The following is a 118,668-nucleotide window of genomic DNA, read 5'->3' as shown; positions in this document are numbered from 1 at the left end:
CTTAAACCTGTCACACACACACACACCCCCCGAGCTCCCCAGCCCTTAAACCCGTCGCCCCCAGCTCCCACTCCTTGCCCGACACAGGTGTCCTGCTGGCACAGCCCCGCTGCCCTTGCCCAAAAGCACTTGAGGAGTTCCTTCAGGGGAGGGAAAGCGTCCTGCTCAGAAACCAAAGTTCAAAAATCAGTAAATAAACACTGGTCTGTATGAAATGCACCTTTTTAGAAAGTGCGGGTGCACAAACCCGCCCCAGCCGAGGTCCGAGCAGCCATCGCTGCGTGCCCACCCGGCATCCCAAAGGCTTCCCGAAATGGCGAGCTGTGCTCTGCCACCTGTGCACTGAGTTTTGCATGTTCTCAGCTCGGTGGTGGACGCTGCCGGAGCTCCTGGGGCACATGGCTGGCTGGGGCTCTGCTGAAGGATGTCCTCAAGTGACCAAGAGTCAGTGTCACAACCTGCCTCGTCTGCTGAGGGCTGGAAGCTGCAGGTTAGGTGACTATTTTCTCTCTTTTCCTGAGAATACAAAGCCAAATCGTTACGGAAGGGCATCCGGGCTGTGACCGGAGACTAAAATAAGGTGCAGAAATAATACTGGCTGACAGGGGCGGACAGACACAAGTGTCCTTGGAGCCGAGTGTTGTGCCCTACGGCCAGTCGTCCTTTACTGCGGAGGGGATGATGGACAGTAATCTAATTCCGCAGATTTTAAACTGCATGGCGGGACAATTAAAAGCGACGCTCCCTCCTGGCGCGCTGCATCCCGCTGCCACTCTTCCCCTGTCATGTGGAGGTGCTGGATGGAGTAGGAATAGCAGTGACGGGTGCTTGATGCCATGTGTATAGCAAAAATAGATGTGGTTGGACTGCGATGATGCAAAGCGAGAAGAATCCTTTCTCCTCCAATTTCTTCGTCTTTGCTTTCAGCCCAGCTCCTGCCGGGCTGTCATGTACCAGTGGGTCTGGGGGCTCTTCCATCCTCAGCCCCTTTTTCAGGTGCTGTTAGGCCAAAATGCGTTGATAATGTCCTTTTTAAAAAAGCTTACCCTCGATCAGGTCATTAATTCATTCACAGCAATGAGCTATCAACAGTAACGGGGCAGGGAGCTGCTGTTTCATCGTTGCCACTGGGAAGCAGCTGGAGAAACCTGAGGCTGCTGGAGTAATTAGTGCCCACAGGCTGCAATATTCATTTATGACTCCTCGCTCAGGTCTTCTGCAGGAACTGGATGTAACACAGGAAGCCTCTTGCAATTACCTGCATGATCTCATCCCTCTTGCCCCTGATTTTTGGCTTTGCAGAAGGAGCTCAACAACCTTCTTCAGAAGTTTTCCCAACCCTGTGGAGCTGGTACTCTCTTTTCCAGAGTTTTAGTGGAGCAGTCGTGGTCCAGATGAGATGGTCAAGGGAAGTATGTGCTTGGGGGAGGAGGATTTAAGAGCACTAGTAAAAAATAGCTGGCAGGGCAGCAACCACCAAAGCTCAGTGTAAATGGTGCTAAAGGTGGTGCAGGACCCAGGAGGAAAGGCAAGCTGCCCTCCCAGGACGGGACATGCAGTGAGATCAGTCCTCTCTTAAAAAGATGCTGATGTGGAACTAGTTTGGGAGATGGTGGCGAGACTGATAAAAAGAGCAAAAAAAACACATGAGAGCAGAGGCAGGTTGAAAGAGAGTTTGTTTAGTCTGGAGAAGATAACAGGCTTGTATGTGTGAAGGGCTGCCTTGAAAAGAGAGGATAAATTAGGAAAAAAACCCGAGTGTTTGGTTGATGGGACATGGGAAGAGAAGGAGGTGGTGCTGTCCCTCGGCTGGAGGTGTTGGGAGGAGACAGGACAAACACAGGACAAACACTGGGACTACCACATCCACCTTGGTGCTGGGGGTGGCCCGAGGGGTCCCCCAGAGCCCTCCAAGCTCAGGATAAACTGGTTTGCCCGCACTTCCATTTTAACCTGAGCCTTTGGTAAGCCTGTCTTGGAGCAGGCAGGTTAAGATCAATGAGATTCCACCACCACCCCTTTTTCCGACGGACTGGTCTGACTGGGACCTGCAGCCAGGGACTGTTCAGGCTCCTGTTAACAGATGCTTGTCAGGTGGGTGCTGTGTCAGGGCATCTGTGCTGGGATCCCTCCTTGGATCCTGCAGCCGGAGCACCCATCCCCACAGGGTGCTGGTAAACAGGACAGAGAAAGGGACAGCGCAGGGAGAAAGGATCCTGCCTGGAGCCAGCGTGAAGGATACTGGGAAGCCATCACATTTCCATCAGTAGATGGGCTCCAGAAGCTGTGTTGTGCTTGGCAGGGCTGGCAGCAAGGCGGACTTGGGGATAATCCCTAGGGAGATGTGCTCCGTGAGCCATCCCCCACTGTCACCAGCAGTCATCACCAACATCTCACACAGCGTTGATGAACTTTCTGGAAAGTGTCTTTTGGCTTTTAGAAACCTCCTAGCAAAAAAAGGGAGCAGCTGCTGCGGAGATGAGGGAAGAGCGTCACAAAATTGGCTGAAGTCAGTCGCTACAGCAGCCTACCTCGGTAGGGCGAGATTATCCATCACCAACAGCGTAGTGGAGAAAGTAATTCAGAATTTGGTTGAAAAATGCTTCTGTACTTTTCAAGCCACGGGGGAATCTGTTTGCTAGCACACGAGTGAAAAATCTGACAGCACTAACAGAATTTCAGGAGCTTTCAGGCTCTCAGCCCTTAAAGCTCAGGGGTGGCACAGTACAAGGCATCTGTCGTGGCTGGGTAATTGAATTAATAACTAGGCCTCTGTTAATTATACTTGTACAGGGGCTGAGCACGAGAGAAACCCTCGTGTTTTTAAATTAAGGAGTTGCTAGGGAAAATAGGATTTTTAGGAATTTATGAAACTCGCTGGAGAGCTGAAAGCTGCTGTGCTGCTTGTGCAAAGGGCGCCAGCAGTCACAGCGAGCGCTCCGTGCCACACGCGACCCAGACACTCTTAAGACCCAGTTTCAAATTAACTTATGTTTGTAAGCAACCTTACAAGTTAATTTTAGTAATGTTTTTCTGAATATGCTAAAACCACGATTACCCCAACAATATCATGCTGAGCGGCTCCCCCAAGTATACACCGGCCCCCGGGGGACCCTCCTCTAGCCCCGGGGAGGGGGGAGACACTGCAGCGGTCACTGTGATGGGACTGGAGCATCTCTCGTGGCGGGAGAGGCACAAACCGACCCAGAGGAAACTCCACCTGCACACGGTGGTGAGAGACCAGCGGCACACCACCACAAACACTGCCCAATTTCCTTCCCCCCCTCCGCCCGCAAAGTGCTTTTAAAACTTTTTTATTTGTCCCACTCTCAACAGGAAAGCAGGTCAGCGAAGGGCGCAGCATTTCGCATCCACCCCAGCAGATGTTGCCTTCGCCGCTGCGGTGGCAGAGGATGCTCCCCGACCGCCGGGAGGATTTCTGCCCAAGTTCAGGGTGCGCTTCCCCCGTCCCCTGCAATGAATTCGTTACATGCTGGCAGAGCATCAGGCCATCCAGCAGTGATTCAGACGCGGTTTCAAAGCACATCACATACCACAGCAATCTGTCATTCCCGCGTAAGAGGGCAACATGACACGCCGGGGGAGCATCTGACCAGGGGCTCTTTCTGGACTGACAGGCAGCGGGAGTGATTCAGCGGCAGGAACCCCCAGACAAAAGGCTCTCCCCACCACGCGAGGCCACCCTGCCAGAGCCAACGCTCCCCCAAATCCTAGAAACAGCTTTAAATTGGGTTTTTAGGGGGCAGCCTGGCACGCTGCCTCCACTGAAAACGCCCCTCTTCCCTTTTGTACCTTTTGCAGAGGAAAAGCTCGCGCTCCTCCGTGGCTCCAAGCCTTACCAGAAGTACCAGGTACCATCGCCGTGCAGGGAAGGGGTGGGAGGATGCTCTTCTGGCAGCAATAAGCCATCAGATGAACTCAGCTGCCAGGAACTGCACCGCGAGTTGCGAAATCCTAATTTTACTAAAACATAAAGCAGCTTACCGAAGGACACATGTTCCTGACTCTACGTTTGTCAACTCCTGCCGAGCAATTCAAAGGAAGCCTAAGCCTGTGACTAAGAAAATGTGGTCAGAAGGACGAGGCTGCCCGCACTACAAAGGAGAAAGTGCAGCTCCAGCAGGCGGGAGCCCACCTTCCCCGGGAGCGCTCCTGCACGTGTCCCCAGTGCAAACCAGTGCAAACCGTGGCCCTGAAACCCTCACACCCAGCAGGGAGCTGGCACAGGGACTGGGGATGCTCAGCGCAGAAGCAGCACTACACGCTCCAGGGGATGCGTGAACGGGGGCGCCAGCTCGGCCCTGGATGGGATCCTCACTGCTGATAGTTAAAAATAATTACTGCTGAAATCCTGCTGTCCATCTGGACAGTAAAGCGCAATAGGGATTTAAAAAACGTTTTTGTAAAAACCTTCCTAGGATGCCTGGCACACTGCTGTTAGCTGCCTTCCGCGCCGGCAGCTGCGGCAGTTAGGGCCTATTTCTTTAGTCTCCTGCTTTGTGCAATTGCATGTAATTTGTCAAACTGCTTCTGAGAGCAAAAGGGGGGAAGCGTTTTCTTCCCTACATAGGTACAGAGCATAATTTTGAGTCTGGAAAGGAGTAGACATTATTTCTACACACACACAAAAAAAATATTCTCCCTGCAAACCGATGTGGAAACTCTGCATCTCCTCCAACACAAAAATAAAAAATTAGATCACAGATTTCCTACATGATATGACAGAGACTACATAGTGTCGGCCCAAGGTATTTTACAACCAATAGAGAATTGCTGAATACCAAAAGGAGCGATTCAGCACCGATTTTAAAAATGAGAAACAGTCTTTAGAAGCATTTAATTAAGAACCTTAAGCACAATGTAGCCTTCACGGGACAGCAAGCCAACTGGTTATTCCTTGAGAAGCGGGCACGCAAGCACTCGCCCTGGGATTACCTCCAGCTTTTTGTGGGGCTGACTGGACTACTGCAGTAGTTCCCACCAAATAAAAAAAAAAGTGGGGGTGAAACAGGTTTACCACTTAAATCCCAACCTGCACTGGCTTGGGTGGCACTTCTCTTTAGAGCCAAGTGCCATCACAGCAGCTCATACAGCCACGTCTGTTCTAACACAAAGACGGCTGCAGGGGCAGGCCCATCGCTCATTGTCTGCTGCAAGCTCTTGGGAGTCACTGTCCGAAAACCTTCTGCTCAAGAGAACCAAATGGGGACAAGCATGAGATGGTGCTCAGAAAGAAATCGGCACCTTACATCTAAACCCACAGTTCCCATGGAATACCGTGGTGCCATCCCGGTCCTTCCTCCGACCCACCTCTGAAAGAACAGAGAAAGTTACTGAAAACTTCTGTACAAAGATCCAACTTGATCTGAAACTACAGTGAGACAAGATGATGGGGACCACCAGTTAGAAATGGCACAGAAATGCAAGGAGAGCAGCTGGCTCTTCCATTCCCATACAGGAACAGGGGAAATCATCAAATAAAGGGCAAGAGCTGCAGCTCCCCAGGGTCCTGTAACTGCTTTTAGTCCATGAAAAAAGGGTGGGAATTGCCATACAGGAAAAAATAGTAGAGTAACTTCAAAAGCTGAGAGCACAGTGGCAGATGCAGCCTAGCACCTCACTGCTCTTACTTCCTAGGTCCTCAAGCACAGTCACTGCTGGAGCTACGGTACGAGGCTGAGGGAAGTGCTTGTTTGACAAAAAAGGCACTTTCTAATCTCGCACAGAACCTTCCTGGATGCGTATGAAGTTCATGAATCCGAGTAGGCAAAATGGCACCACGCTGGCAGGAATGCAACGTAACTCAAATGATGCTTTTTAGCCACATACGCAGCTAAGGCTGTACTCTTTAAAAAGGATGACACCCATCAGTGAAGAAATAAGAAAAATCAAAGTAGTCTCTATGTTATTTCATTGGCACCTCTGAAGCATATGGTTACCCACTTCCACCAAAGCCCTCTGCTTATTTAAAGGTCTACATGTCACAGGTGGCCACCTGCTAACAGCTTACCCCCCTCAAAGCTCAACAGTGTTACCAGGAGTTCAGGACACTGCTTGCTCCACATGTGCAGCGCTGCTGCGTGACACCTCTTCCCCCTGCTGCTGTACAATGTGCACATGGACTTCTCCACACACTGGGTTCACACCCCCAGAGGTGCTGCTTTTAGAGAATAACTACCCAGCAACACAGAATTAGGGTGAAGTTTACTTCTGGGCTTTAAACATTATTTCAGAATACACAGGCAAGTGTTGTAGTCTCTTTTCAACCCACAACTTGGCAAAATTAAGTAGGAAAAGAAAAAACAAACTTCTTTTTATTTTTCACTTTTTGAAAGCATTTTACACAGGTTTTGATCTTCAGAATACCTTGGAATCAGTAGAAAAAACTAACTGAACAGTTTGTCTTTACAATAGAAACCTTTCAGGAGTCAAAACTGAGACTAAAAAAAATACATGCAAAACATACCCCTTTTGAAACACAGCTTGAAACAAAGCACCAAACTACACAAATACGCAGAATGAAACAGCATTTAACACCACAGAAGTAGTCTTCATCAAAGGTGTAAAAGTCACCTATTCACTAGGCACTGTTCACTTTGTTTAAACAGAAGAGACAATAAAAATATTGTCCACAAAGTTGCAATTTCAACTCAAAGGCTGTAGCTAGAAATTCCTCTATGTGTCATGCTTTAATAGCGACCTGAAAGAAAAAACAAAACATACACACAATTAGGCTTCCAAGGATTGACAGATCAAGATTTCTGTCTGAATTCACCGCCACGCGTCGAATCTGCACCAGACCCGAGCGCCTTATGATTTGTCTGTAACAAAGTGCAGATCTGCCAGCAAGTCCCTTTGTGCAGGAAAACCCCCGATTCCTGTTGTATGCCCAGGGCTGCCGCCTCAGCGCACAATGAGAACTCCACCGCGGCAGCCTCCCTACGTACCAGTAAAAGCAGTTACACTTGTTTTCATTTGGACACAAGGGGTAAACATGAGAACACAACCTATTCATTCCCTCTGTCTCCATTACAAAGGAGTATGCTAGGAATGCTATTGTGTTTTATTAAATTTCTGCCATCAAATCACAGCTTCATCTTCCATGCAAATACGCAATTCAGAAAAAAAAAAAAAAAAAAAAGAAGGCAGCACTGTTTGGACCTTGGATGAAGTTAACCTCCTCTTTAACAAGTTATGTTGGGAAATTTAGTTTCAGTGTTAAGACTGTGTGAGGCTTGGGAATTCGGCCTTGCTGTCCTAGAGTAACCAAACTGTTGACGTACTTTTTCGTAGAAAGAAACAGTACCTCAGACTTTTTAACAAGTGGCATTATCTAGTTTATTTTTCTGCAAACTAAATATTTGCTCTGTCCTCAAGGTTGCCAGTTGCTCAATGACACATTAAAGGGAACTGTGGTTCAAAAATTAGAAGTCAAATAGTCTTTACAGACACAAAAGCTCAAAAGAAGCTGTCCGGGCAAAGCAGAAACTCGCTTTTGACATGTGAACTCTTACAACTACTTACGAGGTGAATAGGATCGAGATCTGGATCGAGATCTGTAGCCCCCTCGGCTGTAATATGGGGATGGTGATCTCCTCCTGTGAAAGGGCAACAGAAACAATCCCTTTGTTACAGCCTGCTGAGCGGCAGCCGCTTTATGTGGATACCTCTAACCCCATCCTGGTAGCTTTCCCAAGCACACTCTTGGTAACGAGCACATGAACAGTTCATCAACATTTCTACTGGATAACAAAGCAAATATTTGACTTTTCTTAATACTCCATTACTGAGTCAGAGTATTATTACTTTGGACTAATAGAAGAAATATAAGCTCTCTTGCATTCACAATTTGACTACATGTGATTTTAGTGTTTCAAGCCAGGAGCATCCCGAACAAGCAGAGTAAGCCAAATCACACCTTAACATTAAATCTAAATGATTTGTTCCAAGATTAAGAGTTTAATTGACTAGCAGCCACTGCTACAACCAACCCCACCCCAAACCCCTCCAATCCCGGCACTCCCAAGTTTTGCATTTTCTTGCCCAGTTCTACCAATCTCCTAATAAAAAAACACATTCCCCAACACGCTGGACATTAACTTCTTGGCATAAATCACAAGTTTTTCCTGTGCAAAGCTGCACTAATTTGTCCCTAGGTCCTGCACCTGGGCCAGGATCTGGGCAGAGAACAGGTTGAGAGCAGCCCTGAGGAGAAGAGCTTGGGGGTCTCGGTGGACGAAAAGCTCAACATGGCCTGACAATGTGCACTTGCATCCCAGAAAGCCAACCGTATCTTGGGCTGCATCACCAGCAGCATGGCCAGCAGGTTAAGGGAGGTGATTACCCCTCTACTCTGCTCTCATGAGATCCCACCTGCAGCGCTGCATCCAGCTCTGGGGCCCCCAGCACAAGAGCATGGACCTGCCGGAGCAGGTCCAGAGGAGCACAGTAAGATGACAGAGGGCTGGAGCCCCTCTCCTATGGAGATGGGCTGAGAGTGCTGGGGTTGTCCAGCCCGGAGAAGAGAAGGCTCCAGGCAGACCTTACAGCAGCCTTCTAGTACCTAAAGCAGGCTTGTAAGAAAGATGGGGGACAGACTTTTTACCAGGGCCTGTAGTGACAGTACAAGGGGGAATGTTTTGCAACTGAAAGGGGAGATTTAGATTAGATATTAGGAAGAAATTCTTTCCTGTGAGGGTGGTGAGGTGCCGGCACAGGCTGCCTCATCCCTGGCAGTGCCCAGGGCCAGGCTGGAAGCACCCTGGTGTAGTCAAAGGTGACTCTGCCCATGGCAGAGGGGTGGAACTAGGTGATTTTCAGGTACCTTCCAACCCAAACCATTCTATGAATCTCTGCTAACCTCATCCCTTTACATAGCGATGAGGGAACCTTCAAAATGAATTCCACTGCTCACTGAGAGCTGGAAGTGTTCAGCATCCACCCAGTTTGTGTTAATGTGTTTGAAGATACCCTAGACGTGACTCAAAGTACTCAAAAAGTATCATGTATAAGAATATTTCTGCTGATGACCAGACACTGAAAGCTTTCCTATCATACCTGTAAAACTGATCCCTATCTTGAACAGCTCTCCATCCTCCTCCTCCGCCACCACCACCTCCTCTGCGAATACAAAAACAGAATGACTTTCGAAAAACTCAAAACCAAACCAAAAATTCATTGTACAAGCAAAAATCATCATCAAGCACAAGAAAATGACATCAAGACAAGAGAACATTAGCTCCTACACTGGTTAATGCTGAATTACTTCATTATGTTCATTTTTATGTATTCCTGGAATGAGTTGGCTAAACTTGGTTTCAAGGAACAGCCGAAGAAGATTCAGGTTCCAACTGACCAATACTGTATTTTACAATGTCATACTGTCCAACAAGCAGCAGTTTAAGATCGGCACATAGCCTTCACTTCTAAGACAAATTCTATTCTCAGATGCTTACCCACTCGAGGCAAACTTTTTTTTTTTTTAAAGCATCAAGATCAATTCACCACCCTAAGGAAAAGTTGATTCCAAGGTGGAGGCAGGGAAAAAACCCCACACCCTTACATTTTAACACTTCACAGCCACGTTTAAACAAGGGCATTTAAGAACTATGGTACAGCTTCCCCTTATATAGAAGCTGTCTAGAACTTAAAAATATATATATTTAACAATATAAAGTGGTTGGGCTGGTACCTCCACAGATTTAGATACAGTAAAGCATTACCAGGAAGAGACTAAGTAAAGTTTGGATTATGGAACACTCACTGCCACAGATGTCTCTCAGCAGCTCAAAAAGGCTGTAAATCATATGAAGGATAAGAACCACCAAACACTACACTTTCAATCAGCAGGTCTCCCTTTATTATTTTTTCGTCTTCTCCATTTGGTCCATAGGCAGTATGCAAATTACTTGGTTTTTGTAAGGTTACTCTTTAGCTTACAGATACTTTTCCAGACAAGATTAAGCATTCAATAGCAATGAGGAGAAACTGAAGTTTTAACAGGACAATTCCCATCTGACACTGTACTTTCTTTATGGCTTCACTGCACAGAGGGCAAGGCAGACAAAGCAGTTTTACAGATTGATTTTCTTGGGTGGAGTACTAGTACGCAATGCTCTACTGCATCTTGAACAATTCTAACTTTCCCTTCCTCAAGGAAGTACTTGCCACATACACAACACTATTCTCTCTCCTTCAAATCATCAGTATCTGCAGGATGAGAAAGCAGGTATCTAACCTGGGCAGACCATGATATTTTTAAAGCAGCCACAGACAAACCATTTGTGGCTTACTTTCACTCTTTCACTATCTGCTATGAGAAGATATTAGAAAGGTTCTGCAGTGAGCTTTAGAACATTGGGGTGTCGGCTGTTGTTTTTTTAAAGATAGGAAATGGAAATCACCCTTGCTGGAGCTGTCAATATTCTAAGTATTTCCACCCCAAAGCCCTAGTTCACAACAGACACAGGACAGGAGAGCATGTAGGGTCAGAATGTCGCCTAGCACATGACCACTGCCAACAGCTGGGCTGAAGCATGGCCATGAATTCTGATATGCTACCCTCAGACAAGCGCACTAACTAAAGCAGTCCATCTTCTCACATCACTTCTTAAATAGCCTGCTCTTCCTCATCTAATCATGTACTTTATGTTCTGTCACTACATGATCTGCAACTACTCTCACTAGCATACACCCAGAACTGACACAATTCCAATTTCTAATAGCATTTTACCAACATCTGAGCCACTGTTTGCTATCAGGAATAAAAAAGGTAACACTTAAGCACTAAAGACTTTGGGTCACGCTACAATCTAAACAAGGAATATATTACACTTTAAGAACACACAAGCAACTAACAACAGATTTCAAGGACAAATGATACACCCTCACCCTTTATGAAAGGGTAAGGAAGTCTGTACTACGAAGAACCTCAAGGAGATCGACCGATGGTATAAACTCTCACCAAACACCGCATAGCCCTACATTCTTTTGCTGGTCCTTTGGTGCCTTTGCCATTTTGATTGGTTTACATCAGAACCCCATACAAAAAAGGCAGAAAGCGAGAGAAGCATGCTAGAAGCACCACTTTGTATCAGAGTGCTTAGCAGGCTATGCTGCAAGTCTCTTCTGCTCCCCAAGACTCTGACAAGCTGCTTTAGTTAATTAACCCTCTAGATTTCAGTTAATTACTTTCAGTACGTTAAATGAGACTAGACTACATTAACTATCCCAAATAAGTTTTTGTACCTTGTGCTCTGAAACAAAGTTTGGTCAGAGGCAACTACCACATATGAAAGCCTACAAGTGCTGGCAAAGTAAACCCAACATATCTGCATTCTTGTATAACCAGTATGGACTTCAGATTGTCACTGTATACTTCTCCAAAATGTTCAAACCACTGATGTTTTCAACAAGACAGATTGTTAGAGGCAGAGAAGTACCCTAATGACAGCTTCCCAGAAACGTGAGCAGAACACTTGTCTCCCGTGTTCCCTGTGATGATGTAGAGCTCCATGATCCCCTCCCTGTCCCCAGCAGCACTGAAGCACTTTAGAAGCAAGGCAGGGAGGGAACAAACAGACTGGAAGCAGTGCCAACAACATGGGAAAAAGCATCTGAAAGTAGTAGGAGGGGAAGGGGGAGATAGCTGCCCTCAGCCACTGACAACGTCCACACAGCTATCAATCTACGTATAAAGATGGTATTTTCTTCTATACCCAAAAAGCAACAGAAGACTACTCTTAAAGCTAAGATCACAGAAGTCATTATCTCCTTTGTCTGTGAGTTATAATGTGATAATGCAATTTGAATTAATGTATTTCCATGAGTACATCGTTGCCATCAGGGAACAGTCATAAATCCACCCATTGCTGATGCATTTAAGCTTTGTAAACCCCTTAGGAAGTACTACTATAGAATTCTGCAGCTACAGGAATGTTTGGGTAACCGCAGAAAAAAAAAAAAAAAAAAAAAAAAAAAAAAAAAAAAGAGGAACTCTTGTTCTGTGTCCAACTTAGTGTGTCCCAGAAACTGAAGATTTCACCAGGGGACAAGCCTTGTTGGCAGTCTTGATGGAAAATGCAGAAAACAAACTTGCTTTATCACCAAACTCAACTGCATACCAACCATGTTTTCAACAGATTTTCTATCCACTCTCCTAGCCCTCTGACAATGTATATTGCTGCCTGAATATTCACCTCTTTCAGCTAACTACTACTATGCTACCGAACACAGAAGTTTAGACTGAAGACACACAGAAATAGGTGGTGTGAGTCCTTCAAGTAAAACACACACATCCAACCCAAGAGTAGGTTAAAAAAAGCTGGGTTTATGCTCATGTCCAATGCAGAACAGGTAGTGTTCCAGTCCCCTTATTGCTGGCAACACCTGAGGTGCCATGACTGTTAGTAGAGGACACTGATTACCACTGACATCTCCCACTTTTTGTCTACTACACCACGCTGAAAATGTAGGTTGGCACTATAATACCAACTCAAGTATTAGATTTGCACCTGTATTCCCACCACTTCAATGACAGCAGATGAACTAACAAAAGATTCTTTTAAAATGAAAGTACAGAGAACATACTTTTTCCCCCAAAACTTAACGCAGATTAAAAAAATCATTAGGGACTAACTCATGCCACAGATTAAACATTACAAAGCATTTCTTTGACTGATCTGACTTGTACTGAGCAGTCACTTTGGTAAGTATTTCATAGTAAGATTTTAGAATGACAGTGAACACAAAAATATTTTGGCATATATATGTAGGATTAATTCCTTAACACATATAGGTAGAAATGTAGATGAGAAAGCACAGGTTAAAAAGCAGTCCAGTATTACAAATACTGCCTCACCTGTATGACCTGCTGTAATAGTCACGATCATCATATCCTCTGTCATACCCTCTGTCATAGTAATCTCGTCGTCGTGAGCTGCCACTACAAGGAGTGAAAGAGAATTACATTTAATAAAACGTAAAACATTAGTATCCTTTGCAGTGCTTTCAGTAGGCATACAGCCAGTTCAGTATACAGCATTTTAACTGGGTATATTATTACCTCGCATCCTCGCAGCTGAAATGGTTGTGAACACTCCCACTTTCCCATCTGTGCAGATGGGAACAGAACTACTTAAAAGTTCAAGCATTTCATTATTAAAGGCAGCTACTTTTCCTCCTTCGTCTGAAACCTCTTGACCTTTTGCTATCACAGGCACATGAGGAATTCCCTTCTATGACAACTCTTCATCCACTTTTAACTTGCAGAAAGCTCTTTATGGAATAACTTTCTGCTTAAAAAATAATCTGCAATCTCAACACAGCTACCTAACCACCAATACCATAAGCTGAAGTCTTTGGGAAAACAATTTACATTCTTGGCAACTTCAAGTCAGAAGTATACTCTGTGGAGAGAGTTCAAACTGCGCCACACAGCTGCTCAATTAGTATTTGTTAATCCACTCTTGAAAACTTGAGCTTGCAAAAGACATTGCTATTTGAACATGCACAGGATAATAACTTAAAATAAGTTAGAAATCATAAAAAAATATATCTTATTGTAGATTTTTAGATAGCTCATGCCTGGGCTGCATTAACTAATGAATATGGGTTTCTGTTCACTGTAATTCAGCAAACCCTAGATCAGTCACCAACAGGTGCTATATAAATTAATCCCACCTATCTAAAGAGCTGAAGAGATAGGCATTATTACTGATGGCTGTCCACAGGTAGTTTTGTTGTTCCTTTTTTAAATACTGAAAAGCCTCCTTTATCAGTTTGGTTTTTTTTTTAGTTTTCAGAAGCTTTGCCAGATAATCGCATCAGTGTTAGCACAGCCCTTGTTAAGGAGACTTTTTTTAAAAAAAATATTAGGCATCAACAGTGATTTTTGTGTTTTAGTTTCCTAGTACTGAAACAGCTACATAATGTACAGCACCCAAGCCATAAGCAAGGAAACAGCTTTCAGAACAGCGCATTAATGCAAAAGCCTGATTAACTAGGAAAAGCACATAGAATCAGGTCTCCTAGAGGGGATACAGAACAGTTTTTAACAGAACACAAGACAATCCTATCACAACCTGGTTTGGAAAAAAGCCCACACAGATCACTTACTAAGTGGGTCTTCCCATATAGATTCCAGGGGTAGGTGTGTGAGGTCTTTTTGTTATGGAGAAGTCTACCCGGATCCTTCTTCCATCCAGCTCCATTCCATTGGCACGTTCCTTTGCCTAAACAGAGTGATAAAATACAATTGGTATGAACATTACTACCAACACAAGTTTCTAAACACTGCTTCGAATATGAAGAGAAGTCCTAAAATGGCTCAGTCAGGATGCACATCTAAGTTTCACTTATGCCTTATGTGTAACACTGAACATAAACTGTAGACATTCTAGGCCAGCTGGATATAAGCTTCAGTAACCACTTGAAATGTAACTTAAACTGCATAAAAGGCCTGGAAGGAACATAATTTAACAATTCTTTCAGTGCCTCTGTTTCTAACATGATTAAGGGAAACCTCTGAATATGCTTACATAGGGAGTTGTAACTACTCCAACACACAACATGAAGCAAAATATTTAGAATTTAAAAGAACACTTATGTTGATTGGAGTTTTTTGTTCCCCTCCCATACATCCTCAAAAGCCACCATGATCTTGAATACAGTAATATCTGAGTCACAAGTAAATATGAAAAAAAAAAAAACCAAAAAAACAACCGAAAACCCCCGACCCAAAACCAATGGGTTTTTTTCTATCAAGTAGCAGGACCGTTGTCCAAAGCTCCAACCTAACATGGAAGCCTTCCTGCCAAATTTGGAAAAGATGACACTATAGACTTTGAAGTAGTGGAATTTATGCAGAATATAAGCCTAGTTAGAGTCCATAAGCATAATGCTCTCCAAGGGCTTGCCTGTGTGTAGAATTCCATACCTGGAGTACAGAATTCCCTGTTCATTATATAGCACTTCTAAGCACAAATCCCATAATTTGTTATATGGTATTGACACCGCTTCAGTTTACTGAATCCCTCAGTGTTTCCCAAGAACACTTGCAGGCACCAGGAAGCCACAAACAGCCTGGCCTTTTATTTTCAGAAAAGATTTCCCCCCCCACGCCCCTTTCAGACTGAAGCATTAGTCAGCAGAATGCACATTAGTGCTCCTACAGAGCTCTGAAATGGCTGTCTGGCCCACTCCGAACATGCCTGTACTAAATGTAAGATCACATGTGGACTCAGGAAGGAATTCTCATCTCATATTTAAACAGAGAGCTGGTGCTTCTATCTTCTTGTTGGCATCGCTTGCACTGTGCTAGCCTGAAGTTTGCTTTTGTGAATTATACAACTCAGCCCACACTGGGACCAGCATTCATGCCTCTCCGCTCTGTGGTACACAGGGGGTATCTTTTGAACTAAGACTGGCATTTATTATGAGGTGCCAAATATTTCTTAGGCTCTGAGTTTCCGCAGGCTCTATCCTGTTAAAGAACATACATCCCACCAACTGAAACACAGCAAGCATGCCATACATACATTGCTGAACCCCAACCTACTTCCTTAGCATCCTCAACGTTTTCGAAGTACACAAATGCAAATCCTCTCGAACGCCGAGACTGTTGATCATACACAATGGAAACATCAGCAATTGGACCATACTTGGAGAAAACTTCTCTCAGATCTCTTTCTGTGGTGTACAGACTCAATCCAAACACACCAAGACAACAATTTGGGTCAGGATTTGCCTAAAGGAAGGGACAAACAGATACCAGAATAAAATTGCTTGTATTTGCAGTGCAAAGTATTTCACAAGTTGTGACTGTCAGATCTTCACAACAAAGCAAGATACAACTGAGATTCAGGCTGGGTTAACTTGGTAATAGACACTATTACAATCAAACCTACAGACAGAGAAGCCTCCTTTCACAAGAATACTTTGCATTCCTCAGGGTACTCAGTGCACATAATAGGTACTGAGTATTTTAAGTTTCCCCCCCAAAGGCTCACTGATGACTGTTGAATGTGGAGGGATACATACATACAGAGACCTGGATCATATCTTCCTTTGTGTTAGTTACCACTGTTTCCCCACTTCAGCACAAACCACACCATGCTTACTTAGCCACCTGAGCCTGTAAAGCAGCTAAAAGCACACAGGTTTGCATGCTCCCTTAATAAGGGCACCATCAAAACAGCTTTTAGCTAAACATTTTAGCTTCCCAGGCTTTCTAATCAAGAAAAGCACAAATGTTTTTCCCTCCTAATTCTACCCCCATCCTTTGCTGCATACATTCGACCATTTGTTACAGCAGGTGTAGTGACAACAGCTTGCACTGGTAGCACTTCTAAAAGAGTCTGTTAAAGACAGATGAACAAGACACCCCCACTCCACAATCCTAAGCAAACCTGAGAGATCCATGGTTTACCAAAAGTCAAATGACAACTGACCTCAACACTATCTTTTAAACAAACTTGAGCAGGAAGCAGAATGTGTTTCTGGAAACCCTCAACTAATGGAGTGATTTCAGGATGTATTCAGGACTATGTACAAGCCATCTAGTTCTGTAACAAGACATACCCTGTTTCCAATATGACGTCTGCGAGTAGACATGGGTGAATGGCTGTGACTGTGTCGTCGCCGATAATCCCGACTGTAAGACCTACTTCTGGATCTCCTATGAGAGCGGGAACGAGAGCGTGATCTTGTGTAGTGTCTACGGGAACTCCTCCTTGATCTAGATCTGAGGAAAAAAAGAAAAAAGAAAAAGGTACAGTGTTGGGTTTGTTTGGGCTTTTTAACCCTTCAACAATATCTCAAGATATTCATAAACAAAAAGCCCAAGTAACCGTTTTCCAAAAACCTGCAGTATCACATGATTCAGTTATTTATCACTACTCAAGGACTGTGTACTAAAGATTACTGCAGATGCTTTCAGAGCATTTCTACTGCAGAACAGGAACTCAACTTCCATTTTAGTTAGCTTATAACTTTCTATAACAAGGCTATTCTGTCTTGACACAGCATTTACTTAGATTATTCACAATATTTACAGTATCATTTAAGTAAAAATAGCTGGGGTGGCTTTCTTTTAACGACTTAAGTCATATTTACTCCTGTTAACATAAAGCATGCATGACTGCACAGATGCACGCTTCTGCTTATTCTATCACTGCTTTCAGCGACACTAAAAAGCAAATACACCTTTTATACAGTGCTTAATTACAAACACAGAAACCTGGCAAATACCCTTGAAATAAAGCTTAACAAAACTGAAGAAATTAAGCTCTAGTAGGCTTTATGTAACTTTTGGTATTTTAACAGTTATTTACCATTAGCTGTTCATGAATGTTCACGTGTTCATACTTCAAATTTATTTAGGCAAAGGTGTAACTGCTCGCTATTCGGCCCAGGCCTCATAACAGTTCCAGAAATGTTTTCTGACAGCACTAGGTCTGTGGACATGATGTTCTGAAACACTTCAATTCCTTCTACTAAACCCTCAGCCCTCCAAACACAGACAATCTTAGCTGAAAAGCTGGGCAGCCACTTAAACTGGAATATTATGCCTGCACTTGGCCTGCTGATTGCAGTCACTGAATAATCTACAATTCTACTCAAAAAAAATCACTGCAAGGCTAAGAAATTCAATACACTGTTCAATATTCAAAGGCTCTTAAGTCATAAATTGTTAATCTTTGGGCTCCTGTTTGTGTTTAAAGTGTCCCTCCTCTAGTTTGTGGAAGCCAAGGCAGATAAGCACTGACCAAGACCACAAGCTAGTATCATTGCACAGCTGTGTTTCACAGTACCGCCACCACCACTACGCTGGCATGAATGAAGCTCTTAACCTGAACCCGTTTTTCACTCCTGAGCATTTAACAGCTTCTTCTACAGTCAGGATTTCTCACTAGGTGTATCACCAGACGGTCAAACTGCACCAGTATATACTCCGCACATTACAGGCCTCCTTAAAAAAACGCCTTCAGCATCCTAAGAAGTGAGCCAACTAAGTTCTGTCTTCCTCACCTTGAAACATGTATATATGTCCAGGAGAAATTACTTCAGCATGTCCCATTACAACACTTCTAACTACATATTTAGAAAGAATAAATTATTTTTGGCAACAGAAAGTAAAAAAAGTGAGAAGTTCCCTGAGGCAGGGAAGACAGTAAAGAAAGAAAAATAATAATAATACTACTAATAATAAAGAAGTTCATCACATGCATACAGCTACATTTCAACTGCTGACATAGGGAAAAAAATTAAAAGCAAACACAGGACTAATGTTCCAGGTGAAAGAATGCACCCATTACACTGAAGAAGAGCTGGACACTTCTACAATAGGCAATCCATTATGCAGGAGAATGAGGCTTATTTTAAATAGGCACTGTTGATATGCTGCCTTAAACATCGTACTACCATTATTCTCCTTTGCTGCAAAGCCACCACACCTGAAAATCCTATTTGTTCATTAAGAATTCTTTAGACTTCACAGAGTCAGCCAAAGATAACAAGCTTGCTACGCTGCTGCTGAGAACTTCAATAAAAGCATATTATTAAACCACATGTATCCACACCCCAACTGATAAAATACGCAGGACACAGATTTGTTCCCAAATCAAAGTTTAATTTATAAAGCTGGTAACTCAAAAATACATTTGCAACAGAAACTACTAAGAGTTATGAAAGTTCTCACAAGGTTATTTCTCTGTTGAGAGCCAGAGTTAGATGATCTGCTCGTGATCACATTCAAATGTGTGACAGCACTGAAAAGAGATACAAGTATGTTGGTTCTAAATACGTGCCTTGACACAATTCTGCCCAAATCTGCTAACACACACACTTTTATTCTGCAATATGCTTCCAGTATTTCCAGCCATAGGCATTTTCAAGACAGCTGTTAAATGCTCAGGAAGACGTGGTAGTCTTAGGCTTGTATTTTTGTTCATCAAAAACTCAGTTGCCAGTTTATCATTTAAATTGATTTCTTGTAATGATTTAATTGAATAAGATTTCTTGTAAATGATTTGCCAGGTCTCTTGTAAATTCTAGATCCTGTATTTGCTTCTTCCAGCATTTTATACCATTTGCAGTCGCATTCTTACACAGTATTATAGTTATTCCACAAGTGAGAAACATGGTGCTTTAAAGAAGTATGAAATCCCTAGCAGTTGTGGATTAAAGTGCAGAAGGATATGTGGGGCTGGGTCCTGACTTGCTTGGTTGGGTTTTTTTTGGTCTGGACACTTCCTGAGCCGTGCTATGAATTCCTCACTAACGCAATTCCATACTTTATACAGCAGTCTTACTCTACCAAGTATTTATTCATTTAATTTGACATATTTATTCTTGCACTACAGGGACTGCAAGTGCATGATTTGACACTTGTGACACTGTCTGAAGTACACAAAAGAAAACCAAACCATTCCTCTGCTGTCAAAGTTTCCCAAGTATCTTCCTTCTCACAAAAGCCTTCCAAAACTGATCACTTTGACCTTGCAAGGAGATCTAAACAGCATTGATAGAGGGAAAACACTATCTTCCAGTCTTGTCAGCCTTCCTCCAGCCTGACTCCCACGCTTTGTCAAGTCTAATTCATTGCTTATACACATAAAGTATATTCTGAACAGCTCAACTAGAAATCCCATGCTAACCCCTACATTTTTTAACCGGAATGCTTACGAATGAGTAAAGAAACTACGACCACATTAATTTCTGTAGTCAGCACTCAATTATCTAGACTCTTTAGAAAATAACATAATTCACCCATTTACAGGTTTTGTTGCCTCTATTCATTCTTCATTAAAATGTACCTCTTACACGACACAGCTGGTAAAGCCAATGTAAAGTGGCTAGCAGTGACATTTACAGTCTTATTTCTAGACTATCAGCATATTTTTATGTCTTTTTATAACAGTTTTAAGAGGAATTCTGTCACTGCATACAGCTTTTTTATCAAGAGTATAAGGGTAGGTAATAGTGTGCAAAAGGCATTTTCATAGCATACATTTGCCTTGACATGTAACAAATACAATAAGCTACTTTCTCCACAACTTTTGAGAGCTTGGAAAGCTATCTAATCTTTGAAGCTTCCCAGACTGTTATGTATCCATTCGACTTGAAAGTTATTTAAAAGGTCAGACAGATGTCTGTTGAAATTCACATTTACCTCTACTGCTTCTTTTTCAGGGAATACACCATTAACTACTCCAGAAACATCATCACTTCCAGTGAGAAAGTGTAATACATTAATATGACCTAAAACTGAAAATCTGCTGATGCACCCATTTCTTTTAATGCACAGAAAAAGAAACCCTAACATTTCAAACTCAGGAACTAGCCATTATTCTAAGACTTAAAAGGCTGGCCACCTGTGAACTCAAGAGATCAGCAGAGATCCAAGTCTACACAGCTGACTACCTCTTAGAAAAAGCTGCAAAGAGATCTGAATTGATAGTTTAGCTTTTCCAATCCTGAAACCACACATGCCCCTTTGTATTCAATGCCCACAGATCACCAATTATCTCTGGAAACAGAAATGGGCTAAACTGGACTTCAGTTCACCTCCAACATAACCATCCAACTTGAAGAGGAGGAAGAGGTAAAAGAAGTAAACTCACCTGGATTCAGACCTGGATCTAGATTTTGACCTGGAACGCCTGGAATCCTCCTTAGATCGAGATCTTGCAGGGGTGTGCCTCCCCGACTTGCCAGACCCATGAGCACTTCCGCTTCTGGAAGCAGAACGGGATTCCTGCACGCAGATATTGAAAGCCTAATTTGTACACAATTTCTCGTTTACCTAAGGTCTGTAAACAAGCTCCAGTGAAATAAATGGTAAAAATTCATATCTATGTGTCCGGGCAGTTGGCATTAGAACTGCCTAGATTTTTAAGAAGTTGTGGTTTGGTTTTTTTTTTTTTTTTTTTCCCTGGTAGACACTTCTTTACCCTGCATATACTTTTGCTATTAAACAGATAATGCATGCATGTTTAGCAAAATATACAGGGACACATAAACAGACTAGTAATTACTTAGCGTAGTGCTTTCAGATTCCAGATTACTTCTTATCTTAACTTCATTTTTATTCCTTTTCTTCATTCTTCCGTTTCAAATTCTGACTTCTTTCATCTTCCCCACTTCACACAAATTGCTCAATATTCTACAAGTGGGACTTCTGGTCTGATAAATAGCATGCATTCACTTTCTTTTTTTTCAAATTTCAGCTTCACTTATTCCTGAGCTTCAAATAATTCTCATTTATAAAACTTGTCAAATGGCGACTTCCGCATTTTCCTTCTTCAACATTAACCTTAATAGAAAAAGAACAGGATGAAGAATATTTAAAAACTCCAGGATAAAATCTAGTGCCAAAACTGAAACTAGAAAAAAAATGTTTTGTGGACTTTTAATATATATGCAGTTCAAGAACTGAATCTACCAAATGCCCTACTATTTTATAAACAGTTTCCGTTAATTCAGTTTAACTTATTACTAAGTAACTGAATTCACTATTTATGCCTTTATTTAATAGCAAATGCACAGTGGATCAACTGATTATCTACTAATGAATTCTAGCATTAGAAAACTCAAAATACTTTGCACGGTCTACCACGTACTCAAGACAAAATCAACAAGTAACTTAAGTAAGGTCCCTACTGCAGCTAGAGCAACTCACTGATGTGCTTTCTGAATGCAGTTGTTTCTTCAGTGACTTACAATTATGTTACTTTTTGGGACATTCTGGCAGTTTTGAAGGCTTAATCCAAAGGTTTATGAGCACACACACACCTACTCTGCCTGCACAAGTGTGATTACATATGCAGGCTTCATGCTTCCAAGTAAATCATAACTGTCCACCAACTGAAAATGCAATTCTGTGCAATGCACTCTAACACTGTTCCCGGATAATATCCCAGCTATTCTGTTCTTTACTTGTAATCTTCTCTGGTAACGACACAACCTAATTAGCACTTACTTTTTTTAAACCAGTGTAACGCTTAACTTCATTCATACAGCTTAAACACTTCGAACACACTAGAAGATACTAGAGAAAATTTAAAATTCAGAATTCTATTTTTTCTAAAAACAATTCTAATTTTATATCAATTCTGATCAAGAACACTCACTAACACCACCAGAGCACCAGATTTTTCTCAAAAAATAATTATCTTTGTAACATCTCTTAACCTGAACACTCAACTTAATGGGCATTCCATACTAAGCATTCAGAAATGCATTTGCTAATCCAAAATTTAACTGTACTTAAACTGCATCCATAGAACTTAAAAGTTTAGCTATTTACAGTTGCCTCCCATACAGTACTGGGGAAGGGTGGGGGGTTGCACAGGCAGGGGGAAACCCAACTTGCAGGATAAAGCACATTTTCAATTAATACCAAAAACAACAGAAACAATGCGAAGTTGGTCATATTCTCTTCTGTCAAAATGTTTAAGCAGGTATTTTAAATTGTAGCCACCTCATATACTAACCCTGCAAAGGGCAGTGCAAATGTTGAGAACTAATTTAAATTGCAAATAATGAATTTAACCCCAACCTATTGCTACCTTCAAAAACAAATGATCCATGAACATGAGTTCTGAGTTAATGTATTAATCTAGCCGTAAGAAGTCTTCAGCTCTTTTAAAAACACAAGTGTTGGACAAAGCAAGATTGAAGGGCTAAAACTCAGAACTAAGACTGTACTTCATTTGAGGAAGCATACTTCTGATCACAAAACATAAATCTCTTGACAGATTCATGCTTGACAGAAGGAGCCATGTTCAAACACAGGTGGTGTAGTATTGAAAAGGACACAAACACAGGATGGGAGGGAAGCATCAGGGAGGATCTTGCCCATAAACATAGCCCATACCCCCTTTGTAGAGTTTGTAGAACTCAATGAGCTTTGAAGAAACTGGTGGAGAAATGGTATTAGCATACATAAAGAAATGACTGAAGTCTTAATCAGATACATTTTTTTGGACAATCTTTGCTAAAGATTTGCTTTAAGATTGATGTGGAAACTGGACAGAAGATCTGAAACTTGGGAAAAAAACACCCTAAGACAACTGTATATGTAAATCAGAAAATTAAAACAGCTGGTTTATTTTCATCCAGCTCCTTTGGACTTTACAACATTTTCTAGTTTTTAAACATCCACATTTTGTTTCCAGATCATCCTTCTTCAAAACCTTTATCTTCAATCTACCCCATTGTATAGGATTATACCACTTCTTTATTACTTACAGCCTGAAAGGAATTAATTGCATATTACGGATATTTACTAAGACTAGTAATAACCCCTAAAATTTCAAAGTTGTTACCCTCCGCACCCCATCCCCCAGGAAATCCTCCCTACCCAGTTTCAAGCACTAGCAGTCTGCAGAACTCCAAACTTAGTTTACAACCAGTTACACTGACACTCATTGAGGGTTCACACAAGCCACTCCCACAGCTCACTTAAATTGGAGTTTCCAATATCTGCCTCTGTTCTTAATACATTTTCTTTTTCTACTTTTTGCTCTTTCACTTTGTGACTTGTAAGTTTCTTTAAAAAATGCCAAAGTGGGCTCCTGTCATGACAGGTAGACAAAGACAAGAAACAACAACCTTCTATATCCTACCTGTATTCAAACACTGCTGGTAAGCAGATAAAGACTGGTGTTCCTTATGAAATAACCATGTTTTCCCCCTAACCTTGACTCTGTGAAGTGTGAATTTAAGAACTACCAGATCCCTTGATCTTCACCAACAACCCTTCCCCTTCATCAGGCATTACTGGAATTCATGTGGAATCCCCGAAGCCCATGCCTGTGGTTTCCAAGTTACTCTTTCCATACTTTAAGCATCTTAAAAACAATGTGTAATACTGTAGGGCCGGTTTTCTTAACACCTCTGAGCACATTTATGAAGATGCGTAACAAGTCATCTACTCTATAAACAGGGAAAGTCACAACAGCAGGATTATTTTGGGGGCAGTAGACAGAACAGGTTTCCATGGACAGAAGCAGCTGTAGCGTATTTAAGTGCGGACTGCATGTTCTTTGCACTTCTGAGATCTGTTCTTCCTCATGAGAATACAAGTTACAGATTTCAGTTGCTTCATAATGTAAGACACAGCCAAATAAAATTATTAGTACTTTAAAATCCTAAATAGAATTATGTGTTTCTCCACCAAAAAACCCGTGTGTTTTGAAAAAAAATCAAGCTGACAGATCATGAGCATAGAAGCCCAGCTTCCTCCCACCACCTCTGCCACTTGCGCTGACCCTGTGGGCTCATTCATTGCACCAAGCTGGCAAGAAACTAACCCATCAGCAAAAAGCAACTATTTTCTAACAGCTTAGGACACTGAATCAGCCCACCAAGTTGTTAGATCAAGTGCCATCTGAAGGAAGGACACAGAGAATGACCTATCATTTTCATGGCATCAAGCTCCCAGATTGCTTTTAACCTTCTCAAACGTCTTCCACAAGTTCGTAATAAAATCAGCATTGAAAAAAAGAATGTGTGTTAAGTACCTTGTAAGTAGACCTATAAATTGAGCATTTATACCATTCAAGTTGCTCTGATTAAAAAAAAAAACAACCACACAAACAAGCCTGACTACCATGTTAAACAATTTCTGATCAGAGACACATACCAAGTAATCATTATCAGCACTAATTCACAGGATGAGACTCACTATTTCTTCCTTTCACTAGTCTTCTTTCCAACCCTTCCATGCCTCAATCACAGGCACTTCAGTGAGCACAATTTCAATGAAAGAAAACAAAAGTGACTTGAAAAAATGTGGCAATTACAACATACTGACAGTATTGGAAGTATATTCCGGTATCTGAAGTATTGGTTGCATGTAGACTCTTCAGTTAAAAAAAATATTTCAGAGTTTAATCCCACAATGGAGTATAAACTGTAAAAGAGAATATGACTGGGGATTTTTTTTCTTCTTAAACTGTGACATTAGCCAGATTAAGTTTGTGTTGCTGATGAAATACCAAGTCCCATTACTTGCAAAAAGCACTTGGTACCTCTTCATCCCCAAGGCTGACATTAGGACTCGTGGCTACACAATCGAGTCAAGCCTGCAAACCAATGCAGCTGGAAGCAGAATCAGAAATAAAAAAATAATAATAAATCTGATTTAATTCCCAGATCTGACTATACAAACACTAGTACAAGGTAGAAAGCAGGAACACATTTTCAGGAGCAAAATTCTTGTTGGCAGCACGGACCTGGAACAGCTTAACAGACAGTTGTAAATTCATATCCTACATTATTTATCCAAACACTGTTTCTGCTCTGCAGAGACCTTAGCACTTCCAGCTTGAAAGAGTAGAAAGCCACTGACTCAGTAAAATATAAGCCTTAAGTAAGCAAAAAATATCATAAATAACACTAGCAATAGCATTAGAAAAGGCACTCCCTGATCTAGTCTGAGATAGCAGGCTTGCAGCTCTATCGTTTTTATCTTTTAATTTTACAAACAAGTAAACTGCAAACAACTTATAAACAACTCACAACAAAAGCTGTGAAGACTGCCTGCACATAATTTATATAATTTTTAATATGAGTATAGAAGAGACAGAATGGAAAAGCAGGTGGGACAGCATTCGCTGTCCTATCATACCCTGAATTATGTTTCAAAGACTTGGCTACAAAGGTTTTAACATTTCCACTCATTTTGATTGAGAATACAATGCAGGTTATCCCCTGGCAAACTTTACTCTTGTCAGGCTACCATCTTTAACTGGTTTTCAGTCTGATAGGCACAACAGCAATTAAATCAACTTTTTAAAGACTAACACACGTAAACCCACCTTAGGCAAGTCAGAAGTAATACTCCCTCACTAAAATTATACCAGTTTTAAGAGTGACATGAAGACACCAATGAAGAGATAACACTGGGGGTGGTACAAGTCTATTCTTTAATCCCTATCTTTCAGCATTCATTTCCATCTAGTATTTTTAGCTTCCTGGAGACGAAATTTTTCTAATCTACCTTAATGTAGAAACACTCATACTATTAAAGCCTATTATAGTGCATCTGAGTAGGAAAGGACCATATTCAAAGACAGACACTGCAATTTTGTGCTCAGAATCATTACATTCTCTTTTTTTTTTTTTGCCACTTCCAATAAAGGTTTAAAGTTTAAACTACTGATCACCTCCACAACTCCCTTTGATGCCACAGTAAGTTAAAAAGTTACGAACTAATACTGGAAAAAAAACCCCAAAACACAGTATTGACCCCTGCACTGCACTTTGTTGCAGTAAAAAGTAAAGACCACAAAGGAAAACAAGACTGATACATAGCTGTTTTTTCTTTAGTGAAAGTAATCTGTATTGCAGATGTACACGAAAAATGAAAAGTGTAGCAAGTCATCTACTGCGGTATTGGTAAAATTCCATCCAGACAGTAACATCTCGAAGTTGCTATGCAGCTTAAAAGAACACAGTCTACAGCAGGTTTCAAAAAACTGCCCTAGCACTAAGCCCGTTCAGTCTGAGATTTAACCCTTCGACTACTGCAATCATATTTACATTAAACGAGAGACCAAGCCACCTGGATGCAAGACTGCAACTACAGCAAGAGGCAGAGTTAGTATTTTAAAATCGAGTGAGAGGAGCAGGAAATCAGAGCTCAATTTATGAAGTAATTCACCGAAAGTGAACTGCAATGCAGCTTTGGTGGAGTATAAGAAAGGCTCACACACTACTATCAGCTCGGGATTTTCCTTCCCTACCCAAACGTTACCTAACGGGGCTGGGGGATGGAGGACGAGGCACCACGGCACCAGGCGAGACCGCCGCAGCCCAGCTGCGAGCTCGGAGGGGCCTGAAGGGCCGCGCACCCCCAGCACTGCCGCGGGAGGCCCGGGGGAGACCCCGCCACAGCCCGTGACCCACTACGCTCGGGGCAAGTACACGGCAGCCCCGCCGATTAGAGTCGCGCCGGCGGGGGCGCAGCGGCAGGGCCCGGGACACGCCGCCCCGCCACCCTCGGCCATTTTGTCCCTCTCCGGCGCGCCCGGTCACCAGCCCAAGATGGCGCCGGGCAGACTCACCATGGAGCGCGCCGGCGGGCGGGCAGCTAGAGCGTCCCCGCCGCGCGCCCCTACCGCCCTCCCGGCCAGGCCGGCCGCCATCTTCCCCCGCTAAGCCCCGGTCCCGTCGGGCCTGCTCACGCGCGTCCGCCGGGGCCTCCTCACCCGCCGCGCCGCAGCGGCCCCTCCCGTGGCGGCTCCGCCACCCGCTCCGCCCGGGCCGCGGCCACGGGGGAGGCCGCACCGCCCAGAAAGGGGGCGGGGAGGGGGGGGGCGGCCGGGCAGCGCACTCAGGCTCCGTGTATTACCCGCTCGCCGTAGTTCTGCTCCCCGCTGTCGCTCATCGTCCCGTCGCACCGCTCCCCGCCACCGCCGCGCCGACCCGACCGTCCCCGGCGCCAGCGCTCTCCGCAGAGGAAGTGACGAGCCCGCGCGCTCGTGCCAGGCCCCGCCTACACCCCCCGCGCAACAGGCCCTGAGGCGAGACCCCGCCCACTGCCCTGAGATGAGGCCCCGCCCACCGCCGCCCGCCCTGAGGCGAGGCCCCGCCCACCCCCACCGCCGCTGAGGGGGGGTCTTGGCTTTTGGCCGCGGCCTCCGGTGGTCGCCCCGCCGGGCTCGGGAGCTAGTCCGTCCCGAGAGGGTCACAGCCTGACGAGCCTTTAGAGGAGCCAGCGCCGGTGCCGGGTGGAGATGGTGCTGCCCGCCCGGCTGGCGGAGGCTGCGGCCGAGGCCGGGACCTCCTCTTGCCCCCCCGGCCTCACAGGCTGCCCAGGCCGTGAAAATGATTTAAAAAAATCACTGTGATTGCAAAGGGCTTTCTTGGAGGAGATACCCGAGTGTTTTAAAACATTAGTTTAGTGCAGGTCGGGATTAAAGAGTGGGCTATTTCTGAAATACCCACGTGAGGGCAGCATAGCATCACTGAACAGGCATTTTTGCTCAGTCCTTGAATTGTTTCTTCCTAAAACACGTAGTACTGCGTCTGCGAGGAGTGGCACAGCACCTTGTTCTCATCACGGGCACTCCAGCTGCCACTGACTGCTGTCACGTTTGGTTTATTTCACCCTGGCAATACAAGCAGCAGAGCTAAAGCACCCCCATCCCCAATGGGTCAACGCAGCTCTGACTTGTGCAGGTATTAAACAAGGACACCCAAATGGAGCGGACTGCCATGTCTTACAATACAGTCCTTCAGTTTAAGCAAAAAACTGACTTATTCTGTGCTCTTGAAATCACGGCATTGTGAGAGGGTTGAAGTCTGGAGACAGGAGTCATCACACCGGCTGGCACATCCCAGCGCACCGGTCACCCCGCACGCTGCTGCTGGAGGGTGCGCTCCCAGTCCACAGCTGCTCCCACAACCATCTGACCTGCCAGCAGCAATTATTTTTCTTCACCTAAATGCATTTTCTGTATAGTGAGAGTTGGGGTAATGCTCTGCACCCACCTGTATTTGTGCTGCTAAATGTGCGGCAAGGCAGAGGGCTGTTCAGTACCTCTTTTAACGGCATTTTTTGCTGCTGAGGTTATTGCCAGCGCCATTTGCCACACAGATTTAAGAGGTGGCAGCAACGTGCCGGAGCAGTAAAATTGAACATGCCAGACAGCAGGCTGGCGGCAAACTGCAAAGTGGAGACAGCAATGTGACTGACAGCCTTAAACGCTGGTGAGCCCTGCTGTGCGGCAGCAGCTCCAGCGCTGCAGATTTCCAGATGATGACTACTGAAACGCCCAGGGGGAACTCCAGCTCTGTTTCTATTAGCTTTGACACTTATGAGAAGAGACATGCTAGAGGCAGCTTGGCTGCCTTTCTTTTCCCTGCCAGCCCTAGAACACAAAGATAAATCAACGAAAGAGGAAAGTGAACAGTATTTTCACGGCTTTTGCTGATTTTAAGATAACCACAACTTTTTAAAGGCCACTTTTCAATGGTTTCATCTCAGTGCTTTGCTGGCCTTATAGGACAATTAGTGATACAGTGCACTGTACAAACTCAGAAGCAAGGGTGGAAGGATGTAGTCACGGAAAACACCACCATGTTTATTGAATCACTGAGAACTCAAGCTCAGAAAAATCAGTTTTCCCTATATGCTGCTTGTAACAGATGGGGATGAAGGAATATCCTGTACTAAAGGGGCAGGGAGAGACACCTGACACAACCTGTCAAAGCTGCCTAATATTCAGGAACCTGACATCAAAGTTCTGGGTTGTCTTTAGAAACCATAACGCTCACCCAAAATGTGCAGTAGAGAGTTTAGACTGAAAGCACCTGAACTCTACAGGGAATCTCTTTGGTTCACTTTTGTTGCTGAAAGTTTAATGGCCATTTGTTTTCAAGCCCTTGGTCTAAACTTACAAAGCTAGGCAGTCCTCAACCCTCAAAGAGGGTCTTGTGACTGTAAAAGCCAAATCTTTGCCCAGAACACTTGCTGCAGAACCAAGCATTGATCTGCGGGGTCTGCCCAACCCTCCTTGAGCTCTTGCTCTTCGCCAGCAGAACCAAGGAGATGCCACCGGCGATAAATCAGCTGGAGTTCCTAGGAGCGAGGGCCTCTTGCAGCTCCCCTGTACTGGTGGTGGCAGACACCCCAACGCTCCTGAGAACAGGGCGCAAAGGAAAAAGGGCAGACAATCAGAGACTGCTCTGATCCTTTCTATTCACATTTAAACTTGGTAAACCAAAAGCTACCGAAGCAAACCTACCTTTCAGCAAACGTCTGAGCCCACTGTTCTTGGCCTCTGCAACAGTGACGCAGATGTGTGAAATGATCCCAAGGGGATTATCTCCCTGCTCCCAGAGGCACCCACAGACATAGCCCTTCCTTTCCCTTTGCACAGCGAGTGCGATTGGGTGTAAGAGATGTTTTGTGAGATGTTTTCTTGTCTGTTTGGGCCATTTCCAGATTGCATTTCTACAACGTGAATATGCATTTGTGGGACCCTGACCATGTTCTCCACAACCATATTCCTGTCAGATTTTATAAAAACCACTTGTGAAGTTAAAATAGCAGCCTCACACATGCTACATAATTTTCAGGTGCAACTCATTCCTAAGAAAAGATGTCTCAAAATCTACGAATAGCTGAGGTCATGCACTCTAGTTTCAGAACATGCTTAGATATGACTTCGGTTCAAGCAGTGACTGTCCTCTCTGTGCTCACTTCCATCTGCTCTTTCAGTGGCAAGGTGAGCCGGCGCTCAGGGAAAAAGGTCATTCTTAGCAGGATTGTTTCTCTGATCCCCTTCCAGCAAAAAGCTGCACAAGTGCTTGGTCCGGCACAGCTCTGGGTGGAGCACAGCCAGGGAGAAGGGGTGCAGCAAGATGGTGGTGGGAGCTCACGCCCATGCTGCCACTGAAAAGCTGTCTGAGAAACTGGACTGTCACCCTTGGCAGCAGAACTGTCTAATGCTAGTTCAGTAATTATTTTCGAGCTGGCTTGCTTGCAAATGTTTCTGTGTGCTCTAGTAAACATGTTGGCATGCTCTCCAGGGCGGCGCAGGGGCAAGAAGGGGTGCAGGGAGAGCAAGGAGCTGTCAGGTTGGCTCTGCAGCTGCAGGCATGTTGGAATCAGAATGCACCGCCAAACACCCCCCCCCACCCCCCCATCTTTTCATAACTTCTAGAAGTGCGGGTTATTTCATAGTCTGCAATTCATTAAGCAAATGCCAAAGAATTAGCATGAGTGAGCATCACAATCTGCCTTTTGCATCATAAAGACCTGTTTGTCAAAATAATTTTTCCTCATCTTGCGTTACTCATAGGAGTGGATTTTTCCTTTCCTTTACTCAAATTACATATGGTATCTGTTAGTCATTTGAAGCTGATCAGGGGTGGGTTCATCGTTCTTGCTCAGCAGCCTTAATCAGCACAGGATAAAAAACTTCCCTTTTTGACACACTTTACAGAAGCCATTGCATTTGTACTGTGCCCAGCATGTAAAACTTCCATTAGCACATAATTCATTAATTTGATACAACAGCTGATCAGGAACAGAAAAATATTTTTAAAAACCTATCAAATGTATCAGGTGACTTTCATTCCATCAATCCTGAAAAGAAATCATGCTGGTGGATTTATTAAAAAATATTCAAATGCATGTGAAATCAGGAATTTAAGGAACTCCCACCTTTGTTTTTTCAGTTATTTCCTTCCATGTATTATCTGTTGGAAAAAAGCCCTGAAAATTAACACCAAGTCAATCTCAGCTAGCACAGATGTGGCAAATGCAAAGAGCAGCAGTCCAAACACCACCAAGTCCACCTTACTGCAGCAGCAGCAGGACCTATGGATGGACTTTAGTACTTTGCACAGCTCCAGAATAGCCTAAAGGTTACTACCCAGAGACAATTTTGAAGCAGTAAAAGCAACCCAGTCTGCTCCAGAGACCTGAGCAGTGTAGACACAAGCCACTCTGCTTCTCTTGGGATCAGGTTTGGGGATTATATGTAACTCCTGGTACCGGACAGAGCAAAAGTGCTGTTTGAGAAGCTGTTACAGCAGCGCCTTGCCACAAACAGGTGTTTCTTATTCAGGATTTTTCACTTACTCTTTGTTCTTAATCTTTAATCTTCTCATAAATGTACTTAATCGTCATTTAATCTTTGTTCTTCCATGACACTGACCTCCTCATGGAGTATGTGAGGACACAGCAGGACTGAGAAGTAAAACAACTGGGCTGCAAGGGACATTCTCCCTGCAAAGCAGCATTGTCCTTGACAGATCTGGATGGAGAAGACAGTGCTGGTTAAACTCCCTTTACCTCCTTGTACCCCCTTGTGCTCTTCTCTAGATCCTTCTTAAAATGTAATTTAAAAACCTACCAGATTTGCCACTTGGTTGTGACTTCGAAATCTGGAGTATTACATGTGGCTCTAGGGCTGGTGCTGTAATCCACCCATGTCTGCAATGATCAATAAACCCTTTGGAAGGATATCTCTGCTTTTTTCCCTTTTATCTCTTCCCCAGTACCTGTCATTTTATTCCCCTCTCCCTTGCAGTATGTTGAGTGCAGTTAGTTCACTACAGCTCCTGCTGTGTTTTGGCTTCCTTCGCCCTGCTTCACTAATTTGGTGGGGGTTTTCCATCAGAAAGGAGGAAGGCAAGAAAGAGCTTTCCGAGTCACCTTGAGTCTGATGTTCTGCCCATTTTGCATGTTTTTTGGTCGCTTTATAAGGGAGGGACACTTCATCCTGATCCCTTCAGGCTCCTTCCTGTGAATCTCACAGGATCACACACTCTCCATAAAGAAGTGTAATATTTTACTTTGATTATATGCAAATCAGCAGGATCCCAATTCTCATGTAAATGTATTCATATGATGTCTATTATTGACAGAAGGAATTGATAATAACAGTCCCTACAGAGTACTGTGAACAGTGGAAATTACTTCTTATTTTGGCATTTCAGCTGTAACCAGTGAGTAGCTCTGTCAGCACAGCAAAGCACCAAAATCCAGACTGCAACAGCATGGTCTTGGTATAATGACAGCGTAAAAAACAAAGGAAAGAAATGCCAACAGAGCTCCTGCACCAGAGTGATGAGTTTGAAGGAAGAAGTCTTCCACATAGCTGGTGGCCTTTGTCTCTTCACTCTTAATTTTGTAGTCTGCACAGTAAATTGAATACTTGTTCTACGAGATTGGCTATGAGGACAAGCTGCTCCGATGAGATTAGCTTTTAATAACATAGCAATTTGCTATACAAATAACTTGCAAGTTCTCGATTTAATGCTTTCTATGTTTTAGTTAGCCTGACATGACAAGGATGTAATTTTAAGCTATGGTTTATTGAAGTGGCCTGGTTTGATTTCCTTTTACCGTGGATGGCTGTCTTGAGAATTTGTATTTGTTGGGTTAGATGGGTCTTGGCTGGTGTGAAATCCCTTGTCCTGGTTGGATCACTGGAGCTACGCAGTGTCCCAGGGTGGCCTCAGAAGCACTTGCTGTGGTGTCCATATAGCTCTCCAGTGAAACAGTGCTAGTGCTGGTGGGATCATATGGGAAAATCCCGGTAGGTAGCAGGAGGTTTCCTGGAAGTCCTCTCCAAAGCTCTTTTCCAGAATTTCTGCGGAAGCTGTTCTGTCAACTTGGCGCAAACAGCGACCCAGGTGTGCTTGTCTCCTTCACTGGCTCTGGCAGTGTCTTGTAGCCACTGGTGTTCATCTTGGCTGGCTCTTCAGAGGGGCTGAAGAGGATGCTTCCCACAGAGAAAACTGAGCCTCTTGATGGAGCCTGCATAGGTTTATGGCAGGGGTCCTCAAACTTTTTAACCAGGGGGCTGGCACACAGATAAAGTGGCAGGCAGTCATCCGCAGCTGCTTGGTTTCCCCCCCCAACCCCTGGCGGGGGCAGAGCAGGGGGGTTCTGTAAATACCGGGGGCCGGACTGAGGATCCTGGGGGGCTGTATCTGGCCTGTGGGCTGTAGTTTGAGGACCCCTGGTTTATGGTGACATGCCTGTCTCCATGATGACAAGATTTTTGTATGAGCACTTATGAAACCATAGCATTTCCTGCCAACATCTAAACAGTGATTCTATTCGGTGTTGCTGAGCCCAGAGCAGTGACAGTTGCACAGAAGGAATGTCCTGGGTGGAATAGCTGCTGGAGGGCTGCCATGAGTAAAGCATCCTCTGAACCACGACGTCATGGTCAAGCTTGCTATGATGCTATGTTACGCTGGAGCAGTTACGGGAACAACCTGTTGCCCGGAGACAACTGTTGAGACATTTTAAACAGTGGACCTTTCCCAAGAACACCCCAGTGGCTGCCCTGAAGGCGTTGCTTGCCCTTCCCTGCTACACACTGCATGGGAGAGGAGGAGCACAGCCCATCTCCAGGGGTGCTGACAATCCCTCTCATGATACCAGGAGGGTAACAAAGGTTCTTTGAATGCCTTCTCCAAATCCATCCTGCTCCTTCTGCCCCATTTTAACAGCTCTTCCTAACCAGGATGGTGCTTGGTAGGGATCAGCTTCTGGGCTACATAAAACTGCTGTCAGCAGATAGCACCGTTTCAAGTGGGGCAGCACCAAGAGAGGTGGCTCTGGTTGCCCTCCCAGCTGCAGCAGTGAGGCTGCTTACTACCAAGGCTCAACAAGAGTGTGTCCATACAGGCACTGCCGTCGGCACGGGGATGTTAGCGACTACCGCCGTGGCCAACAGAGGAGGCAACCGCTGATAACTTTATGGCACTCAGCCCGTAGGTGATGGTGGTGACAAGCAGGAAGAGTGGTGTGGAGGTGTGACTGCTACCAGCAGCAGTGGCAGGTGCTGATCCTGGCAGAAACAGTGACACTTGGGATTACTGCCAGCAGCACTTATCATCATCATCAGTGGCAGCTCCCAGCTCCTCCAAATTCCCTTTGCCATGACTCACATGCTGACAGCAATCCCATAGCACATCGAGGGAAGGTTTGGTTTAGTAGCCAGGATGCTCAGGGGTTCAAACACTTCTTTCTGAAGCTGTTGTGGGCATTGCAAGTAAGTCCTGAAACCCTGGAGGAATCACAGGCCACAGCAAAAGCTATTGATCGTAAGTGAGAGCTTTTCTGATATGAGAAAATACACACAATTACATGAAAGCAATGCCTTTCCTGGACCCTCCACAAAGCAATAATTAAATGAATAATAATAGGTGCATTATATAAAACACTGATATAGAGCTGGAAAGAGAACGTGTAACTACCATGTAGTGCAGACCAAACTGAAAATACCCTAGATTTCAGCCCACGTGAATGAAGAGCTTTTTGCTGTCTTGCATACAGACCTGAGAAGCGAGCACAGCCCACCACCAGGAATGAAGGGGCAAGTTGAACCTCATCGTGGCAGAGTATGAGACAAGCCAAGAGGCTGGGGAGCTCATAGGGGCAAGATTCAGTCCCTGCACTGGAGCCTTGTAGGATCTGCTAGGTGACACTGCAAGGCCACAAGTGGGACATGGACACCCCAGATTGTAGGTGATGCTCCGCAGCCTTATGAGGCCATGTGGTCCCAGACATCAGCGGTCCTTTTGTTCTTCTCTCCAGGCCACTACTTTACTGCACTTTACAAGTCTATATGCATTAATTATTTAAGCTCTCTTCTTTTTAAAAGACCCAGGAGGACTGTTGCCTGAGATTATTGTTGATACTACTTGTAGTATTAAACAGAGAGTTAAGATTTTATTGAATTAACTTGAATGAAACAATCTTTTGTGCATGTTTCAGTGGCAGGAGAGATGTCCGAGCAGACAAGAGGAAGATGTGTATGCTTGAACAGACTGAAGTGTACACTTGTCAGTAAGATGAGTACAAAAATCTCTCTGTGGCACCTAGAGAAGATTCCTTAATCTACTTAGCCTGTTTCAGGGACAGGCTTCGCTGCCAACAGTACAGCGAAGCATGGCTGGGGCTGGGCTTGTGCCACCGGGCAGCTGAAAACGTGCTCGGGTTTTTCCATATTCCACTGGAAGTGAAAGCAGCCCGGGATTTGGAGAACAAAAGTACTGCAAAGCAGTGTACATTGCTGTTCCTCCCGTGACACCGAGGATTCAGATCCTGCAGCTGCCTTCACTGACACATGGCCCAGGCAGCCAAATCCTGTCTCAGAAGCCACCTCATGCCAGCTGGCCTGTGAACAGCTGCAACACAGAAAAGTCAAGAACTCCAAAAATTGCTTCAGCTGCCTCCAAGCGCTTTATATGCAGCTCTAAAAGCCTCTGTGCAACACCTGTGCACTGGATTTCCAGCCTGAGGTCCTGGCTAGCTCTCCATGGGTGTGATGGCAGCCCAGTGCTGAGAGACAGAAGAAAATGCAGAGGGATGATCTGCCTGACCTGCTTATCCCACATTTTTCCTCAAAAGTGCATGTCCATTGGTCCCAATAAATGCATCTTTTGGCCCCCTGCTTATCCAGAAGCGTGGCGGTAAGGAAGGTTGGGAGCTCAGTGCCACCCATGTCCCCTCCCCACCATGAGGCCATCCCCACCACCACCACAACAGAGGGTTCAGTTCCAACGTATTTGAAGTGCTGCACCAAAACACCAGTGCAAACAACTAAAAACCACCAGCCCCCATTCCTGCAGTGGTTTCTGTTGCTGAGTAAGGCTGAAACACACAGAAAAACATCGGGAAATTCTGCATTAACCCTTTCTTTTGGACTGTCAGTCCTTGCTAACCACACTGCTTCTTCAGGCCTCTTCATTCCAGCCATCCCAGTTCAACCTGTGTTTTCGCCCCCCAGGTAGAAGATGGCAGCACAACACAGCAATTTTACCCCAAAACATGAGAGCAGGAGAGGCCTTGCAGCTCCTGGTGCTGATGCAGTCAGCAGTGCTACCTGAGTTTCTATACGTTAACATACAAGGTGGTGTAAAAATACGTGGAGGTATGTATTTCATTTATGCGCCCTTGATATATACATATATAGTGGGGTATATATGTATTCTATGTGTGCACAGGTATATATACTTATGTGTAAAGTTAGATATAAATATATATACTGTAAATGTGTAGCTATATGTACGCAATATTCCCTAATTAACATGCAATGAAATTAGTAATACAATTTGCACGTAACTATTAAGTAATTAAGTAAAACTGTGCCTCAGGGGGCTGCAGGGCAGCCAGCTGCTGCGGGCAGCCCCAGCGGCCACAGCCCGAGCACAGCCGGGTACCGGAGGAGAACTGCCCCGGCCCGGCCCTGCCCTGCCCGGCCTCCTCGGCCCTGCCCGGCCCTGCCCAGCCCGGCCTGCTCTGCCCGGCCTGCCCTACCCTGCGCAGCCCAGCCTACCCTACCCTGCCCTGCCCGGCCTGCCCTGCCCTGCCCGGCCCCCAGCCCAGGCTGCTGGTGGGAGGCCGGCCAGTGCCCCGCGGGGCTCCGGTGCCAAGGCCCGTCCCGCCCCGGCCGGGAGGAGCCTACGCGGGGGATGGGTCCCGCCCCCGGCGATGGCGGCGGCGCCGCGGCCCGGCCCGGCCCGGCCATGAGGCTGACGCGGGCGGCCGTGCTGGCGCGGGCCAAGGCGGCCGCGCTCGATGGCGTCCGCCGCCTCAACTGCTGGTGGGCGCCGGCGGGGGGGGTCCGGGGCCGGGCGGGAGGCGGGCCGGGACGCGCAGTCGGGCCCACGGCGGCAGCCGGCCCGGGGAGACGGGCAGGCCTGGGCCACAGGGAGCAGGCAGGGCTGGGGGGGAACGGGGGATGACGGGCCGGGCGGGGGGGCCAGGCAAGGATGGGGGGCCAGGCAGGGATGGGGGGCCAGGCAGGGATGGGGGCCAGGCAGGGATTGGGGGGGCAGGCAGGGATTGGGGGGGCAGGCAGGGATTGGGGGGGCAGGCAGGGATGGGGTAGGGAGGGATGGGGGAGGGAGGCAGGCAGGGATGGGGGGGCAGGCAGGGCTGGGGGGCAGGCAGGGCTGGGGGGGCAGGCGGCCTGCGAAGGGGTGAACAAGGAGGCCCGTGGTGGGGCTGGGCCGGGGCTGTGCAGCCCCGGCCTGGGGGCAGCAGGTGGGGGCTGGGCCCTGCCGTGCCGGTGACCCCTGCTCTCCTCCCGCAGGGGCAGCCACCTGACCGATGTAAGTACGGCGCAGCGCTCCCGGGCCCGGGCGGCCGTGGTGGACCCCAGCCCGCACCCCGCCGGAGGGAAGCCTGAGCCAGCAGCCGGTGTGGGGAGAGGATGGGGTTGACGGGGCGCTGAGGAGGGCGCAGGCCTGGGTTTGGGCTGGCCCGGTGCCAGTGAGCTGCAGTGCTTTTCAGAATTGATTAGCATCTCATAGGAAAAAAAAAAAGAAATAAAAACGATTGGTGGTGTTTTGAGAGAGCACTTGGAAAATTCCACTCTGAGGTCCTGTGCAGACCCCCAGAGAGTGGGACCCTGAGTCCTGCGTCATTTGTTTGGGACTTCGGATGGCGTGCCCTTGTTAGGAGAGGGCTGTCTGGCGTAGGAGGGATCCTCTCCTGTGTCTGGTGGCTGGAAAACCAGCACAGAGACTGCGGAGTTGCTGGAGCAGAAGAGCAACGTGATGCTGGTGTCTGTGCTTCCACTGCTGGGCAGAGAGGGTGGAGGAGCTGCTGACTCTGCACTGACCATGGCAACAAATCTCTCTGGTGGTGTTAAGCTTGGGTTAGACTCAAGCAAACCCAAACTGCTGTTTTGCTTTTATCTTCCCCGTGTGTGATTTTAAATTGCTTTTATTTGTATTTGTTTTCTGGGAGTGTCAAATTGCTGTTTCTGTCTCTTTCTGCACAGATATCGATATGCCGGGATTTGCCCAACATTGAGGTGATCACGTTCAGGTGAATGACAGACTGCCAGCTTTGGAGAGGGCAGGGGAGATGGCCTTTCTCGTGGGGCTGTGGCTTGTCCCTTGGTTTCTTACCACTTTTCTGTGGTTGTGCATCTGAGCTGCCTGGCTCTTCATGCCCGATTTCTCAAGCAGCAGAGATGCAGAAATGATTATTCTTCTGCTGGTTCCTATGCACGTTTCCCTTTGCTGCTCAAGAAAATAATCTCTGTTTTGAGAAGTGTTATAAACCTCTTAGGATTGTTGCTCCCCAAGTCCTATTCCGTAGTTTGGATGGGGATCTTCTGGGCCTCTGCATGGGGCCAGTTTGCAGAATGCTTGTTGAAATGCTTCATGGACCTCACAGAGCTTTTAATTTCTGTAAGCCTCCCCCTAACACACCTGCGCTGGGGATCCCACGGACCCAGTGCTGTCTGTGAATCTGAGCTTTTTCGCTTGGGAATCTTATATGGGTTCTCCTTCAGCGAGTCTGAGGAACTGCTACAGAAACGTGTGCAGGTGCGACAGGTGTTAGGGGGAAGCAGAGGCTGTTCATCATCAGGAGAGAGGAGAGCCTGCTTTTTTAATTCTTTCCCCTGTTTAAAACGATGAAATGCTATAAGCCCACTGAATGTCTGTTGCCATGCTGTGGCACGGTGAGGTGCCACGGTGAGACTCCTCAGTGAAACTGTTGCAGGAAAGGGGGCTGGAAAGCCACTGCGCTACAGGGTCTGTGCTGCCACCTAAACAGTACAGCAAGGGAGGGGTGGGCTTGCTGGTCTCTGACCCTACTGTCTCTCTTCAGCGTGAATGGCATCTCAGACCTCGAGCCGCTGAATCAGTGCCAGAATCTGAGTGAACTCTATCTGAGGAAGAACAACATTACAAGCCTAAATGAGCTCTTCTACCTCAAAAACCTACCCCGGCTGAGGGTCCTGTGGCTGTCTGAAAATCCCTGTTGTGGGTCAGACCCCCACCGCTACCGAATGACGGTGCTGCGTAACCTACCCAGCCTGCAGAAGCTTGATAACCAAGGTGGGTGCTTGCAGGTAAAGGGACAACCCCAAGCTACAGGCAGGGCGACGTGGAAACCGGTAACGTGTTGGTTCCTCTCTTTAAGGCATCCTTTGACTCTTCCTTGAGTCAGGATGTGTTAGAGGTTGAGCATCCCTTCTGCAAGATCCACCGCTTCTGTTTTCTCCTTTCCCTTCCCTGCAGCACCAGAGTTAACACCAGCAGGACTAAAAGCCTCATTGTAGCGGAGATGGTGCCACTAATTAGTGGTTTTTTAGAACTCTTTGCTGTGGCAAAACAAAGATTCTGTAATTGGATCTGCTGTCATTAAAAAAAAAAAAAAAAAAAAAAAAAGAGAAGCTTTTCCATCTGGTAGCAGTAATTTGGTAGCTTTTGGAGCCTTCTCCAGAGACAAGAGATAACAAAGCATGTTTGCGTCCCTCCCTGATACCTTTCTGACTTTGTGAGACGGGTGACAGCTGCCAGTGTCCTCCTTTGCGGGTTTTGCTGCAGGAGGAGGATGAAAGCAAAAGGCCAGTACAAAGGACACTTTTTGGCCCAGACCCCAGTGATGTAGCTCTGTAGCAGCAGTACCTGCCCTGTTACAGCTGCTGTGTTCCTGGGCTGCTGGAGCTTGTTGCAGCAGGCTTTTGTTTTGGTTTTTGCAGCTGTGACAGAGGAAGAACTGTCCCAGGCCCTGGTTGATGGTGAGGAGATCACGGCCCCACCAGCTAGGAGGAATGTGGAAAACGGCTGCCCTGAGTCCACTGTATCTAGTGCTGCTGAATCCACAACAGAGACTGAGAGTGAACTGCTGAACTTCAGTCTGGAGGAGACAAAGTGAGGGCTTGCTCGTGAGCTGTTAGGATTTCTGGGCTGAACTCGCATGTGGCATGAAAGGACCCTGCCAGCCAACCCTGATATTCCGTGGGCCAGGCCTGCGGCTGGCACAGATTCCTGTTGTTCCAGTTACCGTGGTGGAGCTGTGCTGGTTTAATAGCACTTGTGGGTCTGGTTCTGTATCTGCAAAACAGGCTCTTCTTCTGTAGGTGGGTACTTACTCTCGAGTGTCAGCTGCATGTGCGGACAGAGATGGATCCTCTCTGAAGCGTGAGCCCCAGTCCATTCCTGCTTATCTCTGCTTCTGCAACATGCTTTGGCGCATGTCAGCGCTGCGGCATGTGTTGTTCCAGTGCACTGTCACACGGTCTGCAGTCCCAGCTAGTGTCAGGCACAGGAGTCTGTTGCCCCAGGTGGGGGTGCAAGCAGACTCCTTGTGGCGGCATCCTCATTTATATTTTATAGCTGTGACGTTCTTGCTTCACATGGGAATTTTGCTTGGGGTGTTGTGGTGTGTGAATAGATGTGCCTCGAGTCCTTCAGCTGGATATTTCTTGCGTGGTTGCCCATGATTAGAAAGGATTCACCTGGCAGTGTAAGGTTCTCCCAGCTGGTCATAATAACGTTTGCTCTTCTTCCCCTTCTTAGCAAAATTCGAGAGGAGCTTGGTATGAAGCCTGTTCCCAGGGATAAATTTTCCTCCTTTTCACCTCGAGGGACAGACTGCAGCTGCAAGAAGAGAGTGAGTATCTTTTAAAGACCAAATTGCTTTTCATTGTGTGCAGCTCTGGGCCCCCCCATTTCAGAAGGATGTTCAGGTGCTTGAATGCGTCTGGAGGAGGGCAGCGAGCTGGTGACAGGGCTGGAAGGTGTGTCCTGTGAGGAGTGGCCGAGGGACCTGGGCTTGTCTAATTTCAGGGGGAAAGGAGGCTGAGGGGCAACCTCATCGCTGTCTGCAGCTTCCTGAGGAGGGGACATGGAGAGGGAGGTGCTGAGCTCTCCTCCCTGGGATCTGGTGACAGGACACACAGGAATGGCTCAAAGCTGCACCTGGGAGGTTCAGACTGGACATTAGGAAGCATTTCTTCACCAGGAGGGTGGTCACACCCTGTAGACATGTCCCAAGCCTGTCACGTGTTTAAGAAGCATTTGGACAATGCCCTTAATATGCTTTAACTTTTGGTCAGCCCTGAAGCAGACAGGTCATCAGTTGGACTAGGTGATCTTTGTAGGTCCATTCCAACTGAAAATACTCCATTCTCTTCTATCTTTAAGACATCATGCAATATAAAGAAAGCCCAGTGGAGTTTGTCCTCTTGGTCTGTCTGCACACAAGCTCACGTGTGCCCCTTCACTGGGGTTGTGCTAGGAACACGTGCTGGATGGGCAGCAGCTGAAATGCAGCTGGCAGACTGTCGGCCTAGGGGGAGGTTGCTTCATTGAGAGCTTAGGTGGTTCCTCAGCCCCTTCCGTGGTGTAGCCTTGGATGAACTTCATGGATCTTGGTTGTTCGGCTGGGAATTGCTGTCTGTTGGGCTGAGCGCCATCACTTCAATTGATGCAGGGAGGCCAAAGTGAGATCTAGACCACGTTCTGCCTCATTCTGATGTTAGTTGCCTGCGATCTCTGTTCACGTTTTATGCGTGAACACTTGAGTGAATCACTTTGCAGCATCATGAGTAGTACCCACGGGCTTTGGCCTTCAGGAAAAGAAAACATTAAAGGGGAAATGGCCACAGATTGCAGCAGGGGAGGTTCGTGTTGGATGTTAGAAAAAATATTTTCCCTAGAAGCACAGTTATTTAGGAGGCTGCAGAATGTCTCCCTGGAGTTTTGCAAGACATGGTTTGACAGAGCCATGGTCTGGTGCTGGCAGTAGTCCTGTGTCAGTGTGGGGGCTGGGCTGAAGGCCTTCAAGCGTTCCTCCCAGCTTACGCTTTCACAATTCTACAGGCTCTTCTTATTCCTCAGATCAGAAGGTTCCTGTCCTTTCCCATCCTACATGTAGTCACGCTGGAGAGAGAGGGCGGCTGCTCTTGTACTCTTGTATGCGCCTTTCCTCACAGAAGCCCGTGGCGGGGAGCCAGAGGCATGCAGGCAGTCGGTGCAGGACTGGGCGGATGGGTTTGTCCTGCATTCCAGTTCACCTCCTGACACGTCTCTGCCCGTGTTTGCCCCGAGGGCTTGGTTGTTCTGTCCCTGTAGCTGCAGGTGGCTGTTGCAAATGGCCGGCTGTGGTGGTGGTGGTGTTCCTAGAAAGAGCAGCTTTGAAAATCAAGTGTCTTTTTCTGGGCTGGTGTTAACATGCTTGTGTAAAGCATTGTCTTTCTCGTCCCGACAGAACAATGTCCTGAATGCCATCCTGCTTCTCATGAAGGAACTGGACACGGAGGGTCTGGAGATAGTCCAGCAGACGGTGGGGAGGAGGCTGCAGGCGTTTCGGAAGAAGGAGCTGCAGGAGGAGTGACAGTGCCCATTACAAACCTCCCCGGAGCACCAGCCAGCCCCAGCCCCGCAGCGCCGTTCTGCCCACACATGCCTGGCTGCAGCCAAAGCCTCTGTGTTTCCCGCTGTGTTTCCCCTGCGGAGGGGCTGGAACGGGGTGCTGCTGGCTGCCCCTGCCCCGTAGCTCCCGACATCACCCCCAGCTGTGTATGTTACACTGGGGCGGGCAGCACCTGACCTGGCTTGCGGGAGCTTTCCTGCTTGTGTAACAGGCTCAGTTAACGTTTGTGTCTCATGTCACTGGGGCTGTTTGATGGGAGCTGCCGGTAAATCAGCAAAGCAAAAGCGAGCGGGGCCGCAGTGAGAGGTGCTGCTGTGCTGCGCGATCGAAGGGGGCTCGGCAAAGCCTGCTGCCAGCTAGAAAGGTCACTGCTTGTCAGTGGCTCCCTGTCAGACTAACCGGCAGCCAGCCCCTGTGTGTTTGCAGGCTCTGAAGGCAGTTTCTACCACAGAGTTTGTTTTGTGAAGTCTGTCGGGGAGATGCTGCCTGAAATGATCACCCAGAACTGTCTGGTGCAGATTGTGAAGGTCAATGTCAAATTCCTAATTTACATTCAACTCATGACTTCTGGTCCTTGTTAGTGCATGTAGCACCTGACTTGGCGGTCAGGCGGACCAAAGAAAAGCTCGGTGCAGCCTAGGTGAAACAAATTACTCTCTCCTAGATCCTGAATGCTCAGCTGTACTCTCACCCCCACATGCCCCTGTAGGCATCTTAAGGAAACAACGTTAGAATAAAACGCCCCTGTGCGTTTTTAGGAGAAAACAAGCCAAGCGTTACTGTCAGGTTTGCGCAGGCATCGAGGGTGGCATTTCTGTGTAACTGAAAAAGCTGCATTTACTAAGATTTTGTAGAGCCGCTAAATACAAATGAAAATGTTGTGACATACCAAATAAAACCAATTATCCCTCTCGGACGTGTAGGCTGTGTCTGGGGTTCAGCAAACATAGCGAGAACAACTGACTCTGGGCATTGCTCCATTATGTCTGGTTCATGGCTTGCATTGTTAGCCCTGCGGAGCAGGAGCAGCGCTGTGGGACCCTGCGTCTTCCCGCTTCACTGGACCCGTGAAAGGGCTCGCCCGCCCCCGCTGCTGGTTGATTCTGCACCGAGCTGCTGCAGGGGCTGCTCTTCAAAGGGACCGTGCTATTTGGGAACCTTGCAGCCACAAGTCAACGCCGAGTGCAGGAAGAGGCAGCGGGCAAAGCTCACTTGCTCATGGCAGAGGCACAAAGCCCACCCAGGCCAGGCGATGGCCTCCGAGGCACAGGACGCGGCCCCTCTGTGCCGCTTGGCTGCAGACCCCGGCCCTGTGTGAGGTGGGGTGGCGTGTCCGCATCCCTGCTACCCCACTTTGTACGGGGGTCCGAGCACCCGTGCGCCGGGTCACGCTGCTGTGAGGAACGCTCCTCGGGGATGGTGACAGCCTGTGTCCACAGGCCTGTTTACTTGACCTTGGTGGGAAGGGGCACAGTTTGACCCTCGTCACTTGGATGAAGATTGCTGATGCCTTTAACTCCTCAAATGACCTAGTTCTTGCCTTCTGCATTAAACCCAGCTGCGTTTAAATAGCCAGTGTGATTTATAATGTACCAGACTTTCCTTGACAGCCAGGGCCTGAGAGACATACCCGTCATCTTGTTTGCATCTTGCCCTTGTGCTGAGGGCACGTCCTCTCCCAGGCTGCCTCGACAGCCTGCTCGGTGGCAGTAGTTGCGCCCGTCTGTGTCAGGGGACAGGGGAGCCAGACCCCCCAGCTTTGCTGGGAGGAGAGTGATCAAAGCAAGTGTCATGGCTTGTCATCAGGGCAGCTAATGGAGCAACTGCCGTGGCCTGAGGCTGCTCTGGCACCGTTCCTCCCCTCCGCGCTGGAGAACTCTGGCTGTTAATCCCTGACTGCACGACTGTCCCCGAGCAGAGCTCGCTGCCTACGTGCTGCGCTTGTCGCGCTCGGCTGGTGCGGGTGCTCCTGGGGCCGGGTGAGCTGCCCTGGGTGCTCCCCACGGCGCCTCGCAGGGTGACCCTGATCCCGCGCACCCTCGGCACAGCCCAGGGGGGGCTGGCCTCGTCCCTCTGGGGACCTGGCAGCCTGCCTTTCGCTGAAGAGGCCCATGGCTTTTTTGCTCTGCCCTCTCCTCAGGGCCGGGGGGCAGCCGGGGCTGGGCTGGCCGTGCCTGGGTGCACCCATCCCCTACTGCTCGTTCTAGCAGCGCACGGGGTGGTTTCCCCCCTGCAGGACGCTGGGGCTGTCCCTGTCCATCTCAGCCCCCCCGCCCCCCAAGGGATCTGGGATCTGGCACTCCAGGCTTTTTTGAGTGGAAATGAGGTGCGAAGGCTCCAGTGACCCCTGTCCCCAAGTGCCTCCAAATGCGAAGCTGGCCTGAGCGTGGGGACACCCCCTTCCCCATTAACACCCTGCACCCGGCTGCTGGAGGGCGGCTGCCAAGAGCTGTGTGGTGTGACCTGCTTTCGCCCTGACCTGCCCCAGCAGGGGATATGGAGCAGCGAGGGCAGATGTTTCCCGGTCTCAGCCTGTGCCAGCGGCTGTCCGTCCGCGGGTCCGGATCCAGCACAATTTGTGTCCAGCCCAACCGCGGGGGTCCTGGAGGCCAACGGTGGGGCAGGTGTGGGGGACACCGCAGCGCGGGATGGTCCCTGGCTGATGGGAGGTCCTGCACAGGAGCCAGTCGGGGCTCCTCAGATGTGGGACGGTGGAAGAGCCTGTTTCCCATCGCTGGCGCTCGGAGGATCGGCCAGGTCTGCCTGGGGTCCCCACAGCAGATACTCGCCTGGGAAGAGCCGTGATGCAGCCTCCCGTCAGCAAGGTCTGCTCTTGCTGTGTGTCCAGCTCTGGCAGGGAAGGTGAAGTAATTACCATCTTCCTCCGGAGCCTAAAACAAGTAACGTGGCCAACTAGAGGAAAAGCACTGAAATCAGGGACTTGGCACTTGGGGACGACTTGCTGGAGGAAAAAATAACTGTGTGTTTGACCCAAAAGACTGTGATGCATCTTGGTGCTGGCAAGGCCTGAGAGGCTGGAGCTGTCAGCCAAAAGCCCCAGGAGGGAAGTGGCCTGGGAAAGGGGCGATGCACACGCACAGCCGGCCGGCCGAGCGCGGCGCAGCGCAGCCAAGCCCGAGCGCTGCACGTGGGAGCCGGCCCACTTGGCAACTGCCCTGAGAAACTGCCTTAACAAACATCTCGCCGCCATAAATCACTTCTGCGCTTTCTTTGAAGGTGGGAACCAAAACAAGGAAGAAGCAATTTTTCTCTGGGATTGCGAAGTCTGCCTGCAGAGGGATGCTGACCTTGCAACCGCCACGGCCCGGCAAGGCAGAGGCCGCCTGCGGTCCCGCTCTCTCAGGCTTTGAGGACAGAAGCAGGGAAACCTCCTGGCCCAGCATTAATCCAGCTCTGGGAGACCATCTGGCTTTGTTCATGGGGACTGTCCCCCCAACCGTAACCCCCGGTCTGCCCCCGCTTCCCTTCCCACGGGGACTTGGCGCACAATGACCACTCTCCAGCGAGGCAGGTTTGGCTCCAGCGGGTTTTATCTCTAGAGGAGGAGAGCAGCGCTGCGAACAGTACAAGATTTGGGAGTGTCACAGAGCAGTGGTGAGATGACAGGCATGGCACCCGAGGCCACACAGTGACGGTCACAGCCAAGCGTCATGCAAGGTGGCCAGGGAAGAGGGGCTTGCCAGGACTGGTACCCTGTGCTGCGCCCTCCACACATGCCATTGGGCAAATGCCATGGGAGGATGGAGCTTTACCTCACGGGGCAGCCAAAAGCCCCTGGAACCAGCCCCCTACCCACTCCGGGATCGCAGCGTATCCTCCTCAGCTTCCCTCCTGCGCGCAAGGCAGGTGACTAAAAGCAGCAGTTGGCTTAGGCGGTCAAGCCGCTACATAAGGAATCAAGATACCCCATCATTAAATAACAGCAATAAACTACTAAGGGAAGATTAAGGGTCTGGGCTCCGCAGCTGGGCTCTAGCAACACCTCTTTTCTGCATCTGCACAGGGATCAGACCCTGGACCAGCCACCTGGGGCAGGACTGTGCTGTTTTGGGAGCCACAGCCAGGCTCTGCCTGCTTTAAGGGGTTGATGGCGAAGCTACACGGCTACTGAGAACAGGGGAGACCCGGCGCTCCCCGAGCAGCACGTGGGGATGGAGAGGATGTGGGTGGGGGCTACGGCTTGGGCTGGTGGGACTAGAAGCCCTTCTCAATGCTGAGTGTGCGGCGGGTGACGTGCTCCATCTTCCCCGAGATGTACTCGGTCAGGCTGATCTGGTAGTTGGCGAGCATCTTCAGCATCAGCCGCAGGTTCAGCCACCACTGCTCCTGGGGCAGCCTGTGCCTGCGCAGGGGGAGACATGGCTCTAGAACCTGGGAAGGTCCCCCTGGGACCTGGTGAACTGCTGGGACATGGGGATGGGACTTACTCAAAATCAGTGACTTTCTTGAGCTCCGTCACGGGGCTGAAGGCCACCACCTTCTTCCTGAGCCCGATCACGCAGGCAGAGTCTCCCGAGTTGGCAAACACACGCCCTGGGTAGGAGGACACTGTCGACTGTGGCTGCCTTGCCGGGGGCCAAGTGGCCAAGACCAGAGCAGCAGGGGCTGCCCGGTGCCACCAGCCTCCCCACACCCCACCACAGAACCCACAGCCCTCGGCTCACCCTTACGATAGACCTCCTCCAGCTTCTCTGACATCCACAGCACCGCCTTCACTCCCAGCTTGGTCCCGTAGTTGCGGTCAAAGGGGGTCGGGGCTCCCCCCTGGGGACAAAGACATGGTGATGTCAGGCCCATCCAAGTCTTGGGGAAAGCAGTGGCCCATGTTGCCCTGTCCCCTGTACCTGCTGGAGGTGGCCCAGAACGTTAATCCTGCAGTCAAAGATGCCTTTGCCCTCAGAGGAGTAGAGGTTGTAGAGGAACTCGGTGGTATAGTGCTCATGGCACTTCTCATTGCTGGGGAGCAGAGGGAAGGGATTGGGGGGGCTGCTCCACGATCTGGCATCCCCAAGGGGTCCCTCTGTGCTCCCCTAAACACCTATTTTTGCTGGGTTTTGTTCTACCTGAGGCCCAGAGCGCCAGCCCATCGGCCCAGGATGCTGGGGCAGGGTGGGGACAGCAGCAGAGGCATCCAGCACAGGACCATCCCTCTGGCCGAGCGTGGCAACCCCGGGCAGGATGCCACGCGCCCACCGTGCCAAACCTCGCTGCACTCAGGGACTGTCTCTGGCCACGGGAAGGGCTCAGCTCTGGCCTTGCTCCCTGCCACAGGGCTGGGTTTTTCAGTGAGTGACCCCAGGCGTCCCCAACTCACCGCAGTACCAGCCCTCTCTGGATATCCGTCTTCATTTTGTCAGTCAAATGTTCCACGTTGGCCTGCAAGATGAACGCCAGGATGCTGGCAGCCATCCTGGGTCCCTCTGGTCCTCTTGTTTGGACCCAAGTGCCACTAACGTCAACCCAGCAGCTTCACGGGGCTTGGCCATGTTCCTCCAAACTCTGCCCTGCCTCGGAGCCTTCCCTTTCCCAGTTTTCCATCCTATTTTACCCAAACGATGCTGCCAGAAAGCAGCTCCTACTCTGCTCACCTTCAGGTCATGGATGGTGAAGGGATCTTCATAGACGTAGGCGGCATCGGCGCCCACTGCAATGCCAGTGACAGTCGACAGGTACCCGCAGTAGCCCCCCATTGTCTCCACGATGAAGACGCGGCGCTTGGTGCCTGAGGCCGACTGCTTGATGCGGTCACAGCTCTGCACCAGGAGAAGCCGGGGGTCACACCAGGAAAACCTGTCCTTGCTGCCCGGGATGGGACGCTGGTTCGTTCCCGCATGCCATCCCAAAACACGGCAGGACCTGGGACCCAGCGAGCTGCCCCCTGCCCTCCCTCACCTCCATGGCCGCATTGACAGCTGTGTCCGAGCCCAGGCTGAAGTCGGTCCCCGGCACGTTGTTGCTGATGGTGGCAGGGATGACGCACATGATGATGCAGAGCTCCTCGTACTGCCCGCGGGCCTCCACCAGCTGCAGCACCCCCTCGTACGCCTGCAAGGAGCCGAGGACTCGGGAGATGCCCTGGGGCCGGATCCACATCCCAGAAGGGGTGGCCCGGGGTGGCCTGCGCCGCCCGCGATGCCGGCAGCCCCACAAACCAGAGCTGAGGATGCCCCCACACCTCAAACCCCCCGATGACCAGCAGCCCCTGGATGTTGAATTTCCGCACGTTCTCCACAATCTTTTCCATGCAGGTCTTGGGCAGCGTCCTGCGGTAGGGAAGGGGAGGAGAGGCCGTGGGGTGAGGACAGGGGTGTCCCCTCCCCTCCCAGCCCCCTGGGGCTGCACTTACCGCTTGGTGCCCAGCATGGACCCGCCACGTCCCAGCCAGCCTGCCACGTCGTGCCAGCCCACCTCACGGATCTGCAAGCAGCAGCGCTCGGTTTTAGGATGGGAGAAGCACCCTGCCGCTGCCCCCCAAGCCCAAACCCACCCCCTTGGGAAACCCACAGCACCCAGGCTCACCGTCCCCCTTACCTGCCCCTTGGACAAGCCCTCGAAGCCGTCGCTCACCACGTAGATGGTGTGCCCCTGGCAGATGCCGATCCGCACGGCCGACCTGACGGCAGCGTTCATGCCGGCGGCGGGGGCACCCACATTCAGGATGGCCAGGCTGAAGGGGCTCTGCAGGGACAGGGATGGGGATGGCACGTTGGTGTGTGTTCCCAAGGCAGGGATAATGTCCCCTGCTGCTCCTCATCCCTCCTTACCTTCTCCTGCGCCGGTTTCTGGTGTGCCAGCAGCTTGTAGATGTTCCAGTTGTTCTCAAAGCTCCTGCAAGGACAAGGCTGCGTGGCCCCGAGGGGCGCCTGGACCCCGAGGCGTGGGGGGGGATGCCCTCCCAGCTGCAGGAGCCCATGGTTCCCCCCCAAGGGAGAAGCCCCCAGACCAGCATGTCCTTTTGGCCACTCCATAGGGATGTCTCCCCCCATCCCGGTCCCCACTCCTCACCTCCCACGGAGCTGGATGGCCTCCTCAAACCTCTTCTCATCCATGGCCTTCTGCACGTCCTTTGTCTTGGGGGGAGGAGAGATGCAGCACCGTGACACCCACGCTTATGGGGAGGGGAGCAGGACCCCCACCCAGCGGGCTGGCGTGCCTGACATACACCCCCCGCCCCGATACTCACCACCTGGACGCACTCCATGAGTGGCAGCCGCACTGACTGGTTCCCCGAGAGGCTCACCACGCAGGCGGGGGTGTCTGGCGTGGCCTCCAGCAACGCCATCACTGCCTCCATCCCCATCTTGCTGCTCTGCAACAGGCAAGGGGCACCCGCCGCCTCGTGACGCTGGGGCCACCCACGCCAGCCAGGCGGGATGCTCCCCTGTGCTCACACAGGGATGCTCCCACGACCTTGGAAACCAGGCGGCTGCTGGCACACCCAACTCACAGCCAGAGAGCTGCTGGTTTCATTTCAACAACCCGTGAAATTTGCAGCAAATGAGGGGACCTGGGCATGCGGCTCTGCTCGGCACAGCGGGGGCCACCCCTGCGGGGGCCGTCTGAGCCTCAAGTCCTTTGCAACAGGCAGAGGGAACGCAGGAGCGGGGTTCCCCACCAGCCTGCTGCTTTCTGCAGGGTGACCCCCGCTCCGTGTCCTCCCCCAGGACCTACCAGCACACGGTCAAATGCTGACGGGGTCCCTCCGCGCTGGACGTGGCCGAGGACGGTGACCCGCGTGTCAAAGCCCAAGCGTTGCACCACCAGCTGCGGAGAAGAGAGGATGTCACGCTGGGGACCCGCCAGTCACCCTGGGTGCCGGAGTGGGTGCCAGAGCGGGCGCTTACATCCTTCACGTAGTTGGAGGAGATGGGTTTGCCACTGCGGTCGATGGCACCCTCGGCAATGATGATGATGTTGAGCCGCGACCCTCTGCTGCGTGTCTGGTGTGAGGGGAGAAAAAGAGCTGCCACGGCTTAGCCAAAACTCACCGGCGGCCGAGCCTGAGCACCCTCCCCCGCTTGCCACCAGCTGCTGCCTGGGGGGTGGCTCAGGGTGGCTGAGCCCCCGAGCCAGCGGTGCCCCTGGCACGCGAGGGCTGGATTTGCGCTCGGCTGAGTGCCCCGTTTCACAGGGACAATGGTGGGAGCTCCCGAAGCTTCGCAGGGGCTGGGCACAGGCTGTGGGGCTCAGCCCGGGTGCCTGCGGGGATGCTCTGGGGTGAAAATGGGGACAGGACCTTAGGAACCCCCCCCTCACCTCCCCAAGCCTCTCACACATGAGGTCCTCCCAGCCGTCCTCCGGAGGGGACTCAGGGATGAAGAGCCAGTCGGCGCCCGAGGCCAATCCAGACACCAGCGCCAGGTACCTGGGGGGACACGGTGGTGGCAGCACCGGGCCTGGCCCCCGAACGTGGCACCCCGTCACACCGCAGGGGCTTACCCACAGTGGCGGCCCATCACCTCCAGCACGAATGTCCGCTGGTGGCTGCAAGGACATGGGTGGGAGGAGAAGGAAGGTGGGTGCGCTGCTCCCGGGGGGTCCAGCCCCCAGCCCCAAGCCCGCTCACCTCTGCGCCGTGGTGGTGATGGCGTCGATCACCTCCATGATGCGGTGCAGCGCCGAGTCGGTGCCGATGGTCATGTCGGTGCCGCAGAAGTCGTTGTCGATGGAGCCCACCAGCCCCACGATGTTCAGGCGGCAGTTCTCCCGCGCCACCTCCTCGCTGATCTGCCCTGCCGGGGGGGACCGCCATGCCACTGATTATTTTGGGGTGCCCCCATCCCCCACCAGCATCGGGCCGGATCCTGCCGAGCAGCGGAGGAGCCCAGCCCTCCCTGGGGGTCACAGTGACAGGGTGGCACCTCTGGAGCTCAGCACCCTTTGAATGCTTTCACTCTCCCCACCCAGTGCGTTTGGGAGGGGGGGTCACCCACCGTCTTGGACCAGCTCCTCCAGCAGCCCACCCCACTCAGAGCGGAAGATGTCGGCGCCCGTCAGGCTGCCGTCCCCGCCGATGACGCAGAGGTTGGTGATGCCGTGCTCCACCAGGTTACGGGCGGCCCGCAGCCGGCCCGCGCGGGTGGTGAAGGCCTTGCAGCGGGCACTGCCAATCACCGTCCCGCCCTGCAGAGGAAAAGGGGGGGGGGGGCACAGCTTGTCATGTAGCTTTTTTTGGGGGTGGTGGTTGGATTTGGGGGTCCCGTGTCCCCACCGGTGAGCCTCACCAGCTGGATGATGTTGGAGACGCTGAGCCAGTTGGCTTGCTTGATGTTGTCACCCCCCTCCACCAGCCCCTCGTAGCCCTGCGAAGAAGATGGGGGTGAGGGGGACCCTGGCACAGGGGGGGCAGCTGCCCCCCACCCGTGATGGGGAGCATGGGGGTGCCCCAACCTCGTAGATAAGGAAGACCTTGGCTCCCACGTATATCCCCATGCGGGTGACGGCGCGGACGGCGGCGTTCATCCCTGGCAAAGCGAGAGGTGAGCCAGGGTGACCTCGAGGGACCCCACACCCCACGGGGCACCGGATCCCAGGGGTGTCCCGCCCCCTCGAGTGGGGGGGCCCAGAGACCGGGGAGCTCCGCGCACGGGTGGCAGCCGCAGGTGAGCGAGACCCGTCAGCCACCCCGGGGTGCCGCGACCCCCACGGCGGGTGCTCGGGGGTGGGCACGGGGAGGTGGCGCGGGTGGGCCGCGGCGACCCTTCCCGTGCGTGGAGGACACACGGGAGCGGGGTGCCCGTCCGTCCCCTCCCCCGCCGCGGGCTCCCGGGCAGGAGCGTGGGCCGCGTCCCGGCTGCGCGCCCCGAGGCCCCGCGGATGCCGCTCCCGCCCGGCCCCGGCCCCGGCCCCGGCCCCGCTACCGCCCGGCCCCGGCCCCGGCCCCGCTCCCCCGCCGCACCTTGCGCGTCGCCGCCGCTGGTGAGCACGGCAATGGCCATGCCGGCCCCCGCCATCCGCAGCCGCTCCAGCTCCGCCGCCGCCATCGCTGCGCTCCCGGCACCGGCGCCGCCGACCCCGCCCCGCCGGGACACGCCCCGCGGCGGCCCCGCCCCCGCCCTCGGCCCCGCCCCGCCATGTTGTGCCAAACTCTGCCATACCGCGCCATGCGGGGCGGTGCTGCGCCGTACCACACCATATTGTGCCAGTCTGCGCCATGTGGTGCCATACTGCGCCATACCACACCATAGTGCGCCGTAGCGCACCATACCATGCTGTGCGGTGCCATACTGCACCATACCACACCGTATTGTGCCGTACTGCACCATGTGGTGCCATACTGTGCCATACCACACTATACTGCACCATACCACACCATTCTGTGCCATATCACACCATACTGTGCCATGCGGTGCCATACTGCACCATACAATCACACTAAGCCATACCACACCACACTGTGCGGTGCCATACTGCGTCATACCACACCATATTGTGCCATACTGCACCATGCGGTGCCATACTGTGCCATACCACACTATACTGCACCATACCACACCATTCTGCGCCATATCACACCATACTGTGCCATGCGGTGCCATACTGCACCATACCATCACACTAAGCCATACCACACTATACTGTGCCATATCACACCATACCGTGCCATACAGTGCCATACTGCACCATACCATCATACTGCGCCATACCATCATACTGTGCCATGCTATCATACTGTGCCATACCACACCACACTGCGCCTTGCAGTGCCATACCACACCATACTGTGCCATGCGGTGCCATGCTGCACCATACCACACCATACTGTGCCATGTGGTGCCATACTGCACCATGTGGTGCTATACTGTGCCATACCGTCCCATATTGTGCCATACTGTGCCATGCTGTGCCATATGGCACCATATTGCATCGTGCTGTGCCATATAGCAACCATGTTGTGCCAGACTGTGCCATACCATGCCATGTGGTGCTATACCATGCCATACTGCACCATACCATACCGTATTGTGCCATACCACACCATACTGCACCATGTGGTGCTGTACTGTGCCTTGTGTGCCATACCAAACCGTGCAGTTCCATAGTGTGCAATACTATGCCATACTGCACCATATGGCGCCATACTGTGTCATGCTGTGTCATATTGTGCCCTACTTTGCCATACCACACCATATCATGCTGTACTGCGCCATACTGTGCTGTACTGAGCTGTACCACACCATACTGTGCCATACTGCGCCATACCATGCTGTACTGCGCCATACCATGGCACACTCTGCTGTGGCAGGTGATGCCATGCTGGTATGTGCTGCCGCCCAGGCTGATCCAACGGGGAAAACTGGGTATTTTAATAAAAATTCCATTATTTCATGTGTGTATAATTACTTTAGGTGTAATTAAAACCCACACAGCGTGATCCCGGGCAGAGGTTTCTCGGTCCCAAGTCCCCACCCAGCTCATTACAGTGGCTTCAGGGATGCTGCATCCCGAGGGTCACATCCTGCCAGGGGTGGGGGTCCTGCCACAGCTGTGCTTGACTGGAGTGCCAGCACTGGCCATCTGCCCCAGGCCCCCCGAGGGGCACAGCGTGTCCCCCCATCCCTCCCGGAGCAGCCCCCGCACCGCTGGGTCCCTGCCGGCCCCCCGCCCCACCCAGGGGAGCGGGGACGGGCCCTGCCTAGCGGAGGGACGGGGAAACTGAGGCAGGCGCTGGCGAGCTTGGCGCCTCATCCTGCGTCAGCATCACCGGGTCCTGTGGGGCCCAGCACCCCCCGCACGGCCGGCAGGGAAGGGGTGTGGGTGGCCCGGGATAAGGAAATGGGAGAGACCTGGCCCGAGTCCCGCTCTCCTCCTCCCGCAGCCCCACCTCCCCAGCCCTTAACTCCCCGCCAGGCCAGCGGGGCACCCTCCGTACCCAGCCCTGTCCCTGTCCCTGTCCCCACGATGCTCCGGGTGCTGCTGCTCTGCGGGGCCCTGGGCTGCGGTGCGGGCCAGGCAGGTGAGGCAGGGACACGGTGGCGGTGGGGTTGGAGAGGCTTGGGGTTGGCATGGAGGGGGGGACATGGTTTGTGGAGAGGGGACGGAGCGGTGGGTGATGTCCGGAGGGGACAGAGGGGTGGGTGATGTCCAGAGGGGACGGAGCGGTGGGTGATGTCCAGAGGGAACTGAGCGGTGGGTGATGTCTGGAGGGGACAGAGGGGTGGGTGATGTCCGGAGGGGACTGAGCGGTGGGTGATGTCCAGAGGGAACTGAGCGGTGGGTGATGTCTGGAGGGGACAGAGGGGTGGGTGATGTCCGGAGGGGACTGAGCGGTGGGTGATGTCCAGAGGGAACTGAGCGGTGGGTGATGTCTGGAGGGGACAGAGGGGTGGGTGATGTCCGGAGGGGACTGAGCGGTGGGTGATGTCCAGAGGGAACTGAGCGGTGGGTGATGTCTGGAGGGGACAGAGGGGTGGGTGATGTCCGGAGGGGACTGAGCGGTGGGTGATGTCCAGAGGGAACTGAGCGGTGGGTGATGTCTGGAGGGGACAGAGGGGTGGGTGATGTCCGGAGGGGACAGAGGGGTGGGTGATGTCTGGAGGGGACTGAGCGGTGGGTGATGTCCGGCATCTCTCGCAGTCCCACTCACCTTCACCATGCTGCAATGGACCCGCGTCTCCGACGGCAGCTCCGTCTTCTGGGGGAACGCCAGCCTGGACGGGCAGCTCAGCCACCTCCTGGAGGGGTTTAATGTCACCCAGGTGCTGCCGCTGGAGGCCCCTGACGCCTGGGCCAGGCGGCAGCAGGATGTGGACACCTACCTGCAGCTCTTCAGCCAGCTGGTGAAGTTCTTCAGCAAGGAGAGGCCCATCAACTGTGAGTGGTACCCAGAGGGGGGCACAGGCGCGCCGGGTCCCACTGGGGAAAGGGAGCCCCGCTGTGCTGCCTAGACATGGGGACAGCTCTCTGGGGACAGCTGGGCAAAGGGATGGGGACATGGCCACATGCAGAACCTGTCTCTGGGCAAAAGGAGCCCTGCTGCAGAGCTGGGAGTTTCTTACCTGGAGCTCACCCTGGGAAGAGGGGGATGCTCAGCCTCCTGCTGCCCCTCAGGGAAAGGGCTGGGGGCTGCAGCTGGGGGGATGGTGAGGTGTAGGGACCCTGCCTGCATCCCACCTGCACCCTGCCTGCACCCCGCTTGCACCCCCCTACACCCTGCCTGCACCCTGCCGGCACTGCCTGCACCCCCCCTACACCCTGCCTGCACCCCCCTACACCCTGCCTGCACCTCCCTACACCCTGCCTGCATCCTGCTGGCACCCTGCCTGCACCCCCCTACACCCTGCCAGCACCCTGCCGGCACTGCCTGCACCCCCCTACACCCTGCCTGCATCCCCCTACACCCTGCCTGCATCTTGCCTGCATTGTGCCTGTGCCCTGCCTGCACCCTGCAGCCTCTGCAGCAGGGGTGGGATGCTGGCAGCGAAGGTTTCATGGTTTCGTTGCTCCTGCCTGCATCAGTCCACATGCCCGTGTTTCCTCTGATGCTCCTGCCCAGAGTGTTTTACCTTCATTTTCTTTGTCACCCCCCCCCAGCAGTTTTTGCCCCAGCCCTGGGTTTCCCTGCCTGGCACTCGGGGAGCCCTGTCCCACCTCGGGGTCCCTGGCGCGCCCCATGCCTCTCCTTGCCCAGTGTTCCCAGGCTGGCAGTGCCACATCCTTCGGCGCCCTGTGCTGCACAACCACCATCCCTGTAACCCGAGGCTGTGCTGTCCCCAGATAAGAAAAGGAAAAATAAGCATGGCCACCCCACCACGCGAAACCTCGCTGCCACCAAACGGAGCGAAGCCAAAGCGCCGGTGGGCCGGGTGGTGGGGGCTGAGGCCTTGCAAACTCGGGGCACAGCTTGATGCTGGTGACGGCAGTGGGCTGCCGAGGCTGGGACATGCTGACCCTGACCCCCACTCTGTCCCTGCAGACACCCAGAGCTTGTGCTGCCACCTGGGCTGTCAGCTCTTCCCCAACGGCACGGCCCACAGCTTCTACGAGGTGACCCTCAATGGGACAGCTTTCCTCAGCTTCCACGTCCCCAGCGCCACCTGGAAGCGGCACTGGCCCGGCAGGGACGCGGTGGCCACCTTTGCCGAGAAGGAGCTGATGAAGTACAGCAGGACCACCAAGGACCTCCAGCATTTCCTCAACACCACCTGCGTTGGCATCCTGCAGGCTCAGAGCGCCAGGACAGGTCCGTGCCGGGGCTGGGACGGGACACAGTGGCGCGGTGGGGGTGACCCCAGTTGTCACCTCCATCCCTCTTGCCTTTTGCAGGAAAACAGAGCAGCCGGTCGCATGCCCCACTGGTGCTGGGCCTGATCCTGGGGGCCTTCGCCTTGCTGGGCATCGCTGTGGGGATCTTCTTGTGCACAGGAGGGAGCTGCTAGCGGAGCCGTCAGCCATCCCACGTCACCCCACGAAGGCAGGAGATGGACCCATCATCGCCCCATGGAGGGACCGAGCCCGTGCCCCACAAAGGATGCATCTCCCCAGCGCCACGAGCTTTGCTCCCAGAGGACACCGGTGGCTTCCCTGCCTGGCCCCAGCAGGGCTGACCCCCCCAGCAGCAGCACCCTGCCCCAGGGACGGTCCCTGCGCTGGGCTGGCACGGTGCGCTGAGGCTTAACACAGAAATATGCTTGGCATGGATGGAAAAAAACAAGAAGGTGGGGAGGGGGGCAATTGGCAGGAGGAACAGTCAGGAGAGGGTTAAAAGGATGGCACTGAGACCCTCACGTATCCCTGTGCCAGTGGGGATAAAAACATGGGACAGGGGGCAAGGATGTCACACCTTTGTGGCACCGCTTCGAGATGTCGTGCAATAAAACCGCCCGCCAGCGCTCACAGTGCGTTTGGTTGCTCTCCCTTCCCCCCCGCAGCGCCGATGTGGGGCTGCAGGTCCATCACGGGGGGCAGGCATGGGAGTGGGGGCTGCGAGGTGCTCCTCAGCGTGGCCAGCCCCTGTGTGGGACCCCGGCCCGTGCAACGAGTTTGCGAGGCCTCTGGAAAGGGGCTGGGGGGGTTTGCGCCTCCGGAGCTCGGTTCGTGCTGCCCACAGCCTCGGGCTGACTCGCTGAAGGCATTTTGCCAATGGCCAAGTGGCAGCGCTTCGTTTATTTTTCATTTCCTTGTCCTCGAGGGAGACACCAAGGCTGAGCACAGGCAGCTGTAACGGGAGATGCTTTTTCTGAGCAGATGAATGCCTTTAACGCTCTCCCGTAAGGATGCTGCCCGGAGGGATACGGGAGCAGGGGACACCAGGCGAGGGGCAGGGCGGGCACGGTGGAAAGGCCCAAGGAGCAGCTAAAGAAGCGCAGGGATGTGTTGCCACCACAGCACAGCAGAGTCACTGCTTTGCTTTCCTTTTCCGCGATCTAGATCCGAGCTAAAAGCTGCTCTTTGACTGTTTAAACCTTGGTTATAGTAATAACAAATCCTGGCTGTGTTTCCCTTCATAGCAAGATTTTGAGCACGACACCCTCTCGTGTTCATCTCCACTGCCCCGAGGGCAGGAGGGGCTGGGGGTGAGCCAGGAGCTGGCGTGGGCCACCAAAAGAGGGGACAGCACAGGAGCAAGGAGCTTCCCTGGATTAACCCCCAGCTCACCCCTTTCTAAATACCCTTCCCTGCAGCTCAAAGCAAGAACGAAAGGGTGGGCAGGGGGGAAGGCAGAAAAGGAGTTGCAGGACAGAAAGGGGATGGGAAGATGACATAGCGGTTGTCCTTAAGGAGGGATGGAGGAGGAGGTCTCCAAAGACCACATCTCATCACCCTGGCCACGGGCCACCCACCCGGGCAGCCCCCGCCCCCACCAGGCTCCCAGGGCAGGGGCCAGGGTGCTCCCCACCCTTCAGTGGACTTCTTTGGAAAAGGGAAATGGCAGCCAAGAGGCTGAAGGATCCAAAACAACAAGGCTGAGGCACATCAACGTCATTGCTCGGCTTCTACAGCAGCGACCTTGGCAGGAGCTCTGCCGCGGGCTGAGCACGGCGTGTCCCCACCACGCGGGCACCAGGGGGGATGAGGCTGATGCTGGAGGTCAAGCGTGGTAGGTTTGCTCCCCACGAAGGGATAAAAACACTCATCGCCAGCTTCCAGTGAGGAGCCACGGCATTCACAGCTCTGCTTTGGGTTTTGGACCTGGGGCATCTCCGCTGCCTCCACGTGGAGGCAGGTGCTGCCCTGTGGTCACAGGACCTGGAGTGACTCTCATGCCAGGTTCCCCCCCAGCAGCTCCTCGCTCCAGCTGGGAGGGCAGAGCGTGGGTCCCACGGGACCCCCAGGCTGCGACGGTGCCGTCGGGCACGGGCTGGCAGCAGGGATGGCACCTGGGACAGACCCAGGCTGGAGAAACCGAGGTGGTTTGGAACAACAGGGCTTGTTTGGCTTTTTGTTGCTGAAATAAATAATTTTTTGGACAGATGAGGAAGTCCCTGTTTAAAGAGCTCTGGAAAAGCCTTTTTCCTGCCCCTGGGCCCCCCGTGCATGTTGGCTGCAGCAGGAAAGCGCTCCAGAAAGGAGCCGACTCTGCTGCTGGTCTCTTGAGTCTCCGCCAGTGCTCAGAGGGGGACGGGGCCCCAGCAGCGGGGATCCCCCCAAAACTGCAGCACCCGGTGAGGCAGCCACATCCCGAACTGTGCCTGGGGGCACCGCGCCCAAGGCTGCCACCCCCATCCCAGGGCCACCTCCTGCAGGGGGACCAGCACCACTGCCTGACACAGACATGGTGGCCAAGAGCAGAGGGGTTGTGGCAACAGCATCTACCTCCAGCGCACCGCAGCCCTGAAGTTTCTCCTCCTCACCCCAAAACCCCAACTGCCTCATTGCAGGGCCACCAATACCTGGCCCAGCGTAGCGTGCTGGGGCCACGTGGCCTGGCTGCCCCGGCCGGTGAGCTGGGGTCCCTCTCCACCACCACTCCAACATCTACCACCTCTCCAGCAGCTGGTAGCCACATCCATGGCCAATCCTCTCCCAAATTTGGTTATTCTTCCACTCTTGATCACAGCTCGGGACAGGCGCCAACACCTAACCGCGTATCCTGTCAACAGAAGGATGTTTTTAATTTGGTCCTTGGGGTTTTTTTGCTTTCTGCAAGAGGGTGAACAAACCCGCACGCAGACCTTGGGAGGCTTTAACCAACCCTCCTACGCAGCACTGCCCCAAAGCAAACCCACCTGGCCATCCACACCGCTGTCCGTGTGAGGCTTTGCTTTCCATGCGCCGCATGGTTTCCATCACTCAGCCCTGCTGTCCCTGGCTCAGATAAGGGTCGAGATACAACATCCAGCCTTGAACCTCACTCCAGTAAGATGATGCCAATGTGCTAAGAACCAGCTTTGCCCTTCACCCACATCAGCTCCCACCCCAGTGTCGGTGTCCCTGGCTGTGTCCTTCCAGAGCTTCAAGCCCCTGGCACAGCATCCCTGGCTCCCTGCCCCAGCCACCCGCGGTGCCCTGCCTGGCCCCAGGGACAAAGGGACCTGCCTGACAACACAGTGATGGGCTCCTGTGCCTGCCCGGGTGAGAAGGGGAGGCAGCAGCTCGGACCCCCCGTATGTGGCTTATTAGGAAAACACATAGCATCAGACATAAATCTGGAAGGAAGAAAGGATTATCCTTGTAAACACCCCCTACGCACTTGGTGCCGGTGTTTGTGTCATCATTTTTCTGGATTAAACAAGCTCTGTTCTTCTAAATTTCCCCAGAAGTCACATTGTCACATCCCCACACAGTTTCGTTCATCACCAGCTTTGGGACATCCTTTGTAACCTGGGGGCTGCACTGGGCTGAGGGGGGCTGCAATATGCACAGCCCCCAGCCAGCCCTCCCCCGAGCACGGGATGCTCCTTTTTATTTTATTTTTTTTTTGGGGCAACAGTTTGGAGGTGGAGGCTGTCGGGTATCTACTTTCTAGCAGCCTCCTGCTCCCACACGAATGGGCAGGTCCCTGGAAATATTGAACAGCCGAGGGAAGGGCTGCGCTGGCACGTGGTCCTTGCAGGGCGCGCGGGTGCCCGGGGCCCATCGCAGCCTCTTCCCGTTCCGCTCGCCTCAGGTCAGCGTGCCTGACCAAGCCAGAGGGAAGAGGAGGAGAAAGCTGGCTGCTGGCCACAGGCAACAGCAAACAGGGCTACGTGGCACTCGGGGTGAAGGGTGGCTTCTGGGCAGCAGGACACCGCCAGTCCCACCGCACCTCCTGCCCTGCCCCAGCTGGGCTGTCCCCTCCCTGGGGACCGCTGGGACCGAGCCAGCCCTCGCAAGATGCTCCGGCAGCGCCGCTCATCAGCCCGATGGCGGGGGGCAGAGCTGGGGCTGCTGTCCAGGAATCCCATTGAGGACTCCAGCAAGGATTCATCGCTTCACCTTGCCAGGAGAGACCCCCACGGTCTCCAGGTACTTGAGCAGATGTGTCCAGGAACATCACAGATCCCTGTGCCTTCAGAGCCGTTTTTTCCTGAAACCAGTCACTTCCCCCCTCCTATCGCCAGTGCCTCTCTCAGAAGCAGAAAAGTTTAGATACAGATAAGCACTTTACAATAACAAACTCTTCAGGGAAAATCTTGAGCTCACTTGCACTGTACTTGCAGAGAAGTTTCCATGGAAAAAGAAACCGCTGTTTGGGAACACTTTCAGCCCCTGCCCGGGGAGGAGGGATGCTCTGTGCAAGCAGTGCCGCTTGCTGTGCCGGGAAGTGACAGCAGTGGCCCTCGGCACGGCTGAAGCCATCGGGGGGGAAAAGGACCCCCTTGGGCCAGGCTGCGCCCCGGCACCCACGTACCTAATGCTGAAGCCCCTGGTGCAGCCCCAAAATGTCAGCACGCGGGCTGGGACAGGCAGTGTGACTTTAGATGGGGCAAGCCCAGACTGCAGAGGGACAGAAGCAGACAAGGCTGCCAGGGCATGATGCTGCCCAGGAAAGCAGATCCGACCTCTGTTTTCACCCCCATCATCTACCTGCCAGGGGGTCCTCACCCCACCTGCTCCTTCACCTTGCCTGGGACGGGAGGGATCCCACCTAAGGCAGGTAACAGCCTGGGTGAGGCGAGGGTATCCCAAAGCAAGGCTGTGGTGTGGCCCTGGAGGAACTTCTGTGGGTAATCAAACTCGCTCACGTCGGAAATACACCGGGACCCCATCTCAGCCAGGCAAGAACCCCGTGCTTGCTTAAACACCCCCTCCTCAAAACAGCAAGGACTTCTAAACCCTCAACAATCCCAGACTTCTCTAAGGATTTAGGGTTAAAGGGGACCACAACGTTTGCTTTATTTGATCTAATTCAGGAACAACAGAAGGGGTTGGAAATTAAGACTGTGCATTACAGGATTCCCAGCTCAGAGGTTCATGCTTTCAGGACGCTTGCTTGGTCCCAAACCAAGAGGCGGCGATGTGGACATCTAAGCCTCCTAAGAAGATGATGTAGGAGTCCATGTGCACTATGACTCACTGACACCAGCCAAGTATTACCGAACTAGCGGACACAGGATGCCACGGACACTGAATAGCTCCTACAGCCCCCTGGCCAGACACCTCGGAGCCCTTTGAGGACAAACACCTTCCCACAACCCCAGAAGCAGCACAACTTCCCTCAGACAAGAGGAAATGTTTGAACCAGACCCTGGCAAGCACCAGCGTACGCCACTGCCCGCAGTGAGAGCGTGGAACCCCGGCAGCTTTGAAGGTGGGAAAGGCAAAGGACACCACTGCACACACCCCACGGCCAGGGGGAATAGGAAGATGGAAGGAAGCAGGGCTGCTTAGCACAATTTTGGGCTTCCTCTCTGTTTTTCTTCTCACCCTTGTAAAAGCTGGGGCTTTGCAGCTACTGTTGCTGTTCTACATAGCGCTGGCCTCCAAGGAATACAGACCCACAATGGAAAAAACACAAACCACAGGAAGGAAAAGAATTAGCAGGAATAGGAAAAGCAGCAGCAGGAACGAGTACTCATGCCCGAAACAAATGCACTACCTGCACCCCTAGCAGCAGGCAGGAAAAACCACACCACCTTCTCCTGTGCAGAAGCTGGGGCTTTGGTGTGAGGTCCAGGCTTTTTGGCTTTATTGCTACTGGTGAGCACTGGCAGCATGGTCATGTGCCAGTAGAATAGAAAGATAATCATCAAACAGACCCTCGAGGGGCCCAGGTAACAGGATCCAGCCCCATGCACACAGATATCAGTTTCTTTGAAATCTGAGGTTTCTCAGAAATCTAAGCTAAGGTGGGGGGGGGGGGGGAAGGGAGGGGAAAGCAGGGGCAAAGCTGCCTGCAGACACTTGGAAAGAGCTAGTCATCAAAGGGCAGATGCCCAAGGTAGTGGCCTCAGCTGGGATTACAGCTTCGCATTACAGATTTTGAGGAAGACCAGCACTGAGACCACGGGTTTGACACCCCAGGTTTGTCTTGTTCCCCCCTCTCTCGGCTGTTCCAAAAGCCCCTGTTTTGCTCTGCCAAGCCAAACGTACAAAGGATCCAACAGGAAACCTTCCTGCTGCTGCTGCTTCCGCTGCGTCAGCTCCCGCCGCTTTAGGGGTTGTGTGCTGCCCTTGGTCTAGCAACGTCCCACCCAAGGGCTGGGCCAGAGCTGCTCTCCATCTCTCCACGCTCAGAGCTGAGCTACTTAAAAAGCTCACGATGAAGAAAACCAAACAAAAACCACTACCTTGAGTCTCATGCTGCTGCTCCCTGGCAAACATTTCCACATAGAGAAAACTGATCCCATCCACTTCCCAGGCAGGGGATGAGGTACAAGGCAGCAGCGGTAAGAATCCCACTTTATAGCCCCTAAAAGCCCCCAGAGAAACAGAACACCATCCTACGTGAACAACTGACTCATTTCTCTCACTGCCTACATCCCTGTCACAGCGAAGTACAAGTCTGACGCAGGCACCTGAGGAATTGTTCAGCTACCACTCCTGAAGAACAAGGAGATGAGTCTCTGGTGGGGGTGCTTAAAGCAGCAGGGTCTTCACAACAGAGACCAGAGCAGCACAGGCACCTCCCTGCCAGGTTACCAGCGCCCAGTTCAAACAAAGCAGCTAGAGCTTTGGCTGATATTAGCAGCTGTAGTTTCACCCTTTACAGCAGCTCGTGGCTTACGTCACCGAAGGGACCGGTCCTTGTTAGTCCAACGACTCGCAGCTGTCCCAGGGTAAGGGCTGCTGACACACATAACCAGGTAGCTTTTGCCATTCCAACTCAAACATCTTTATTTCTGTGCTGTTAGCTTCACCCGTCCTCACAGAGGACAGAGTGCAGGAGGTAAGTGAACTTTTCCAGACAACTTGTTATGTTTGGGGGCAACGAGGAAGAACCAAGGCCACAAGGAGCCACTCCCATTGTTTTCCAAAACCCCACCGTGGAAGTCTGAGGAGTCTTTGCTAAGCTGTTGTGACTTCAGCTTTAAAAACCAAGCGTTAACTTTTGGGACACGAGGACTACTTGGTAGTTAAGAGCCCACAGGTGCCTTAGGAGACTCTCTTCCTCTGCTTTCCCAGCCGTGTGAGGGGCCCAACATAGCCCGTGAAGGACCTCCTGCCAGTCCACTCCCAACAGCACCCGTACTCCTGCCCCAGAAACACAGACTCTGAAACAATACCACACTCTGGACTCAGAGGGGAAGGGGAGGAAGGGCTGGGATTACAAAAAAACCCCAACAAAACAGAAACTCAGAAGAGACTGACACAAAGGACGTAAAAAGCAGGAGAAGCTATGAAAGTATGTTGAGATGGTCAAGAAAAGTCACATCAAAATATATTTAAAAACCAGGAATTCCAATCTGTGTGGAATTTAAAACTCCTTTCCCCACCTTTTTTTTTTTTTCTGCTCAAGGAGCATGTTGTTCCAGGACGTGGAACATGATAGGCAGCACCAGTTATGTCCTGAAAAGGGTAGTATTTCCCAACTTGTGTGAGCACTTCCACCATTTACAAAGAAAAAATTATATATAGCTCAACAATTGCCCCACCCTCCCTCTTTTCCATTCTACAGTGGGCAGGAGAAAAGACTGCAAAAAAAATCTGACTTTTCATTTTCAGTTAAGTCCAACTTTCCCCACACATCAATAGCCCTGCAATCCATTGTACACCTTCTGCACCGATCCTTGTTTCAACAGCTGTTTGAGACCTGCAAGAGAAAGGAAAACATTACTGCACAGCACAGACAGGAGGACAACTCCGCACTCGCTGTTCCTGTTGCATTTACGCATCTGGCTCTAGGCCCTGGGGTACCAGCCTTTCAAGGCTGAGCCCACATACCTGAATAAAGCCTAAACAGGTACTCTAAGAGCATCATTAAAGAGAAAGGAAAAATCCCCCTCAAACCCTGTGGCGAGACAGCTTTACTCCTGCTCCTTCAGCATTCCTACAAGGAGAAACAGGTTAGCGAGGCTTTAACGGTGCTTTCCCATGCTCTCAGGACCGTACGAGGCCAGTGGTTGCAGGGAGAAAGCCTCTGCTACAAACTCAAAGCCCAGTGCAACACCTCAAGATTCTCAGAGCTCTGTAAGAGATAAAGGCAACTCCCAGAGCTGCTCTGCTGTTGGAAGTTGACAATAATCTTGTCATTTTAAGCACAAATGCAATGACAACTTGCTGGGTATTTCCAGAGTCTAATTCAGACAGCTGATCTCCCCAAGCTGCCTCACAGCCCAAGAGAAACGGGCCAGCAGCCAGCTCAGGAGTGCCATGTGTGCTTTGGGTCCTTCTGGACTTGCAGCTACAGCAGCCACATCACAGTAATTAGAAAGCAGAGCCTTTCACACTGGTACGCGGTGCCTGAGGACACTACTGTCCACTAGAAGTAGTCCCTTAAGGCAAGGCAAGCAAACTTATCTGTGGACTTAAGTATCCCACTGAAGGCCTGAAAATATTTTTTTTTGGAAACCCACTGTTTTACAAAGGGCTCTAGATGACTTTTCAAATACCATCTTCCCCACCCCTGAAAGGCCATTCATGAAACAGTTCAAAGAACCGTCACCTCCAGGTCCTATCAGTATCAAGTGCTTACCAGAACAGGGTAGGAGTGAGTCAGCTCTTAAGGTACAAAGTACGGTTAAAAAAAGCACGTTAAAGTCAGCACCTTCAGGGCAAGGCTGGCAGGTCCTCACTGTTACTTAAAGGGCAAATCCACACAAAACAGAGGAAGCAGGACCGGCAAGAACAAATGTGTCACACTTTTTTTCAGAGATAATCCTAAGGGACTCCCTCTTCAAAGTCAGCCTGGTCACACGCTGCCAGGACACCCACTGCCTCGGACCAGCACCAGAAACCATTGAGCCCAAGAAGGAGCTGTCAAGACCCAAAACAGAGAGGAAAACTCCCCATACCATGGGTAACTTTCAAACAACAATAATACTAAAAAAATAAAGCTAAACTGCTATAATTCTGCTGTTGGGTGTCCCCAAAACAGCATCAGTCTTGCAACAGAGCACACAGGCAGCTCGCTTGCACCTCAGCGTGACAGACGACAGGATTGTCATCCTGCCTCAGTTCAGCTTGCTCTGCTGCTCCACTGAAGCCAGTCATGGTGTCATACTGTACACGTTTGTATAACAGGTCAGGTTAGGCTGGCTAGAAAAATTTAACAGTAATGGTGATATTTAAGTGAGGTACACAGGCATGGAGAGGGAGGATCAGTAATTGAGTCAACTAATCTACTTCTGCAGAACCTCCCCCCCCAACTTTTCAGGCATACAAGCTCTTCTTCAGGAAATCTAGCTAGAAGAGAGCATGCCTTCCTGCAAACCTCGTTCTGCTTGTCTACCTTTAAATTATTTGGCTACAAACAGTACCGTCCTTTCAGACCAGTGATTTGATGCATAAGGGTCACAGCAGCTCTGTTAAAATACTGGAAAACTGTCCTGGAAGTAGTAACTCTAATTAAAACAGCTCTCTGCCAGGCAAGAACTATTCATGCTTCTCGCTTACTGGCCAAAGAACCCTGAACTCTTTTCTGCATTCAGAAAAATCCTTAACAGCAGGGCGGAGTGAGCCCCCGTGCAGGAGCTGGTACTCATTATGGGTAGGTTGTTCTCCAGGGGAGCGCAAGGCAAGTTCACGTCCCCACCGCAGCCAGAGGTGGCTGCAAGCCACTTCCTGGCTGATGGGTAAGAGGATGTGCCTCCTGGAAGTGTAGTTCTTTGAAAGGAAGGCCTTAGCTGGAGAAAGGTGTGCTCCAGTAACCCTGAAAAGAAAATGTGATTAGCACGAGCCCCGTATCTCACTTCCTGCTGGTTAGCTCTAGACAGCTGCCTGCTGGCCTGAAGGATACCCCGTCTGTGTACAGGATACGCCAACACATATCTGATGTTCAATCAGGAATTCCGGCCAGGAATCCTGACATTTGGTGCTACCGCACCTCAGGCATTTTTTTTTTTTTTTTTTTTACTAGAGCCAACTTTGAGATTTTTCTGACATCACCAACAGATGACAGGTTACAATACAGCCTGGGCATTGCGCTGCCTGCTGTTACGCTAAACACTCCAGAGTTAAAGCACGGGATCCAAAGCTCCAAAACAGACAAACCACAAGTCTCACTAGAGAAGAACGAGGGATATGTCAAAGAGAAAGTCACCTCCGATCAACAGGCAATAAATTCCCTGATGTCACACTAGCACAAAAGAAAGCATATTATTTCTCTGACTCTACAGCTTAGATTGGTCAGAGTGGTGCTCTCTGAGTCAGAGTATCTCCTGACTGCCCTCGGAGCTGTACGTATGGTTATGATAAGAAATTAGGACTACGGCCAACAATAAGAAAAAAGGGATGTTTTGAATTCTGAAGCCTAGTGTCCTTTTGCATGTGTACACTGAACTGCTGCCACGCAACATGAATAGACCTATTCCCTCATAAAACTCTTTAAACAACTGGATGTTTGGAGATATTCTAGCACACAGTAATGCATCTGACTGCCTACCCAGTCACCTTCCTCTAGGAAGTGTGGAATTGCTTTAGGAGGGAGTGAAACACCCAAAAGCCCTGTGCCTGAACATGCTCTTGCCTGTACAATCATCTCTTTGTTCCTGGGATATCCATAAAGGCGTGAGTGTAACTTTCACAAACACAGGGGCTTCTGTCACTGCTCCTTGTCCAGTCTGTTTAAACTGTCAAGAGCAACAGCTGGAATAACCTCATGTCTGTCTGCAAGGTGCTGTCCCCTTATGGAGGGAGGTTCAAGAAGGGCAGCAGAGCCTGGAATGAGACCTTACACCGATGTGGTCACTGTGTCCTGCAGCCCTCACCGGGCACAACATGCTTGCAACAAGCGGGAAAGCACAGGGGTCAAAACACAAAACGGGTCCCCTCAAAGCACAGCCCTCACAGCCCAAACAGCAGCAGGAAGAGCCACAGAACATGAATCAGTAGCTGCAGCTACCAGCTGGGCTCCAAGTGGCAGTAGCAGTGTGGCCAATGCAGCAGTACATGCCACAGGGCTGAGAAAAGCCCTCCGAGGGCTTGGCTTCCCTCTACAAACTTCGGAGAGTCCAGGAAAGCTCTGCATCTGCCTCATTCCACCAGGACAGCTGCCAGATTCCACAAAAAAGAGCAGCAGAAGAAAGTATGACAGCCCTGACCAGCAGGAAGAAGTTCTGGGGATGGGGATTTTCTGATGAGCTGCACTGGTCCATCCCAAGAACTTCTTTGCCCCATAGCAGAGGATGGGGCCCTCAATGCCTACTCTGATGCCTTGTGCAGAGCAGCAGAACCTACTGCAGAGGTGGCTGCAGTGAAGAGGAGTTTCCAGCTAGTAGTATCTACCCTCCCGTCAGTTATAGGATTTCTACATAGTTCATGAAGTTTCCATTTGAGCACTGAAGCAGAGAAGCAGATTTCTCCCTATGAAATACCTGCATTGCACGCTTCTTCCCTAGACAGCCATAAAGCGCTCAGGGTAGGAGACACAGAGAGGAACAATCCTTCTGATGCTGCATGACACTCTTTACCCTTGACAGTAGAGGCATTTTCAAAAGTCTTGCCTCCCAAGAAAGTAGCAGGGGTTGGAAAACCGCTTGTGATCCCATTCCAGCCGAGGCAAAGCAGACAGAGGCTAAGCCCTGCAAGTCTTTCAGTTCAGACAGATGGCCAGCTACAAAACAAAGCACCTGCAAATCTGCCAAGTGCTACATCCCAGCAGTGGCACATCCCAGCCTAATCTGGCTCCCTACAACCGCAGCAGCCAAGCTCACTTGCTTCAAAGGGAAATGGAAGTTAATCACAGGGCATCGGCCAACTGTGTTATGTCGTACAAGGGGCATGGGGAAAGGAGAGCCTCTTCCGACTGCTGCAGGCCACTGGTCCCATCGTGCCAACTTCTTACCAGCTTTGGTGAGAGGTCTGTGCAGCCCGCTGCCAGCACAGAGCTTTAAAACACTCACCTTCCCGCTGTTCGTTTGTCAGTTGCTCTTTGGGGAACTCCACATCAAACGTTATTATTAGTGAGCCTTTGATATTATTGTTATCAAAATTTGGAAGACCTTCTCCTTTCTTCCACAGTTTGGCCCCGGGTTTTGTAATTTTATCCCGAGCAACGTGAACCTAGAGACAAAAGAAAGAGCAGAACATTACACGTGTTCCGTGTGTATATCCCAATACTCCAATGCCATTTCCAACCTACTGGAAAGCTTCAACTGAAACTGACTCTTCACCAAAGTCAGTGATATTCAAGGTGTCTAGGCAGTATTACTGCCAGGACACATGCCAGAACCAACAGCACCCAAGACAACACATGCGGTAACTGCTGTGGCAGCCTGGAACTACGACCCAGACTGTGCACCCCTGGTACAGAGTCTCTTTTGGCTCCACGGGAACTGGTCTGGAAGTCTCTAGCAGAGGAGATCCTGTGTGCAATCAGCAGCTGCACAGACCCCAAGTGAGCTAACCCTCAGCACAGAAGACCTGCAGTTAAATTTTGTTTACACACAGCAAGAAAGCAAACCGTTGCCTCACCTTGTGCCCATCCAAGTGGGCAATATCCATTTCAAAGCCTGTAAGTGCCTCGACCAGCGAGATTGTCACGTTTGTATACAAGTCATCGCCCCTTCTTTCAAAGACTGGGTGCCTGTGGAATTAAGAGACTTTTGATGAATGCCAGGTGCCCAGCCAAGCCGCTCTATCACTCCCTTCCTCAAAAGGACAGGGGAGAGAAAACAACAGAAGGCTCATGGGTTGAGATAAGGAGAGGGAGATCCCTCAGCAATTACTGTTATGGGCAAAACAGACTTGACTTGGGAAAAATTAGTTTATTACCATTCCAATCAGAGTGACACCTTCCCCTGACCCATCCCTTCCTCCCAGGCTTAGCTTAATTCCCAGTTTCTCTACCTCTTCCCCCTGAGCGATGCAGAGGAATGGGAAATGGAGGTTATGATCAAATCATCACACATTGTTTCTGCTGCTCCTTCCTCCTCACACTCTTCCCCTGCTCTAGCACGGGGTCCCTCCTACAGGAGACAGCTCTCCATGAACTTTCCTAATGAGTCCTTTCCACAAGCTGCAGTTCTACACACACTGCTCCACTGTGGGTCTCTTCCACAGGGCGCAGCCCTTCAGGAATGCACTGCTCCGGCATGAGGACCCCATGGGGGTCACAAGTCCTGCCAGCAAACCTGCCCCAGTGCAGGCTTCCCTTGGGTCACCACCTCCTTCGGGCATCCCCCTGCTCCAGCGTGGGGTCCTCCATGGGCTGCAGGTGGAGATCTGCTCCATTGTTAACAACCACGGGCTGAGGGGGACAGGCTGCCTCACCAGGGTCTTCCCCACAGGCTGCAGGGGAATCTCTGCTCCGGTGCCTGCAGCACGTCCTGCCTCCTCCTGCACTGACCTTCGTGTCTGCAGTTGTTGCTCTCATAGTCTCACTTCTTTCTCTCACTGCTGCAGATTTTTTTTTCCCCCCCTTCTTAACACGCTACCACAGAGGCGCTACCACCATTGCAGATTTGCTCTCCCTTGGCCAGCGGCGGGTCTGTCACGGAGCTGGCTGGCATTGGCTCCATTGGACATGGGGGAAGAAGCTTCTGGCATCTTCTCATAGAGGCTACCTCTGTAGCCCCCCCCACTACCAAAACCTTGCCATGCAAACCCACTACACTTCCTCATAGGGGAAATAGGTCCTCTAGCTTCCTTCCCTTTATTTGTGAATTTGGAGAATTCACAAATCAGATAGGAAGTAAAGAACAAATGAAGTTAAGCTTCATTTTCCTGCACAAGAGATATACTACTAAATAACCTTTCTATTTCTAGGGCAGTGAGTGGTGAGGTGTGTCAAGAAGTTGTGACTCAATTTTTTTAGTAGTTCATTTCCTTATGATAGGGAGATAGTATATTTATGGAAAAAGGAGATATTTCATGTGATTCACACAAGGAGCTACTAATGCGTGCCAGAATTCAAGCCAAAGTAAATACAAGTGGACTTATTGCAGCATCTTAACAGTGGTGAATACTCCACTCCAGCATCACCAGGGCTGAACATCCTGCACAGCCCTGAGTACCAGAGCCCTGGCTGCACTGGCTGTGCTGAAGGGCAAGTTGCATGCTAGTCAAAGAGGCAACACTGGGCCAGAAATTTGCTTATAATCTTCCTTTAGAGTAAAGAGAGAGAGTGGTCAAACTAGGCCAGTTACTTACTTAAGAACTTTTATTCTGAAGCGCAAATCACCTGGCTCCCCATCCACGTGGGGCTCACCTGTGAAAAAGAAAGGAAAGCTCTGTTTAAAGCAGCTAGTTAGTAACAACTAAGAAACAAGCAGCATATTTAACACGTGAGCTGCACGTTGTGTTTAAGGAAAAAATAATTAATTGATCTTTACATGACTAAACCCCTGCCTACACATATCCATTATTAAAGAGCCTAGAACTTTCTGAGTATTGTCTCAATAAGCTCATACCACTCCACTGTTCTGAAAGACCTGCATGTTAATGATGTCCTTTACTTATTGAAGGACTTCATCTCCTCAGGCAGAAGGGATTCCTTCACATAGTCAAGCCTGGAACAGAATTTTTGAGTAGAAGGGTATGTGAAACCTCAGATTTAGAGTTTGGGTTTGTTGGTGGTTTTTTTTTTTTTTTTTTTTTTTTTTTGTGCACCCCCAGTACCAACAAAGTGAGTAGAACTCAGAGCGCTCTCCAGACTTAGCAATGAGTATGCTCCTGGATTTCAGCAGCACACAGGGGACACAGCACTTACAGCAACACGTGCCGATCAGTTACCCAGTGCAGGGCTCGGGCACTTCCATTGCTGTGCTGGCTTGAGCTGGGATACAGCCAATTTTCTGCATAGTAGCTGGTACAGGGCTACATTTTGGACTTGTGCTGGAAACAGTGTTGATAATTCAGGGATTTTTTTTCTTACTGCTGAGCAGCACTTGCACACAGTCAAGGTCTTTTCTGCCCCTCACCCCATCCCACCCATGAGGGGGCTGAGGGTGCAGAAGGAGTTGGGAGGTGACACAGCTGGGACAGCTGACTGACGGGATATCCCATACGATGTCATGCTCAGCATATAAAGCTGGGGGAAGAAGTAGTGGAGGATGTTTGGAGTGATGTAACCATTAGGTGTGATGGAGCCCTGCTGTCCTGGCGATGGCTGAACACCTGCCCACCCAGGGGAAGTGGTGAATGAATTAAGTTTTATTTTGCTTGTGTGCAAAGCTTTTGCTTTACCTATTAACTCACTGTTGAGATAAAAGCAGTTTTCCTCATTTTTACTCTTCTGATGCTCTTCTCCATCCCACCAGGGAGGGGGAGCAAGGGGCTGCACAGGGCTTATCTGCTGGCTGAGGTCAAACCACAACAGTCCTTTCTGGTGCCCAGTGTGGGGCTTGAAGGGTTCAGATAACGACAGATTTGATTGGAACGTCCTAAGTCAAATTTACAGCCGTTATTGCTGTTTAGCTATTAACTGCCACAAAGACCAGCCTCGTATGACTGAAAAGGAGCAAGTCAAAGCTGAGCAGCAGGGCAGCACCCACATAACATACCTTCGCCAATGAAGGGATACTCCATGCCATCCCGCACGCCTGGCTCTATCTCCACTTCTAGTGTTCGCTCCTCGTTCACGAGCCTGCCAAGGGGAAGAGCAAGCAAGCACTAAGTTTTCAACACCTACTTATGTTACTATCATAATGAGAACGCTCCCACAAGTTACCACACACTCTCTCCTTGTTCACACCTACAGAGGGAAGAGTGCTGCATTTCTTGTACGCTGATACTAATTTAGTAGGGAGGGCAAAGTTAAGCTAAATGCAGTGTCAGCATCTGAGTGCATGACTACATCACAGTATTCCACATCCAACTGCTCCCAGCTGGAAACTGGGCTTCCCTGGCTTTGATTATTCATATTTAGTTGTGGAACTTCCACTGTAGTATGACTGACTGTTCAAGGAATAAAAGGCTGAAAGGGCAAATTGAGGAGCTCTACATCCAAGAGCTGGCCATCCCTACTGCAAGAATAAAGACTGGCTCCTTGGCAATGAGAAACCCCTGTTAAGTGTTTCCACATTCCCCAGATACTACTGGTAGTACAGGCACTTTCCTCCATCTAGTGGCAAGTTTTGATTAAACAGCCATATAGCAGTAAGAGCATAAAACTCACTTGACATTTGGACATTCATCACAAACAACTTCTTGAGTCATCTGGAAACGTCCAGGACCCAACTGGGTGGTCCTCATCTCCTGCCGGCAATTGCATTTCCGTTTGCCAGGTGCCTGTCTTGCCACCGGCTTGTTCCTGACAACCTGCATGAAGAGGAAGAGGTTGATACCAACACACAGGCTGGCACTCTTGGGTTGTCTCAAGGGTCTGGATTGCTCAAGCAGCCTGAACATGATTTGGTTTTGTGTGCTGCCTTCACAGCAGCTCAACAGCCTCAGCAAAACATTCTGACAACAGTCTTCACCTTCCATCTCTTGCTCATCATACATTAAATACCAGAAAAAACTCTGACACCACTGTCACCATTTCCTTTCTTTTTCCTGCACACCTTTCTAAAGAGGAAAGGTAACATTAGGATGAAACCCTTCACACTTTTGTTACGATAGCTTCCTTGTCCCACACAAGGGCAAAATTTGTAGTTCCCATTTACCCAGACACTCACAAACTCAATCAATACAAATTCTAATATGTGGAATAGCAGGGATTGTCAGCACCAGAAATGCAGCTTCCTTAAAAAAAAATAATCAAAAAGGCCACCATACATTTGCCAAGTACGTAATCCAGACATTTGCAGTGACATGTTTGGCCCCTTAAAGAGACTATGAAAAATCCTCAACATGGTTTTGCAAGAATTACAAAATTAATTTGAGGCTTATGAATGGGCCCATCAAATATCACTGAATTCCATAGAGGGGCCACTTACACCTTTTTCCAGTTTGGCTGCTGCAATAAAAGCAAGCTACAGCCAGACACACACAGCCAGTAAATAAGCTATTATCACAAGAAACATCCCTTTACAGAGAAATGGCCAGACGGCAAACATGAATAAATGTATTGTTTCTTCAGTTAACTACTAGCAAATAGCATCACAACATCCTCCGCTGTCACTGCCAGATACTGTGAAGACAAGCATCCGTTTTAGTTCTATTCTTTGGGAGAAGGTATTATCCTGAGCAGTGGCCAGGCCAGGCATGTCAAACCTAAGAACACGCTGGAGAGACCGACAGGCGAGCAAACTTACTTCTACGAAGTTTCCTGAATACACCTCCTCCAGTGTAACCTCCAGATCCACAATGATGTCGCTTCCTCGGGGAATGTTCCGGTCTTGTTGGCGGGGGTTACCTCCAAACATGAATCCAAAGTCCCCGAAGAAGCTGGAGTAAAGCACATCAATTAATCCAGGAAGGAATTCTGATCAAGCAAGGCTCCGATGAAGACAGCCACCCAAGGCAGCAGCATGATGTCAAATGCTTCTAGCCTCCTCCGAGTACAGAACAGCCTCCTCACAGTACAAAACCACCATAGTAAATCCAGATACCTCTGTTTGCTCCCTCAGGGCACAAGCTAATGCCTTCAAACAAAATGGTCACTTTGGAAGAGTTTTCTTTAGTATAGAAAACAAGTTTTGCAGCAGGAGTTGAATGCCAACACCTCAGAATCTGACCACTGCCTGAGGAAGTCCTCTCCGTGCTACACGGCTGCTCAGCTACCATCACCACAAGGTGCAAACTCTGTGTAGCACTTCACCTCTGGCACTGCAAGTCAGTGCTGGCAGGTTGGTTTTCAGTAGTTTGAGGACAAGGGGGATGAGAAAAAACTTCCTAGTGAGTCTGCATATTTTTCCTCAAAACAGACCAGCAGACGGTGCAAGTTCTTATCCAGAAGGATTACACAAGATGAGCAACTTCAGGAATTGGTTTAGTAAATTCGTGCCTAGCAGAACCAAAGGGGCACAAACAGAAAATTGGGTTCTACCTGAGCCACATGCAAATGCCTTCAGATTTTAATGATCCAAATTCTACAGCTGCTCTGAAATGTAGTGTAAGTCACTACAGCATTACCTTGCAAAAGAAAAAGTGACCCCCAAACATTAATCACACACCAGATAACACAAGAAAGTTCCTACAGGTTTAAAGCAGCTGCAGCACCTTACAAATCACACACACTGGCAATGCAGCTTGCTAACTGAGCCAGAGCTGCCTATGTGGGAAGACACCATTGGTTCCTGCTCACTGCTCCTGAAGCAAGGACTGATGCAAGACAGACAACTAAAAGCGCACGTGGGATATCCACTGTAAATGTATTTCTTCAAATTCTCTACTGTCACTTCAGATCCGTACCTCCAGACGGGGTGAGAGAACTTAACATGGAATTTGCCTAAACCAAACACATCCATGAGCATCACAGAATTAGACCACCAACTGCAGAACAGCTTAAAGTGGCAAGATCTCCTTACTGTGAGAAGATGTCTCCATGGGAGCTCTGGTGCCCATCCTTCAAGCCCTCCTCACCATAGGCATCGTACTGCTTCCTCTTCTCCTCATCTGACAGCACCTGGCAAAGGGATGCAAGCAGACAAGACACTCACCCACAGCTGAGCTCAGTTACTTAAACAAGGCTCCAAGAGGAAGCTCACCAGTACTCTTCACTGGGAGACAAGCAGCAATGCTTTATGTTACAGAAACACTGGCCAGAATTTGCTTGCTGCACTGGGCTATGAAGTTAAAAATTTATCATTTAAACCCATAAAAAGTACAATTAGTTTATTAAAACAGCAGAAAATATAAAAAGTACTGAGTTTATCTTAAGGATTAAAAAGGAATCTGAAGGAACAATTCAAATCAGTTCCTACAAAGCAGGACACTGAAAAAAAACCCCCACAAACACATAATACCACTCCTGTTTTTCAGTTTTCTTCAAGCACCCAAAATGGGTATTTTGTAACAACTGGCAATGATGGCAAGCTTGCCTACCAAGCTGAACTTGTCAAATACAGTAACTGCACCAGCTTGAATGCTGGCCCTCATTTCTAAGGGTAACAAAAGTTAGAAGTGACTCCAGTGCTGAGGCAGAATAATACAACCCAACACACATGACTTTCAAGACTGTAAAGCTTCAATTTTAATGCTTAAGTATTGATCTTTGCTCTTTCCTGCCCCAGAGACCCAAAAGTTTCCAATCACATTTAGCCTTCCTCCCCTGTTGATCATATTTGGGAAGGTTAAAATTGCTGGGTTAGCTTTCAAAAGGCTAAGGAGCACAAACAGGTGGAGAAGCAGTAACAGCCAGAGGAGCCGGCTAAATGATAAAAACTAGTCAACAGTGATTTTACTAGTTTCACCTAGTAGATAAAAGTTAAAATCTCCCTTTGTCTCTTCAGATTTTGCATTAAAAATACACATTTCCTAAAACCAGGATAAGCTTTCCATTCTGTGATCTGTTTGTGTAAGAGCAAAATTATTCCGGTAAGGTACTGCACAGTCCTGACAATACTGTGAGCAACAGGAAGAGAATTAAAAACACAAAATATCTGCCTTTCTGTTAACTTCCCTTCTTTCTGCAGGCTGTTGGAGAACACAATTTCAAGTACTGTGAAGAGAGTTCTTGTTATGTTACGCTGCCTTTAAAGCAAAGCAACCACAGTGGACAAGCTCAGAAAAAAACCCACAGAAGCTCCACCCCTGAACCATCCTGAGACTAATGAGGACACACAGATGAGTCTCGGGTCCCTCGCATGGGACCAGTCTCCTTTCTAATTGAAACTACTGTTCAGACCACACAGCTGCAGGGTGGAAATCACTTTGGCTGTTAAAATGAAGGAGACCGCAGTAGTTTAATTAACCTACTTTCCCCACCATTTTTTTTTAAGACTTTGCTATAGATAGTCAGCTAGCCAAACCCTGAGCAGCAGTACTGCTCACAGAGGCTGTTGCTTTATGGCAAAAAGCAACCAGGTTAGGATTAAGCAATACCTACTTCTAGCTCCTTTTTGCTCAAAACAATCAAATCGACACACTGCATCTTGCAGCTAGTTTAGCAGAAGGACTTTCCAGCTGTACTGGCTAAACAAAGAGACAAGGACCTTGCAGGACATCCCAATGTTACGCCTTCCAAACCTTCTTTAAAAGCCATGTCCATCAATACCAGATTTCAGTATTCTGATAGATCTCTCTTCAGCAAGGAGCACAGGAGACTCTGAAGGCAGGGTTTTTAGCTTAATTTTCACCAGCACCCAGCAAGAGCATGTTGCAGCGGTATTGTCTGTGTTAGCACTAGAACGCCACAATTTACGCTGAACAAGGACACTGTTGTGCTTCAATAATACCCTGGGGTTAGGGGGAGGCAGACTCAAGTCACTGCTCATGAAAGTTACTATTCACCTACTCCGGCTACCACATTCCCTGCTGATTTGATTTACAACTATTTTCTCCCCAATGTTTTTAATAGCAAGAGTACTCTCAACTGTTACTATGGCAAAGACTTAAATAAACTGGGACTCTGTAGAAAAATGCTTCCAGGGAATAAAGTACTGTCAAATGTGACAAGATCCCAGCCCACAGAAACTACATCAAGCTCACAGCTTTGAAGTAAACAGCATGCATCCACCTTCAGATACTGCAAATGACAGGTAACAAATACTTTTTTCTGCAAAAGAATTTCTTTATGTTCACTGGTCTCCCTGCGATAGTTCAGCCAATGTATTTAAGAATAGGTAAGTCTGCTAAAAAGAGGTCCCAGCTGATACAAAAATAGAGTTTATGCATTTTCTTTCTGACCAAAGAGGAATGCTTTCAAGCTGTTTCTTTCACTTCCTCATTTATTTTGTATTTGCATATCTGAAGAGCACATGAACATCGAGGATGGAAGCAGGAGCTACACCACAGTTGCAGGCTGAGCACCACCGCTGGACTGCAGCAGGAACACAAACCCTTCCCTTCTGAAGCTTGACTCCTCAAAGAGGACACAAACATCCCACCCAAACAGTCCACCAGGGCAGGCAAGCTCCAGGTGGAACCACTGCTACAAATTCTTGCAGGTGAAACACTATCTTCTTCCAGGGCTCTCTGCTCCGTGGGGAACTACAGGGGCGGACGGAAACCAGCGACAGCAGGGAGACAAAAAGGACAGAGAATGTGGACAAAACAGATCCTATCACCTTGCCTAAACTGCATTAACACATATGTACATGGCAGAGAAAGTAGGCTTTGACTTAAAACACTCTGCTAATGAAATAAACTATACGCGATTTATCTAATACAACGTGCTATTAGTATCAGGTATCATTTGTATGCAACTGTAGTATCATGGAAACGACAGGAATCCTCATGTGTAGTGACCCACAACTATTTTTCCTACCTTAACACCTTTTAAGGGGCAAGCCAACCACCTTTTCGGTCCCAACAGCTCAGACTCGCAGCCAGACTGCATACATAGACACTTGCTCCTGTGCCAATACTCGTAGCTGATGCAACTCTATTTCTTCCTCAAATAACTATTAATAAATAACTCGGTAACTTTAACTGGGTGCCTTCATTTTCTTTTAAGTGAGCTAAGCTCTTTCATTATCCTCCAACAGAAGGAGCTGTTTGCTCAACCCGGCAGCCTCTCTGCCATGGCTTTTTGTTTGGTAGAATGCCTGAAACTCCATGCAACAAGAAGAGGAGGATGCAGCGCACCTGCGCCTTACAGCAAGGCCCTCGCATTTCCAAGCGGCCCTCCCTTCTCCTTCCCCTGAGCGTTACAGGACGAAGCTCCACGGCACTACTCGTGGGCCAAGCTCAGCTTCACGCTGGCAGCACCGTTCCCCACACACCCCCTCCGCAGCCTGGGAAGGGCTGGGCGCCCCCCCCGAGCTCCTTACCACGGGGGGCACGACCTCACCCCTCCCTCCGCGGCGGACCTCGGCACCCCCTGCCCCGCGGCGAGGCTCGGTAGCGCCCACAGCCGGGCGGGGGTGCCCCGCGGCCCCCGGCCTCACCTCGTAGGCCGCCCCCAGGTCCTGGAACTTCTCCTGCGCCCGGGGGTCGTCGGGGTTCCTGTCGGGATGGAGCTGCAGCGCCAGTTTCCGGTAGGCCTTCTTGATGTCCTTGATGGAGGCGCCGCGGGAGACCCCCAGGATCTTGTAGAAGTCCCTCCTGCCGGGGGGCGAGAGAAGGGAGGGAGCGGGGCCTCGTCAGCGCCGCGGCCGCCGAGCCCGGGGCGGGGATGTGGGGGGGCCCGGCCCGGCACTGAGGCACGGGCCCGGGGGCGCGGCCCGGCGCACTCACCCGGCGGCGGCCTCCCCGCAGAGGCAGAGAAGCAGGAGGCAGAGGCGGCCGAGCCAGCGCGGGGCCATGGCGCGGCGGCCCGGTCTGCCCGGCGAGCGGCGGGCAGAGGGAGCGGCGCTCTCCGGGCGGATCCGCAGCGCCGCAGCCACCCGCCCCGGACCGGCCACCATTAGGAGTGAAGCGGGGCCCGCTGACGGCCGCCAGCCAATAGGAACGCGGCGCAGCCCCGCGCGCTGCTGGCCGCCGGCCTATCGGCTGCGCACACTTCACCACCGGCTCCGCAGCAGCAGCCAATCGTCTGACAGGACGTCGGCTCCGAGCCCACCGGTCCAATCACGGCTCGTGGCGTCACATCCTATCGCCCTTCCAGGCTTCGAGGAAGTACGAGTTCGCCCAGCGGCAGCCAGTCAGAGGGCGCGTCGTTTGTTCCCGCCTCCTCGTTGGCTCGAGAGGCCAATCGGAATCGGCTCCGAGGGGAAGGGGCGGACCCCGGGCTTGGCGGAGTCCTCCACTGCGTGAGGGAAGGGTCATCTCGTTGGTCCTACGCGGGTGTCGCTCCGCGCGGCGCCTTGGCGGGCACCGGAAGCGAGCGGCGGCGGCGGTCGCTATGGAGGCGGTGGCGGCCCGTGTGCGGCTGTGGGTGAAGATGGAGCCGTTCCTGGTGGGAGCCCTGCCCGTCCCACCGCCCACCCGCCTCGGGCCCCACTACCTGCGGAAGATGGTGGCCTACGCCCGGGCGCGGGCGGCCGAGGGCTACTTCCCGCGGCTGTCGTGGCCCTGCTGGCGGCACGTCGCCTGCGGGAAGCTGCAGCTGAGCCGCGGCCTGGCCTGGCTCTACTTCGAGCTCTTCCGCAGCCTCCTGCGGCACGACCCGCCGCGCAGCCTCGAGTGGGCCGAGGCCGAGGCGGCCTGCGCCAGCGCCGAGGAGCTCGAGCGGGAGCGGAGCAAGGCAGGAGCCCAATCCCGGGCCGGGCGGGTGTGGGGGACCCCAGCCCGGCCTGACGCCTCTTTCTCTCCCTCTTGGCTAGCTGTCCGTAGACACCCTGCAGTTTCTGCTGTTCCTGTACCTCCAGCAGGTGAACAAGGTCTCTCTGCGAAGGTCTCTGATCGGGGAGGAGTGGCCCTGCCCCAGGACCAAGTCTCCCAGCCTGACTGGAAAATCGGCCAGTGAGAATAAGGTACCTATGGCTACAGGATTCTCCTTGTGTGGCCCGGTGGGAAACTGCGAAGTCCTGCCCTGAGGCAGGTTGAAAAGCAGTGGGTGTGTTCCTGGGAAGGTGTAATACTGCCTGCGGTCAAGTCTAAGCTAGAGTCAAATTGGAGTTACTGCACTCAGTAGTAAACGAAACGAGGTTGGTGTATTCTCTGCAGCTTTACCAGCAAGAGTTGACCATGGGAATTTCCTAGAGTCTGAGACCAACTGTGATAGTTTTCCAAGAGCCTTGGCAATTCTTTTAAGAAGCAGCTTCCTCTTTGCTTTTTCTATTACTCAAATGAAAAGCTTTTGTTATGTTGGAGGCTGCTTTCCAGTGATCCACTGTAGAGTATAAGAATCCCGGGATGGTCTGTGGCGTTATGTTTCAGAGAGGGGAGTTGGTTGGTCAGCTGTAGGTTAACCATGTGGATGGAAATGTTTAATGTTTCCTTTTCAAATAATGTCAAGTAATTTGAAAGAAGAGAAGCCAGCTGGATTTATTGGGTGCAGCTTATTGGGCAACTCTGTATTTGAGAGCGATTGGTAACGTGATAAGGCTGGCTGCAAAACTCTGGATTTCTGTCACAACTGTGATGCCATGAGCTGTCTGAGCTAGGGGAATGTAGCTTGGGACAAGCTGAAATAATTAAAAATAGGAACTGGGTAATTTTATACTGAAAGAGTGAACAAATGAAAAAAGAAACGAGAAGAACTGACACAGGGCTGTGAGTTGGGTGGGCATGGAACATCCATAAAAGCTGATGTTCTCTTTTAAACTATAACTGTTACATAAAACTCTGGACAGGAAGGAGGTGTGTCTTGACTACCGTGTACCCCTCCTGGAGGTTTTGGTCCCGATGGAACTGGGGCTGTCTCCACTTTTCTCTGTGCGATCCGGTGAGATTTCCCCAACTTCAGCAGTGCTTCTGTCCCCTTTGAAGTGGTGTGGAGAGGCTTGCCCAGTGCAAGGGGGTCTCTGTCACAGTGCAGGGATCTCCAGCTGCTGGACAAGACGTTTGCAGCTGCTTCTCATCCCTTTTGGCTACAGCCCTTGTAGATGGTGAGGAAAATGTGTAATTGCAGCCGTGTGTTGCTTGTTTTGCAGTTCACGGGCCGACAAAGGTTGTCTTTATTAAGGTCTGCCATAATTCTAGTCTTGTGCTTTTTTTTTTTGTCTGGAGCCCTTTAGAATTTGAACTAATGATTCTTTCAGAGGTCTTTTGGTTTATTGGTGTGCTCGCTGTGAAGAAATGACCCTCTGCTTTTTTTCCCTGCAGTGCCTCAGGAGACGGCACTGAATCATATCTGAAGGTCTGGAACAGACGCAGCAATTTTCCAATAAAGCAGTTGCGAGACCTTGACTGTCAGTTACTGATTTCTTTCCTGCTGTCAATTGCCAGCAGCAGCTGGCTGAATTTGTGTGGGAAGGGTTGTAGGAGAGTCTGTTCCTGTTTCCTAGAATGAAACATGGTGCTTGGAGTTAGAATAAAATGGTTTTGTTCCTTTTTGCGGGGAGGTTGCTTTCTGTGGGTTGGAAAAGCAGAGCAGCAGAAGCAGTGAGCAGGGGAGAGCACCACATTTGACTTGCTTTCCCCCTTCTAGGACAAGCGTAAGCAAGGATGCATTGTATAATGTCAGTAAAGCTTGCTAGCTCTGTGAGAACTTGCCTCTTCACCTCTCTTTTGTGTGTTTTTCTGCCCACCAAGAACTGGAACGATCAGGACCACCGTGCCTTTGTGCAGAGCCACCTCTTGGATATGCTGGAACTGCTGCTGGAGCCAGAGCAGCTCACTGCCACCTCCCATTCCACCCACAGTAGCTTGGTGTCCTATGAAGCCGTCTGTGCTCTCAGCTTTCTTATTGAAGGGACCGTGAACAAATCCAAGACAGTCCATCCTTTGCATGAGCTTGCCCTCTGGCAGCCCTGTCACGGGCAGAACGGCTACTCGAAGGTTTCCAGAGCCTTCTCTTTCCCCAAGCTAGAGAGCTGGCTGAGGTCTTGCCTGACGACAAACCCTTTTGGAATGAATGCTTGCCTCAAGTCCGGGAAGAAACTCGCGTGGGCACAGCAAGGTAGCTACCGGCCTTGCCTTTATTTTCAGAAAGGACTTTCCAGTCTCAGCTCCTCTTGCTGACCAGGAGTCTGGCAGTGTTGTGGGGGGCTTGGTTTCTTTTCCTCCTACTGTCAGTGGAGATGGGGAAAGTAACAGCTGAGAGGTGAGTCTGGGCAACTAGAGAGTGCTGCGTGACATCTGCGTGCATTTTTCTGGTCCTTGGATCACTTTTGTGAGCAAACAGCAACAACTTCATTGTTAAAGGCCCCGCTGCGTGAGGTCAGTATTACTACATTATTCAAGTACAGCTGGGCACAGAGAGTAGATACTGTGGTGTGTTTGCGGCAAAGCTGAAAACTGGTCTAGGTTTCCTTGTCTTGAATCACAGCCCCTCACCTGCAGAGACATGGTGGTGGAGCCAGAGCATCTTCAACCTTAGGAGAAAAAGAATCGGATTAATATGTTGTTTCTCTGACTGCATAGACGTGAGAGTGACAGTACGTTAGGTATGACAGCGAGATTGCTCAAGGATTATACTGTAGAGGGAGCATTTCACTGTTCTAAAACATGCAGCTCCTGCTTTCAGCATAAAACTTGCCCTAAGGATCTTCTTTCCAGGCTAAATCTTGTGTTTGGGACCAGACTTCTGGAAATGGAGATGCCTAGGGCAGGGCTGTCTGTAGCCTGTGGGAGGCTTTGGCTGCCCCTGAACAATCTTGAAGAGTTTTTGATCTTCCAATATGTCCTGAGTTCTGGAGCTTCTGACTGCTCCGTACTACTGACCTGCCTAGCAGGCAGACATCGGTGGGTGGTGTGACTCGTGCATGAAGTGATGCAGCTTGACGGGACCGTCCTTGAAGTTGTGGCCTGATTATTTCCTCAAGGGATTGCTGAGTGATGTGGGCAGTGAGCCAGCATCCTGTAGGGATCCCATGTAACCTTTTTGTGCTTTAATTTTAAATGCATTGGTGATCTTTATTTTGCAGTTGAAGGAACAACCAGGAGAGCAAAGATTGCCTGCAATACTCGTGTGGTGCCAGAGGTGTTCCCCATGGTGATAATGAGCCAGGTGTACAAGCAGACACTGGCCAAGAGCTCGGACACCCTCGTGGGGGCTCATGTAAGGATTCATCGCTGCAACGAGTCCTTCATTTACCTCCTCTCCCCTCTCCGGTGAGTTTTGTTCTCCTGGAACACAGCTAGATGTCTTTTCAGCAGGTTTGTTCGAGCGCGAAGTTTTTTGTTAGATAGACTAAGCAGTGAAAAATTGAAAATGTTTTGCTCTTTCCTGCTCACCGTGTCCTCGCTGTCTTGTTCTTTGGCAGATCTGTGACCATTGAGAAGTGCCGGAATAGCACTTTTGTCCTTGGCCCTGTGCAGGTGTCTGTTCATGTCCACAGCTGTGACAATGTCAAGGTCATTGTGGTTTGCCATCGTTTGTCCCTTTCTTCCACCACTGGCTGTACTTTTTACATTCTCACACCTACCCAGCCTCTCATCCTCCCAGGGAACCAAGCAGTCAGCTTTGCCCCTTTCCACACCCATTATCCGATGCTTGAAGACCACATGGCTCAAGTGGGCTTGGCCACTCTGCCAAACTACTGGGACAGTCCCATGCTGGTGTGCAAGGAGAGCGGTGACATGAGTGTCTTCCGCCTCCTGCCCCCCTCGGACTTCTACACCTTCGTAATTCCTTTTGAGATGGAAGGAGACACCACGGAGACGCCGGGTGGGCTTCCCCCTGCCTATCAGAAGGCGCTGAGTCAGCGAGAGCAGAAGATACAGATCTGGCAGAAAACCGTGAAGGAGGCAGGCCTGACCAAGTGAGTGCGTCCGAATAGGAACGTGTGAGCTGCATTGCAGCTCAGCTCAGGCATGCAAATAGAAGATGCCTTTGATGTGGTCCAACAAAAATGCTTTAATAATGGGTTGATTTGCATGAATCATGTCTTGCATGCCATTTCTAAAGCATTAGTAATTAGCAATCTTGCGATCGTGGTCTTTGGTATCATTATAGTGAGAAGAATAATGCTCACAACCGTAACTCTGAAGGAGGAGCATTGTTTTGATTGCATTTTCCTAGCTTGTGAGACTTGAGGAAAAGCATGCCTAGGTACTGGTGATGGTTGAGGTGAGGGATCCACCCTGGCAGTAAGAGTTTACAACCTGTCTCACGCTGGGTACTGTCTCTCTGCTGTCTCTGTTCTGCTTCCAGTGTCGCATGCTGCCATGGGTGAGATCTGGGTGCGTACCCTGAGCGACAGCTCGACTAATTATTGGCCTGCAGCTGATTGATGGTCGCTCTTAGCCCAACCTTTACATTGAGACTGAAGCTTTAAATTACTGTCCCATCTGTTGTTGAGGTGAGCTAAGAATGTGCATGTGGACCATTATGGTAGATCACCTTGTGGACAGTAGCTTTTAAAGTCCTCCTTACCAGATCACGCTGAATCCTCTGCCCAGCTTTTACTGTGCTAGCTAGGCCTGTCTATTCCACCCCATATACTGTGAGCATCTGCTGGCTTTCTCAGCACCTGTTGTGGAGTTCTGAAAAAGTTCAGCTTGCTCCCTGTGTCAGCGTGCTTCCTGCTGCAACCAGCCAGATCGGGCGAGGGTACAAATCTCTGCTGACTTCAGTTTAGCTTTTATGTTTTTGTGAACCGTTTTGATACAGCAACCTGAAGGACCTGGCTTCCTTTGCAAAGACAGAATGGGGATAGTACAATTGTGAAGACTTGAAGAGATGACAACAAGTTTTGTTCCCTAAGCTGTACTTAAGCTGTATAGATTTTCTTTCTGTTCTGTGCTCAGTCGATGAGTTGCCACGGGTGTGTAACTGGGTGATGATAAGCAGTGATCTTGGAGGGGTTTATACTGTGGGGAACATGGAATATGAAAACCTCCTCTTGGGTCAAACTGTCAACAGTTCCCATCATACCAGGCTGAGGAGTTCTGGTCCATTTGTTTGTTCATTGTTTTGGAGGAGCTCCCTCAGCTTCCCTTGTTCTTTTCTGAAGTCCAGGTGCCTCTGTGCTGAGCGTGGAGGAGCATGCAGTTTGAAAAACTGGGAGAGAGAAAGGATTCTGAGGCAGGATTTTGCTATAGGAGGAGGGTAGCTGAGCAGCAGTGATCCAGTAGTGGTGACAGAGGTGTAAAAACCTTCGAAATTCTCAGCCCTGAGTCTTCAAGGGCTCAGGGAGAAAACTCAGAACTTTTCAGAGAGGAAAGTTAGAACCTCAGCCCTTGTGCTAGCTGTTGTGTGTATCAGCTGCATTTAAGGTGCTTCCGCCTCCACCCATTGTCCTCCCAGCGCTGCCACTTTGCATCGTAGGGTTTTGTGAAGGTGTTTGGCCTGTCAAAATCTTACTGTTAAAGGAATGTGAAGTAATACTCACTACTGGAGTGGTTAATTTCTTAAAAGGGGGAAAACTCTGCCAAGTGTAGAAGCTTGCTGAAAAGAAACTGGTCAGCTGACAGTGTAAAATGTGTCTGTCTCCTGCAGGCAGGGAGACAACTAGGAAGCTTAGAGCAAACAGGATATCAGACTTGTAGAAAGAAAAAAGCTGCCGTGCTTGAACGGGGAGGTGAAAGGGAATGTTAGAAATAAGAAGACATCTTTCAAGAAGTTGAAGTTGTCTGAATGAGGAAAGTGGGGCAAAAAAAGAATGCAAATCCTGCCAGGCTGAAAGTAAAACCCCCGTAAGACAGGACCAATAAGACAGCTTGAGGAACAACTCGCAAAAGCATAAAATCCTGTTTATTCATTTTCCGAGCATATGAGACAGAAAGTCTTTCAGGGTCAGTAGCAGATCAAGGTATATAAAGAGCACTTGGAGAACATAAAACCATAAGGGAAGAAAGAAGTGACTGCCTTTGTGTTCCTGTTCACTGGGGAGGAATTTAGGTTACCTTCTGTCCTAGAACCCTGCTTTCTGTGGAATGTCTCAAATGTAATCGATAGCACAAAGAAGAACCTTCAGCTTCAAAAAAGGGTCTCGGTACACCGGGCCTCTGAAGCCGTGGCACAAAAATGAACGGGGTTGGTTTGCTCCTCTTCCCAACGTGGGGTGGGATCAGCACATCAAATTAGGATTGGGTTCAAAGCAAAACCACATAAAATCCCACAGGATATTTAAAATGTTATGTTTTACATGGATTGTGAAAGGAATTGTGTAAGCTCATAGAAAAAAAAAAATAAAATCCAGCAGGACTACTCAACACCCATGCCACCTTTGGCTTAAGAAATTCTGGAACTGATCCCAGATGGCTGGGATGCGACTCTGGAGAAGTATTGCTGTTAGACTGTGCTGCTTTTGGGCATCTGACTGGTGCCAGTGACAGAGAGCCTGCATTCCCTGTTATTGCTGGTCTTAATAAAACCACCCCAAAAGTTATTTAGCAGTAATGGGAATTAGTTAAGGAGTGTTGTTTATAGGTGCATTTTTTCCCCTGATCTCCGTCCTCTCTCTTTCAGATGCTGTCAGAACAGAATGTTGTGTCTTTAGTGCTAGAATGCTGGTTACTAATCATCTTTTTCTCCCTTTTCAGACAGTTTTTAATCAGTGCTCTAAGAGTAAAGTGCAGGCAGCCCTGTGGGGCAGGGTTGCTGTGCTGGTGGGATGGGGAAGTTTGCATGACTTTTCTAACTCTGCCAGTTCTGCCTTTGGGGTTCACCATAGTCATGTTCACTTGGTAAAAACCTTCTCTTCCTGGTACAGACAGTTCAGGCATCAAGCCCAACTCTTAGCTCTGATGTATATGGAAGCTTGTTTTGGTAGTGAAAGTATAGTACTATAAATAAGTGTGACCTTTACATACTGATCTTTTGCTGATCTTCTTTTGCTTTCAGGGATCAGAGGAAACAGTTCCAGATACTGGTAGAAAACAAATTCTACGAATGGCTGATTGAGACAGGGAACCGTCAGCAGCTGGATAGCCTTGTCCCTCCTGCCGTAGGCTCCAAGCAGGCAGCAGGGTAGAACATTCCTGCGCAGCGGAAGGAAAGCAGGGGTGAGTAGAGGGCCTGTTTCTCTTGATTCTTTATCAGGAAGAATTGCCCCGTGTTTCTTTGCACAGCCTTGGCAGGGGTAGGAGAAGGAGGCTGTTCAGTGGCCATTCTCCCGAGAGCCTGGCATTTGGTTTTAGTTCTTACTTTGCAGTCAAAACCTCTCAAGCAGTTTGAACCTGTTCCCTGTGTACACAGCACCCCCCTTGCTCTCTGCAGGTGTTCTGTTTGGTTTGTTGGGGACATCCGTGTGTGTCTATAAAGGCAGATAGGCATATTGTATGTAATCTGATGTAAAAACTTACTTGAATAGTTGCTCTGTCAGAGAGGCTGTGTGTATTAATGTTTGTACTTATCTGTCTTACATTTTGCTTAAAAGAGTCGAGTGAGATGTCACATAATTCTTACTTTGTGGTCTCTTTCTCTTCCCAAGTGGAAGTGGTTTAGGAGCCAGAGACAAGCCCTTATTGTGCTTTTCTGCCATTGCATATTTCAAACTGTTGTAAAGTTGTTGTTTTTTCCTTTTCTTTAGTCTTTGGGTTGCCTTTTCTTTGCTAGTGTTGGGAGTAAAATTTGCTCCTCTTATTTTGTTACAGTCTTGGAATATACACTGAAAACAGTTCTCATTAGGACTTTGTGGCCATCCTGCCTGAACACGCTCGATGTGGATCTGACCCCCAGCCTCGGTGTGGACTGGGCTGTCTGCTGCAGGATTTCTGGTCACTGCTACTTTCCCAGGAAGATGCTGTAACTGTGCTGTTGGTAACTGAGGAAGTGCATGTCACTGGAGGATGATGAAGTGTGCCTTGCTGTGGATCCTTCAGCAGGGAGGCTGTCGCCACGGTTAGTGTCCGTGGCGTGCAGGTGTCTGGCACAGGAGCCCTTCCTGTTGCAAAGCTGGATGCAGGGCTCTGGGCATCGTGTGTGTCTGTATGGTACAAGGCAGCTGCACTACTTCTGTAAATGTGAAAAAGAAATGTTTGATTTTTTTTTTTTTTGATGAATGAAATTCAATGGATTTTTTTTTTATATGAAGGTGGCACTTAAGCAATGTGTTTTTATGGAATTAACTTTTACATGTTTGCGTTGTTTTAATGAATGTCAATAAAACAAAATTCTCAGATAAGCTTGGCATGTGTCCTAGGGAGAGGGTTTTACCTGTATGGTGGGTGTTAGAGGGATGCAACATCTTTACAGCTTAATGAAATGTGAACAGGTCAACTGAGAGGAAAGTGCTAATTTATTAACTGCCGTGGAGTTGAATGTTTTGAAGGCTGCCGTAGCACAGTATTTTGTTTCCTACCTTTAATATTGCTTGTAAAGAGTATCAGCTTGAATGAGTACCATTTTCATGCGCTAGTGGAACCTGTCATGGGGATATCTGCTCATAGCTGAGCACTTAAATAAGCCAGGCAAGGCAGACAAAGGCATCATGTGGGTGACCAAAGGCAGCAGCCGTCGGTGCCTTATGAAGGAGTATCCAAGCTTGGAGTGAGAGGAAGGCAGGGGCGTTTAGTGCTCCGGTGTACCCAGCTGTTGTGATGTTAGAAGTTTTCTGAAGGTCGCTCTTAGCTCCAGGTGAGTCGAGTGATGCAGTGCAAGGTGAGTTTATTATATTTAACCAACATTTAAGGGAGGGATGTGCATAGTGACCACAGTGGAGCTTTGAGATGTCCTAGTGGACGTACTGAGTTGCCTTTTGATAGGACCTACATTGTGGTTAAACTCTGATCTTCAGACAGCATTTGAATAAAAAACCCCCAATATCTAAGTGGCCTCACAGCTTTCTAGCCGTAAGAGGTGTAAGCAACAGCACTGGGCAATTCAAGACATCTAAAATGGGCAGATTGGTGCTGAGTGTGTCTGCCTCAGGCTGTTGTATCTGACTGCATCTCGCAGAGCTGCAGCAGTGTACACGGTGTGGCACGCAGAGCCGCTGTTGCGAGACTGCTTGTCCTGACAGATTTGAAATAGGTTCTGTGTGTTTCAGGCGCTGCTGTGCCAAATTTGTTTCCCTTTGTTTCACTAAGCCTTTGGGCTGGTGCAGTGAATAGCTGCAGAGGTGTTTTTTCATAATGCGCTGGCGGGGGGGTGTGGGTGTCCATAAGCCAGCAATCCTCGCCCTCCCTGCTCAGTGGGCCAGACTGTGGCTAAAAGCAAAAACCCTTTTGCTCAAACCTCAGACAGTGGTGTAAGAGTTTTGAGTTGAATTTGTGATGCTAGCAGATACGGTCACAAATCTGGGCATCGTTCTTTACTATCTGATGGGTGAAATCACTCACTTTGGGGGTGTGTGGCCAGGCATACTTCTTTTCTTCTGTCAGGCATCATTTGGAGCAATATAGCTCAAGCTGAGGGTGTGCTATAAAAATACATGGCCTGTTTGCTGCACAGATGTTTCCATTGTGAGCTTTTGATGCAGAGGCTGTTCTTTGCAAGCCTGTGGTGTCTGCCCTGAGCACGTGTTTACTGTTTCCTAGCTGCATCCTTTGCTGCATGGGAATGTTCTCTGATAAATATTGGGTCTCCCCCTTACAAATGGGGGTGGGCCTTTTAGAGCTGATGGGGATGCCTTCTTGTTTAGCATGGTTGAAAGGGAGAGAGCAGCCAGATTGCCCTCCGTCCTCCAGGACTTGGCAGGGGGCTGCGTGTTTTGAGTGTGTTTGGCAGAGTTTTGGTGTTCTGACTCAGCAAATGGTAACAAAGGGAGGATGGCGAAGCCTTCCTTTATTCCATAATCCTGTTTGCTTTTCTGGAAATCGGCTATAGCCTCAGAATCACTGACTCAATTTTTGGATCCTATTCTCATGACAAAGCGGCTGTCTGGTTTAAAACAAGCCCATTATAAAAAGGGTGCCTCAGATCCTGGCTGTTTGTAACAGCTTCTGACGTTCCTCCAGCACTGGGGAGCTTGGCTGGAACGGAAAATGTCCAGAGCTGGAACCAAGGTAGGTTTATTTGCAGCCTGTTCATGATTGTGGCTAAGAGTACAGAATTTATCAGGGATAAGCTGTGGAGAAACTTTGATTTCTTTGTTCTGCTGACAGCTTCACCCTCTGTCCGTGTGTCAGCAAGAGGAGATGCTTGGAATCCCTCTTTAAATGGAGGGAAACTGAAGCTGAGCCCTCCCTAGTCTTTTCCCAGATCTTGGCTGTTTCCTATAGGTGTGGCTCAGTGAAAGGATGGAGTTGAACACAGTGACTGGTGAAGGGATATTTTAAAATGCACCAGGACCTGATGCCTTATAAATTGATGGTGGAGGCTGCTGTGCCAGCAGTGAATGTGACGAGCTGCGTTTGCAGAGCAGAGTCTCATGGAAGGCTTCCTTGGGAGGACCCGGGTCCCAACACCACTAGCAGCAGCCGTTGCATCCCCCTTCCATGGTGGAGCAAAGGGTGTGCTGCGACAGAAAGACACCTGAATGATGACCATGTCACCCCGAGAGATGCAAACCAGCCTTCCGATTTGGTAGAACCAACCAGCAGAGATGAATTTAAACTGGAGAAGGAGGTAGATTAGAAAGCTCAACTACAGCTAGAGTGGCATGTGTCAGCTGAGGATCCAGCTCTAATGCTCTGTTCTTTGGTCACGAAGTTAGCAGAGCTGGGCTGGTTGGTCACGCAGACCTTGTTGCAGGGTTGGGACTGGGCAGGAATGAACAGCTGGGAAAGGAGGGTGAGAATTCGGGGCTGGCGGCCAGTTTCTCCTGTGAAACCTTAAACAACCGTTGAGAGGTTGTGGACAGATGTACGTGTTTCCATTGTATGAGTTTGGCTTCTGGGTTACGTTCCTTTTAACCTGTGGAAACTGTAAAACCCAAGGGGGCAGAGGGCTCGGAAGCAGAGTGGTCTTGTAGGCACTGGCTGATGCTGTGGAAGATCTGGATTCAGTCGCTCTTTTCCGGCTCCTTTCCTCTGTGATCTTGGCTGGAAGTGATTTGGCTATCGATGAGCAGTCTTTAGAAACTGAGGATGGTGTGTGCTGCTGGCTCTGAACCTGGTGGCTGGCAGGTTGCAGTGGGATGGTCTTTACGTACCCGTGCGTAGGGAAGGTGCCGGGGAAACATAACTGATTCATGCTGGAGTCTTCTGTATGTTTGAAGATACTTTTGACACGTACTGCCCTTACCCCTGCTGAAAGCCGTGGCCCCTTTGAGCGTGCTGCAGGGAATTCGTTGATTATGCACTGCTGTGGTGCAGCAAAATGTCCAAGAGAGTTGTCGCTGAAAGAGCTCAAATCTCCTCTTTTCTCTGTGCTGTGCTCATCTAGCACATTCCAGGGAGAAGAAAAGGGCAAAGGAGAGAATTTAACACAATTTCTCACGACATAAGCAAGCGATCTGCCCCAGGAAGGGGTCGCTGCCCCCATGCTACTTACTCAAAAGGCAGTGGGTGCTGCTAGTGATTGTTTATGAGTTTCCTTCTAACAGAGCTGCAGGTGGGAAGAGGTGTGATAGCTGCTGTGAGGTGGCCAAGGGAATAAGAGTTTTACAGTCCTGTGAGGAAGATCTACTATGGCAAATCTGTTATCTGCCAGGTAAGCCCCCAAAAAGCAAAGTTTGGGCAGCGAGCAGCTAATGGGTTAGGACTGAGAGCAGAGCAACTTGGTGGCTTTGGTGAAGGAGTCTGACTAAGATGCAACTGGAATGGACTGACGAATCCGGGACTGAAATCCGTAATTCACCTGTCATTGTCCTGCGGGTGAAAAACGTCCATCTGGTCTGTTTGTGCCTGAATCACTGGAGGAAAGCTGAGAAGCGCTGAGTGAGGAGGTCTGAAATGACCGGAGGGTGTGCACAAAGGGCTGTGGTGGGGAAGGGGTGGGCAGGAGCCCGCTCCTTCAGTCTTCCTCTAAGTATAGAACGACGAACGACAGTTTCAGTTGGTCACTGTTGTGTGGGAATGGCCGTACCCTGGTTCCGCTCTTGGATTTCTTTGGCTATGTGGCTTGATAAGCACAGGGAAAACACCCTCCTGGGAACGCCAGGTAGCTCTGTCAAATTGAAGTTCAGTTGTGTTAAGCTGGGTGGGGAAGGGACATCAAATGAGCTTTTTTTGTTACAAAATTAAAGTCCAACCGAACCAACTTCATGCACAGTTGCTGTGGTAGGGCAGCACTGGAGGAGCTGGTTCTGCTGGATGCCAGCCATGGAATCAAGGCAGCCTGTGCAAAGCCAAGTCCAGAGGCGACGGAGACCTGTTCCTCTCCCACCGCCAGCCGCCCTGCTGTGAGGCTGGAGGAGGTGCTGCTCTGCCCGGGCAGGGTGCTGCCTGCTGAGACCAGACCTGTGGTCTGAGATCCAGATGTGTAAACCAGCAGGGTTGTGGCTGGCAAGGGCTGACCAGCATCGCTAACTACTCAGAAGTAGCGGTGTGGGAAAACAGGAATTGGAGGTTTTAGTGCACAGCTTTTACGATCTTTATTCACTTGCTGGAAGGGTGGTGGCGATCTCCCAGCTCTCTGTTGTGCTGAAGAAGGGAAGAGCTTGCTCAAGAGGGAGAGACGTGAGGACAGGTTGCTTTTGGATGTGCCGACTGCTTTGTGATAGGAAATCAGTCTCTTGAAAGTAAGAGGAAAATGTGAGGGAAATAACATTATCCTAATAAAGGTTTACTAACAAGCCACAAGACCAACAACGTAAATCCTCTGGCACGATACCTGGTCAGGCTGGCGGGACACGCTGACCATCCAGCTCCAGGAAAACTGTGACTAATTTATTTTTTAACACAAAGTGAATGAAAAAAAATAAATAGGGAGGGGGTTGTCCTAGATTTGAGTCTATCTCCTGGGTTGAAACTGTGGCAATGAACGGTATTGTTAACAGCAGTGACGTTAGACCAATACCAGTAGCCGAAGTACAACCAGCCAGGAGCAAAAGGTGGTCCTGTGTCTTAATACTCAAGCTATGGAAAAACTGTGGGGAAAAATGGATTACAGAGTACTACGTGTTAGATGTTTAAATCATTGTGGCCAGAAAAATTCTCTCCAGAGCAATTGGGGGAATTGGCTGAGGTGATCTCAGATGCTACCAAATAACCCGGCAGCATGTATGGGGCTGGGGTGGTACTGGAAGGCTGGAAAAGGTGAAATGTCTTGAGTACGTGGTGCATTGGATCAACCAGCCTGCATATCAGCTGGTTTGATGCAAGGCTCTAGAAGACACTGAAGTAATCAAACTCCTGTTGAGGTGGAAGATGGGCTAGTAACTGGGTGCAGCTGAAAGGGTTTTACTGAGACTGGTTCACATCAAACTAATGTAATTTTGAGCATGGTCTGGCATCACAGTATCATAAACCAACAAGGGGTGTAGTCAAAATAGACACGCTGGTTTGGGAACCCTTATTGCAAAAAGCAGCTCTTGATCAGTGTCATCTGGAAGGATCTAAAAATGGGGCTGAAAAAGGGACTGCTCTGGGTCTAGAGCTTGGCAATATTCCCACAAAGAGTTTTTTGAAGGGAGCATGTGTCGTCTCTCCAGGGCTGCCTGGGTTGGTGATACCTCGGGCAAGAGGAATGGGATTTGCTCACCAGCTCTCAAGACCATTTCAAAACAGGTTGTGATCAAGTAGGGAAGAAGTGTCCCTAAGCAATGTGCTTTGCAGTCAGCTGCCTGGCCGTAGAGCAGGTCTTGGGAAAGAAATGTGACAAATTGGAAGTGTCAGCTGTATCGCAAACTTGCAGCAACCAAAGCAGAAGCGGCCAATTGCAAATGCAGTCCTCGGATTTCCAAAGAATTCTGCTGTCCACCACGTACGTGGAGCACTCCTTTAGCTTGTGGCACTGGTAAAGCTTGTGTGATGTCCAGCTTTTGGCACTGACTTTTGAGAAAGCAAGCTGTGGAGTGTTAGAGTGGGAACAAGGAGGACGCTCGCAGGGCTAGAAGATGTGACCCAGGGGAAAAGTGACCTCACCACCCCCTTATCAGTAAAGGTCTGACTGCAAACACTTGGTAACGAAATGCTGCTTTTAGTGTAGTCCGTTGACTGCTTATAGCTCCCTTGGTCGTTGTTTAGTAACTACTGATCTAGAGAAGGTGGGAGGGAAATGTATTAATAGTGTTTTGCTGCAAAGAGGACAGGGAGGGACTTCACCAGGGGAGCTTTGGGTTGGATTGGGACCGAATCAGGTGCTGGGCAGGGCAAGACATTGGTGGCAGCTGTAGGTGTTGGGGCCAGGCTGGTGAATCGGCTGCCACGGTGAGCTGGGATGCAGTTGATCCTGCTCAGCGGTGGAGCTTGAGGAGTTTTTGACATCCCGAGGGCTCTGTTTTCAGATATTTCATGCCATGGTACAGCTAGAGTATGGATGCAGACACGTGCCGGGGGACGAGGAACCTCCCTGCTTTCCTTTCTCTGCTTGTGTTTCAGGTCACCTTCTATGAAGACAAGAATTTCCTAGGCCGTTGCTATGAGTGCGACAGCGACTGCCCCGATTTTCACACCTACCTGAGTCGCTGCAACTCCATCCGTGTGGATGGAGGCACCTGGGTGGCCTATGAGAGGCCGAACTTTTCTGGGAACATGTATGTTCTGACGCGCGGGGAGTACCCTGACTACCACCACTGGATGGGCCTCAACGACCGCCTTGGCTCCTGCAAAGCCGTCCAGATAGTAAGTGTGACCTCTTCCCGAGGGACATTTTAATTGAAACACCTATCGTTAAAGGGTTTCAGCGTGCTTGTGGGTGGCCTTCATCCTCCTGGAGACCTGCGGGAGCTCCCTTGGAGAGGGTGGCTGTAGGGGGTTTGCTCCCGCAGTCCTGCTCTGGGACTGGCAGGGCGTACGGGGGCGTGGAGAAGGTAAATCTCTTCCACTTCTGGCTGCAGTGGGGAAAAGCAGATCCCTTTAAGCACTTTGTAGGTGAGTTTCCACAAGAACAGCAGTTCAGTTTTATCTGCATGTTCCTCTTGGGACTTCAGTGTTGCACCGAGGTTTGCCCCTTGCTTTCCCTGTGGTGTGCTGCCAGCTGATCCAAATCGGGCGGTGGGCGCAAGGCTTGCAACAGTGGGATGTAGGTTGTGCAGGAGCACTGAGAACAAGGAGCAGTTTGCCTCTCTAGCAAGCCAGGGCTCCCTTCTGATACAGGGAACTGAATCTCAGCATCACCGAGCCCCTCTGGACATGGAGAGAACAGCCCCAGCAGCAGACCTGGAGTGACCAGGAGTAGGAGGGATGCCTGAACCCCTCCCTGGGCAGCCTGCTGTCTCCTGGTATGAGGAGCGCACGGGGCAGTGCATGTCTCCCCACTGCAGCGCAGGAACTGTCCTCATCACCCTGCTAGCTGATGATGATGGTGAGATGCTTCCGCAGCCTCCGGCAGCAGCTCTCCTTCCACCCGCAGGAGGTGGGATAAATGTAGGTTGACAGTGAGCAGCATTTACACCTTGTGGAAGCGCTGAGGGGGAGAAAGGAGCAGAGGGGACAATCTGGGAAGCCTGTGGGGAGAAGCACCCTTTAAAAGTGGCAGGGATGGGAGTATGGATGGAGTGTGGATTGGGGCTGAGACATTGCGTGCTGCCGCTGCTGTGTTCTTGCCAGCAGTGGGGCAGGCACTGGAGATCTGTGCATCGCTGATTTGAGTAGCACAGCCGTCGATTCCTGTTGCGTGGAGCAGGTCTCACAGCTGAGAAGGGGCTTTGCTTTCATGTCTGGAGGTCTGTCGTGGCTTTGAGCCTGCTCTGGGTTTGAGCTAGGTCTAAATCCCTTTGCACAGGGCAGGGAGAGTTTCCAGCCAGTTCAGAGCACTGATCTGGCATAAGAGAAGGAGGCAAAACACGTGGGAGCTGTAGCAGCAACACAGTTTCCTCCGTCAGGATGAAATGCAGAGGCCTTATCCTGCCCGTGCACCTGGTGCCTGACTACCCGTGCTGCGCCCGGGGAGGTTGCATGGGGACCTGCAGCTCGCAGTGCCCTGGAGAAGCGTCGGATCCGAGAGACCCGCCGAGCCTGGCTGGGGCTGGCGACAAGAGCAGGCTGGGGCGGGTGGGGGAGGCGGGGGAAGATGGTGTCCAGGCAGCTGCAGATTAAAACTGCCGCAGTGCCTTCAGGCAAAGCAGCGCTTCAAATCACAGTGGAAAATACCCGTGCTGTGTTTGCCTGTAATACAACCCAGCTGGGGTCACCAGCTCATTAAACTCCTCGTTGCCCGGAGGAGCGGGGAGTGGAGGGGGTCCTTCTCTCCTTCTCATGCTCACGTGGAGTGGCTGACGGGTCCCAGCCAGCAGTGGGACTGGGACGGAGAGCCCAGCGCCTGCTGACGTGGCCTTACCCCTCCCTGCCCCCTTCGTCCCTGTGACAGCGGGCCTGCGGTGGGGGTTTGAGCCGAAACTGCTCTGCTCTGCCTTGATGCTTCTGTGCACACTTTGCACGTGATGCTCAGTCAAGATTTACCCCGGTCGCCTCCCCGACACGCTTTTGGGGGCTGACGTGAGCTGTTCAGCCCTGTCCTGGCGTGCTGTGGGGGTGGTTTGTACCTGACGTGAGTCTAACTGTGCCTCAGCTCTGCTCCCATCCGCTGGGGACACGTCGGTGTCTCCCCCCAGCCCTCTGCCATTTTCTCTTCCTTTTTTCTAGCCGAGTGGAGGCCGGGGCCACATCCAGGTCTTTGAGAAAGGAGATTTTGGTGGGCAGATGTTTGAAGCCACTGAAGACTGCCCTTCTGTCATGGAGGAGTGGCACATGCGTGAGGTCCATGCCTGCAGAGTGCTGGAGGGTGTCTGGGTTTTCTACGAGCATCCCAACTACCGGGGCAGGCAGTACCTGCTGCCCAAGGGGGAGTACCGCAAACCTGTGGAGTGGGGAGCAGCGAGCCCCGCCGTCCAGTCCTTCCGCAGCATCGCTGAGTGATACAGCCCATTGACTGGGCTGCCAGAAGCCATCAATAAAGCAACTGAGTCGCTCAGCTCAGCTTCTCCTACTTATTCCTGGGGTCTGTGTGCGAGTTATCCTGCCCTGGGGGAGCCGGTGCGGAGCTGAGCCTTGTCTAAGCAAAACACCCTCCTTGCCAGCCCCAACTGCCTGTCTCTGCTGTCAACCCCTTCCTCCAGGCTGTCCCCTCCCTTCCCCCCCATCCCACTGCCCCTCTCCAGGGAAAAGCCATCCTGAAGCTGGAGCTTGTGCTCTAGTGGAGCGGTGGGACCACCCATCCCCAGGGCTCCGGTTTTTGGTGCTGGCTGTGGGTGGCTCAGTCTGTCATGACCTTGTAGAGTCCCCGCTTGCTATGTTGCTGCTCCATGGTGGCTTGGGAGAAAGGGCTGCTGGTGGCTGGGGAGAAGGGATGAGGTTTACACCCATACCGTGTGCAGCGAGACCCCCCCGGGGGAGCCTGAGCGGGCAGCAGACGTCCTGTTGCCGAAGGAGCATGTCCATGTCCCTCACGTGATGCACGAGGCAATGGGACTGGGGAGGAGTGGAGGTGAGAGGCAGGGGCCCCTGAGCAGGCAGGAGGGAGATGACTGCAGTCTCAGTGGGGGATGCTGGGGACCCTGACAGCCCAATGTGTCAGGCACAGGGTGGCCCTTGGAGGTGTGAGACAAGGGGTCTGGCTGCTTTAAATGGGACTAAGCAGCACATTAGGCTGGGCAGCTGGTCAGAGGTGGTGAGTGCCTCGGAAAGCTGCTTTGGGTTGGCAGGTTGCCGCTGAATGATCTCAAAGGGCAGGAAGAGGTCCCCGGGCACCTGAGATGTGCACAGAGCAAAGGGAGCTGTCAGGCTTCCAGTCAGCCCAGTCTGCTGCCGCCTGCAGCACCCCATCTTGCCCAGTGCTGCTAGATGTCAGGCTGGGTCTGCACTGTCACCGTGTGCCCACACACAGCCTCCTGCACAGGGATAACTGATGTCCGCTGCGCAGGGCACTCTCCTCCCGGGCACCCCGGGGACCCACAGCCTGTTTGCATATCGAGCCGAGGGGCCTTGGGATAATGATGCTGGACGTAGGAGCAGAACCCTTCTAGCCATGCTCTGCAGTCTCTTCCCAGTTGATGTATGAGGTTATTATGGAGCAGGGAAGCAGGTTAAGTGATGCTTGTCAAGCAGCGGTGCTATGACCCCCTGGGAATGCAACCACCGGTGGAGAGCGGGAAGAGGCTGCTGAGAGGGGCAGCTCCGGCCTTCTGGGCTTCCCCCAGCACAAAGGTGGGCTGAAGAGTTGCCTTCCTCCTCCTTCTGCTGTGACCCTGCAGTTCACGCCCCACCCCCCAACCTGAGCTCCCTGCCCTGTTTCAGCCCTCTGCTGCAAAGGGTGATGCATCTTCTTGACCAAATTCTGTCCCACCTTGCCTTTCTCATCTGTCACCTCTCCATCATGGGTCAGGAGGGTGCAGACAATTTGGCATCATGGTTGGGGCTCAGGGTGTTTTCCCCCTAAAATATTTCTCCAGGACCAACCAGCCCTGCCAGCATCTGGCTCCAGCTTCCATTTCCCCCCTGGCTCCTGGCAAAGCTCTCCAAGCACCTCCAAGGGCTGCTGGCTCCCACCTCTGCCAGGCACCAGCCCGAGCATCACCTGGCTGCTGTTTTTTGTGGGGAGCCGGTTGCTATCCCTGTTTTGGAAAGAAAATCTCCTGCAGCTGGGCATGCTCTGGCCAGTGTGTTTCCAGCCATCTCCCACCCCAGCTTTGAGGAATGCCTGCCGGGGCAGTGTGCTTCCCCATCCTGTGTCCCCTGCGGTGGGATCTGTCCCACGCTGCAGTGGGTGCCAGCGCACGTTTGGGGTGCTACAAGTCCCATGGCTGCTGGTGTACATCCACCCCGGCGCATCAGGGGAAGCAGACCTGGTTCTGGTTTGCCCTTACAGTAACATTCCCTCCCCGTGTCCTTCCCTTACATTGCTTGATCTACCCACTGCAAAAACACAATTATCCAAACTCTTTCCCCCCCGCTCCTCTGGCTGGCGCTTGCCCTCTGGTGTATTTTGCATTGTGCCCTGAACGTTGGCAACCAATGCAAATAACAATAAAATATGCTAGTTGGGTGGGGTTTTTTAATATTTTTTTTTTATTTTATTATTCTTCTAGATTACTTTTTCCATTGGGGGCTCCCTTGTCACGGCTGCACGCAGAGCAGAGTGCATATGGATATGAGCGGTGGCGAGAGCAAGCAGGGAGTGCAGGCAATCCAAACCCAGCCTGCTGATGCTGTTTTTTGCTTGACAGCTAATTTCCATTTTTCAGTATCAGGGGGTCTGCTCTGGTAATTGGCATGCAGATTGTGTCTGATGGGCCTGTTAGACACGAGAAAAGACTCTGCTAGTTAGAATAAGCCAACCCCAGGCTGATGGATGGGGTGTAAGGAGGTCATTGCGAGAGAGAATATACAGATGCCCGCACGCACACACACCTACGAAATTTCACATTTTGTGCCCTCCCCCCACTCCTACTTTCTTTATCCAGCAAACTCTAATCTATCATATTTCATTGAGACAAATCCTGCTCCATTTCTCTCTTTTTCCTTTTTCCCTTTAAGGGAAATGTGATGGAACCTACTCCTGGATTTAATAAGAAGATGGTGCGGCGTAGCAGGAATTAAAACGGTGCCATGCTTCATTAGCAGCTGGGGATCACACGAGCTGGCCCAGATGTTAATTACACTTTGGGAATTAATTGGTATAAGGCATTCCTCTCCTCCATCTTCGGTAATCCGGTGGGTGTGCAAGGACTTTGGAAACAGAGCCTGCTGGGCAAGCGTCTCCCCTCCTCAGCCCATCCGGCACCGGCTGTGACTGAGAAACACAGGCTGGCTTTGAAATCCTGAAGTCACCTTCATTTCCATCCCCTTGGTGCCCAAAGACCCGCTGTTATTTTCTTCCTCCCTGCACCACTCTTCTCCAAACTTTTTCTCCAGCTGCTGGGGAGAAGCAGGTCCAGGTGGGACCGGGGAACGGTGGGAGGTAGCACCCATTTGGAGGTGCCTCTTAAAACTGCCTGTTCCCAGGGGACCCTCTACGAGGGCTGGTGGGATGGTGACCTCCCTTTCCCCTGCTCCCTGCCCCATCCTTGCTGGCCCATCCCTTCCCTCCAGTTCTGGGTGAAGACCCATCCTGCTCCCTCAGCCGCACAGGAGAGCCGCAGTTCTCAAATGAAAATGGTCTCCAGTTTCTTCCCTCCCCTTTTCCACCTTGGATTCAGGCTGGTGAAATGCAAAAGCTGCTAAAAAGCTGGGCAGGGGGGGCTTTCTGCCAGAGGACAGGGATGATATGCTTGGAAATGAAGAATATTCCTCTGAATGCTGCCAATTTGTTCCTTTTCTGAGCTGGCTGGTGGCGGCCCAGCGTGGGGCATGGTTATCTCTGCAACAGAGCATCACATCTTCAGATTTCTGCCTAGGCTAGGAGAGATTGCTGCATGATCCCAGTGGGACAGTTGCGCTGAGCTTTGTCCCCCCCCTCAGATTGCTCCCAGGCCCTAATGACGTGAGCTTGCTGGCACTGCAGCCGCAGCAGGGCTTGGCTGCAGCTCTCGCCGTGGCGGGTGTGATGCCATCAGCCCACGCTCCTGTGTTTGCCCTCCTTTTCCAAGTTTCCCAGCAGTGATGCACCCAGGTTGCAGTAGAAATCCTCCTTGCTGCTTGCTGTGGGCACAGCCTGAGCTTTCGTGCTTCCCACAGTGGTCCTCAGGGTTTTGTGGGTCTTCTGTTGGTGTTGCTGATGCTCTTCAGTCCTGAGGCATCAGCAACTTGACGAGCCTTTCTACTGCCAGCAAAGGTCATTAATGAATGAGACTCAGCAGTGTCCCTTTGGGGCAACACTTTATTGCCATTTGGTTCCCTTGGAGCCCTGCTGCTTTGGATCCTGGCTTTCCCACCATCTCCTTGCTGAAACCAAAGGCTCTGTAGGTTCAGCCACTGCCCTAGACCACACCTGGGCAGTCTCTGAAGGTCCTCACCCGTGCTTACAGCACATACTTTGGTTTTGCCAGTGCAACCCCTTCCAGGTGTCCTCTTTTCCTCTGTTTTATGTGCAACCCACCCTCTGGATCCCCTGTTGACAGCAGCTGAAATGTGAAGGTTGCACAGAGCAAAGCATTACAGGAGGTGATGCTCAAGGCTTTGTCCATCTCGCTTTGAGCTTGTCAGTGGAGTCTGGCCCAGCGGTGGGCGTGCAGAGCTTTCCAGCTGTGCACAACCATTGCAATGACAGACCTGAGCTGCTTCGTATCTCACGCACATCTGTGTACACACATGGATGTCCTTGGAGGCCTTTCTGCCGTCTGCTCACTATCCCTCGTGTCCTCTCTCGTCCAGATGTGCTGGCCATGTGCGGGGTTGGCCGTGCCCACGAGCGGGTGCGCAGGCAGAGCTGCCTCTCCGGGACGTGCGAGGGGTGACGAGGGATCGGCGCCAGCACCCCAGCCTGGGGCTGCGCAGCTCCCCTACAGCTGCAGAGGGACACGAGAGGAGAAGACACTGCCCAGGGCATCGGCCTTCCCTTTGACAGTCCCCAGCAGAGGGCAATAGAAGCAAATGCAAGAGACAAGCCCTTGCAAGCAACGTGCAAGGGGAGCAGTTCTCCAGCCCGCGGACCTGCCGGCAGCGAGGCACCGCAGAGCGGTGCGGGAGCGGTGTGCGAGGCGGGGGTGGGGTGGGGGGGGGGGGCGGGCAATGTGCAAGCGGAGGGATGTGCGGTTGAGGGATGCTTGAGAAGAAGGTCGAAGCAAAACAGAGTGATTCAAGGATAATTTGGTCGGAGTTAAAAGCAAAACAATGCTTTCGTAAGCCCACAAGTAACTGCTTTGCGTTTAGATGGAGAGGGAAGGGGAGAAGTTTAACCCTTTTCTTTAAACTTTCTTCATTTTAGGTCGGTTTTTATGTGGAAAGTGCTGCCTTGACAGGCCTCCAGAGAATGGTGCTGGAAGGACAGGCTCTGAGAGTTCCCAGCACTGATTATATCCCACCCGCTCAACTTGTGTGGCTGAGCTGAGCTCAGTTTCTGGGTCTCTTTCTGGATGTTCTGGTCTCTCGGACATCAGATTCCACGCGTGCCTGGAGGCTCTGGGTGCAGACCTCTGTCCTGGCCGGAGGGATGTGCAGGGCTGGGGCTGGCCCAGCCTGGAGGCTGCCTTCCTTCCTGCAAAGCTAAAAGCACAGCAGGCTGCAGGGGGGAAGCAGCCGGGAAGAGGAGGGCAGAGCATCCCTTCCACCTCTCCACGGCTGGACCAGCTTGGGCGAGAGCCTGTGTCCTGCTTGCTGCACTACTGCTTCCTGCACGCTCCTGCCTGCCTTGGCAGGTATTCACATCTTGCAGGTTTCCCACATGTAGTTTTTCAGCAGATGGTGGTTTTTTGGTTTTGTTTTTTCTCCCCCCCTCCCCGCCCCCAAGCTGCTTGGAAGTACATGAGGATGTTTTAGCAAGGAAAGATTTCCATGGCAGCAGCACGGTCCTACAGATGCCCTCCCAGCCAGGACAAGACATCTGCACAGACACTGCAGGAAAGTCTTTCCTGGCAGTGTTCCCACCTGGGTGCGGAGCTGAGACCTGGTCTTCTTTGGGGAAAAACACGATTATTTGAGAAGAAAGGGGAAAATCTATGTGTCAGGGAGCTGGGAGTGCCAGGGAGCAGCACCCTGCCTGGATGTAGGGTGCCCAGGAGGGCCAGACACCCCAGCAAGGGGCTGGGAAGGGTATTTGGGCAGAGACCCATACTGTGCTGCTGCTGCTGCTGCGGTGTGGGGCTGGGGTCAAAGCCTTGGGGGACAGAAAGTTTTCTGGGGAGTCTGGGGTAGGCCTTTTGTCGAGATGCTGCTGCTTGGAGACGGCATAACCAGAGTCCTTCCATAAAGGAGAAGAACCGAGGGGGTCCCACCACCTTTCCTCTGTGGAGCCCCCCGATCCAACTCATTAAACCCCTCCTTGCTGAGATGAGCAAGGCGCAATCTCCCCATCTCAGCGTTATCTCCCCATCGGCCTCTTCTCCTGCCACGCTTCCAGATGCCGCTTATCTCCTCTCACCTTCCCCAGAAACCCGGCATGCTTCTCCCACTCCCCCGGCTGCAGGCAGAGACGGCTGCCCGCACCGAGACTCTCTACCTGTGATCTCCCCGGCTCTTATCTGCTGCCGGGAGTTTTGATTCAGCCCCCGGCTCAAAGTCAAATGGATTTCTGGCAGGGCGAGCACGGTGAAGGTCGGCAGCAGGGAGGCAGGCAGGGACCACGCTCTCCCCCTCCGCCCCGCTTGAGCCAATTCTCCAGGTAGCGCCTATCCCCATTTATTCTCCAACATTATCAATTACATTTGGATTATTATTACTCATTCAAGCCAAAGTGAGTCGCAGACAGCTATTTCCTAATGGGGAAATGTTACAGGCAACTTATTAACGAACAATGCATCATTAAGGGGGGAGAGCTTCAAAGGCTCATAAATGCATTTCAAAGGATACAATGTGAGCAGAGCCTGCAATCGCATATCTGGGGGACATGGGCAAAATTTGTGACAAGGAATATACTGGGCCCAATGTAATTAACTAATTCTCGATCAAAGGGGTTTTAGAACTGAATGGTCAGGGAATTCAATTATGGGTTTCCTAATGAACCACTGTGTGCCAAGGCAGGGGGATGTTTTCTCCTGGAAAAGCAGGGCTGAGGATCAGGACTAGGATTTCTAGGGTGGTTTGGGATGAGAAGCACCAGAAAAGCTCATCCCAAGTGGATGTGGCATGGGGGGACAGAGCACTGCACTGCGGAGGGAGGCACCAGCTAGGTCCCCCGTGACAACTGTCTCGGAGATGGCCCCTAAGGTGGGACATGTTCACCCTGCACCTGATTTGGGGCAGAGCAACAGCTCTGTTGAAGCCAAGGCTGGTGGAAGGGGCTGGGGGATGCAGGTCCCAGGAGGGCAGGATGGCTGCCCTGGGGCGGGCGCCGCCTCATCACCTCCCGGGAAAACCTGGGCAAGGGAGATTTCCTATTCTGCTTTCTGAATCCAGCCTCTGGTAAAAATAGTGTTGCGCTCTGTTTATGAAAGGAGCATCTTCTAGTCCTCCACTAGTTTCTTTTATTATAGAAAGTTGGTTTGCTCACTTTACAAAGGGAAATGTATTATGAATTTTCCCTTCATTCTTCTCCTTTTTTTTTTCCACGTTTAACAACCGATTTGTGTGTTGCATGAAAGTTACACAGTTCTTTAGATGCGTTTGCTATTTTATTTTCTTTCATTCAAAAATATGTCAGTAATCTTTTTGTTAACATGAAAGATAAAGGATTAGTAATGCAAGATGCAGTTTTCTTGTAACCTTCTTGAAAGCAGACTATAGTTTCTTATCTGGCTCTAACATTCATTTTCCTGAAATGAAAAAAAAAAAAGGACTTCTTAAAATGAAATAAACTATATTCGATTCAGACGAGCAGCGCTAGCAAAGAAAATTATTGCAGCTGGCAGAATGGAGAAGCTGCACAGAAGTCCCTCTGTCACAGCTGTGAGCGCTTTCCAAGAAAACAGCATACACGTGTGTACATGTGTGCACATGTGTGCATAGTCTGCATGGAAACTGCTGCCAGGAGAAAGCACCGTGACCGAGCCTTGTGTTGATTCACAGCATATCCCAAGAGTTGGCTCCAGAAGCCATCACGCTTGCCTTGGGGACACCCAGGCAAGCGTGGAAGCAGGACCCTGATGGCGTGTCCCAAGCTGGAGGTTGGCCACCCATTGCCTCGGCTTGATGCGCATTGCAGACGTGCAGCAGTGGGCTGCCTGCCTGCTACCCGCCGTGCGTGCCACTGCATCCCTTCTGGCTTTGGCCCAGAAGTGCTTGGGAGCTGGGGTGTCTTTTGGGGCCACAACTGTGCTGGGTGTTTTGCAAACCCTGAAGACTACAGAGGCCAAGAAGGAGGGAATCGGTGGATTTTTATATGCTGATGATCCCTTGAGGAAGGTTTCTAATGGAGCTCTACATTTGAGGGAAGGTTTTCTCTGACAGCAGCTCACGAGTCTGGCAGGTCACTGTGGTGGTCACAAGCACAGCCCCAAACCACCTGATGGGCTGGGGAGGGTGGCAGGGTGCGACCCATGTGGGCAGTGCCCACCGCAGCCTCCTCCTGCTGCTGAGCCCAGGCACGGTGCTCTAGCTAGGGCTTGCAGGCAGGGCTGTGGGGTAAAGTCACTCCTGGGCCTCTTCTGGGCTGCCCCTGCCATCCCTGTTAAACTCCAGCCACTGCCATCTTGGCATCTTCTGCTCACAGCTCATGAGCAAACAGGGTTTTGCAGCACTGACAGCCCCTGGTTACTCATTTGAGCGATGCTGGGTCTCCAGGAGGTCCCACCTTGTCATACTCCACCTGTCTTGGCTGAGAGCTTCCTCTCCTCCCTGCCGGCCGGGGATAGGAGCTCCTGCTTTGGGCTGTGCAGGCTGGTGATGGCAGGTAGGGAGGAAAAGATGCAAGAAAACACAGGAAGGAGAAAAGAGAGATGGGGACAGTGCGAGGGGCTACCAGAGACCAACAGGTCTTTGAGCATCACCTGCTGAAACAATCAAGTGAAATCTGATGGAGTTGATGTCTTTGTAGACACGGAGAATGAAAGCAAACCCAGTGTGAGCAGGGGCTGGTTTTCACAGCACCAAAATCCTTTGGTTAAAAAAACGCCTCGGCAATAGCAGGAGAGGGATGTAGTAGCCCCGGGAGAGGTGGTCCACACAAGTACTCCAGGATGCCCCCTGCCCCTGCCCACCCTGCCGCCGTGCTGGCTGCTCTCCCACACCGGCTGCCCTCTGCCACCAGCCTGGCAGCTCTGCGAGGGTTAAATCATTATATAAAATTATGGATTTCTATAGCAATTAGCTAATGGGTCCTCAGCATGTAAAACAAAGTACTTGCCCCCCATCAGGTGGATTTGGTTAATGTTGAGCTAGCATAATAAGAAGCCAGTGTTTATAACTTTGTTTATAACCTCATTTGCAGGGAATACTTTGTTTTGCTCCGGAGAAACTTGATATTTTCTATTGCTGACAGAAATAATGATTTCTGTCGCATACAACATGGATTACATTCTGCTCCCTCTGCAGGGCTTAAAAATAACAAAAAAAAAAAAAAGAAAGAAAGAAAAGCGTCAACTTTTAGGCTGAAATCTTCACCTTTAGTGTTTAATGAGCCTCCTGTCCTGTGCTAACAGATCCATGGTTTCATTTGAGGAAAAGTGCGTTTTCATTTCAAAGGAGCCCCCCCGCACTGACCCAGCCTTCCCTTCCCCCCTCTCTGCCCCAGCACACACGCTATTTTAATATTTCATATATTTCATAAGCTTTTATGCCTCTAAAAGAGAAGTGAATTTGTGGAGAGTTGAGCTCTCCAGAGCTGTACTTCAGAGCTGGGAAGTAATTCAGGGTGAAGCCTGTATTAATCTCAGGTGAGAGAGATATTTAAATTCAGGCTACCAGTGTGAATATAAAATGGGGATCTCTTTACAAAAATTTCAAATTGTAATATGCAAAGCTTAAAGAAAAGAAACCCCAAGGGAACAGCTTTCTTCTAGAACATTTTGTTCCAACCATCATCTCTTTACCTTTATTTTTTTATTTAAAAACCCTCCCTTTGCCATTTTGTATTTTTAAATTAAATCTTTCAGTTTTTAAAATGAAATTCTTTATTGCTGGGAGATGGTGGTTGGGGGTGGGGGTGGGGGGTGGGGAACATAAGTGCCTGTCTGTGAAAAATGGTGCATGGGCCCAAATTTTAGCTGGAGCAGAAGGAATAGTGACCAGCGGGGAAATAAAGCCCTGCCTGGTCGGTGCCTCGTGTCGCCAGGAACGTGGGGCCACTTGCCAGCTCCCCACATGGGGGATGCTGCCTGCACCCCGCTTTTGGGGCAGCTGCCCCTCCTCACTCCCCCCCCAGTCTCTGCCTGTAGGGAGGGGAAGGCAGCATGGTGATGGTGACAGTCCTGCCGTCCTCCTCCAACAGCCCCAGGACAGCGCTGGGCTGAGCTGGTCCTTCACCACCGGCGCCTGGCGCACGTTCAGCCTCCTCCTCCCAAGCAGATAAAATTTTAATATTGATTTGTGATCCTAGGCAGCGGACAATTTATTTGTGTGCATTTTGGTAGGGGTGGGGATCAGCTCGCAGAGGTCTGTGCCCGGTGTGTTGAGCAGCATCACCCAAACCCCGTTAGTACCACTCCTGGGAGAGCCCTGTATTTGGATCCATGGCAAAATCCTCGGGCTGCAACCAGCTCCCAGGTCAGGAGAAATGGTGACAGATGACATGCTATTATCAGCTCTGTCAATTAATTAAATTATACATTATGCTTATGAGGGTGATACACTGAGCCACTCTAGATTAAGTGTCTCAATTAAGTCTTTAATTTAGATTTAATAAGTAAGTTATTATATGTTAATAAAAGATCAATTAGTTGTTAAAAGAGCATTGATCCAGGTACAATAAGTGTGTCAGGGAGACATCAGGCTGACACTGAAGAGACTGAGCAATCGCGTGCACAACATGTGTACAATTAGGTTTTTAATGCAGTCAGACTGGAGTGGCACGGGGGCATCCAGCCGGCGCTCAGCCTTGGGTTTGGGATGTCGAACAGAGTGAAACCCGGCTCGGCCCAGCTGTACGGGCTGGGACAGCCAGGTCAGGCCCCATCCTTTGCTCTCAGCGAGAGCAAGTGGTTCCTCCTCATGGGATGACCCCAAGGAAGGACCTTCCATCAAAACTGGAAAAGGGGTGTCTCCAAAACAGCTGGATTTACTGCTCGCCCCCATATAAACTAGGCGTCGTGGTGCCTTTCCACGCCGGACACCCCTTCCTCTGTGACCCCCAGCTGAGCCCACACGTTCCCATGGGGAATTTGGGGTGAGTGCGGATGGTTGGGAGCCTGTGGCTGGGCTTCCAGGGGGAGGGGAGGGAAGCGCTGGGCTCCAGCGGAGCCAAGATTTCAGCTGAATATGGATGACATCATTATATGGGTGATCCTTTCAGCAACAGCGAGCCGGGTTTTAAAGTAGCGACCTACAGCATACAAATGATGGGTTTAAAGGAAATAAAAGAAGAGATGATTTGAATAGCATACATTTATAGAAGAAAAGCCTTCCCCCCCCTTCCATTTCTAATATCTTTCTACGGGGCAGGCGCTATGCATTCGAAAAGAAATTAAAACACTCCTCCTAAATACACTCCAGGCAGTAACAATGGCAAAGTTAAGAAGGTTACGAGACTTAGTCGTCCCAGCAACATGTCATCAAGTTGAAATGAGCAGGAAACACAGATAACGTAAGAAAGAGGAGGGGGAAGGAGAAGAATAAAACCACAGGAGGAAAAATGCCAAGAGATTGAGAAAGAAAAGGGAAACCCCTTTTTATTTGCTGTTTCGTTAGGATGAATCTGATTTTATAGACTCTAAAAGAGGCTAAAATATAATCTCCTTTTGTGTAATGCGTGTGTTAGGAAAATGTGTCATCAGCAATTCTTCTGTACACCACAGCAATATTCAAAAAATTAGCAGGGATATTCAAGTCGAGCGACAAAGAAAAACAAACAGACAACTCACATTTCAAGCTTGAGCTGTCATTTAAGAACATTTCCAACTTTTTATTAACCTTTTTGATTGTCCCTGATGGTTTCTTTCTGCTGCAGCAGAAAAGCTCTGAGTTTCAAAAGGAAGACAAAGCACACGAGAGAGAGAGAGGTCTGAAATGCAGCTCGATCTGCCGAGCAAGCCCAGGGCTCTCCCAGCTCTTCCACCACGGCAGATGTTTGTGCTCGGTTCTGTACGTGGGCACGGGGAGAAAGCACCCTCGCCCTGTGCGGTGTGGCGCCTGGCAGAGGACAGAGAAGTGGTGAACAAAGAGAGACGAGAGGCTCATCTGAGCCATAAACCCAGATCTGTCCGGTCAAACATAGGCTAGTTATCCTTGTTCCATGCACCAGCCCAACGCTGGCACACCAACACCAGTTTGCTTCCATTTTACAGGGGCAAACCCAAGTGTCACGGGAGTCTACAGCGCTTGGTGGACACCTCTGCAAAGCCTTGGGGCTGTGTGTGGTGCTCACCAGTGCCCACCACTCCTGTGTCCTTCACATGTACGTTGGTCTTGGGGTGCCCCAGAAGAACACGTGTCCGGTCGTTGACTTCATGCTGGCATGTCACCCTGTCGTTGAGGTTTGATCCCTGGCTAGAGTCACTAGGCAAGACTTTAATTAAAAGTAGTAATCAATCAATCAATCAATCAATCAATCAAGTGCTCAGCCTTATCTGTGATTGCTGCAGGAGACTTGGGGCTGCTGAGAAGCTGGCTGCTTACTTTACTCCCCAAACAGCACACTGGAGTGGTTGGTAGCTACTTCAGTTACGAGGGGATATTGATACTGGAATAAATGGGGCCGAACTGGGAAAAACTTCAGCGGATTGCCAGTGACTTTTCGATCGCAGAGCAAGGGAGGCTGTGGAGGAGCCCCTCTAGCAGTGCACCAAGCACAGCATCCCCCAGACCGAACCCTTCTTGGAGAGGAGCTGGTTTTATGCTGAGATTGGTGAGTGATGAAGAGGATTAAACACCAGCATTGTCCGTGCTGTGGGGGAATGGACTTCCTGGTGCTAGAGAGCTTTTCTAGTTATCTGTCCCTAAATGTGGACTGAGGAACCCAGTCTTATGCACTACTTTTAAAAATCTTGATCCAGGCATTTTTTGTGTGTGTGTGTGCCTCCAAACCCATGACACCCCTTAAGTCCCTCAGCTACATTTTAAAACCTCAGCAGTAAGTATCTCAGCTTGCTCCTTGCTGAGATATTTTTGGTGCTTGTACATTACATGCAACCACACGAAATTATTCTGCTCTCTGATAAAAATCTCTCCTCTCTCCTTCCCACCCTTTTCTTCCACAAAAATATTTATTTGTTGTGCTTTTCTTTAATTATCTCTTGCTGTGGCTTCTTGTTGTGGATTATATTTTAAAGCAAGGATTGATTTAGTTAATTGATGGAGAGCTTTGCCTGTGAGGATTTCATAATCCTTGCTATTTTATCTTTGCAATAATTGCTATGTTTGTGATTATTTCAAAGGACTAAGAAAAAGCAGACAACAAGAAAACAAGCTCATCCACTCCTGTTTTGCAGCTTCTCCAGACACCTGGGTGGGCTCCTCCTCCGCAAGATGTTCTCTGTGCAGCAGCTCAGGAAAGACAACCAGGCAATGTATGGGGTGAGATGCTGGGGAAGGGTGAGGACCTGGGGAGCCAGCGCAGGCAAAGCTCTGCTTTGCTCCCAAATCCCTTAGGGCCTTGGTGGCACGGTGACACTGATGACTGAAGGCCATCCTTCTGGGGGACAACGGTGAATAGCCACCAAGGAGACTCCAGGATCTTGCAGCCATGCGTGCAGCCACACTTGGCCAAGGATGCTGCCATCGTACAACTGCATCAGGGTGAAGGGCAGGGGAAGAGGTGCACCCTTTCACACCACCTTGCTTCTGGGGTGACATGGTCACAACATCCCCTGTCCATGCAACAGGGGCAAAGGCCTGCCCCATGCGTCCGTACGATTTCTGGACAGAAAGGGGAAAGGCTCGTTCCTGCCCATGCACAGGCAGGTGTGGTGGTGCTGTTGAAAAACTGCCCTTTTAGGAGGAAGGGTTTGATTTATGTCCTTCTGGCTTCGGGCCAACTGTGATTCCCCGTGGGCTTGGAGCTGATGGGGGTGATGATGGTGGCGTGCCACGTGAGGGTGCTGGATGCAAAGCCACGCTTGAGTTCACTGTGGGACCCCGGGTGTGAGGCCGTGTTGGCGTCTGCTGTGGGGTGTCAGGCGTGAGGCCACGCTGGTGCCCACCGCGGGACACTGCATGTGAGGCCGTGCTGATGTTTGCCATGGGGTGTTGGGTGTGAGGCCAAAGTGGAGTTCACTGCAGGGTGTTGGACATGAAACCACACCGGTGTTTGCAGCGGGTGCCAGCCATGAGGCCACATTGGTGTTTGGGGTAGGATATCGGGCGTGAGGACACACTGGTGTTTGAGGTGGGATATTGGACACGAAACCATACTGGTATTTCCCACGGGATGCCAGACATGAGGCCACACTGGTGTTTGTGGTGGGATGTTGAACGCGAGGCCGTGCGTGTTTGTGGTGGGACACTGGACACGAGGTCACATGCGTTTGCCATGGGACACTGTACATGAGGCCACACATGTTTGTGGTGGGACGCTGGCCATGAGGCCGCACTGGTGTTTGTGGTGGGACGCTGGCCATGAGGCCACACTGATATTTGTTGTTAGGTGCCGGACACGAGGCCACACCGGTGTGTGTGGTGGGACACAGGACAGGAGGCCACGCACGTTTACTGTTGGGTGCTAGACGTGAGGCTGCGCTGGTGTTTGCAGTGGGACGTCGGACACGGAGCCCCGGGACAACACGAGGCCCCAGGGGTCTGCGGTGGGACATGGGACACCGGGCCACGGGGGCTGGCGCGGCCGCCGGCCAGAGCCGCGCCGGTGCCGTTTGCCGGGCGGCCGCTGGAGGCTGCTGCTGGCCGCGCAGTCACCGGCAGCCGCGCGCACGGCCCCGCCGGCAGCTCTGCCCGCAGCGCCGCCCGGCCCGGCGGGGCTCACCGGGGCCTCCCGCAGCGCCGGGACCGCGGCCCCGCGTCTCCGGCCCCTCTCGGCTGGGGGGGTCCGAGAGCGGGAGGGGCCCGCGTGCCGCTGAACTGACCGTGTTTCTGTTACACCCGCTTGTCAGTGCCGCTGGTGTTTTTTCTCGGGTGCAGGAGCTGTTCAGAAGGGTCGCACCCCGGGGCTGCAGGCAGGTGTGCGTGACCGCACGCACCCCGGCGGAACGCCAGGGCCCCGGGTGCACCATCGCGCCGCCGTGGCTGCCCTGGGCACCCGCCCGTCGGAGCCCGGCGCCGGGCTCCTGCCCCGGCTCGGCCCTACGCGGTGGCTGCGCTGGCTGCCCCGGGCAGCTCCGGGACGCGTGTCGCGGTTAGCTGGCTCTGCCCCATCTCCCAGGGGAGCTCTGTGGATGGACCTCGGACCTGGCCGTCCCCTCCGCGGTCAGGGACCGCTGAGGGACCCTGTGGCCAGCCCTTGTGGCAGTGAGGGACTGTCCCTTGGTGCGTGAGGGCACTGCTGGTGCTGGGGTGACCCTGGGCTCCAGCTCATCCCACCCGGCGCAGCAGTGCCGGTGCCCGCTGCGCAGCGCTGGGTGCATGGGTGCAGCATGCCGGCGGCTACCCGTGCTGCCCAGGATCCTGGTTTTCTTTCAGCCTAAGAAGCTCCCGCTACTTGAAGTGCATGTGTGGGGAAGATAGGGCACACTCTGAAAACTACTGGATTTAAAGCTTGGATGTGAAGCAGACTCCAAGCTGGTCATCCAACATGGAGAGCCTTGACTTCTCCTGCAGGCACGGCTTCACTCATGCTTCCATGTTCCAGCTGCTTTTGATGCAGGCATCATGCAATAGCTGATCCTTCTGGTGACATTCCACTAGCCTCCTGCCTTAAACCTGATCTGTCTGTGAGAGGTCAAAGCATGTTCTAAGGTGTTTTCCTAAAAACTTGACAGTGACCAAACGTGTGCTGAGACTTGTTCAGTACTGTGACTAATAGTCATTCCACTGTAACCAGGATAAGGGGGCTCATGGTGAAAGCAGGTCATCCAAGTTCCTGGCTGTTGTCTGGAGAAGAAAGAAGGGAACAATGTGCTGGTTTTCCAGAGTTTCCATGGATGTGGTGAGTGCAGAGCAAGCAAATCATAAAAATCACATAATGATTGATTCAGGTATAGAGGACGCAAAGTCCTGGAAAGATTACATAGCTTGTAACTTGCACTTACCTGCCTAACTGTTGGGTTAATGTTTTCACCCGTGGGCTGGGAGGGCCAGTCTCACTAAAAGATGTTAGTGCATGCTAGGTCTAAGGAAAGCACTTCTGTGATTCTCCAACTGCTATAACCTGGGTTTTGGTGATTTCATCTGAATCAATCCTCTGAGATTTTTTGCCTGATATAATTTGATCAAGCCCTGGGAATACATAGGAAAACACCTTAAATTACACAGGTGTCATGTCTCACAACAAAATGCCTTCAGTGTATGGAGTCTGCCAAGCTTTCAGCAATTGCAGGTGATGTTTCTCACCTTCTCCTAAGTGTCCTGATAGTCCTCAATCTCAGCCTCTCTGCATCACCTTAGTTTGGTTTGCACCCAGCTCCTTCAGGTGTGCTGCATCACCCTGTCTGCTCTTGATGTGATGGGTATATGGCTTCTGGGTGTATGCTCAGTGGGGGTAAGCAGGCGGGGGGCAGTGGGATTTGAGGTCTCTCCCACCTCCTCTGCAAGGCAAAACCGTGCAGGGATTGAGAGCTCAGGGCACAGGAGGGGGCCTTCATCAGTCTGAGTAGACTGGATTAACTCCTAGCAATACTTACAGGGTCAGCCCCGCCTGCTGCTGCTTCGTATACATGTTCCTGGTGCTAAATCCAGGAAAGCAAAGTCTGGTGACGTGATTGCAGGAACGGAGCTCAGCTTGATCAGCTCCTAAGCCCAGTTGCTGAAGTTCTGTGTTTTTCCTAAATCTGTAAGGGCTGGAATTGCTCAAGACAATCCCGAGTTTAAGGCCTGCCTAACGCTTGGGCAGCTGTGTGTTAAAATCAGCTGCTGTACCTGGAAGAAAGTAGTTTGAGGCTTATCTTTGGGCCCTAATCCTCAGGATCACCTGCCTCAATGCAAGTAATGTTAGCACCAGGGACAGAGGCTGAGTCAACCGTTAGGCACAGATCCTACTGCTCTGCATGAGATATGGGACTAATGCAGATGGCTCTAGCAAAGAAAACTGGGCTTTACTTAGTGTTCTAGGATGCCCCAGTCCAGAGTTTTGTCAATGTGCTTTAGGAATCAACCTCAAAAAAGCAGGCTTTTGGGCACTGAAGAGTGGAAATGGGTGCTGTGATGTAAAGGCTGAATTTGGGAGAAAAAGGGGATGTTTTTTATAGTTAAGAGGGATGGTATTTGAAGAGAGAGGGGTGCCTTGGAGTGTAAATCCACAAGGTGAGTGGGACAACAGCTAGCAAGAAACTGGAGGGTCTGAAGCCTCCTTCTTGGCACAGGTTACAGATAGGAATGGTTGGATATTTCCTCTTCAGCTACTCAACTAGTAGGTCCCACTCCATGGGCAGAGGTCTCCAAGGTCAGTGATTCCAGTCCCTCCTACTCTTCTGCAGGTGGATCACAGAGGTATTTAGCCCACCATGTCCTCTCTCATGTCCCCTAGATGCAAATTTGTTTCCAATACCTGTAGTAAATACATGATGCCCTCAGGTCCCTGTGCACTGATGGTGATTTTCTGAGCTTTTGGCTTTGCTCCCAAAGCTGATCCTGACTTGGAGGTGACCAGGGAGGGATTTTATGAATAAAAATAAAATAGGCTGCTGCAGTCTGGGCTGGGAGACTAATCATGACAGAGAGGTAGTGGAAGCTCATGCCGTAGCTCTGCCAACATCATGAGAGACTCACTCCTTCCAGCATCTCTGGCAATATACTAGAACAGAACCACTCCCAGTAAGAAAACTCTGGCATTTGAGGAAGCTTCTTTTCTGGCAAAGCAGAGGCTTTGTGTGGTGGTGTTTGATTTTTTTTTTTTCCCCCCTCAGTGTGAGAAACTTGTATGCAAAATGATGGATACAATTGACTCCCTGCCTTTAGGCATCTAAGGTAATAGCTAAAGAGATGGAAAGCAGAGAAGACGGCAAGCCTGGAGAGCTGTGGTCAGCTAAGGTGAGACACACCACTGCAGAAGCAGGCTTACAACAAAGTTATATTCCCAGAGGTAAGGGAGTCGGGGGTGTCTTCCAGTACAAGGGGCAGCAGATGACTTTAGTAAGGAAAGAGGTTCACAACAAACAGGAGGATGTGTTTCTTTGCACAGTGTTTCCTGGCTCTGTTTGTGCTGGATGATCATCCTATGGGTGTGCTGGGTCTTCTGGGTAAATTCTTGGGCTACCTTTGTAAGCCACTGTCCTGTTTGACCCAAATGCTAAGCAGACATAGCATGAGTGGACAGTCTCTACCTGGTCCCAGTAGTATTTTGAGTGTTCCAGAGCTGCAAATATCTTTCCTTTTGGAACATAAAGGGAAAAAATGCAATGAATTCCCTGGAAATGCCTTGCTATGCTAACCCTGTCTCTGACCCCACTCTTTGTATGCAGAACTTGCTGCTGGGAGTCCTTAGTGTTTGTGCTGCTTCATCTTCCTGGGGTTTGCATCTGGCACTTATGCCCGAGCCATTTCCTGAGAGCCTCAAGCATTTGGAGAGCTGGTTAGAGCACGGTTCCGTCCACTGTCTGCCAGCATTTTCCTCCTTCATGGGTAAGCAGTAGGGGCACTCTACAAACGATGGAGACAGGAATGCTACAGCTTGGAAGCAGCAGCACTGGGCGAAGTAACTGTGCCTCCTGTCATCCACAGAGGCAGCCCCCCGATCACCTTCAGTTTTTCGTATGCTGGGAAATGAGGGGAGCAGGAGAGGAAATCTCATTAAAGACCTTGCTGTTGGGAATGGCTGGATGTCTTATTAGAGTGGGCAAAATGACTCGTTTCCTCTCTGCAGGTTTTTTTTTTCCAGGAACTCCATGGAGGGAAGGAGCTCATTTAAAAACAAATATACATGCCCGTGCGCCTGCAGGACACACTATTTCAGCATGGGGCTTCTATCCCAGCACCCAGGGAAGAACTCAGTGGTCGTTTTTGAAAGGAAAACATAGTCGTAGGTATTTGGCTTTGGATTTTGCTGTTGCTTCATTTGCCCTGTCTCAAATCATGTAAGCACTGAATGGGGATGGATGGGTCTCCTCCGCTGGAAATCGTGTGCTATGGGAAGAAAGAAAGGAGGAAGAGCTAAAGTGGGGGGGCTGAAACTCCTTTCCCACCACCCTACCTGCACACACAGTGTGCACGCGCGCACACTTGCACACGCAGTCACTGCAGTAGTACTGTACTCCTGCCAACAGAAACTTGGAAGCGGGGGGGAGGGGGGGGGAGACAGCGAGAGACAGCAAGCATACTTATCAAGTGGCTTGGACCGTAGCCGATTTGAAATATTACTAACCTTGCATTTTCAAATTTGATGCACAACAACCAAGATGCTAATACTTTCCTTAGTTTAGAAAAAAAAATCCTTTCACCCATCTCTTCTAGCCGAAGATTAGGAGAGAAGCTTTAAGAAGATTTAAAAAAAAAAAAAATCAACTTCTGAGCAGCGGAAAAAATGGTTTGTGATTCAGGGGCTCCGGGCAATTCATCATGGAAATTGGGTTTCTTAGCCGACATCATGTGAATCCTTTCGGCCCTGTCAACTTTTTAATACATTACATTGAGAATGTAAATCGTGTTGGTGAGGGGGAAAGAAGAGGGGAAAAAAAAGAGAAAAAAGAGAGCTTCTTCATTTTGGGTTTAGAGGAGAGGCAGCTTGAGGCCTGTAATTCATATTAACTAAATAATAATACAAAAAAACACCCCTCTCTAAATATACAGATATCTATATACACCTAGGGAGGAAGGGGGGAGGGAAGTGAACGAGACAGACCAAAATTGAAATAATTTTATCCTTTTGAAGGGTGAGTATTTGAAAGGGGTTTGTTATGGATTTATTTTTATTTTCTTTATAATTTTTTTATTTGGGTTTATTTTATCCCTTTCTCTGCTTTAGCTTGTTCTTCCGTCAAAGAGATGAGCAAAATGAATGTTTTAGAGGTGGAGGAAGATGGAGGAAACAGAAAAGGGAAAAACTGCAACAGCAGTCTGGGATCTTTTCTGAGTTCGGCTGTTTTCTTCACTTGCATGCTATATTCTGGTGATCTTTAACTCCTTAGCGGACAGTGAAAGCTAACACTAATTTGTAGATATATTACAGGGTGTGAAAGTAAAGCACTGGATGGAGAGCCTGCAGGTAGTGCTGCGAGATCTCTGAGACTGGGCTGCGTGTACTTTGAAGCATGAACCTTGCAGTGCATTTACTCTCTGAAGGCATCCTTCTGGAGGTTCAGCGCGAGCTGTATGAAGCACAAAGGCTCCACATAAACCCCTGGATAGGGCTTAGCTGCTGTACAGGCTCACAGCTTCCTGGGCAGTGGGGAATCTTCACCAAGCATGTTCTCATTATAGCTGGTTGCTTCCCCTGTGCCTTGAAGTACTCTCAACTTTAGAAAAGTGGGACTGATCATCATCATCTAGAAAGGGCAGGGAAAACACAGAGCATCTGATCTTGCCTGGGGGGCTGCTTTTATTTTTTCTCATTGGATGATGCAACATAGTGATTGAGACATGTTTTATACCAATCATAACATAATTCAGGTTGGAAGGGACTTCTGCAGGTCTCTATGTGGATGCCCTGCTCAGAGCTTGTCAGGCTTCTGTGTCTGAAACCTCTCTGTGCAAGGGCAACTCTGGAAGAAGACAGTGAAACAAAGGCGTGAAAGCAGTCAAGTCAAGAAGGATAATAGCAAATAGGACAAAGAATTGATTGGTTTCAGCAAAGTCATGAGAACCTAGAAGGTTCCTCCAGTACCCTCAGAGAGGGGAAAATGGCTGGAAGTGGGAATTGTAGCTGGAGCACATCTAGAAAGACGAGGAGAACAAGCTTATTTGCTCTGCTGAAGACTTCTTGGAAAGCATCTGAAAAGATTAAACCATTCTTACAGTCTTAGAAAAGCCACATCGATGCTCCCATGCTGAAATGCAGTTATCAGTTTGGATGCCTGCCACAGGCAGAAGATGGTGGGAAATAAAAAGTGCAGAGACGGCGCACAAAAGCCATTGAGAGGCTGGGGGAAACAATGCAGCTGGACAGAGTGTCTGGGTCTGCTTTCCTTGAAGAGGAGGTAAACAAGAATGGTGTCCAAAATATCAGATGGTATGCATGAAGGAGAACTGGAGCACACAGAACAAAGGCATGGCCGGTGGATCTGACAGCGGTTTTGAGCTGATAACGCAATGTGTTTTTTGTCAGCGGTGTCTGCTCTGAAAAGCAACACCCAAGCAGGGTATTTGACAGTATCACCAGTATGGCCCATGTGGCACTGGCCGTGGGTACATGCCATCATGTTTCCAGGCAGATC

General features: G+C 50.5%; 7 protein-coding genes across 12 annotated transcripts; 4 read left to right on the top strand and 3 right to left on the bottom strand.

The window, feature by feature from the left end:
• Nucleotides 1-6,208: 6,208 nt before the first annotated feature.
• Nucleotides 6,209-27,535, bottom strand: TRA2B (transformer 2 beta homolog). Of its 4 annotated transcripts, XM_080409857.1 has the most exons (11): nucleotides 27,380-27,459; nucleotides 24,668-24,765; nucleotides 21,057-21,334; nucleotides 20,643-20,776; nucleotides 16,600-16,762; nucleotides 15,578-15,766; nucleotides 14,137-14,252; nucleotides 12,881-12,964; nucleotides 9,079-9,141; nucleotides 7,546-7,619; nucleotides 6,209-6,721 (listed from the first exon to the last, which is right to left on the bottom strand). In XM_080409857.1, exons 5-11 carry the CDS (start codon nucleotides 16,630-16,632, stop codon nucleotides 6,711-6,713), a joined length of 570 nt encoding a protein of 189 aa, XP_080265983.1. In that variant the 5' UTR covers nucleotides 16,633-16,762; nucleotides 20,643-20,776; nucleotides 21,057-21,334; nucleotides 24,668-24,765; nucleotides 27,380-27,459; the 3' UTR covers nucleotides 6,209-6,710. The 4 variants fall into 4 exon arrangements, with proteins under 4 accessions (XP_080265983.1, XP_080265982.1, XP_080265981.1 ...); XM_080409856.1 differs by lacking the exon at nucleotides 24,668-24,765 and having other exon boundaries at nucleotides 27,380-27,511; XM_080409855.1 differs by lacking the exons at nucleotides 21,057-21,334; nucleotides 24,668-24,765 and having other exon boundaries at nucleotides 27,380-27,535.
• Nucleotides 27,536-36,957: 9,422 nt separating this feature from the next.
• Nucleotides 36,958-43,604, top strand: CFAP410 (cilia and flagella associated protein 410). 2 transcript variants are annotated; one of them, XM_080409861.1, is made up of 7 exons: nucleotides 36,961-37,109; nucleotides 37,602-37,620; nucleotides 38,295-38,341; nucleotides 39,134-39,363; nucleotides 40,011-40,182; nucleotides 40,831-40,924; nucleotides 42,524-43,604. In XM_080409861.1, exons 1-7 carry the CDS (start codon nucleotides 36,979-36,981, stop codon nucleotides 42,647-42,649), a joined length of 819 nt encoding a protein of 272 aa, XP_080265987.1. In that variant the 5' UTR covers nucleotides 36,961-36,978; the 3' UTR covers nucleotides 42,650-43,604. The 2 variants fall into 2 exon arrangements, with proteins under 2 accessions (XP_080265986.1, XP_080265987.1); XM_080409860.1 differs by lacking the exon at nucleotides 37,602-37,620 and having other exon boundaries at nucleotides 36,958-37,128.
• A 2,617-nt stretch (nucleotides 43,605-46,221) lies between these two features.
• On the bottom strand, nucleotides 46,222-52,758 carry PFKL (phosphofructokinase, liver type). The gene is made up of 22 exons (XM_080409740.1): nucleotides 52,608-52,758; nucleotides 52,100-52,173; nucleotides 51,934-52,011; nucleotides 51,643-51,832; nucleotides 51,276-51,441; nucleotides 51,149-51,193; nucleotides 50,966-51,074; nucleotides 50,554-50,649; nucleotides 50,381-50,473; nucleotides 49,893-50,018; nucleotides 49,715-49,779; nucleotides 49,474-49,537; nucleotides 49,241-49,387; nucleotides 49,056-49,126; nucleotides 48,885-48,972; nucleotides 48,602-48,754; nucleotides 48,298-48,462; nucleotides 48,024-48,085; nucleotides 47,554-47,665; nucleotides 47,374-47,473; nucleotides 47,137-47,242; nucleotides 46,222-47,051 (listed from the first exon to the last, which is right to left on the bottom strand). The coding sequence occupies exons 1-22, from the start codon at nucleotides 52,690-52,692 to the stop codon at nucleotides 46,904-46,906; spliced, it is 2,343 nt and encodes a 780-aa protein (XP_080265866.1). The 5' UTR covers nucleotides 52,693-52,758; the 3' UTR covers nucleotides 46,222-46,903.
• A 90-nt stretch (nucleotides 52,759-52,848) lies between these two features.
• PROCR (protein C receptor) lies at nucleotides 52,849-64,328 on the top strand. Its single transcript, XM_080409862.1, has 4 exons — nucleotides 52,849-54,665; nucleotides 55,286-55,522; nucleotides 56,625-56,891; nucleotides 56,975-64,328. Exons 1-4 carry the CDS (start codon nucleotides 54,485-54,487, stop codon nucleotides 57,085-57,087), a joined length of 798 nt encoding a protein of 265 aa, XP_080265988.1. The 5' UTR covers nucleotides 52,849-54,484; the 3' UTR covers nucleotides 57,088-64,328.
• A 92-nt stretch (nucleotides 64,329-64,420) lies between these two features.
• On the bottom strand, nucleotides 64,421-79,596 carry DNAJB11 (DnaJ heat shock protein family (Hsp40) member B11). Its single transcript, XM_080409845.1, has 10 exons — nucleotides 79,394-79,596; nucleotides 79,105-79,261; nucleotides 75,583-75,680; nucleotides 74,368-74,500; nucleotides 73,287-73,429; nucleotides 72,673-72,755; nucleotides 71,321-71,378; nucleotides 69,644-69,755; nucleotides 69,073-69,232; nucleotides 64,421-64,823 (listed from the first exon to the last, which is right to left on the bottom strand). Exons 1-10 carry the CDS (start codon nucleotides 79,561-79,563, stop codon nucleotides 64,759-64,761), a joined length of 1,179 nt encoding a protein of 392 aa, XP_080265971.1. The 5' UTR covers nucleotides 79,564-79,596; the 3' UTR covers nucleotides 64,421-64,758.
• A 21-nt stretch (nucleotides 79,597-79,617) lies between these two features.
• Nucleotides 79,618-88,773, top strand: TBCCD1 (TBCC domain containing 1). The gene is made up of 7 exons (XM_080409802.1): nucleotides 79,618-80,342; nucleotides 80,422-80,571; nucleotides 82,295-82,661; nucleotides 83,629-83,815; nucleotides 83,968-84,465; nucleotides 87,492-87,652; nucleotides 88,244-88,773. Exons 1-6 carry the CDS (start codon nucleotides 80,001-80,003, stop codon nucleotides 87,619-87,621), a joined length of 1,674 nt encoding a protein of 557 aa, XP_080265928.1. The 5' UTR covers nucleotides 79,618-80,000; the 3' UTR covers nucleotides 87,622-87,652; nucleotides 88,244-88,773.
• A 911-nt stretch (nucleotides 88,774-89,684) lies between these two features.
• On the top strand, nucleotides 89,685-97,547 carry CRYGS (crystallin gamma S). Of its 2 annotated transcripts, XM_080409879.1 has the most exons (3): nucleotides 89,685-90,595; nucleotides 95,015-95,257; nucleotides 97,220-97,547. In XM_080409879.1, the coding sequence occupies exons 1-3, from the start codon at nucleotides 90,575-90,577 to the stop codon at nucleotides 97,490-97,492; spliced, it is 537 nt and encodes a 178-aa protein (XP_080266005.1). In that variant the 5' UTR covers nucleotides 89,685-90,574; the 3' UTR covers nucleotides 97,493-97,547. The 2 variants fall into 2 exon arrangements, with proteins under 2 accessions (XP_080266005.1, XP_080266004.1); XM_080409878.1 differs by having other exon boundaries at nucleotides 89,685-95,257.
• Nucleotides 97,548-118,668: the final 21,121 nt, after the last annotated feature.

Source organism: Falco punctatus (genome assembly GCF_963210335.1).
Source record: "Falco punctatus genome assembly, chromosome: 13".
NCBI lineage: Eukaryota > Metazoa > Chordata > Aves > Falconiformes > Falconidae > Falco > Falco punctatus.
This window is presented reverse-complemented; position numbering and strand designations above follow the sequence as displayed.

What these genes read in the sequence shown, in the direction of transcription:
- TRA2B (XM_080409855.1), bottom strand. Translation starts at nt 27,415, where the DNA reads ATGAGCGACAGCGGGGAGCAGAACTACGGCGAGCGG. An exon ending in AGCAGAACTACGGCGAGCGG is followed by an intron (nt 20,777 to 27,379) that starts GTAATACACGGA and finishes ATCTGCGTGCAG; the next exon opens with GAATCCCGTTCTGCTTCCAG. An exon ending in GATAGGGATCAGTTTTACAG is followed by an intron (nt 7,620 to 9,078) that starts GTATGATAGGAA and finishes GCCCTTTCACAG; the next exon opens with GAGGAGATCACCATCCCCAT.
- CFAP410 (XM_080409860.1), top strand. Translation starts at nt 36,979, where the DNA reads ATGGGTCCCGCCCCCGGCGATGGCGGCGGCGCCGCGGCCCGGCCCGGC. An exon ending in GGTGGGCGCCGGCGGGGGGG is followed by an intron (nt 37,129 to 38,294) that starts GTCCGGGGCCGG and finishes CTTTCTGCACAG; the next exon opens with ATATCGATATGCCGGGATTT. An exon ending in ATTGAGGTGATCACGTTCAG is followed by an intron (nt 38,342 to 39,133) that starts GTGAATGACAGA and finishes GTCTCTCTTCAG; the next exon opens with CGTGAATGGCATCTCAGACC.
- PFKL (XM_080409740.1), bottom strand. Translation starts at nt 52,692, where the DNA reads ATGGCGGCGGCGGAGCTGGAGCGGCTGCGGATGGCGGGGGCCGGCATG. An exon ending in AGGTCTTCCTTATCTACGAG is followed by an intron (nt 52,012 to 52,099) that starts GTTGGGGCACCC and finishes TCTTCTTCGCAG; the next exon opens with GGCTACGAGGGGCTGGTGGA. An exon ending in TCACCATCCATGACCTGAAG is followed by an intron (nt 48,086 to 48,297) that starts GTGAGCAGAGTA and finishes TTCATCTTGCAG; the next exon opens with GCCAACGTGGAACATTTGAC.
- PROCR (XM_080409862.1), top strand. Translation starts at nt 54,485, where the DNA reads ATGGGAGAGACCTGGCCCGAGTCCCGCTCTCCTCCTCCCGCAGCCCCA. An exon ending in CAAGGAGAGGCCCATCAACT is followed by an intron (nt 55,523 to 56,624) that starts GTGAGTGGTACC and finishes CTGTCCCTGCAG; the next exon opens with ACACCCAGAGCTTGTGCTGC. An exon ending in GGCTCAGAGCGCCAGGACAG is followed by an intron (nt 56,892 to 56,974) that starts GTCCGTGCCGGG and finishes TGCCTTTTGCAG; the next exon opens with GAAAACAGAGCAGCCGGTCG.
- DNAJB11 (XM_080409845.1), bottom strand. Translation starts at nt 79,563, where the DNA reads ATGGTGGCCGGTCCGGGGCGGGTGGCTGCGGCGCTGCGGATCCGCCCG. An exon ending in ATTCAGGAAACTTCGTAGAA is followed by an intron (nt 73,430 to 74,367) that starts GTAAGTTTGCTC and finishes CTCTTCATGCAG; the next exon opens with GTTGTCAGGAACAAGCCGGT. An exon ending in GACAAACGAACAGCGGGAAG is followed by an intron (nt 64,824 to 69,072) that starts GTGAGTGTTTTA and finishes TTTCTCTTGCAG; the next exon opens with GTCTCAAACAGCTGTTGAAA.
- TBCCD1 (XM_080409802.1), top strand. Translation starts at nt 80,001, where the DNA reads ATGGAGGCGGTGGCGGCCCGTGTGCGGCTGTGGGTGAAGATGGAGCCG. An exon ending in TACCTCCTCTCCCCTCTCCG is followed by an intron (nt 83,816 to 83,967) that starts GTGAGTTTTGTT and finishes GTTCTTTGGCAG; the next exon opens with ATCTGTGACCATTGAGAAGT. An exon ending in AAGGAGGCAGGCCTGACCAA is followed by an intron (nt 84,466 to 87,491) that starts GTGAGTGCGTCC and finishes TTTTGCTTTCAG; the next exon opens with GGATCAGAGGAAACAGTTCC.
- CRYGS (XM_080409878.1), top strand. Translation starts at nt 94,949, where the DNA reads ATGGATGCAGACACGTGCCGGGGGACGAGGAACCTCCCTGCTTTCCTT. An exon ending in CCTGCAAAGCCGTCCAGATA is followed by an intron (nt 95,258 to 97,219) that starts GTAAGTGTGACC and finishes CCTTTTTTCTAG; the next exon opens with CCGAGTGGAGGCCGGGGCCA.